This window comes from Archocentrus centrarchus, chromosome 16, assembly GCF_007364275.1.
Source record: "Archocentrus centrarchus isolate MPI-CPG fArcCen1 chromosome 16, fArcCen1, whole genome shotgun sequence".
Classification (NCBI taxonomy): domain Eukaryota; kingdom Metazoa; phylum Chordata; class Actinopteri; order Cichliformes; family Cichlidae; genus Archocentrus; species Archocentrus centrarchus.
The window spans coordinates 28,094,584-28,236,760 of NC_044361.1; the positions used below are offsets into that span (position 1 = coordinate 28,094,584).

At 40.4% G+C, this 142,177-nt stretch overlaps 12 protein-coding genes and 1 pseudogene across 14 annotated transcripts in view; 9 read left to right on the forward strand and 4 right to left on the reverse strand.

Moving 5' to 3' along the window:
* Positions 1-8,542, forward strand: part of LOC115794062 (carcinoembryonic antigen-related cell adhesion molecule 20-like) — a 9,146-nt gene extending 604 nt beyond the window's left edge. Inside the window, exons 2-4 of the mRNA XM_030749304.1 lie at positions 1-86; positions 558-667; positions 8,315-8,542. The exon at positions 1-86 is cut by the window's left edge and continues 172 nt beyond it. Of these exons, the coding sequence (XP_030605164.1) occupies positions 1-86; positions 558-667; positions 8,315-8,542 (424 nt within the window). The remainder of the gene's footprint in view (positions 87-557; positions 668-8,314) is intronic.
* Positions 8,543-23,227: 14,685 nt separating this feature from the next.
* Positions 23,228-29,357, forward strand: LOC115794895 (carcinoembryonic antigen-related cell adhesion molecule 1-like). Its single transcript, XM_030750590.1, has 10 exons — positions 23,228-23,333; positions 23,624-23,941; positions 24,671-24,949; positions 25,657-25,923; positions 26,057-26,329; positions 26,506-26,763; positions 27,235-27,340; positions 27,694-27,737; positions 28,527-28,558; positions 28,927-29,357. Exons 1-10 carry the CDS (start codon positions 23,288-23,290, stop codon positions 29,152-29,154), a joined length of 1,851 nt encoding a protein of 616 aa, XP_030606450.1. The 5' UTR covers positions 23,228-23,287; the 3' UTR covers positions 29,155-29,357.
* Positions 29,358-37,164: 7,807 nt separating this feature from the next.
* Positions 37,165-42,647, forward strand: LOC115794063 (carcinoembryonic antigen-related cell adhesion molecule 8-like). The gene is made up of 5 exons (XM_030749305.1): positions 37,165-37,210; positions 37,448-37,522; positions 39,431-39,709; positions 40,130-40,396; positions 42,604-42,647. Exons 1-5 carry the CDS (start codon positions 37,165-37,167, stop codon positions 42,645-42,647), a joined length of 711 nt encoding a protein of 236 aa, XP_030605165.1.
* A 6,544-nt stretch (positions 42,648-49,191) lies between these two features.
* On the forward strand, positions 49,192-52,908 carry LOC115795043 (carcinoembryonic antigen-related cell adhesion molecule 8-like). The gene is made up of 5 exons (XM_030750809.1): positions 49,192-49,259; positions 50,088-50,345; positions 51,461-51,748; positions 51,838-52,113; positions 52,221-52,908. The coding sequence occupies exons 1-5, from the start codon at positions 49,193-49,195 to the stop codon at positions 52,301-52,303; spliced, it is 972 nt and encodes a 323-aa protein (XP_030606669.1). The 5' UTR covers position 49,192; the 3' UTR covers positions 52,304-52,908.
* Positions 52,909-59,435: 6,527 nt separating this feature from the next.
* Positions 59,436-68,788, forward strand: LOC115794584 (carcinoembryonic antigen-related cell adhesion molecule 5-like). Its single transcript, XM_030750170.1, has 15 exons — positions 59,436-59,593; positions 59,822-60,115; positions 61,076-61,357; positions 61,459-61,722; positions 61,997-62,266; positions 62,444-62,695; positions 62,815-63,090; positions 63,247-63,498; positions 64,380-64,649; positions 64,941-65,192; positions 65,312-65,584; positions 66,688-66,939; positions 67,117-67,402; positions 67,755-67,994; positions 68,299-68,788. The coding sequence occupies exons 1-13, from the start codon at positions 59,542-59,544 to the stop codon at positions 67,221-67,223; spliced, it is 3,096 nt and encodes a 1,031-aa protein (XP_030606030.1). The 5' UTR covers positions 59,436-59,541; the 3' UTR covers positions 67,224-67,402; positions 67,755-67,994; positions 68,299-68,788.
* A 1,731-nt stretch (positions 68,789-70,519) lies between these two features.
* Positions 70,520-75,532, reverse strand: pafah1b3 (platelet-activating factor acetylhydrolase, isoform Ib, gamma subunit). Its single transcript, XM_030750409.1, has 6 exons — positions 75,465-75,532; positions 75,100-75,190; positions 74,235-74,324; positions 73,987-74,103; positions 73,698-73,820; positions 70,520-72,575 (listed from the first exon to the last, which is right to left on the reverse strand). Exons 2-6 carry the CDS (start codon positions 75,178-75,180, stop codon positions 72,315-72,317), a joined length of 672 nt encoding a protein of 223 aa, XP_030606269.1. The 5' UTR covers positions 75,181-75,190; positions 75,465-75,532; the 3' UTR covers positions 70,520-72,314.
* A 213-nt stretch (positions 75,533-75,745) lies between these two features.
* Positions 75,746-81,231, forward strand: prr19 (proline rich 19). Its single transcript, XM_030750411.1, has 4 exons — positions 75,746-75,837; positions 76,930-78,239; positions 80,159-80,235; positions 80,328-81,231. The coding sequence occupies exons 2-4, from the start codon at positions 76,943-76,945 to the stop codon at positions 80,922-80,924; spliced, it is 1,971 nt and encodes a 656-aa protein (XP_030606271.1). The 5' UTR covers positions 75,746-75,837; positions 76,930-76,942; the 3' UTR covers positions 80,925-81,231.
* Positions 81,232-81,540: 309 nt separating this feature from the next.
* Positions 81,541-84,471, reverse strand: tlr21 (toll-like receptor 21). Its single transcript, XM_030749307.1, has one exon. It carries the CDS (start codon positions 84,469-84,471, stop codon positions 81,541-81,543), a length of 2,931 nt encoding a protein of 976 aa, XP_030605167.1.
* A 1,412-nt stretch (positions 84,472-85,883) lies between these two features.
* cnfn (cornifelin) lies at positions 85,884-87,211 on the reverse strand. Its single transcript, XM_030750825.1, has 4 exons — positions 86,960-87,211; positions 86,527-86,652; positions 86,285-86,421; positions 85,884-86,114 (listed from the first exon to the last, which is right to left on the reverse strand). Exons 2-4 carry the CDS (start codon positions 86,648-86,650, stop codon positions 86,022-86,024), a joined length of 354 nt encoding a protein of 117 aa, XP_030606685.1. The 5' UTR covers positions 86,651-86,652; positions 86,960-87,211; the 3' UTR covers positions 85,884-86,021.
* A 3,592-nt stretch (positions 87,212-90,803) lies between these two features.
* On the forward strand, positions 90,804-93,145 carry cxcr3.2 (chemokine (C-X-C motif) receptor 3, tandem duplicate 2). The gene is made up of 2 exons (XM_030750303.1): positions 90,804-90,946; positions 91,181-93,145. The coding sequence occupies exons 1-2, from the start codon at positions 90,923-90,925 to the stop codon at positions 92,288-92,290; spliced, it is 1,134 nt and encodes a 377-aa protein (XP_030606163.1). The 5' UTR covers positions 90,804-90,922; the 3' UTR covers positions 92,291-93,145.
* Positions 93,146-106,688: 13,543 nt separating this feature from the next.
* On the forward strand, positions 106,689-109,207 carry LOC115794889 (C-X-C chemokine receptor type 3-like). Its single transcript, XM_030750581.1, has 3 exons — positions 106,689-106,922; positions 107,301-107,676; positions 108,028-109,207. Exons 2-3 carry the CDS (start codon positions 107,320-107,322, stop codon positions 108,775-108,777), a joined length of 1,107 nt encoding a protein of 368 aa, XP_030606441.1. The 5' UTR covers positions 106,689-106,922; positions 107,301-107,319; the 3' UTR covers positions 108,778-109,207.
* Positions 109,208-129,326: 20,119 nt separating this feature from the next.
* LOC115794928 (C-X-C chemokine receptor type 3-like) overlaps positions 129,327-142,177 on the forward strand; it is a 23,162-nt gene continuing 10,311 nt past the window's right edge. The window contains exons 1-3 of one of the 3 annotated variants that reach the window (XM_030750637.1): positions 129,327-129,820; positions 130,416-130,777; positions 131,010-131,522. In XM_030750637.1, the coding sequence (XP_030606497.1) occupies positions 129,814-129,820; positions 130,416-130,777; positions 131,010-131,522 (882 nt within the window). In that variant the 5' untranslated portion in view covers positions 129,327-129,813. Of the gene's footprint in view, positions 129,821-130,162; positions 130,185-130,415; positions 130,778-131,009; positions 132,319-142,177 lie in introns of those variants that run through there. The other 2 variants (XM_030750638.1, XM_030750639.1) reach the window with 2 other exon arrangements.
* On the reverse strand, positions 139,138-140,372 carry LOC115794929 (C-X-C chemokine receptor type 3-like; annotated as a pseudogene).

Consider the following 142,177-nt stretch of genomic DNA (forward strand, 5'->3'; position numbering starts at 1 on the left):
TGACAGTGGCAACTACACCTGTCAAGCATGGAATAATGTAACTGATAGAACATCTTCATCGGTAGTGCATGCACTGACTGTAACAGGTACCTGCATGTAGTTAACTTTCACTGTCATGCCATTGATAGATTTCCTGAAGTTTTTCCTTAGAGATCTTTTATACCGACAGGTGAAGATTAATTCTAAGCTCATGAGACAACATAGTCTTTAAGTACAGGACTCCACTTAAAGATAGAAAGATGTTTGCTAAAGCCACGTGGTGCCTTCACAGTTTTACCAGAACACTGAAACATTACAAAATGTTCTCCAACATTTGCAAATACTTGCACCAACAAATAGACACTGAAACCTGACCAATTACAAAATCAAACAAAAGGGGAAATTATTACATGACTGTGAGATGATGATGGGGCAATTTCTGTTTAAAGAAAAAAGAAAAGTAAGAGTCCGCACACCAGCAAAAGCTCCTGAATGAGTTTTAATACAATACCATTAATATATGCGCGCAATTTAAAAACTTAATGTGAAAATATTTTTTCTCATTCTTGCCTTCCCAGACAAGCCATCACCATGTGCTGCTGGTTGCATCGCTGGAATAGTAATCGCGTGTTGTGTCATCATAGCTGCAGCTGTTGGTGGAGGGTACTACATTTATAAGAGAAAGTATGTTGGAAATAGTTGTAATTTTTGAATGTGTGTTACATTTTGTTGTTTTTATGTGAACATATTAAATTAATAGTATGTCTTCATAGTAATTAGTATAAACATTTCAGAAAAGCAGTGTTATGAAACACTTTAAAAAAACCCTGTTTGTAAAACTTCTGATGCAGTAAAAGTTTTAAAAAGTTTGGATTTATACAATGTTAACTGTAATATTTGTGTGTTGAACAGGGATTAATACTATAAAAAACAGTCAGGCAGTCTTCATTGGTGATATTTGTTGTTGTTATTTGTTATGTTTTATAAATGTCTCTCAAATGCATAGTGATAACTCATTATCCCTCTCAGCAGAACACATAAGGAATCTATACACAGAGACACTTTCCCTACAACAGGTTAGTGTGTGTGTGTGTGTGTGTGTGTGTGTGTGTGTGTGTGTGTGTGTGTGCGTGCGTGCGCGCGCATTGATAGAGGTTTTGCTGAGCACCAAGTGACAGCGCCACCTAGGTGGGTGGCGCTGTCACTTGGTGTTGGCTCTCACTGCGGTATTGTATCACTTCCTGTTCCGGAGCACAGTGTTTTGCTGTCTGTTAGCTGTTATATCTGTATAACTCGATTTATCTGGATAATAACATATTTTAGTGTAATCTTCACCTACTTTAAATAGCATACTCTTTGCTGAATCACCTGTATTCACATTATTCACTTTATTTGTTTTTAGAAATTCGCTAGCTTAGCTCAGCTAGTAGCTTAGCCCTTAGCCGACTCACTACCAGCATGGCTTCTTCTCCTGTCTCTCCTGCACTTTCCTGCTCTGGGTGTCACATGTTACTCCTCGGCCTCCTTTAGCAGTAACGGTACTTGTAATAAATGTAGTATGTTTGTAGCTCTGGAGGCCAGGCTTTCTGAATTGGAGACTCGGCTCCGCACCCTGGAAAAGCCAGGCCCCTGTAGCGGGTGCGGACCATGGTAGCTTAGCCGCCGTTAGCTCCCCCCCCAGCAGATCCCGAGCAGCAGGGAAAACAGGCCAGCTGGGTGACGGTGAGGAGGAAGCGTAGTCCTAAGCAGAAGCCCCGGGTACACCACCAACCTGTTCACGTCTCTAACCGTTTTTCTCCACTCGGCGACACACCCGCCGAGGAACAAACTCTGCTTATTGGTGACTCTGTTTTGAGAAACGTGAAGCTAGAGACACCGGCGACCATAGTCAAATGTCTTCCAGGGGCCAGAGCAGGCGACATTCATGGAAATTTGAAACTGCTGGCTAAGGCTAATCATAGATTTGGTAAGATCGTTATTCACGTCGGCAGTAATGACACCCGGTTACGCCAATCGGAGGTCACTAAAATTAATATTGACTCAGTGTGTAACTTTGCAAAAACCATGTCGGACTCTGTAGTTTTCTCTGGGCCCCTCCCCAATCAGACCAGGAGCGACATGTTTAGCCGCATGTTCTCCTTGAATCGCTGGCTGTCTGAGTGGTGTCCAAAAAACGACGTGGGCTTCATAGATAATTGGCAAAGTTTCTGGGGAAAACCTGGTCTTGTTAGGAGAGACGGCATCCATCCCACTTTGGATGGAGCAGCTCTCATTTCTAGAAATATGGCCAAATTTATTAACCCTCCTAAAAACTGACTACCCAGGGTTGAGAAAAGGGGAGCAGACTTGCAGTCTTACACACCTCTCTGCAGCTTCTCTCCTCCTGCCATCCCCCCAAAACCCCATCCCCATAGAGTCGGTGCCTGCTCCCAGACCACCAAAAAACAAAGCTAAAATCAGCAAAAAGCTATTTAAGCATAAAAATTCAAAAACAATAAATAATACAGCTTCATCAACTGCACCAAAAAATAAAACAATTAAATGTGGATTGTTAAACATTAGGTCTCTCTCTTCCAAGTCCCTATTAGTAAATGATTTAATAATTGATCAACGTATTGATTTATTCTGCCTTACAGAAACCTGGTTACAGCAGGATGAATATGTCAGTTTAAATGAATCAACACCCCTGAGTCACAGTAACTGTCAGAATGCTCGAAGCACAGGTCGAGGAGGAGGATTAGCTGCAATCTTCAATTCCAGCTTATTAATTAATCAAAGACCCAGACAAAGTTTTCATTCTTTTGAAAGCCTGACTCTTAGTCTTGTCCATCCTAATTGGGAAAATCAAAAACCTGTTTTATTTGTTATTCTCTATCGTCCACCTGGTCCTTACTCAGAGTTTGTCTGATTTCTCAGACTTTTTATCTGATTTAGTGCTCAGTTCAGATAAAATAATTATAGTGGGTGATTTTAACATCCATGTAGATACTGAGAATGACAGCCTCAACACTGCATTTGATCTATTGTTAGATTCAGTTGGCTTCTCTCAAAATGTAAAGGAGCCCACCCACCACTTTAATCATACTCTGGATCTTGTCCTAACATATGGCATAGAAACTGAAGACTTAACAGTATTCCCTGAAAGCTCATTTCTTAGTAACATTTACATTTACTTTAATGGATTACACAGCAGTGGGGAATAAGTTTTATTACAGTAGAAGTCTTTCTGAAAGTGCTGTAACTAAGTTTAAGGATCTAATTCCTTCATTGTTATGCTCTTCAGTGCCATGTGCCAACACAGTGCAGAGCAGCTACCTAAACTCTGCTCCCAGTGAGGTCGATTATCTCGTCAATAGTTTTACATCCTCACTGCATATAACTTTGGATACTGTGGCTCCTCTGAAAAGGAAAGCTTCAAATCAGAGGTGCCTGACTCCGTGGTATAATTCACAAACGCACAGCTTAAAGCAGATAACCCAAAAGCTGGAGAGGGAATGGCGTCTCACTAAATTAGAAGATGCTCATTTAGCCTGGAAAAAGAGTTTGTTGCTCTATAAAAAAGCCCTCCGTAAAGCTAGGACATCTTACTATTCATCATTAATTGAAGAAAATAAGAACAACCCCAGGTTTCTTTTCAGCACTGTAGCCAGGCTGACAAAGAGTCAGAGCTCTGTAGAGCCGAGTATTCCTTTCACTTTAACTAGTAGTGACTTCATGGATTTCTTTACAAATAAAATTTTAGACATTAGAGAAGAAATTATTCATAACCATCTCAAAGATTATTCTTCATGTTCGGCTGCTTTCAGCACTGCTGTTATTTGTTTAGACTCTTTTGCTCCAGTTGATCTTTCTGAGTTAACTTCAATAGTTACTTCCTCCAAACCAGCAACATGTTTATTAGATCCCATTCCTACTAGACTGTTCAAAGAAGTCTTTCCAATTATTGATGCTTCAATCTTAAAAATGATCAGTCAGTCTTTATTAGTTGGCTATGTACCACAGACCTTCAAGGTGGCTGTAATTAAACCTCTACTTAAAAAGCCATCACTTGACCCAGCTGCCTTAGCTAATTATAGGCCAATCTCCAACCTTCCTTTTCTCTCAAAAATTCTTGAAAGAGTAGTTGTAAAACAGCTAACTGATCATCTGCAGAGGAACGGTTTATTTGAAGAGTTTCAGTCAGGTTTCAGAATTCATCACAGTACAGAAACAGCATTAGTGAAGGTTACAAATGATCTTCTTAGAGCCTCTGACAGTGGACTCATCTCTGTTCTTGTCCTGTTGGACCTCAGTGCAGCTTTTGATACTGTTGACCATAACATTTTATTACAGAGATTGGAGCATGCTATAGGTATTAAAGGTACTGCACTGCAGTGGTTTGAATCATATTTATCTCATAGACTCCAATTTGTTCATGTAAATGGGGAGTCTTCTTCACACACTAAGGTTAATTATGGAGTTCCACAGGGTTCTGTGCTAGGACCAATTTTATTTACATTATACATGCTTCCCTTAGGCAGTATTATTAGAAAGCACTGCATCAATTTTCATTGTTATGCAGATGATACTCAGCTTTACCTATCAATGAAGCCAGATGACACACATCAATTCGTTAAACTGCAGGAATGTCTTAAAGATATTAAGGCCTGGATGACCTCTAATTTCCTGCTTCTAAATTCAGATAAAACTGAAATTCTTGGTCTCTGCCCCACAAATCTTAGAAACATGGTGTCTAACCAGATACTTACTCTGGATGGCATTACTTTGGCCTCCAGTAATACTGTGAGAAATCTTGGAGTCATTTTTGACCAGGATTTGTCCTTCAATGCACATATTAAACAAATATGTAGGACCGCTTTTTTGGATTTGTGCAATATTTCTAAAATTAGAAACATCCTTTCTCAGAGTGATGCTGAAAAGCTAATTCATGCATTTATTACTTCTAAGGTGGACTATTGTAATTCATTATTATCAGGTAGTCCTAAAAGCTCCCTGAAAAGCCTTCAGCTGATCCAAAATGCTGCAGCTAGAGTACTGACAGGGACTAGAAAGAGAGAGCAGATTTCTCCCATATTGGCTTCTCTTCATTGGCTCCCTGTTAAATCTAGAATAGAATTTAAAATTCTTCTCCTCACATACAAGGTCTTGAATAATCAGGCCCCATCTTATCTCAAAGACCTCATAGTACCATATCACCCCAACAGAGCACTTCGCTCTCAGACTGCCAGCTTACTTGTGGTTCCTAGGATACTTAAGAGTAGAATGGGAGGCAGAGCCTTCAGCTTTCAGGCGCCTCTTCTGTGGAACCAGCTTCCAGCTTGGATTTGGGAGACAGACACCCTCTCTATTTTTAAGATTAGGCTTAAAACTTTCCTTTACCTTCGGGTGGTTTCGAGTGGTTCCTTGGGGACCGGGCTGGTGGCGTCCTGGGGTCGCTGTTGGCCCTGGGGTGGTTTCCACTTGCCCCGCCTTCAGAGGGTGGGTAGCTATGGATGAATGTGTGTCTTTGTGTATTTGTCACCGTCTCCGTGAGTATGGGTGGGTGAGTGAATGTGTATGTATGGCATATCTGTGTGTGGGTAAGTATGTATGGACATGTATGAGTATCTGTGTATAAATGTGTACACGGGTGTCTGGGTGTGTTTGTATGTATGGCTGGACCTGGGTCTGGGCCTTGTGCCTTGCCTCCTGGCCGCTCCTTGCTGGTTGCCTCCTCCCCCCTACCCCCCTGGGATGGGGGTGCCTTGGGGTTCCTGGGTGGGGCTGGGTGTTCTGGCGTGGGTGCTGGCCTGCCCCCCTTGGGGGTGCGGTGCGGGGCTGCGTTGGCTTCTTCGGCGTAGGGGGGGGCTCTGTGGAGGGTCGGGCGGTCCTTGGGTGCCGTGGGCCCGGGGGCCCTGCCGCCGGCCAGTACAGGGGGCTGGCCGCTGGGGGGGGGCTGGCTTCTCATCGCCTTGGGTTCCCTGGAGCCCTCGCTCCTCGACTGGGGGGGCTCCGTCTGAGACCACCCTCTCCCGTCTGCTGGGGTAGGTGTGCGGTTGTCTTTGGACTGAGTGGCCGGGGGTCTTCCTGGCTCTTGGTGGGCTGCTGGTGGCCTGGGGTTCCGGGGGCTTTCCGTACCTGCCTCTGGCTTCTGATGGGTGGAGCTGCAGCGTTTTGCCCTCATTGGTAAGTACGTTCCATGACACAGACACAAACATGACACAGACACAAACGCCCACTCAATCACAACTCAACAAAATTGTTGGTGTGCGTAACATGCTTTGTTAGTTTTGTTTTTCACACACAAATTTATTTTTGCAAGTATTGATAGTATTTTTTTATATGTTAAAGTGATGAAGTATCTGATTAATAGACTTGTGCTCTTTCCCCTTTTTTTTTTTTTTTTTTTTTTTTTTTTTTTTTTTTTTTTGCTCCCTTTCTCTCTCCCCTTTTCTTCTCTTTATTTTCCTCTTCTTCAGCCTGTCAGCTCTGGCTGTTACATAGTATGTGGAAAAATAACTCAGATAAATAAAATAAAGGGTTAAAACATCAACAAGAAGAGCCTATTGAGAACCTATAGAGCTCATCTTGAAATAGCAAATATGTTTGGCACAACAACGCATTCAGATCACAGTTCTGCTTGCAAGATCTACCAGACATGACAGGCTTTAAAAAAAAAAAAAAAAAAAAAAAGAGTAGAATGGGAGGCAGAGCCTTCAGCTTTCAGGCGCCTCTTCTGTGGAACCAGCTTCCAGCTTGGATTTGGGAGACAGACACCCTCTCTATTTTTAAGATTAGGCTTAAAACTTTCCTTTATGATAAAGCTTATAGTTAGGGCTGGATCAGGTGACCCTGAACCATCCCTTAGTTATGCTGCTATAGGCCTAGTCTGCTGGGGGGTTCACCTTATTTACTTTGTTTATACTCCACTCTGCATTTAATCATTAATTGATATTAATCTCTGGCTCTCTTCCACAGCATGTCTTTCTCTCCCCTCAGCCCAACCGGTCGCGGCAGATGACTGCCCCTCCCTGAGCCTGGTTCTGCTGGAGGTTTCTTCCTGTTAAAAGGGAGTTTTTCCTTTCCACTGTCGCCACGTGCTGCTCATAGGGGGTCGTTTTGACTGTTGGGTTTTCTCTGTATTATTGTAGGGTTTTTACCCACAATACAAAGCGCCTTGAGGCGACAGTTTGTTGTGATTTGGCGCTATATAAATAAAATTGAATTGAATTGAATTGAATAGGTGGGACAAATCAAGCCGAGACCTGGGGCTCATAGGGTCCACTCCAAGGTATTATTAGAGATTTCATTGGCAGCTGTGGTTCAGCAGTTAGAGCAGATCATCTACTAATCAGAAGGTCAGTGGTTTGATCCCCAGTTTTTTCCTGTCTTTCTGTCAAAATGCCCATGGGCAAGTTACTGAACCTCAAATTGTCACTGTTGCATCCATCGGTAAGTGAGTCTGTGTTTGAGAGGTAAAAGCGTGGAAAGGCTAGAAAACTTTTTAGAAAATAAAATAAGAAATAGCTGTATGAATATGTGTGTGAAAGCAGCTTGTGCTATAAAATTCACTGGTATAAATACTAGTACAGTTTCTGGGTCAGTTTATCGTGAAGTTGTAAAGGAAAACAGAAAACCAGACCTGAGGTAACTGTTCAGCATAAATGTATTCTGTTTAAATCAGGTAATATTATCCCTGCTGAGTCAGTGCATGTATAAGGATGATTTCTTCCTCTTGTCCTTATTTGTTTTTGTCTAGTTCTAGACATGCGAGTTGGCAGTTCTGTCACTGCGTCTCTGAAATCAATGCTGTTTGTGTGTGTGTGTGTGTTTTGTATTTTATTATTTACTCCCTAAATTTAATTTAATTTAATTTAATTTAATTTAATTTAATTTAATTTAATTTAATTTAATTTAAGTAGTCATTATTTTGTTTTTGTTTTGTTTTTTAAAGGAGGCCAGGATAATGCAGGTTCCTCAACTCAGATAAAAGTCGTTAGTTCCTTTACATTCACTTAAGTTTATCTTTTTATATATGTGGGATACTTTTATAGTTGTTAAGTAACCAGGACTGTATGGGCTGATTCACAGAGCCTCCCTCCCCCATCTTTCAACTTCAACTAAGGCTTGTTTATCATAGTGCTAAAGATCAGACTTTGAACCTCAGAGTTTGACTTAAATGCCACGTAACAGTTTTGGCTCATGGTTGTGTTATTGGTAATATTAACCAAATGTTTCCAAAGACTTATTTTTATGTAACGGTTAAAGTATGATCTGATAGATTCTAAAACAAAGATGATAAGATCCCCTGAACTTCACAGTTGTAATATTTTTGTACTCTCTTTTTCACCTGTAGGAGTTGAACTATGCAGACATCAAGTTTTTCCCAAACAGAAATGGCGGGAGAGTTCAGACGGGGTTAGAGAATGACTCCACAGATTATGCTCATGTCCAAATGAACAGCAGGGCTCTTGCAGCATCCACCCTTCCTACATATGACACCCACATGAATCGAGCGAAGAGGCCAGCCCCTCAGCCTGAGACTAATGGTGCACAGATTTACTCTCAGATTCGCAAACACTGACTGTTTTGGATACAATAGATTCATATCCAAGCAGGCCAGAAGAAGTAAGCTAGTTTGGACTTGAAGTCAAGGCACTTTAAAAGCAGTTAATAATCAACCAGCTATGACAGATACTGTCAAGGGAACAATGTTTCCTTATTACTTTGCATCAACTGCATATCATAGCTTTCCTGTCCTTGTGTTCATCATTTTCTGTGTACAGTCAGTGCAAATGCAGTTATCTGAGCAGTAATATTCTTTTTATTTGATTCAGATAATAACTAAGTTTGTCACAGGTTTGACATAATATATTATTATGTTATTTCATACAAGCATCTAATTTGTGGTTTAGTGGTTAAATACAAAATCCTTATTTAACAACTCATAAAATAGTTTAATTTTTATAAGGAACACTCCTGGATACTACTTGATGATCAGTTTGACAAATCATTAATGTATTATTACCTTAGTGAACTATAAAGATGTTGCAGTCTTTGAAAGATTTGAGTAAAATCCACTTTATTGTCCCCACAAAGGGAAGATCCACAGTGACAATAACCAATAATATTGCTGGGCTAATAAAATAAAATAAATAAATAAAAAATATCTTGAATGAATCCAGACTTTCAAAGATTTTCTGGTGTGGTTGGGCAAGTTTAGAGCAACCATGTGCAATAGCCTAGATCACATTTTAAAATGCTACTACAGCTACTGTAAATCCCTATTTGTATTTGATATATAATAATAAAAAACTACTTCAAGATACTCGTAAGCTGTTTATTAGAAATATTTTGAGCTTGGGACGAAATAAAGGTTCACTTTAAATGCATTAGCTTCATCAGGGTTTACATAAACATGAGGGAACTGTAGATTTGTTCCTGGGAGAAGTGAACCTGAATGATGACTAAAGTACATGTACGCATATGCATAATGACAATGAGCTCCTTTATCATTTTAATCCCTTCAAAATACTTACTCAGATTCATTTTAAAATTGTAAAAATTGTGACCATGTTTCTGTTCTATATAAATAATAATAAATTTACTTGATGACTCAGATCAACACCAGATATGATGTGTACAGTTTAAATGCATCATTGCTTTGATAAAAACTAAGTATTAAACGTGTTCCTGAAGAAGGCTCATAACTCAATTGTCTTTGGAGTTTCTCCTCCAAAAATAAAACAAAACAAAACAAAACAAAAAACTGAATGAATAAAATCTAGAAGTGGGTCATTGAAAACAGAAATCTTTAATTTGATACATGCCAAGATAAATGTGTAATAAATATGTGACCAGTTTGCACCTTTTCACTTTGGGCTGCAATGAATGTAAGTGATAATTTTTTTCTGCATTTGTAATAATATACTTGCTTCTTTAATTAAATAAACTATTCTTTCAGTTACTGAGGTTTACAGAGTATCTTCCACATTATTTCTGCTTCCGTCACACTGCATAGATCACATGGATCTCTTTATCTAAAGTACAGATACATTTGTTTCTTTGAGTATCTGTAATTTAAAATGTAGTAAGAAGGAAACTATAAATGAGGTGGATAACAAAGAAGTTCATATTAGGAACATAAATATCTTCTTTTTAGTCTGTGTTAGAAATACAGCAATCATACAGCACATCTTAAATGTGGCATACTCAAAAAGTTTCTTTGAAACTTGGTTTAAACTTTCAAAAATGAAGGAGAAAATGTTACAATAGTGTAACTGAAGGAAGTAGCTGTAGCCAAATTATACAAGTTCCAGGAGTGGTGCTGCATTTTAATTGCAGCAATAAATTCAAAGTTCATTGCAATCAATCAAAAGTTCAATGCCAACCTAATGTTATTACAGCAATAAAATCAAACAAAAGTGCAGTTTCCTGTTAATGAACGTATGATGTAGATATTTCTGTTGTGCTTTTGCTCAAATTTAAAAGTAGAATTATGTTACTAATTCTTGGATTACAGAGTAATACCGCGGATAACAGTCTTTCACTATTTTGCTTTTAATTGTTTCTTTTGAAAAACCCCACCTATTTAAAGACAGATCTTATTTAATGACTTATTTTAGTGTATGACCAGTGGGAAGACTCATCTACTAGTGACAAAGAGCTCATAAAATAATAATAATAAAAAAATCTCAATAATAATAATAAAAATAATAATAAAAACCTCTTGAACTTTGTGTGTGTGTGTGAGAGCGAGAGAACTAAAGAAGAATAAAGGAATACTGTCTGAGTACAATTCAGAAAAAGAGGAAATACAATGTGAGGCGGCTTTATAACACTATCAACAGTCTCTGGAGCTTGAAAAAGGCGACTGGACTTCTTTTTGTTTCTTGAAGACGTTTCACCTCTCATCCGAAAGGCTTCTTCAGTTCTCAACCAAATGGTGGAGAGACCCAGGTATTTAAACCCCTGTGGGCGTAGTCCCCTGGAGGTGGTTATGACCCTCTATTGATCATGTGCGTGAACACATGTGCCCAGGTGTGAAGAGGGCGTGGGTCATATTTAATCAGTGGTTTCAGTTGAAACCAATTTAGGACTCCGCTCCATTGTTTCCTGTGGCCTATTGAGGTCACTGGAACAAAGGTGTGAATGGGGGTTGAGACGTCTGGGAAGGGAGCTCAGGACAGCACTGTCGTCACCAACTTTCCCCCGCTTACAGTGCTGTCCTGAGCTCCCTTCCCAGACGTCTCAACCCCCATTCACACCTTTGTTCCAGTGACCTCAATAGGCCACAGGAAACAATGGCGCGGAGTCCTAAATTGGTTTCAACTGAAACCACTGATTAAATATGACCCACGCCCTCTTCACACCTGGGCACATGTGTTCACGCACATGATCAATAGAGGGTCATAACCACCTCCAGGGGACTACGCCCACAGGGGTTTAAATACCTGGGTCTCTCCACCATTTGGTTGAGAACTGAAGAAGCCTTTCGGATGAGAGGTGAAACGTCTTCAAGAAACAAAAAGAAGTCCAGTCGCCTTTTTCAAGCTCCAGAGACTACTATGACCTGGATAACTGAGAATCTACACAGACAACACTATCAACAGCAGTCTAAAGAGCTGCTGATAACAGTCCAGATCATTTCCTGTTCAGGACTTTTTATGAAGCCCTTCTTTAGAACAAGAGGAAGATACAAGTAATGAAAAGACTGATGTGAGACAGTGCCATCTAGTGCTCTGATGAGGAATGTGGATAACAGTTGTGCACTGTCAAAACAGCTGTTTCTACTTTTTAAAAAATAATTTTGACGACTCCATACATTCATGAATAAAAATAAACACACCATCACCTCAAAACTTACTAAAGCTAACTTCCCCCTTGCACTGTAACAAATTTTAATGGCACATTTCCTCACAATGTTTAGGAAACTTCCACCTTCCTTGTATTTCATAATAAAGGCTGTTTGGTAAAAAAAAAAAAAGAGTTCACTTGTGAAATGTGGGTGTGACTGGATTGTGTACTGCTTTAATAATAAATTTAGTAAGTGATTGAAAACCTCCTGCTTTTAACCCATATTTATATTAAAAAATAGTCTTTAGTGTGCTCTGCTGGTTAGACTGACAGACGGATTGGGGCCATGGCTGCAGTGATGCAGATGCTGCACCAGTCCATTGTGGCAAAGAGAGAGCTGAGTTGGTCACCATAGGTGAGTCCCTCCCCTCACCTATGGTCACGAGCTTTGGGTAGTGACCGAAAGAATGAGATTGCGGATATAAGAGGCAGAGAGGAGCTTTATCTGAAGGTTGGAGAGCTTCTCCCTTAGAGATAGGGTGAAGAGTAGAGCTGCTACTCCTCCACATTAAAAGGAGCCACTTGAGGTGGTTCAGGCATATAGGATTCCCCACTGGGCGTCTCTTGAGTGAGGTGTTCCAAACATGTCCTACCAGGAGGAGGCCTCGTGGTAGACCCAGAGCATATTATGTCCCTGGATAAACTGGAGGAGGTGGCTGGGAGAAGGAGGTAACCCCACTAACTGTATGTCTTTGGCCTGTGGGAGGAAACGGACGTACCCATAGAAAAGACACAGACAGAGAACACGGCAGGTCCGAGCCAGCTGGCGGGTTCAAACCCAGGACCTTCTTGCTTTGGGGCAACAGTGCTAACCACAATGCTACTGTACTCCCCCCCCCCCCCCCCCCCCCCCCGACACACACACGCATGCTTTCAACTAATCTAAATATAAGTGAATGTATATACATTCACTTTGCTGAGTTATAGTGAGCTGCAGATATTCTGAAGATTCCAACAACCATTAAATATTAACTTGTTAACCTCATTCTTCTCATTATCAACAAACTGTGTTGCTGGCTTATAGGCAGCAAAGTGCTCTGGTACTTCATCCACATGAGCAGAGTAAACAGAGTAAGTGATAAGGCTGCAGATGAATACTGTGCTCATGTCTCTTCTGTTTCTCACAGACGCTGTTTAACAGCACACAGAGCCCTGGCATCAACACGCTGTGTTTACAGAACAAAATCTAAGTCAAATTATAGAACTGGATTTGGTGACATTGTGCTTGATGTGTGCTTAGTGATGTGGCTGCATCATCTTTTGCAGTGCCAGGTACTGCAATATAATCACAATAAACATTAATGTTACTACCACAGTTGAATGCATTTTAATTGTGATTATAAATGATTTACATGTTGTCATTATTAAAACATCGTGTGGGATCTCAGAGCCCAGAGCAGATTATGTTACTGCATAGCAGTGCAATGTTGGAATAAGTAGTGGCAATATTGAAGGAACAAGGGATACTCTGTTTATACAAAAATTTATACCGGCAGATTCTAACAAACTTTATGGCTCTGTCTGCACTGATGTTGTGGTCAATTCATATCAGTTTTATTTTTGTAGTGCCAAGTCACAATAACACTCCTCTCAAGGAAGAGAAAACCCCAACAATCACATTACCCCCTGTGATCAACCACTTGACAACAGTGGGAAGGAAAAACAACCTTTTAACAGGAAGAAACCTTTGGCAGAACCAGCCAGCTCATTTTTGAAAGTATCCCTGTCACAGGGACCAACCAGTTGCAGCAGATGGCTGCAACTGGTTGGAGATGAGGAAAAAGAGAATAGGCCAGAAGAAGACAGGACAGAAGGCAAACTACAGGAGAGAGAACCAGAGTTTCATAAATATATAATAATCAATATTGTGAGTGATTAAATACAGTAGTGGTGTTTAAATGCACAGAGTGAAAAGAGGTGAGTGAAGAAGTAATGCTTAGTGCATCATGGGAAGCCCAACAGCAGAGTAAGCCCAATGCAGGATAACAAAAGGCTGGTATAGGGCCGCCTGATCCAGCCCTAACTATAAGCTTTAGAAAGTTTTAAGCTTAATCTTAAAAGCAGAGAGAGTGTCTGTCTCCCAAATCCAAACTGGGAGCTGGTTCTGTAGCAGAGGGACCTGAAAGATGAAGGATTTGCCTCCCATTCTATTTTTGAAAACTGGGAATCACAGGTAAGCCTCCAGTCTGAGAGAGAAGTGCTCCATGAGGTTAATAAGGTACCAAGAGGTCTTTAAGATATGACAGCGTCTGGTCATGTGAAAAAAAACAAAAAAAAAACACAAAACAAAAACAGGTCAGCAAGGTCTTCAGTAAAAACAAAAAAAGAAAGTCATGCTTTTCAGACAGGTTACTGGATTTATGGAACAACACTGACTCATGAAATTCACAGCATATATTAGTATAAGCAACATAATCATAGCACGTAAACTGATATATCAGTCAAAACTGCAGCACTAATACTTTTATCTTGGATTTGACCTCATATGACATCCTGCTTCTTATGACAATACATATTATCAAAGTGGGAAAAGATGCCATGAATGTTACCACGCTATTTTGTACAACAATATCTGTGTGCTGTAGAATACATGTTATGTTTGATTAAACAGTATCCACGAGTATTTGGTAGATGTCTAACAAACACTCTTCTCAAATATTAGTCAAATGAGTTCCAGTCCACATCAATAGGAGAATGAGGAAGTAAAACAGTGAAATTGATTGGCTATGAAGCAGAGAGTGCACACCTGAGATGATCCCTATCAGAAGTGTTTCCATTTCAGAAGTGGTGTTTTCCACTCTGACTTCCTTTTCTGATTCCGGTAAATGAATGACTTAATACAGAATATGAAGGTAGCATAAGGAAATTAGGTTTGTTTTTTAATCTGAAAGATTTATTTAACTGTACTTGTTGAACATTAAGACATTTTTATGTGAAACATTCATTTCCTAATTTCATTCCTGCTTTGTTTAGTATGCAAGTGGTTTTGGGTGAAACCAATTTGGGACTTCACCTAAATTCCCCCATTTTATCAACTGACCTATTGAGGTCACCTGAACAAAGGTAAAGTTTCTAAGTCTGTGGACAAAGCCCAGCTGGCACGACATAATAAAGACAAGGAAAGACAACCCTGTAAATTTCAAACACTGCAAACAAAGACCTACCATTCAGAGTCAGTACACAGACCATCTGGAAACAAACAGGAAGACACCATAATCAATGACAGCCAAGAGAAGTGGGTGAAGAACCTGTCAGACCCCATTCACACCTCTGTTCAGGTGACCTGATACACTCAGGTCACTTGATACAACAGGGCAAAGTCCCAAACTGGTTTCACCAGGTGCCACCATAAACCACGTTGTTATAAGTGTGATGCACAGTATAGAAGTACTAATATCACTATAATTATCACAATATCGTCAAATTAACAAACATTCACAAACACTACATATGCAAAACAACATGTAGGCAGTCATTGAACATAATGACTCATTATGCTAATCTAAGTTTGATTGTTGGACTTTAGTCTTTTGCACACTGCAAGGTCTTATCAGTGCTATAAAATCATCAGCTGGCTTTTTTGTATCATTTCTGTGGCTGTTACAGATGTGAATTCTATTGACCACCTTATTTTATAAATTTAATGTGTTCAGTAAAAATTACTACCAAAATTCTGTTTAAAGAAGGTTATTGTTGTTATTGAAGGAGTTTCATCTTGAAAACAAAGTTAAGCTGAAGAACAACAGAAGCAATTACAATTTTCAGACAGACTAAAAACTGCAACAGCTGATTCACAACTTTTTTGTGACATCACCTTTACTGAGCGGGTTACTGCTTGCAGAAATCAGGGACGCAAACGTCAATTACCATATTTACCAGCAGATGGAGACAGAGCTCAATACTTATTGTGTCCTCACATTTTGAGTGATCTGGAACCATCATGTCATTGTGTGCACAATGACAATGAGTTGAATCTAATCTAACATCAGTAAAACATAGCAGTACCCCCTTTTCTTCAGTCCTTACCCACCATCTTGCCCACAAAACCACAGATGAAGCACATGAAGGCAGCATGTTGCAGCTTATGACAAGAAAGTATCAGATTCAAAGATCTGATTTCATTATCCAAACATTTCTGTAGCATGTAGGTAGATTTTAACATTAATGTGCACATTCATGTGATTACACGACATTGATATACAAACTAAGAGATACAATTGTTATGCATTTTACAATTAAAATAAACAATAAGTTACATTTATCTTTTTTTTTTAAATAGTAACTTCAAAAATTATAACAGAAAATATTCAGTTTTATTGATGCAGACAAATTATTAAATAAATCTTCATCGATGTCTTGTTAAAGATTATATGACACCAAACCAACACACATTATAACTTTTCATAAATGTTTCATCTGCAGGACAAGAAAAAAGTAAAAAGTTGATTCTGCTTAGAGCATCTCTTTACACATCCCTGAACTGGAAATTAAATTATGGATCTGGTCAGCTGGTCTCTCAACACTGCTGATGGCCAAATTCTCATCACGAGGAGATTGGGAGAAGGGGAACCCTCCTTCCTCTGGTCCGACTACACACCCGGCTGGATATGTTATGGATTCCTGTGGGGATGGAAGATAACGTTCCTGGCTGCACTGTGTGGACGTGGCATATATATTGATACCAGGATTTCTTTTCCCGAATTGGACCTGGGGATACCTGGTATCCGGGCAGCTGTTCAGGCCCTAGTAAGGCTGCCTATGAGGGTTGCAGAAACAGTACCAACTCAATCAGACTCAGTAGAGCTGAATCGAAATGGATTACATCTGGAGGAGTGTTGGAGTCTCTGTTCTGCATGGTGGAGTAGATCCAAATTCGTATTATTAGACTTCTGAGAGGTAACCAGAAAACTGTAAGGTCTGTCAGCAAATAGTTATGACGGCCTGAACCAAAACAATTGCAGTATTTGGAATTTGGCTCCCAGACGGCCTTGGATGGCTGTCTATCTAAATCGCCTCTTGGAGATGTAAACAGATGCTCTTCACCCCCGCCCCGTGTTGTGACCTGTATGAACTGGTATCCTGGCAACCAAGGCTGACTATACCATCTTATCATGAACTGCTGGTCTTGGAAGCTGTGTGGCCATCACAGTATCCTGCTCGTCTCCACTGGCAGCCCCTCCCCTACCCACCCTAGTGCTCTCCAGGCTTTAAATGTGCTGCTGCTTTGCTGAGGTGTTTTTTTGGAACCTCGGAAGGTTTTCATAATGAACACAGTACGAGATGATTTTTTTGAACCTACCTATCCCAGTGTATCTCTTTCTGTTTTCCTGCTAAAGGTAGCGCCGTTAAAATGGCTGCATGACCTCAGACACCTGTCCCCCCTGTTTGTGTTTGTCTCTATGTTTGTATTTCTTGGATGGGTGTTCTGTTAACTGTAATTTCCCCATTGTGGGACAAATAAAGGTATTCATATTCGTATTTGTATTCGTAAACTTTAAAAGTTTTTCCTTTTTAATAAAAAAATGATAAATTTCAAACTTACCTGAAAATGAATGGTGATCACTGATTTTATATTTTCTTGTCATATATGGAAATATTCTCATACACATTTTCTTCTGGTTCAAGGAAAACAAAGATTTATTACAGTGCATCTAGTTATCCATAAACACAATGATTATGAGTCTTTAATTTCTTCATGCTGCTATAAAAGATGTGCAAAGTCAGCTTAGATGAAAAAAGACAAACCTGTATTTTGTTTCTGAGGATTTTTGTGGAATCTAAATATTAGAAATGAAGCATTATTAAAATGTGGTCATACAGTTAGATGCAACTGAAAACACTAAACATGTATGTTTTATTTGATTTTGATATTTAAAAAAAACATTTTTTTTAACAAAGAATGTTCACTTTGTACAATTGACTAAAACAGTGACAATAAATTCTTGCACCTCTGATTATTTAATGAAATGTAATTTTAAATGAATTTTATAACATTGAAAAATTGTAGATACTTAGTCAAACTGTTTTAAATATTTCTGTTTGATCAACAAAAGCAAAGGTGCAAACATAAAATTATAATCATCCTGTAAGTGGAGGTAAATAAAGGTTTAGTCCCAATAAGTAGTCACAACAAAAACTTAAAGCTGAAGGTACAGTTAGAGCTGCACTAAGGACACAGACTCTGAAACCAGCAAAAGTAGAATGATGGCAAGTGACTGTTTGCAGAATATGAACCTTTTGTTGACTCATAGCTCTGAATTATAGATATTTTACCACAATTACAATTGTTAGCATTAAAAAACAAAAAAGCATTTTGTTCTCCACTTACTTTTTCTTGTAAATGTAGTACCCTCCACCAATAACTCCAGCAATGAAGACACAACATGCGATCACAATCCCAGCGATACAACCAGCAGCACATCCCGATGATTCGCCTGCTAAAAATAAAGAGAATTTTGACACAAAGCTGTCTGATCATCTCCAAACCATTGAATAGTTTCTTTGATTTTATAAGATACACAGAAATATAAGTTCAACTGCAGGAATGTCTTAAAGACATAAAGACCTGGATGACCTCTAATTTCCTGCTTCTAAATTCTGATAAAACTAAAGTTACAAACCTTAGAAACATGGTGTCTAACAAAATACTGGCATTACCTTGGCCTCCAGTAAAACTCAGGAATCTTGGAGTCATTTTTGACTTGGATATATCATTTAATGCAAAGCAAATATGTTGGACTGCCTTCATTCATCTATGCAATATAAAATTAGAAACATCCTGTCTCATCATGATGCTGAAAAGCTAGTTCATACATTTCTCACTTCTAGGCTGGACTATTGTACTTCATTATTATCATCATCAGGTTGTCCTAAAAACTCCCTGAAAAGCTTTTATTTGATTAAATATGCTGCAGCTCGAGTACTGACAGGGACTAGAAAGAGAGAGCAGATTTCTCCCATATTGGCTTCTCTTCATTGGCTCCCTGTTAAATCTAGAATCGAATTTAAAATCCTTCTTCTGACATACAAGGTCTTCAATAATCAGGCCCCATCTTTTAAGACCTCATAGTATCGTATCACTCCAACAGACTGCAGGCTTACTTGTGGTTCCTAGGGTATTTAAAAGTAGAATAGGAAAGCCTTCAGCTTTCAGGCGCCTCTTCTGTGGAATCAGCTCCCAATTTGGATTCAGGAGACAGACACCCTCTCTATTTTTAAGATTATGCTTAAAACTTTCCTTTTTGATAAAGTTTATAGTTAGGGATGTATCAGGTGATCCACACCCTTTAAAGTGGTATCATAAATCACATGCACACCACAAAATCCAAAAGTAGACCTTAGTGTCTACATGAAAAGTTTTATGAATTTTAATTTGACTGTGCAGTCTGAGGTCAAATCATTAAAATAAAATAATATTGTCATAACCTAGGGAGAGGGTCTGTGTGTGTGTGTGTGTGTGTGTGTGTGTGTGTGTGTGTGTGTGTGTGTGTGTGTGTGTGTGTGTGTGTGTGTGTGTCTGTATACATGTGTGTTTGTCCTGCGGGCCACAGCGGAGGTTCCGGTGTCTCCGCCTCCCTAGGGTGGAGATCACCACACCTGCTACGGATCAAGTCATCAGGCAGGGTCTCTTTAAGCTGCCAGCAGATCCACACTCTTCGCTGGATCATTGACTACTTCTCAGTTAGTACCGGCTCTCTCGTGTGACTCGCTCTCGTGTATCTATATTACTTACCTGCTCTTCGTGTTCGCTCTTTTTCAGATCCCCGTGTCAGTTCCTGCTCGTCCTTTCGGAACCCCGGCTTTTCGTCATCCCGCCGTTCCACGCCGTACCACAGCTGGCTCCTTTTCCTGACTCACTCACCTGCCTGACCTCCCCTCACCACCTGGGAATTCCTTCAGCCTCTCGACCCGCTTCAGCCGCCTCCACCCTCGCCTCCCTGGACCCCCTTGTCTTTGTACATTTCTCGATCACTGTAAATAAACTTGCACCTTGCTTTCATCAGCCACCGCTTGTGTGTCCTGTTCCTCCCCGGGTCCTGACAAATATTTATACTAATAATAGGACCTGTATGTCATTCTGAATAAGCATTTGTGTTTAAAAACTGTTTTTGTCCTCCATGATTTGATTATAGCAGACATCAAAAATATGTATCATGAATCATATTTTAAACAATAAATTATATATATATATATATATATATATATATATATATATATATATATATATATATATATATATATATATATATATAGACCCTCTACATGAAACTAATAACACTGATTTTTTTTATGCTATCCATCCATCCATCCATGTAGCAGTGGTTAGTAACTCACAGCTGATGTTGAGGTTTATTGGATCACTGGTGCCATTACTGACAAGGTTGGACACATGACACAGGACACCCTGGTCACAGCGTGACACATTGATTATAGTCAAACAGGAGCCTCCATCAGAGAGCTGAACTCTTTCACTTGCTGTAACCTCAGAGCTGCCATTTAACCAGAGGAAAGAGGTTGGGGACCCAGAGGAGAAGCAGGACCGAGTGACAGAACTGCTGAACTCAATCATGTCTGTGCTGCTGATAGTTATTGTTATATTGGAGACTGGCTCTGTGAAAGACAGACAAAATGGCTTCAATTTGGGCATCAGCTAATAAAAGGACAGAAGATATTAAACTAAAATTAAACTATATGGATTTAGTAGACAGACACCATCTTTACATTTAAGATTAGGCTTAAAACTTTCCTTTTTAATCAAACTTATAGACGGGTTGGGTCAGATGACCCTGAACCATCCCTTAGTTTTTCTGCACTAGGCCTGGGAGTGTTTCCTCTTCACTCATCTCTTTTCACTCTGTGTTTATACACCACTCTGCATTTAATCAGTGGTTATTCTTAATCTCTGCCTCTCTTCCACAGTGTGTCTTTTGTCCCGTCTCCCTCCCCTCACCCCAAACTGGTTGTGGCAGATGGCTGCCCTCCTTGAGCTTGGTTTCTTTGTGTTAAAAGAGTTTTTCCTTCCCACTGCCACCAGGGGCTTGCTGATAAGGGATTGTCTGATTGTTGGAGTTCTCTCTTATGGTATGGTCTTTACCTCACAAAATAAAGTCCCTTGACGTGACTGTTTGTTGTAATTTGGTGCTATACAAAGTAAACTGATGACTTCAACTGAATTAATTGGACAGATTTAAGAGACCTTTTGGTTGGTGCTCTGCTATCTTTGCCTGGAGAACAATCGCATTTGGAAAAATGGTGGATGCATTAGGTGGTTTTAGTAAACATTTCACTGTAGACTAATGTCTTGCTAAAGTGCAGTTAATTAGAAAGAACTGTTGTGTTATTATATTATAATAAATCTCTAATGTTTAGTTCATAGTAAAGATTAAAACTACAGGAAACTTACACCCTTTAAACTGGTATCATACTATGTGCACACCACAAAACCCAAGAGTAGACTTTAATGATTATATGGAAGTTTTCATGAATTTTAATTTGACTGTTCAGTCTGAGATCACATTGTTAAAAAATAAAAATGAATAAATTGACAACATCAACAGGACCTATATGTGATTTAGGACCACATATAAAAGTAGACACATTTCTATAACATGATATTAACCCCATGCCCAACTCCTAGATTGGAGGACCAGGTTTTACATCTGGTTTCTCAACTGTATTTGTGTGTTTTTGTCCTCCATAAATGTTTGCATACATATGAAAGTATGATCTGAATATAGCAGGCATCAAAATATATGTATCACAAATCATTCATTTGTAACAATAAATTAGACTTACCCAGTACAGTGATGGCTGAGGGCTGAGATCTTTGAGATCTCAGAGTTTTGCTGCTGCAATTGAGGCTGATGTCTGACCCGACTGCAAAGTAAATGTTTTTTTTGTCTCGACTCATGTCTCTCTCCTCACTAACTAGGGTGAGAAAAATATTAAAAATATATTTATATTTATAAAAATATAAAACTTAATAAAAAAAATGAAAAAAGCTGACATATCAAGAACGAAGTGAGATGTAGACAACAAGACCTACCAGCACAAGAGGCACAAAAAGGAAAACAATCAGCAAAACAAAAGCAATGCAAAAACCAATGATGTTAAAAAAAAAAATCCCAGAATCACCACTCAAAAACACAAAGGGAGAAACAAATCATGGCTCATTACAGATATCTTAAATAATTTATGGCACTTTCCTGTTGTGCTCATGCAGTGTATCCCTTTTATAGTTCTTCTTATAACTATCAAGAGCGTACACTGATCCATGTTATCTGAGTAGAAAAACATACTGTGAATGTCATCATGCTATTTTGTACAAGCGAGTTCACCTGAGATGATCCCAAGAATGATAAAGTATATCAGAGCTGCATCCATTTCACAAACTGATGTCTTTCACTCTGTGATTTTTTTCCTTTGCCGAGTCCAGTTCATGAATGATGGGATGTTACTGAATATAAAGGTAGCACAAGGAAGTAAACTTGCTTTCCTCAAGGTTTACTTTGTTGCACTCTTTAATTATTAACACATTATTACAAGTCCTCCAGTCCAAACAACAAAATCAGTCAAATATGACCCAGCAAACAATAATCTTCAAGGAACATTCCCTGAGCTTTTCTACTTGGAATACAGTCATCATTTCTACGCCTGTATTTTTCCTACTGTGAAGTCAAGATGTCTGCTGCTGTCTGTGTATCCCACACATCTGTCTGTGACTCTCAGGTGTTTGCAGAGGACCTCAAGGAGCCACCCAACAGCAAGAACACAGGAAATGAAGATGAATCCCTCAGCAAGATAGATAGATAGATCGTTTTTCAGCATTCAGTATTGATTTTGGATGGCAGGTATTATTTTATAAATATTATAATATTATATTTATAATATTATTGGAAATCAGAACATCTCACTGTGACCTCAGTGTGAGAGAACAGAGAGAGGCTGAGCAGCATACTTGATTTCATGTCTCAACATGAGAATTTTGGGGTTCTTTCTCACTTTGTCCCTGACGCTGTAGAGGATTTTATGACTAAATACTTTTGTTTCCAGTCCCATGAGAAAACGGATGTGTGAGGAGTGTGTGAATGTGTGGCTGAGAGACTGCAGGACTAGTAACAAACATTTTGGAAGCAGTGGGAGGGTCTGATTCACCAGCCTAAATTTGAGTTTGTATGCCATTTCATGGCATAAAAAACACTGATTAAATACTAATTGGACATCAGCATTAGTCCAAATGATTTGTAAAATTGAAATTAAACCTTCATGTCTTGCAGAAACGCGTTTTCACCACACGAGGGAGGCGCCTTACACGTTTTCTGTTTTTAAGAAATGTATGACACTCTCGTTGCGCAGGAAATTTGTATCGCGCATTAGTAAGTGGAGTTTCATTCACCGTAATGAATCAGTGACATATGACGGTGAGGTTGGTAGTTGAACATCCCTAACTGCACTCCTCCCGGAGTTTTATTTAATGGCTCTGTTACCGCAGCTTGTTTTCGTTTTTTTGGCTTTTACAGGTAAGAAACTTAAATTTAAATATTCAGTAGAACTTAGTTTCTTTAAAGTTACATTTTCTTTCGGTTGTTGGCCAAGGACGTAGAGCAGCGACAAGTCGCTGAAAGCAACAGGTGGTTAACAGTGGTTTTAATAACCACGCGTTTTTTCGTGTGTATATGTGCGGTTTGATCTGGAAAAGCTGCCATCAACTCCTAATGAAAATAGTCTTAACTCTTCAGCCGTGTTTCATGTTAATCTTTATAAATCCCACGACTGTTTTGTTTTATTAATTTTCTATCGTCCCCTCCAGGTTTGACTGAAGGAGCTGGTTTGTTGCCTGATGGTCCTCTGAATGCAGCTGTAGGAGAGTCGGTGATGTTCACTACAACACTGACAGCAGAAACACCATTTTCAGTTGTGATCTGGTCGTTCAATGGTTCTAAGACTATAATAACCTCAACTTCTTCAAATGTAACTGACCCAGATTATGAAGGCAGGATCACCTTCTTCTCATCTTCTGGATCTTTGGAGCTCAGGGATCTGGCTCTTTCTGACACTGGACCATATTCAGTTAACATTATATCAGCTGGTGAGGCGAAGGTTGGAAGTACTACTCTAATGATATATGGTGAGCAAGTGTTGAAATCTAAAAGCATAATTCTGTTTAAAGTATCTAAAAGGTTTCATGATAATAACATGGAAAAAACTGCAAGTAGTAGTATATTTTTTGCTTCACCTGTACTCACTGTTGGATTATATCTATCTATCTATCTATCTATCTATCTATCTATCTATCTATCTATCTATCTATCTATCTATCTATCTATCTATCTATCTATCTATCTATCTATCTATCTATCTATCTATCTATCTATCTATCTATCTATCTATCTATCTATCTATCTATCTATCTATCTATCTAATGCAATCTTGCAATAATCTTTCCTATTCTTCAAATTGCTATATTAAAGGTTTTACAAAGTCTGATTAAAATATTATGTGGGTGTAAGAAATGCAATGGTTTATTTAAAGGTAGGACTGACTAAGATAAATAGACTGAGGACTCAACTTCAAGTAAATTTGTTTTATATATTCTGTTCAAAGCAGAGTCACTTTAGGGAGTAGATATTGTCCATGATAGGAATGAAATGATTTAGAAGTTATGGCTGGTACTGTACAGTGCTTCATTAAAGGTTTTTAATGACAATTTTATTATTGCTGCTTTGACCTTTGACATAAGCTCTGACTCCTTGTGACACAGTTTAGGTGGAATTCAATCCTAATAATTTTAATGTTTGTTTTCTGTCCTTTTGTTAGTTGATGCCAACAATTAAACTATTTTGATTTTCTTTCACAGAGAAAGTCTCCAGTGTGTTGGTAACTTCCAGCAGCACAGACTTGGTTGAGTTCAACAGTTCTGTCACTCTGTCCTGCTCCTCCTCTGGATCCCCCACCTCTTTCCTCTGGTTAAATGGCAGCTCTGAGGTTTCAGCAAGTGACAGAGTTCAGCTCACTGATGGCGGCTCCAGATTGACTATCATCAGTGTGATCCGTTTTGACCAGGGACCATTCAGGTGCCGTGTGTCCAATCCTGTCAGCAGTGGCACCAGTGATCCAATAACCCTCTCCATTAGCTGTGAGTTACAACCCTAAATGCTCAGTAATTTATCTGAGAACACAAACATCAGAGAGAGTTTAGATATAATTTTAGATTTCAGAATATTAGATATCTCTGAAACACATTCTCTAGTTCAGTTAAGCAGATGAAATTGGATGGATGGACCAGCCATGATTGGCTTCAGCCCTCTGCAATCCTGAACTAGATAGGCAATTTTTTTTTAAATGAACATTATCACAGTTTCCATCCATCCTCTTATCCCATTCAGGGTAACAGTGTATCCTGCCCCCTGTGATAGGGCGAGGGGCAGGATTCACCCTGTACAGGTGTCTGTCACAGGGCTAACACAGAGAGACAGACAACCATTCATACCTATGGGCAATTTAGAGTTAACCTAACCTGTGGGAGGAAACCTATGCAGGCACGGGGAGAGCACGCAAACTGACCGGGACAAGGTGGAATTGAACCCTGGCCTTATAGATGTTATTCCAGCTGTGAGGTAGCAGTGCTAACCACCACACCACCATGCTGTGATCTGTGATCAGCTAAATCACAGTGCAGTTAATTTCATTTAGAGGGTCTTGTTTTAATACATTACATTTGATGTGGAGTTATGTAGTTGTTCATAATAATTTTACAACCTCCCTATAAAGCAAACTGAATGCCACATACCTTCAGATTTTTCATACAATTCATCAACTTTTCTCTGTTTCCTCTTTATTTAGATGGCCCAGAAAATATAAATTTGATCTTATCTCCACCACAAGAATACGTTGCAGTCGGGTCAGACATCAGCCTCAGTTGCTCAGTTGGATCCAGACCTCCTGCCCAGTTTAAGTGGTTTCTGAATGGAGATCAGCTGCCTGATACTGGATCAGAGCTCAGACTGATGAACATCCAGATGAATCACAGTGGAAACTACAGCTGTGAGGCCTTTAACAGCAAAACTCTGAGATCTCAAAGATCTCAGCCCTCAGCCATCACTGTATTGGGTAAGTCTAATTTATTGTTAAAAATAATAATTTAGTTTTTTTATTCTCCTGAGCAAAATATAGTGGATTGTAGTCATATCGTCCGTCTGTTCAGGCATTTTCTTTCCTAATCTTTTATCTTTTTGGCAAACAGAGAAAATATCAGGTGCTTCTGTCAAACCACCAACAAACCTGCCAGTTGAGGGGAACTCAGTCAGCTTAACCTGTGAGGCTTCTGGCTCAGTCTTCACCAGAAACTGGATGAAGGATGGCTCAGATTTGACCCTCGCTGACAACATGACCCTTTCTGACAATAACAGAGTGTTGACCTTTAACACCGTGAAGAGGAAAGACAAAGGAGAATATTTCTGTGATATCAGCAACCCCATCAGCAGTGATAGAGCTAAATATGTCATGGTTGTTAATTGTAAGTGAAATGCTGTTCAGTGTACATTACTGCTCATGCATACAATTACATAATATTGAAGTGCAAATGACAGTATGTTTTCTTTGTAGCCATGTAATGCAGAATTTTTATTTAAAAGCAAAGAAAACATTTGATTTTTTAATCATTTATTTTATAAATACCTTTTTTTTTTTCAGATGGACCAGAAAATGTTCAAATCGAAGGTCCAAAAAAGATAAATATCAAAGGCACCTTAACTTTGACCTGCTCTGCTGACTCCACACCATCTGTCAGATTCACCTGGTTCTTTAATGGGACAGAGATAACCAGGAATTCTGCTGAGTACATTAAGGAAGAGGTTAAACTTTCTGACAGTGGCAACTACACCTGTCAAGCATGGAATAATGTAACTGATAGAACATCTTCATCAGCAGTGCATGCACTGACTGTAACAGGTACCTGCATGTAGTTAACTTTCACTGTCATGCCATTGATAGATTTCCTGAAGTTTTTCCTTAGAGATCTTTTATACCGACAGGTGAAGATTAATTCTAAGCTCATGAGACAACATCGTCTTTAAGTACAGGACTCCACTTAAAGATAGAAAGATGTTTGCTAAAGCCACGTGGTGCCTTCACAGTTTTACCAGAACACTGAAACATTACAAAATGTTCTCCAACATTTGCAAATACTTGCACCAACAAATAGACACTGAAACCTGTCCAATTACAAAATCAAACAAAAGGGGAAATTATTACATGACTGTGAGATGATGATGGGGCAATTTCTGTTTAAAGAAAAAAGAAAAGTAAGAGTCCGCACACCAGCAAAAGCTCCTGAATGAGTTTTAATACAATACCATTAATATATGCGCGCAATTTAAAAACTTAATGTGAAAATATTTTTTCTCATTCTTGCCTTCCCAGACAAGCCATCACCATGTGCTGCTGGTTGCATCGCTGGAATAGTAATCGCATGTTGTGTCATCATAGCTGCAGCTGTTGGTGGAGGGTACTACATTTATAAGAGAAAGTGTGTTGGAAATAGTTGTAATTTTTGAATGTGTGTTACATTTCGTTGTTTTTATGTGAACATATTAAATTAATAGTATGTCTTAATAGTAATTAGCATAAACATTTCAGAAAAGCAGTGTTATGAAACACTTAAAAAAAACCCTGTTTGTAAAACTTTTGATGCAGTAAAAGTTTTTAAAAAGTTTGGATTTATAGAATGTTAATTGTAATATTTGTGTGTGTTGAACAGGGATTAATACTATAAAAAACAGTCAGGCAGAGTCTTCACTGGTGATATTTGTTGTTGTTATTTGTTATGTTTTATAAATGTCTCTCAAATGCATAGTGATAACTCATTATCCCTCTCAGCAGAACACATGAGGAATCTATACACAGAGACACTTTAACTACAACAGGTTAGAGTGTGTGTGTGTGTGTGTGTGTGTGTGTGTGCGTGCGTGCGTGCACGCATTGGTGGAGGTTTTGCTGAGCACTAGGTGGGACAAATTAAGCAGGGACCTGGGGCTCATAGGGTCCACTCCAAGGTATTATTAGAGATTTCATTGGCAGCTGTGGTTCAGCAGGTAGAGCAGATCATCTACTAATCAGAAGGTCAGTGGTTTGATCCCCAGTTTTTTCCCGTCTTTCTGTCAAAATGCCCATGGGCAAGTTACTGAACCTCAAATTGTCACTGTTGCATCCATCAGTAAGCGAGTCTGTGTTTGAGAGGTAAAAGCGTGGAAAGGCTAGAAAACTTTTTAGAAAATAAAATAAGAAATAGCTGTATGAATATGTGTGTGAAAGCAGCTTGTGCTATAAAATTCACTGGTATAAATACTAGTACAGTTTCTGGGTCAGTTTATCGTGAAATTGTAAAGGAAAACAGAAAACCAGACCTGAGGTAACTGTTCAGCATAAATGTATTCTGTTTAAATCAGGTAATATTATCCCTGCTGAGTCAGTGCATGTATAAGGATGATTTCTTCCTCTTGTCCTTATTTGTTTTTGTCTAGTTCTAGACATGCGAGTTGGCAGTTCTGTCCCTGCGTCTCTGAAATCAATGCCTGTTTGTGTGTGTGTGTGTTTGTGTGTGTGTGTTTGTACTTTATTATTTACTCCCTAAGTTTAATTTAATTTAATTTAATTTAATTTAATTTAATTTAATTTAAGTAGTCATTATTTTGTTTTTGTTTTGCTTTTTAAAGGAGGCCAGGATAATGCAGGTTCCTCAACTCAGGTAAAAGTCGTTAGTTCCTTTACATTCACTTAAGTTTAACTTTTTATATATGTGGGATACTTTTATAGTTGTTAAGTAAACAGGACTGTATGGGCTGATTCACAGAGCCTCCCTCCCCCATCTTTCAACTTCAACTAAGGCTTGTTTATCATAGTGCTAATGATCAGACTTTGAACCTCAGAGTTTGACTTAAATGCCACGTAACAGTTTTGGCTCATGGTTGTTATTGGTAATATTAACCAAATGTTTCCAAAGACTTATTTTTATGTAACGGTTAAAGTATGATCTGATAGATTCTAAAACAAAGATGATAAGATCCCCTGAACTTCACAGTTGTAATATTTTTGTACTCTCTTTTTCACCTGTAGGAGTTGAACTATGCAGACATCAAGTTTTTCCCAAACAGAAATGGCGAGAGAGTTCAGACGGGGTTAGAGAATGACTCCACAGATTATGCTCATGTCCAAATGAACAGCAGGGCTCCTGCAGCATCCACCCTTCCTACATATGACACCCACATGAATCGAGCGAAGAGGCCAGCCCCTCAGCCTGAGACTAATGGTGCACAGATTTACTCTCAGATTCGCAAACACTGACTGTTTTGGATACAATAGATTCATATCCAAGCAGGCCAGAAGAAGTAAGCTAGTTTGGACTTGAAGTCAAGGCACTTCAAAAGCAGTTAATAATCAACCAGCTATGACAGATACTGTCAAGGGAACAATGTTTCCTTATTACTTTGCATCAACTGCATATCATAGCTTTCCTGTCCTTGTGTTCATCATTTTCTGTGTACAGTCAGTGCAAATGCAGTTATCTGAGCAGTAATATTCTTTTTATTTGATTCAGATAATAACTAAGTTTGTCACAGGTTTGACGTAATATATTATTATGTTATTTCATACAAGCATCTAATTTGTGGTTTAGTGGTTAAATACAAAATCCTTATTTAACAACTCATAAAATAGTTTAATTTTTATAAGGAACACTCCTGGATACTACTTGATGATCAGTTTGACAAATCATTAATATATTATTACTTTAGTGAACTATAAAGATGTTGCAGTCTTTGAAAAATTTTAGTAAAATCCACTTTATTGTCCCCACAAAGGGAAGGTCCACAGTGACAATAACCAATAATATTGCTGGGCTAATAAAATAAAATAAAAAAAAAATATCTTGAATGAATCCAGGCTTTCAAAGATTTTCTGGTGTGGTTGGGCAAGTTTAGAGCAACCATGTGCAATAGCCTAGACCACATTTTAAAATGCTACTACAGCTACTGTAAATCCCTATTTGTATTTGATATATAATAATAAAAAACTACTTCAAGATACTCATAAGCTCTTTATTAGAAATATTTTGAGCTTGGGATGAAATAAAGGTTCACTTTAAATGCATTAGCTTCATCAGGGTTTACATAAACATGAGGGAACTGTAGATTTGTTCCTGGGAGAAGTGAACCTGAATGATGACTAAAGTACATGTATGCATATGCATAATGACAATGAGCTCCTTTATCATTTTAATCCCTTCAAAATACTTACTCAGATTCATTTTAAAATTGTAAAAGTTGTGACCATGTTTCTGTTCTATATAAATAATAATAAATTTACTTGATGACTCAGATCAACACCAGATGTCAGGTTTAAATGCATCATTGCTTTGATAAAAACTAAGTATTAAACATGTTCCTGAAGAAGGCTCATAACTCAATTGTCTTTGGAGTTTCTCCTCCAAAAATAAAACAAAACAAAACAAAACAAAAAACTGAATGAATAAAATCTAGAAGTGGGTCATGTATACATACTGGTATTTTCTCTCATGGGTAGCCCCTCTGCTCTTATGTAATTACATGTTCCAGGTGCAAATAAGAAAAAAAAGTGTAAAAATAAACACTGGATTGCAGATGTTTGGAAAAGAAGCTTCTTCACTTGCTCTTTTTGCTGCTTAGCTAGTTTTGTTTTTCTAAATACGAGGACAATTTATTAAATATCTTGAAAGTTGATTATCAAAAGGTTTGCTAACTTCTTAAAAAATAAAAATGTATACACAATGTGTAGTATTTCTTATTAAGCATAACAGCGTTGTGGAAATTGCAGGGCTCAATTTTCTTTCTTGTTCCTGTTTTCCTTCCTTTTCTGTGTATTTGTATGTATTTGCATGTGTTCCTGTTGTTAATTCTGAAAAACAAAGAAAATAAATTTTTGTTTTACTGCCATTGAAAACAGAAATCTTTAATTTGATACATGCCAAGATAAATGTGTAATAAATATGTGACCAGTTTGCACCTTTTCACTTTGGGCTGTAATGAATGTAAGTGATAATTTTTTTCTGCATTTGAAATAACATACTCGCTTCTTTAATTAAATAAACTATTCTTTCAGTTACTGAGGTTTACAGAGTATCTTCCACATTATTTCTGCTTCCGTCACACTGCATAGATCACATGGATCTCTTTATCTAAAGTACAGATACATTTGTTTCTTTGAGTATCTGTTATTTAAAATGTAGTAAGAAGGAAACTATACATGAGGTGGATAACAAAGAAGTTCATATTAGGAACATAAATATCTTCTTTTTAGTCTGTGTTAGAAATACAGCAATCATACAGCACATCTTAAATGTGGCATACTCAAAAAGTTTCTTTGAAACTTGGTTTAAACTTTCAAAAATGAAGGAGAAAATGTTACAATAGTGTAACTGAAGGAAGTAGCTGTAGCCAAATTATACAAGATCCAGGAGTGGTGCTGCATTTTAATTGCAGCAATAAATTCAAAGTTCATTGCGAACAAAATACATTGCCATGCCAACCTAATGTTATTACAGCAATAAAATCAAAGAAAAGTGCAGTTTCCTGTTAATGAACGTATGATGTAGATATTTCTGTTGTGCTTTTGCTCAAATTTAAAAGTAGAATTATGTTACTAATTCATGATTACAGAGTAATAGCGGATAACAGTCTTTTACTCTTTTGCTTTTAATTGTTTCTTTTGAAAAGCCCCATCTATTTAAAGACAGATCTTATTTAATGACTTATTTTAGTGTATGACCAGTGGGAAAACTCATCTACTAGTGACAAAGAGATCATAAAATAATAATAATTTAAAAAAAACCAATAATAACAAAAAAAAAAAATAAAACCCTGTTGAAATAATTGTTGATCTAAGTAGTTAAGTATGCTTCATAGTTCACAATATATGTTACAGTACAATCACACTCATGGGGCTAAATAATCTCTCTCTTGCTCTGTGTGTGTGTGTGTGTGTGTGTGTGTGTGTGTGTGAGAGAGAGAGAGAGAGAGAGAGAGAGAGAGAGAGAGAGAGAGAGAGAGAGAGAGAGAGAAATAAAGAAGAATAAAGGAATACTGTCTGAGTACAATTCAGAAAAAGAGGAAATACAATGTGAGGCGGCTTTATAACACTATCAACAGCAGTCTAAAGATCTGCTGATAACAGTCCAGATCATTTCCTGTTCAGGACTTTTTATGAAGCCCTTCTTTAGAACAAGAGGAAGATACAAGTAATGAAAAGACTGATGTGAGACAGTGCCATCTAGTGCTCTGATGAGGAATGATAACAGTTGTGCACTGTCAAAACAGCTGTTTCTAATTTTTTTTTTAAATAATTTTGACGACTCCATACATTCATGAATAAAAATAAACACACCATCACCTCAAAACTTGCTAAAGCTAACTTCAACCTTGCAGTGTAACAAATTTTAATGGCACATTTCCTCACAATGTTTAGGAAACTTCCGCCTTCTTTAAAAAATAGTCTGTAGTGTGCTCTGCTGGTGGCAGAACAGTAACAGTAAAGATTACAACGCTTTTATACTGACAGCATTAAAATCATTGTATAAGAACATTAATGACAATTAATCACATCATTAAAAAGTTAATGATGTGATGCTGCTAGGAACATTGTGCTATTTTTTTTTCTTTTTTTGAACCAACATTTAGCACATTCAGCTCTACATAAACTCTTTTACATTTAATGATTTTTACTCAGGGGTCTATTCCTATTAAACAAACAAGTAATGAATGAAAATTAATAACAAATAAGCTCACAGCAGTGTTAAAATACTGTGTGTAAATGTTCCATGTTAATGAATCACCTAACCATAAGAAAGAATTGAAATGCTGCATTGTTTCTATGAATGTTCTTAGGTTTTTGTTTTTTCTTCCTGTTATTGTATGAATAAGACTTGTCACCAATTCTGTTCATAAAAATTATGACCATAATTTATAGGCATAGCCAAGAGGCAGCAAGCTTCCACTTGGGTGGCCTCAGAATCTGATCTGTGCTGCCCCAAGTGGTGGAGTTTTAGTATCTCGGGTCTTGCTCACGAGTGGGGGAGGGGGGTGGAGGTTAGACTGACAGACGGATTGGGGCCATGGCTGCATTGATGCAGATGCTGCACCAGTCCATTGTGGCAAAGAGAGAGCTGAGTCGGTCACCATAGGTGAGTCCCTCTCCTCACCTATGGTCACGAGCTTTGGGTAGTGACCGAAAGAATGAGATTGCGGATATAAGAGGCAGAGAGGAGCTTTATCTGAAGGTTGGAGAGCTTCTCCCTTAGAGATAGGGTGAAGAGTAGAGCTGCTTCTCCTCCACATTAAAAGGAGCCATTTGAGGTGGTTCAGGCGTATAGGATTCCCCACTGGGCGTCACTTGAGTGAGGTGTTCCAAACATGTCCTACCAGGAGGAGGCCTCGTGGTAGACCCAGAGCATATTATGTCCCTGGATAAACTGGAGGAGGTGGCTGGGAGAAGGAGGTAACCCCACTAACTGTATGTCTTTGGACTGTGGGAGGAAACGGACGTACCCATAGAAAAGACACAGACAGAGAACATGGCAGGTCCGAGCCAGCTGGCGGGTTCAAACCCAGGACCTTCTTGCTTTGGGGCAACAGTGCTAACCACAATGCTACTGTACTCCCCCCCGGCACGCACACGCATGCTTTCAACTAATCTAAATATAAGTGAATGTATATACATTCACTTTGCTGAGTTATAGTAAGCTGCAGATATTCTGAAGATTCCAACAACCATTAAATATTAACTTGTTAACCTCATTCTTCTCATTATCAACAAACTGTGTTGCTGGCTTATAGGCAACAAAGTGCTCTGGTACTTCATCCAGAATAGAATGCCTTTATTGTCATTATATAGGATGTACAATGAGATTGGAGGGCCATTCCTGTTCAGTGCCATGCAACAGAAAATCAAACTCTCTAAAATAAAAATAAAAATATTATAAAAATATTATAATCTAGTATAATCAAGAGATATACAGAAAATAAACAATGTGTAAAATATACAAAAAATAGAATGTATAAAAATATATACATACATTGGTGCATCTGTACATCGTAAGAAAAGTAAATATGTGTATACATATAATAATGAAGATGATGAATATTGCACTTGGTGAATGAATATTACACTAGTGAATGAGTACTGGATATTACACAATATAGGAATGTTAGATATTGTTCAGTATGAATAATATAATATTGCACAGAGATGTGGGTGTTGCACAGTTACGGTGGGTGAGTGTGTGAGTTCAGGGTGGTGATTGCTCTGGCGAAGAAACTGTTCTTGAGTCTGTTTGTTCTGGCTTTGATGCACCTGTAGCGCCTGCCAGAGGGCAGCAGGTCAAACAGGTCAAAGCCAGGGTGTGAGCTGTCCTTGATGATGTTCCTGGCTCTGCTGATGCAGCGGGAGGTGTAGATGTCCATCAGGGAGGGGAGAGGGCAGCCAACACATCCACATGAGCAGAGTAAATAGAGTAAGTGATAAGGCTGCAGATGAATACTGTGCTCATGTCTCTTCTGTTTCTCACAGACACTGTTTAACAGCACACAGAGCCCTGGCATCAACACGCTGTGTTTACAGAACAAAATCTAAGTCAAATTATAGAACTGGATTTGGTGACATTGTGCTTGATGTGTGCTTAGTGATGTGGCTGCATCATCTTTTGCAGTGCCAGGTACTGCACTATAATCACAATAAACATTAATGTTACTACCACAGTTGAATGCATTTTAATTGTGATTATAAATGATTTACATGTTGTCATTATTAAAACATCGTGTGGGATCTCAGAGCCCAGAGCAGATTATGTTACTGCATAGCAGTGCAATGTTGGAATAAGTAGTGGCAATATTGAAGGAACAAGGGATACTCTGTTTATACAAAAATTTATACCGGCAGATTCTAACAAACTTTATGGCTCTGTCTGCACTGATGTTGTGGTCAATTCATATCAGTTTTATTTATGTAGTGCCAAGTCACAATAACACTCCTCTCAAGGAAGAGAAAACCCCAACCAGGCAGCTCATTTTTGAAAGTATCCCTGTCACAGGGACCAACCAGTTGCAGCCATCTGCTGCGACCAGTTGGAGATGAGGAAAAAGAGAATAGGCCAGAAGAAGACAGGACAGAAGGCAAACTACAGGAGAGAGAACCAGAGTTTCATAAATATATAATAATCAATATTGTGAGTGATTAAATACAGTAGTGGTGTTTAAATGCACATACAGTGAGTGAAGAAGTAATGCTTAGTGCATCATGGGAAGCCCAACAGCAGAGTAAGCCCAATGCAGGATAACAAAAGGCTGGTATAGGGCCGCCTGATCCAGCCCTAACTATAAGCTTTAGAAAGTTTTAAGCTTAATCTTAAAAGCAGAGAGAGTGTCTGTCTCCCAAATCCAAACTGGGAGCTGGTTCTGTAGCAGAGGGACCTGAAAGATGAAGGATTTGCCTCCCATTCTATTTTTGAAAATTAGGAATCACAGGTAAGCCTCCAGTCTGAGAGAGAAGTGCTCCATGAGGTTAATAAGGTACCAAGAGGTCTTTAAGATATGACAGCGTCTGGTCATGTGAAAAAAAACAAAAACAAAAACAAAAACAAAAGCACAAAACAAAAACAGGTCAGCAAGGTCTTCGGTAAAAACAACAAAAACAAAGTGATGCTTTTCAGACAAGTTACTGGATTTATGGAACAACACTGACTCATGAAATTCACAGCATATATTAGTATAAGCAACATAATCATAGCACATAAACTGATATATCAGTCAAAACTGCAGCACTAATACTTTTATCTTGTATTTTTTTTAAACTACACTTTGTTTATATTTTGAATATTTCATTGCATTTAGCATTTAGAGCTAAAGATAATTTTGTATAATATATCATAGTAGAATCAATTGACAAGCAACAGAGTGTTCCAAAAAATTTAGATAAGAAGTGTAAGTTTGAAATTGGACCAGAGGGTCCAGTGGAGGTTTCTTTTGGAGAGGTTGAACTACTGAATTTAAAAAGCAGATGGAACAGAATCAGTAGATGATGAAGATTTGATACTAGAGTACAGGTGAGAAGATTATTAGCCCCTGGTTTGATACTGAGCTGAATGTCTTCTGTTTTCTTGGCACAGTAATATGTCATGTTGTTACATTAAAGCATTTGAGAAATAAAGTCTATGGATGGCCAAAATACTGTAGGTCATAATGAATGAAATATAGCTGCAGGAAATATATCAACACCTCTGGTTTTGGGGAAGTTCAGCCTCAGTACAATTCAAACCCCTCAAAAGTAAATGTCAATATGTCACTATGTAAACATTTGCATTTTAAATCTGATATACACAAATATTTGTATAAATATTTTACTAGTAAAAAAAAAAAGAAAAGTCTTCTTCCTCTTTCCACCACTTTGTGGTACAAACTGTCATTACATCAAAGTCCCCTCATCACTTGAAATTATTTAATTCAGTTCCACTTTTTAAAAAATGTAATACATAAATGTTTTAATAGTGGTTGCTTCTTCACATTATTTTGATAGGAGGTTTACTTCATTTTGGTTGAAAACTATTCTAAATTACAAACACTTTCATTTCAAAACTGTGACATGCATTGCACGCATGTGTACGACTGCATGCTATTTATTTATATTATATAATAGATATTATATATAGTTTAACATACTATGCTATTTTCTGGTTAACTGTTTATGTGTGAAACATTAATAAATACAATAAGTACACCTAGTAACAGCAGCATCACAAATATTTAGCTAATTGCACAGATTTAACAAAATATACAATTTACACAATATCAGTTACACAATATTTTGTTGTTAATATTGTGAAACCATGTGTGGACAGTAATTTGTACTAAACAGCAGGTTACATACTGTTAAAATCCATTACTTGTTTAGGTATTTACCTACATTACATTACAGAAATATTTCCCATTGTCTTTCCTATTCACAGTGTGAAAACACAATAAGTGTCAACATTATTATCATTGCCAGAAAGGTTCATGAAAGTAAACCCAATACTTTCTCTCCTCTTCAGACCAGGGAATTTGTAAAATTTATATTTGCACAAACATATTGTCACCACAGGAGGGAGACATATTCTAGGTTTTCTGGGGAGAAGGTGAGGCGTGTCATGGATTTCGTGGGATACTCTCTTTGTGCAGGAAATTCGCAACATGCCTTATAAGCAGATATTCATTTATCGTAGCGTGTGGCAGGTTGGGGGTCAGTCTGATCGTTGAACGTTCTTCTTCTGCAAACCTCACGAGGCTTCTATGAATGGCTGTGTTACCACTGATTTTCATCATCTATGTGGCTTTCACAGGTAAGAATCTTACATTCAAGGTGATCAGCAAAACTGTGTCAAATTCTTTAGATAAGTCACATGACCCACATGCTGTTGGTCAAAGAGAGAGTAGTTAATGAGAGCAGAAGCAACAGCTGGCTAAAAGTTGTTTTGACAACCACACGTTTGTCAAAATAAAATAAGATCCACAGTTATTTATTTTGGTTATGTAATATATGTTTTAATAATTTTAAGCCCCTCTCCCTCACCCCCCAGGTTTTATGGAAGGAAATGGTGTGCCATCACCTGCTGAAACAGCTACGGCAGGACACACCACAGTGGACATACACGGTGAGAAGATGTTGAATTCCAACAGCATTATTGTGTGTTTTTTCCCCCTAATGTTAACAATATTTATATTTAGAAATAAGCAGATTTTAAATGAGCTTTAAATAAGTTTATAAAACAAACAAATACAAACAAATAAACAAGCAAACAAAAAGTACAGGCTGACGCAGAAGTCTATAAAAACCTGACAAGCACACAGTGACAGTGAACAGACTTTGTAACATCTTTCTGTCCATTTTGCTCGAGTAGGTTCCTGAGTAAAGCGCAATTTGCAGTAAATTGCATACTGCAAACCTTAATAAATCTCATTTGTTTGTGTCATATAATATTATTCCCCACAAACTCTTAAAAATACATATGACATGGGGCCAGCCACAAAAATACCCCTGTCAACAACTTTCAGTCACAAAATTTAAAGCGTGCGTCTTTAGTAAATACAGCAGGTTTTTTAATGTCAAAAGAGTGCCACAGATATTTGTAAATCTGGCCCTATATGTTTTTCACAGGCTTTTCTCCTTTACTTGACCTGCATAAAAGAACAGGTACAGTAAGAACACACTGTGGTGAAGTACAATGCATGTTTTTTTAGTTCATCTTCTGCACAGGAAATACTAATCAACTCTAATACTAAAAGTAACTTCAACTAAGGACTAAAGACTGAAAAATACTCAGGAAATACACAAAAATGAAAATATAAACCATTATCTACGACGGAGTATTAGGGCCACATTTAGAAAAAAAAATAAATCGTGCATTTTGAGAATAAAGTCAAAATTTCGAGAAAAAAGTCGAAATAGTATTTTGAGAATAAAGTCGAAATACTATTTCGAGAAAAAAGTCGAAGTCGTCATTTCAAGTCAAATAACGGCCGCGGCTGCTATACCCTCTACAAAATGCCTTGGGTAGATGAAACAACTTGATCAGCTGTCTTAGGGGCTCTACACACGGGGAGCGACGTCGCTCCCTCTCCATTCATGGAACTTCTGCGAAGCGATTGCTGCATCCTTGCACAAGGAAATGAATGGAGAGCGAGCGACGTCGCTCCCCGTGAGGCGAGCCCCTTACTTGTGATTCTGAAAATCCCCTCTGTACTGCACGAAAGGTGCAGTCATCGAAATCCTTGCACCTAACCATTGCCAGTTTGTGTGGTTTTCCTTCTGAGCCGATGCAGCTTTCTGCACATCTCATTACCATCCTCATAGTTATCACTCCATTGTTTTGTGTACTAAAAGAGAAGTAAGTTCCGATTCTTAAGTATAGTTTCGCTAACTCATAATACAAGACATTCTGGAGGTTATAGTAGACGTGGCATGGCAGGTGTTTGACTTGAAACGACTTAAATCTGCACATTTCGACTTTTTTCTCAAAATACTATTTTGACTTTTTTCTCAAAATTTCAACTTTTTTCTCGAAATTTTGACTTTATTCTCGAAATTTTGACTTTATTCTCGAAATAGTATTTCAACTTTTTTTCTTGAAATTTTGACTTTTTTCTCAAAATTTTGACTTTATTCTCGAAATAGATTTTCGACTTTATTCTCGAAATTTTGACTTTTTTCTCGAAATTTTGACTTTATTCTCAAAATGCACAATTACATTTTTTTCCTCAATGTGGCCCTAATACTCCTTCGTAATTATCAGACTAAGAACCAAACAGAAATAATAATAATATAATATTTAATAAAAGCTCAAAACCCCCTCTAAGACCTAGGACTATGACACCAACTTACAAAACACAACTAGCTTAGGCTTCTTGTCCCTATAGAAATAAACCATTAATGCTTTTTGGATTCTGTGTAAACAACAAAATATCAAATTAGAGTTCATTCCATCTAAAGAGTGTAATGTTTATCTTCTGCCCTTTTGTTAGCTGATGCTAACAATTAAGCCATTTTTGTTTGTCTTTCACAGAGAAAGTCTCCAATATAAAAATAACCATCAGCAGCACAGACTTGGTTGAGTTCAACAGTTCTGTCACTCTGTCCTGCTCCTCCTCTGGATCCCCCACCTCTTTCGTCTGGTTAAATCGCAGCTCTGAGGTTACAGCAAGTGAAAGAGTTCAGCTCACTGATGGAGGCTCCAATTTAACTATAATCAATGTGACCCGCTTTGACCAGGGGCCACTCAGATGTCGTGTGTCCAATCCTGTCAGTAGTGGCACCAGTGATCCAGTAAAGCTCTCTGTGTACTGTGAGTTGCTAACATACATGTTCAGCAACTTATCTGAAATCATCTACAAACATCACAGAAGGTTTAGACAGCAGTTTAGATTTCAGAATTTTAGATATATCCAAAACACATGTCTCAGTGAATATGGGAATAAATTGAAAAATGGGCCTCTCTAACAATACCAGCTCCAGCTCCCCTGCAACTGTGAACTGGATAAGTGATAAAGAAAGTGGATGGCTAGATGGGATTTTCATATAATATTATTACAGTTTACATCACAGTGCAATTAGTTTAAGTTAAATATAATTATACGTAAATCTTTTTTTCCCTGGTGACTTGATGTGGAGTAATGTTAGTATTAATTTTACAACCTGAATGCTATATGCGTTTGAATTTTTCACACAATTAACATGAAACCGTCTCTCTTTCCTCTGCATTTAGATGGTCCTGAAAATATAAATTTGAAAGTACAGCCATCACAAGAATACTATGAAGTGGGGTCAGACATCATCTTCCGTTGTAAAGCTGATTCCAGGCCTTCTGTAAGGTATCACTGGCTTGTGAATGGATCCCTGATTTTTACGGATGCAATAGGTATCAGTCTGATTAATGCTCTTACGAGTCAGAGTGGAAACTACAGCTGTCAGGCCTTTAACAGCAAAACTCTGAGATATCAAACATCTCAGCCCTCAGCCATCATTATATTGGGTAAGTCTAATTTATTATTAAAAGATGTATGATTCAGGCATATTTAATGCTCTCATATATAAATATTAAAGTACTTTTGGGACAAAAAACATAAATGCAGTTTTTAGACATGGATGCTTACTCAGCTGATAGAAAAAGAAGCTCAGCTAGAATGAACAATGATGACAACACAGACAAAAAGTACCCTTTAAGCAGAGGAAAAAGTAATAATTTTTTGTTTACCATGTGACAAGGTTGGTTAGATGTTCTGAACAGCATTGAGTAGTCTAACATTATCACACCACTTCATGGTGCCATAAAGTGAGAATGTGAACATCAAAGCTGAAAGCTTAGGACCATTTCTGTCACGCTAACAGGTAGTTAACATTATTTGGTTAAATTGTGCTTCTGAGCTATTAAGAAGACACTTTTGTTTAGGCGTATTTTGTAGTAACAATAAAGTGAAGTGTGCATAAATTACTATGCACCTGTTTTCACTATAAAAGGACAAGTGCACATTTGTTGTGAATATTTTTATATTTAATGTGAAAATGCTAGACAATGTATAAAAATGTATTTAATTCCTAAGCAGTTTATGCATTTTTTTTTTAATAATCCCTTTAATTAAAGCTGAAAGTCTGCATTTTTATCACATGTTGATGGTTTGATTTAAAATCAAATAGTGGTGTACAGATACAAAACTACAAAAACTGTGTCTTGGATGCTGCAGGCAGATGTGGCTCAACTGTATATGATCTTTCCTTCTAATGATGGTGTGAATATCTCATCGAATCTAATCTTTTCAATTGTTATTTAGTGTACTTTCATACTACAGTGCAACCCCAAATTCCGAACATCTGGGACTCTGTGCAAAATGTAAATAAAAACACAATGCAGTGATCTGCAAATATCATAAACACATAATTAATTTACAGTAGAACAAAGAAAACAAAAGGGTTAAAAATTTTAATTTAAAATGCTCTTTAAAATGATTTTCAGTGTTCTGACCTTGAAGGTCAAATCATTTGAAAATTTCACATAAAAACAATAATTTTGTACATTAGTTGATCATATTACTTGAATTTCTTTTTTTTTAGTGAATCCACTTGTTAATTCATAGAGAATTATGTCACATCTCTGCAGTTCCCATTGTTTGACGTTCAGCTGGGCTCTATTGTTTCACCATCACCGATCTCAGTGTATATTTTTGACCCTCAGTTACACAGTTTTGTTCCTGTTCTTATATTTTTCTTTCTTTGACCATCAGAGACCATATCGGTTATTTTTGTTAAATCATCCAAAACTGCCAGTTGGGGGCACCTCTGTCAGCTTAACCTGTGAGGATTTTGGCTCAGTCTTTACCAGAGATAGAAAGAAGAATCTGATCTGACAATAACAGTTTTGAATTTTAATACTATGAACACACCTATGGGCAATTTAGATTAGCCAATTAACCTAACCCCAGTAAATGCATGTCTTTGGAATGTGGGAGGAAACCGGAGTACCCGGAGGAAACCCACACAAGCACGGGGAGAACATGCAAACTCCACACAGAGAGAGGGAGAGGCCTGGGCCAAGGTGGAATCGAACCCAGGCCTTCCAGATGGTATTCTAACTGTGAGGCAGCAGTGCTAACCACTACGCCACCGTGCTGTCTAAATTGCCCATAGGTGTGAATGAGCGCGTGAATGTGAGTGTGAAAGGTTGTCTGTCACTGTGTTGGCCCTGCAACAGGCTGGCGACCTGTTCAGGGTGTACCCTGCCTCTCGCCCTGTGACAGCTGGGATAGGCTCCAGCCCCCCCGCGACCCTTAACAGGATGTGCGGAAGCGAATGGATGGATGGATGAATACTATGAACAGACACTGAAAACAAGAATAAGTAAGCTCAGTCTCCCAAACTTCAAACAGTTTCTTTAATACATTACTGGTGTGATTCCATGTTATGCCAGTTCTTCTCATCATAATAACAAATGTTGGCAGCATGTGAACACTGTTTCATTAAAGATAAAGCAATACAAATGAGTACATTAATCTTTACATACTAGTCATGTTTCATGCCTTCACTCCATTTTCTTCATTCCAGGCCAAGAATTCCCTCATAATAATAATAATAATAGTCTATTTAAAATTATAAGCTATAGATCTATTTGTAATGTATAAGTAGTGTGCTTTGTTTATTGTTTATTTATTTTTAGATTATTTACTTTGCTGGTGTCTGTGCTTGCAGCTGCAGAGGCACCTCGTGACCTCGGCATGACCTCTGTTCCTTAAGTGCACCATATATGATTGTATGCTGTCTTACTATTTCTTGAGATTCTCCTGTGATCTTCAAAAATCAGCGGGTTCCCGTCTCTGCGGGACAACCACAACTTTCTTTTATTTGACTCACACTGGTGAACTTCATATCCATGTGAACAGATAAGGGCTGAACAACCTCATTGTTCAAAATTTAGCAACACATGTACAGGAAACACCACCAAATTTCAGACTAAAAGAATGGTATGTAGGGTATTTTTACTGCTGCCAAAAGTCAAAATGTATTCAATTTGACCTGAATAGTATGTAAAGGTAAAAAAAAAAGGTTGATACCTGTCAAGCGTAACTAAATATCCTTATGAGCTGTTCCTGGATCGTCTGTAACAGGTATCTGCATGTGTTTATTGCAGATATTGTTGATCCTCTTGGATTTTGCAGTTCGTTTTCAGTCTAATAGCACTGACAGTTTAGAGCGTAGATGTCTTGAAGCTTTTCTGTAGAGATGCTAACAAAACAATGAAGATTTATTTTAAGCTCACAAGACAACAGTGTTTATAAGTACAGAACTCCACTTAGACATAGAAAGATATTTACCAAAGCAATCTGGTGTCGCCACAGTTTTACCAGAACATAAAAATATGCCAAAATCTTCTCCAGGCAAAGGATCTCTTCTTTGTACCAAACAAAAAGCCACTGAAATCTGTCCAATTACAAAATCAAACAAATGAGGAATTAATTACATTTTAGTGAAATGATGGACCAATTTCTGTTTTGAAAATGTGATGAGAAAATATTTTTTCTTATTTGTATCTTCCCAGCAAAATCATCAGGATGTGGTGCTATTTCCAACAATGGAGTGATAATCATATGTTGTGTCCTCATTGCTGGAGTTGCAGCTGTTGGTATCGGGTACTGCGCTTATAAGAAAAAGTATGTTGGAAATAGCTTGGAAATATATATATAGTTTTTAAATATTCGTATTTCTTGTGTATTTCTAATCATAACTCCAGTTTTGATTGAAGTCTTTTTTGTTATTTCTCAGGGGAACCAACCCTTGTTTTACATTTTGTTGTTTTTATATGACTGTATTAAATTCATTATATTTCTTAACATTACAATGACATAAAAAAAAAATGTCAGTGTTATGAAACACTTGGAAAATGTTTTTTATGCGCACAAAAAATACTTTTTGGATTTATAGAATGATTTTGGTTGTATTCATTTATTTTTACTAACACTCTAAAAAGAGTCAGCCAGAGGCTTCATTGGTGTTACTACTAATCTGTGGCAAATGCTTAATGGATGCATTTTAATTCTTGTATTGGGTTATTATCTCTCTCAACAGAAGACGTTCGAACCAGAATACACATAGAGACAATTCCCCTACAACAGGTGTGTGTGTGTGTGTGTGTGTGTGTGTGTGTGTGTGTGTGTGTGTGTGTGTGTAGTAGTGTTTATGTGCTTTGTTGTGTTTATACTTTATTATTTCCTTTAATTAATTAATGTTTGTTAATTTTTTTTAAAGGAGGTGCAGTCCAGGACAATACAGCTTCCTCAAGTCGGGTAAAAGTTGTCACTTCCTTTATGTTCAAATGCTTGGAGAAATCATGTTCTGTGGGAAAATGTTTGCAGGCTATTACTCAAATAATATACAGAACTTCAGAAGAATTAAAACTTAAAATACTTAGACTAAATACACTAATACTGTTCTTCCATGCTTATATGTATCTTTGGAGTTTTTTACAAGTGAAAACACTTTTATGGTTATATAATAGTGGCTACAGGGTTTGTGACCAGGGCTGCATGTGCTGATTCACAAGCAATTTTAACTCAGTATCTCTTCAATATTTTATCAAATGTGATGTAACTAAATAAATGTCAGATCTTATAGAATTTAAAGCAAAGATGATAAGATCAAATAAGATTTTCTCTTATCTTCTTCATTTGTAGGAGTTGAACTGTGCAAACGTGAGGTTTTTCCCAAACAAAAATGGTGGGAGAGTCGAGATGGGGTTACATAGTAACTCCTTAGATAATGCATCCCCCCCTCCTTCCTATGATGAGGTCATAGGAAGTGAATAGATCCAGGTAGGACTGGAGGCCAGAAGCAGTGAAACTTGAATTTTCCTCTTATTAATTGTGGGCTAGTTTGAATTGAACTCCTGAGTCAAAGCACTTTAAAAGTAATTAATAACCACCCAGCTCTGAAATTTATTGCCTTAGGAACAAGTTTTTTTCTTTTTGATTACTTTGCATAAACTGCACATCACAGCTTTCCTGTCCTTATGTTCAGATTCTCCTTTGTGGTTAAAGTCTTTATTTAACAACTCAATAGTCATTTCTTAAAAGTAACACTCCTGTGTACTACTGAATAACCAGTTTGATGAATCATTAATGTGCCATTGAGTTACAACCTGTTTGGAAGATTTGAGTAAAACAAGTCTCCATAAAGGAAAAGTTAACAGAGAGTTTTCAAAATTTGAAAAAGTTTCTGGTGTTGTTGGGCAGTCAAATGTAGAACAATTATTTATTGCTCACTAGACAACACCCAGTATTACATTTCAAAATGCTATTACAGCTCAGTTTACTATAAATCTCTGTCTATATCCTGATTAAAAAAACAAACAAAAAAAAAACCTTGCTTAAAGACACCTAAATGCATTTTTTTAAATAAAATTTTGAGTTTGGAAAAAATGCAGGCACACTATTAACACAGTGTTAACACAGACATCTGGGTATCCTAGATTAAACTTGGCACGCAGGGATCAGTAAAGTTCTGGTGTAATGATAGTGACCTACTTTATAGTTTTATTATTCCTTCAAAATGCTTATTAGGAATTGAGATTTTTACAGAATATAAACATCCAAGCTTGTAAACCTTTCCTGTCTACCTCTGAAAAGGCCATTCAGGATTCTCTTCTATATAAAAAATGATCATTGGAGCTGAAAGTGACCTATCAAGATGTTTGCCAAGTACTTAAAAAAATAAAAATGTAATATATAATATATAAGTTTGCGTGTTCATTTGTGTGTGTCTGACGCGTATCTCTGTTAATTATGGAAAACCCACAAAATATACAGTATTTCTTTATGTCTGCAGGTAAAACAAATACCAGCAGGGCTGCAGAAATGATGTCCTATTTCAGAGAACATTTACAGTAAATTACAGACATTGCTCTTAAAAAAGCATGCTTCCTCTACCAGCATATTTTACCAGTGTAATTAGAAAATATCAGTGTACACAATTATTCTCCAGATTGTACCTATGCAATACAATTAATTCTGAGTTGTCCAATCTGAAGAAACTTTTAAACATGAAATTATATTGAGTTTCATTGGTTACACTGTATCGCATCTTGTGTCAATAAAAGGTATTAAATACATATAATGCATTTATTGAACATGTACATTAGTATTTCAAAAGAATCTTTGTTAATAAACCAGAACACCTGCTTGAGAGGAAAGTTAAATATAATTCAAGAGTTTTACAGCTGATTTTTTTGTTGTGTGTATTGTTCTGACCATGTTGAAAAATGTTGACAAAAAACAACCCTGAAATCATCTGAATGACCTTTATTTTCATCAACAACATCAACACATCTGACCACCAACACATCTGTTGTTAATGAACTTTTTCTATAAGGTCGTGGTTCAGTTTAGCTTCATGCAAGTAATTCTGACTATATACAAGTGCTGTACTTTGGTCGTTGCTGGTCCTCTGTGTAAAGTAATAACCTTAGTTTATAGCACGTAAAACCTTGAGAAGACTCTCTTGTCTCATGCTCTTGAATGTTGTCTAGGTTTTTCCTACCACCATTATTTACCTGTTACTAAAGCTCCAATTCTACTTGCATTACTTATCCTTACTTATCCTTTCTTTCGCTGAAAACAGATGTCTTTCATTTGCCACATGCCAAGATGAATTTGTAACAAATATGTGACCAATTTTCACCTTTTCAATCAAGACCAAAGAGAATGTAACTGCAGTTATTGTGTTTCTAATAATGTGTTTTATTTTATACTTTATTAGTATTATTGTTATTATTATTATTAAGGTTAATCTTGTTGTTGTCTTTATATATACATATATATATATATTCTTTTCTTAATAGTGTAAATTATTATATTTATAATAACTGCGGCTGCTGTTACACCCAAATTTCCCCTCTGTGGGACAATAAAGGCTGTTTCTTCTTCTTCTTCTTCTTGTATTTTTCAAATTAATTTACTTTTTTTCAGTTACTGAGGTTTGCAGGGCATGCTCTGTGTTATTGACATTTCTGCTTCCTTCACACTGTATAAATCACATAGGCCTCTTTTTAATATAAAGTACAGTCTAATACGTTTGATTTTTCAGAGAATTAAATGACACAAATAGGAAATGTAAGTGTACTGTGAACAAAGAAATTCAGCGCAGGAATCAAAATATCTCTCTGTTAGTCTATGTTTCTTAAAAATACAGCAGTCATACAGCATGATTTATTTGTGGCAACAGAGAGGAGGAAAAAATGACTCTCTTTCTACTTCCTCTAAGGTCATCTGATATTAGTGTATTTGGTATAAATTTAACAAAATTACAGAGAAAATATTAAAAGTGTAACTAAAGGAGTTGTAAGCAAATTATGCAAAATTAAATCCATTTAGAGGAATGACATTGCATTGAAACTGCAGCAATAAAATCAAAGTTCAGTCAATAAAATACATTCCTGTGCCAATCTAACAGCAACACAATCGATAACAGTGCAGCAAAAGTACCTGGTAAAGTACAGCACTATGCAAAAGTCTGCCAAGTTTGCTAAGGTCACATTACTGATTGTAATGACCCACACCTCCTTTCATGCACACATGTGATTATGCACATGAACAGTAGTGGGTCACAACCACCTCCAGGGGACTACACCCACTGGGGTTTAAATACCTGGGTCTCTCCACCTTTTTTGTTTTGAGAACTGAAGAAGCCTTTTGTCTTCAAGAAACAAAAAGAAATCAAGTCGCCCTGTTTTTCAAGCTCCAGAGACTATGACCTGGATGACTGAGAACCTGTACAGACAAGGTCACATAGTGCACCCACTATTTTGCCAAGCACAAGTTTGACAAAATAATGCCAAATAAATGCAGGAAAACCCAGCAGTGCACCAGACCAATAGCCTCTGAGATCTTCTTCTGAAAGATTCTTTAAAAAGTATGACACAGCTTTTGTTGTATTGCTGTGTCACCTACATGTATAAAAACCTCACTCTCACCCCTCTAAGGATAGTATTTCTGTGGTCCTGGATCCTCTTCCAGATGCCTGGGAGTTTAAGGGTTCTGCGTAGTATCTTACTGTAGTTGTTGCTATGGCCACACACTTTTTTGACACAGACCTGTGATGTTGTGCTTCCCAGTGCTCCTATTACCACTGGGACCACTTTGGACTTTACCTTCCACACCTGCTTCAGTTCTTCCTTTAGTCCCTGGTACTTCTCTATTTTGTTGTCCACTGGGGTTGCCACATTTATTTCAGCTACGTCTTCTGTTCCCTGTCAGTCACCACTATGTCTGTTTGGCTGGCCAGCAGCTGCTTGTCTGTCTGGAAGGTGAAAGCAAGGCTAAGGTCCTGTGTTCAACCAGACTGGCTGATATTCTGTTTCAGCCAATCTGGATGAATACCTGCTGTTAACAGCCCCCTTATTTGTGCTGCCAGGCATTCATAGACTGCTGTTAGCTTTTTCATGCATGAGACTTGTTGTTGGATAGCTATCTTTATGATATTTTAACTATAAAACTGCTATCTTTGGCATTTTTTATAGATTCAGCTAAAGAAATGGGAACAAATTATGTGTTTTTGTGAGAGGCTGCTAATAACAGCCTCATACAAGTGCCTAAAGAAAGAACTTAAAATGGGTTCTTAGCTAAGTTGTCTGTTCTGTGTGGACAACAATGGTTCATCCCTTGAGTTAGGTGCCATTTTAATACTTGAATGATTCATTGATCTGTTTTAGAGTATGACAGCTGGGAAGATTCATCTACTAGTGACAGAGAACGAGTAACAATAAAAATAAAAAACCTTATCATTGTAAAAATAAATGTTATCATGGGATTAAAGTTTCACAGTGACAAAGACTAGAAAAGAGAAGATAAATATAATATTAATAGAATAAAATTTAAGCAAAGAGACATACAACTGGATGTAATGAAATGAAAGTAATGAAATCTCTCCTGCAAGACAGTGACCTCTAGCGCTTTGAGGAATGCAATGAAAAAAAATGTGGAGAGCAATTTCAAAACAACTTTTGACTAATTAATGGAGTGAAAATAAACAAAAAATAAAATGACAAAATCTGACCTAATCTTTGAACTGTTGTGACTTATTTCCTCACAGCTTTAGGAAATTTTCACCTGTGGATTTCATCATCGAGTAAATTCCAGTGTTAAACAAGAGCACTTGAGAAATCTGGGTGTAACTTTAACATGTACCATTTTAGTAGATTTTGTAAGGGATTCAAAACTTCCTCTTACTGTTTTTTCACTCAGTATTATTATAAGAAAGAAAGTAAAGTAAAGCCACAGAAGACTCAAGCATGGGGAATGTTACTGTGACAACATGCGGGAAGAGTCTTTACTGTGTTCTGCTGGTGGCACTCATAGGTGAGAACATTTCAATTATGCTAACTGCTATTATTCTGAATTTAAATGGTAATGATGTTAAAAATTAATGATAGGATGGCCAATATAAGCCTCAAAAGCATCGGTCTCATCGGTGCTAAATTTTGATTTGTGTTTTATTCTAACAAACATTTAACACATTTAGTGCTACTGTACATAATTTCTTATGGGAGCAAAGATTTTAACTCAAGATTTAAAAAACTATGGAATGAGCTAATTGATCCAGGGCTGCAAAATAACGTTCACTTCTTATTACATGAATAAGTAACAAGAAATATCAATTGATGCCAAATAAGCTGACATCAGGGTTAAAATACTGCATAATAATGGCACTATTTATATGATCCAGCACGAATGTATATGAGTTGAGTAAATTAGAAGAGATTCTTGCTGTAGAAGCAGCAGACTTAAAAAAAAAAAAGTATTCTTAGAAAAGATGTTTGAATGCTGCCTTTGCTTCCATCAGAGGAACTGTTAATCCATGTAGGGTAAGAACTATACTTTACAACGTGAGTATCTGCTGATACCAGTATAATTTTGATGCCATCTTTCTCCTATTCTCAGTTTTGTCTGGACACACATCTGAGCTCCATTTACAAAACTAATCAAGCATTATCTTTGTCATCTGTGACACTTCCCTGTTTTTTTGGAATATCACTAGTTATGTAATGAAGTAATGGATTATACATTATTTTATTCTCTGATTTAATATTTTGGCCAATATTGGACCAGTGCTGACACTGAGCACCTTTTACTGGTATAGCCACCTCATACATCGTCTGACTGAGCCATACTGACTGTTTCTTTCAGGAGTGCCAGGTTTGGTGACTGCGGTGCAGATTTCCTGGACTGGCAGCGTGACAGCTGGTTTCACCACCACTTTCACTTGCTCTTCTACTTGTTTTCCAAACTGCACCTACACCTGGTCCTTTCAGGCCAGGACAGTCAACGGGAGCACATTAACTTGGACACCAGATGGACTGGATGATATAGTGGCACTGCGCTGTACTGTCTTCAATCCAAGAACAAAAGTCTACACCAGTACTACCACCACTGTAGAGATTAAAAGTGAGTACAGTATAGATCAGCATATCCCAGCTGTTTTTCTCCTATTCTTTTCTTTCTTCTTTTTAATTTATTTTTTACCATGAGAATCATATATGAGTATTGTATTGTCAGGAATTGGTTCAAAGTTCAGTTAATGAAACACAGGAGTCCACACAGATACAGGGTTTTTGAAGAACAGAAGTTTATTTAATGAAATTAAACTGAAAAGCGCCTTTAGACAAAAATAAACCCCAAACAAAACCTAAACAAACTGCATGCTTGTCTGCTACAAGCATGCAAAAAGACACAATTTTAGCTATCAGGCCCTTTTAAACCATTAGCTGAGAGGCAACAGATGTGCTTCCTTCTTGGACTTGCCCCACATCCTGCCTGTCTCCTACACAGACCAGAAAAAGGAAGGACCAAGCAGGCAGAATGGGAGAATGGGTCATCACAGTGTCAACAGTCTAATGATATCATGTAAACTAATGTGTCAGCCAAAGCCTTATTCCTCTGCAGCACGTGTAAATTCACCCTTAAAATTTTAACTACATGTTCTTTATATTTGGAACATTTAATTACATTTACAGTCATTTTTTTTAATCTTATGTACTCAACTTGAATGAAGGCGCTAAACAAGTCTTTCATTACTGCTTGATTTTAAGGTGTGAGTTAGCGCTACACAATTAGGATATACTATATGGACAAAGCTACTAAGCCACCTACAGGAGCTGCTTGACCATGAAGCTCCCAGCACACAGTTTATGGGCTGATCTTAATGCCAAATAAGGTTTGGAAGTCTGTTGTTCTTGAGTCAGTTGCTCTGTAGCTTTACACGATCTGCTGCTGTGTTGCTGTGGTTCATTAATGCTTCCAATCTGCAATAATTCCACATACAGTTCATTGTGGAAGGGGAGAAATTTCACATTGCAGTGCCACACTGGAATCGGTGAGCTCTTTAGAATGACCCATTTTTTCACAAATATTTGTAAAGATTTTACACACATGTCAAATGTAATGAAAACATCTGAATTCAAAGATTAAGAGGAGTGGCCCAATATTTTTTCCACATAATTTATATTCTTCCTTTATAAATAAAAAAAAACATATTTTCTTTCTGATTTACTGCATTTCAGATCAAATGTCTGTACAAACCAGTCCACCGAACACTCTCCCATCTCTCAACCAGTCACTGAATCTTGTCTGCCACAATGCTACATCTGATGACCCCCAAGGCCTATCACACGTGGTCTGGTATATAGATGGACAAAAGGTGACCCTGCGTGAAAATATGTGGCTTCTGCGAAACAACCTCACGCTTCACTTTGACTCACTGTTGCCTTCTGATGCTGGTTTCTACCAGTGTCTAACTTATCTGCCTACCTCACATACAAGAGTTATCAGCTCGGACTATCTACTCACCTGTAAGTATTACGGTAAAGAAATAACAAAACCACAAAAAGGGAAGATTATATCTCTTCATAACTGCAGGGAGCTTTCAAATCTTTTGCAGATGATCCATGGAAGGTCAGTATCAGTGGACCTGACACTGTGTTTCCTGGGCAACTATTTCAGTTCACCTGCCTGACCAGCTGCGCCTTAAATGTAGAATGTACTGTCAGGTGGCAGTTCAGGGGAGGTTTCCCTATTGGAACCTACTTTTCAGTCCATGAAAATGAGCTCAAGTGGACTCCTTCAATACCTGGGACATTCCAAAACTTCACCTGCATTGCAGAAAATAAAGCTGCTGGACGCTCTGCTGAGACCACCAAAATGGTAGCGGTTAAAGGTACTCACAGCTCTTTACCATTTGTTTCTATTGTCACTGTTTAGATATATGTTAAATCAACTTCAGTTACTTTTTTTCACCTGCTTATCATCTTCACCCCTGAACAGGTGTCCTAATCTCAGGATCAGAGGTGGTGCAGCTCAGTGGACTTTTTGGAGTGATCCTCATTCTTGGACTTTGGGTCCTCTAGGGCTGGGTTCACACAACTATTTACTTCTTTACACTTTAAAGAAGCAGTTCACCCAGATATCAACTTTACACATATGCTGTCATGTCATCCAAAGATATACACACCCACCTATAAACATAATAAATATTCATAGTTACTCCATAAAAAATAAAATGCTATCACCAGTACCTACATAACTCATCACTACATCCCAGAGAACAATGAGATAAATTAGATTTTAGAGCGAATCGTCCCTGTAAGATTTGAGTTACTTTTTGTTTTTATTATTATTCTTGCAAACCTATTATTTCTAAAAAACACCTGCAAAAGAACAATGTCACATCAGATTTTGTTGTACTGTGTGCAATGACAATAATGGTTTGAATTGAATTGAACTGAATGTTACTGGTTCGTCAATTTCACTTAAAATATTGTAAAACATGTATATATGAAAAATAAATTATGTATTTTATGTCATGGTCAGATTTTATTCTTGAAATTTAAAACAGTAATTTGTAGGTTCTTGTGTGTTCATTGCTAATTTATAGTGTACACTTTATGGCCACAAGGTGTCACTGCACCAACACACTGTACCCTGACCTTGAATTCTTGGTTTCCATCCCAGCATTATCAGGCTTTGTTTGATTTAACTGACTGGGTTATGAAACTTCTTCACTCACACATTGAATAGACGTTTTTGTGACAGCAGCTTGCTAAATAAAATGACTTCTATCCTGCGCACCTGTGGTCAGTGACTCACCACTTTATCTTTTGAAACGGAACAATTAACGCATATGCGAGTCACACTGAGCAAACTGAGAGAGACTGAGGTTTTAGTGTGTTTTGCTTTTACCTTTGTTATTCTCTTTTCCTCTTTTGTGAGCGATATCTCAGTTGTTATATGAAGCATAAGCCCTGCGGGCTGGAGTGGGAAGCTGAAACTGAAACATTTCATTTCATTTTGTTGTAACAGAAACTGAGTTTTACATTGTAACCTCATTCTGGTTTCAGTTGAAATGCTGCAAATTTAGAATCACCAGTTAACCTACTGTAAGCCCACAAATGTCTTTGGACTTTGGGAGGAACCCGGAGACTACCCGGAGAAAATTCATGCAGACACAGGGAGAATTTACAAACTCCACACAGAAAGGTCCCAGACTGGCTTCAAGATCTTCTTGCTGTGAGCTGACAGTGCCCCATTTTAAGTTCATTAATATATTTAGGGGCACCATTGTGGACTGTTTCCACATTTGTCTAAGAGCAACATATCCCCAGTTTGATCCCAGGAGGAGCCACAAATCCCTTTGAGGTTACATCAGGAAGAGCATCGGGTGTAAAAACAAATCAGCCAAATCAAATATGCGGTGCTACCTGCTGTGGGAACCCCTTCCAAATAAGGTAGCAGCTGTAAAGAGCTTTTACTGTTTTATTTTTGTACATACTTTATTGTTTGCTTGCTGAAGGGATGTGCTGCAGCATACGAGATGAACAAAATGAATGTATGTAGCGCAGTTAGTTTAGTTTACATTAGTAACTTGAATATGACTAGGTGTACCACCCCAGCGTCCATGATCCATGATGGTCACCTCAAATAAGGTATAATGTTGTTTGTTTGTTTATTTTGTTTTACTAAGAAAGTATGAAGACAATGTCCGGCCCCTATCAAGTATATGTGTATGTTTCAGTCTCTTCGGGCTCACTGCCGAGCATGAGGGGTGACGTTACCTGTTTATGGGAAATGTGATTTCTGGTTGCATGGGTGCTGCTCTATAAACTCCTGGCATGAGGGTATCAGGCAGAAGCCTTTCTTCTTCTTTTTTATTAATAGTTTATCAATCTTTACTACTTTATTATCATTGTTTTTGTTGTTATGGTTGTGTGTACCAGGTCTGGAGTGTACCTTTGATTTTTAGATGTATCATGTGACACACTTGCTTTTAAAAGTGCAACAGAACTTTGCATGTGATGAATTCAAAACATATCACACCAGAGATATGAATAGACTACGTAGTCAAATAAAGACAGTGGTATAAAAAATATTCATGTAAAGTGTGACGATTGTCCTCAGGCAGCTTTAAACTCTAGCACAGGTGGCCAAGTATTTATCTTTTCCATCTCTGTCAACAGTGATCACAAACATGGAAAAGTCTGGTTTCATTTTAACAATGCTACTCACGCTCACCTTTGAAGTTCAAGAATTTCAAAAAAACCTGGACATAAATCACATCTTCTGTTTGACAGGTATACATAACTCATTTGCTCAGATACTGAAATTTGCCCCAACCCAGTTCAAACAATGCCACCACTGTTTACTCGGTGCTATTGTGGAGGACACAATTGTTTGCCCGTACTTACAGTAACATGCAATGGTGGGAAAGAGCATTTATGAAATGGATTCAAAATTTACTGTCGGAATTATTAAAATATATGGTACAATACAGTATATAACACTGCACACCTTGTTCTGTGTCTTGATGGCTGTAGTGGGTCACTGCATCACAACTTGTAGAATCCAGTTTAAAAAGCAGAACACATTGCTGCTGCAGGTGTAGTGTTTTTGATCCTATTCAATTTGAACTGAAAGCTTCTGACACACGCACGCATGCACGCATGCACGCACATCACGCATATTTCAACAGGTCAATGTGACACTTAAGTCCTTCATCCTGGATTTAATGCATTATTACTGACTTTTATTTTGGGTATCCCGAGAATGCTCTGAATAAGTTGTCACCAATGTTGAGTAAATAATATGAGATAAACTGCATGTGGGTGTGACATAAGTAGTGAAGTCATTTTTTTTTTTTTTTTTGGAAGTATGGCTTCAGAAAATGTTACATAAGATAAAAGAAAAAAAAAAAAAACTATCCAAACTTAATGACCAAAGCAAGTACAGAGCAAAGCAAGATGTGCAGTTTAAGGTCAGGCGAACAGTAAACGGCACAATCATGCTGACAGAGAGGCAGTACAAGGATACATCTAATGAGCAAATAAAGGCACCATAAAGAAAGAAGAATGACGCTGAAGTATTAAAAAAGCCAATGTAAGGATTAAAGAAACTGTGAATGCTAGCTAAAATTTCTCAGTTTTGTAACTAAAATCAACAAAAAAACACCTCAGCACACTGATGGAAGTGGGAAGAAAAAAATGTGAAAAATATGCTGATGACTTGTATACACTAAACATTTTACAGGAACAGGTTCCTGTTGTAATGAAAAATGATCCCTCAGAGAGCGTTTAAAGGAATTCAGGAGGCTTACCTCGTGATATTTGGACTGACAACCAGCAAACTCAGAAACAACCTGTCCCTTACTGTAAAGGTCTGCATATGCTTTGGTTTTGGTGCCCTTTTTAACACGTTGCAGTGTTCTCTAGTTAGTTTCTGCCTGTCCCTGTGTTGGTCATTTGTAGCTTTTCATTTTGGTTACAACTATTTTATTAATACTTCATATGAAAAAACTATATTCACAAAAATATTCAATATGCTGTAAAATGTAAAAAATTATCTAAAGATATTTAGATAAGTATTTTTTTTAAGAACACAAGCATATATTTTGCATGTTTATAGCATAGTCTCTTCAAAATAATAAGGTTGTGCGGGCCTTTCTCCATAGAGTTTGCATTTTGTTTGCATGTGGTTATTTAAATGTACTCTGTCTTACTCCCACAGTCAAAACATGCCCATTTGGCTAATTGGTTATTTTGAACTGGCTGTCAGTATGAGAGGGTGCAGTAGTCTGTCTTGCTGTGTTAGCACTGTGATGGCCCAGCATCAATTCTCCCCTTGTGTGAGCTGAGATAAACTAGATATCAATACATGGTTTGATGGATTGACGTAATTTTTGATTTTGACACATTATTTGTCTTTTTTGCTGTATTTTCAATTTTCAAAGGAGGCAATTTGAGAAACAATGCAGGTTATTTAGATCAAAATAATATAATTGAGAATTAGAGAGAACAAGAGAGCCAAAGAGAGCAAACAAGGAGAAGAGAGAGACAGAAACTGGCAGGACTGCGGAGCCGTGACATACAGTACCAGACAGTATACATTATTTTGTATTAAAATTATTTACTTTTAAGTTAAAGGATCACAAATATCACTATTGCTATAAAAAAGGTGTCAAAGGGTCAATATCAGTATAAAGTACCTTTTGGTGTCCTCATCAGAATCAATAAATTACTGTTAACATGTTTCAAAATAATGAAAATTTTAGGTATTATTATAAATGTGGATACACTGATACACACATCAGTACAAGAAAAAGTTTCTTAAAATGAATTTCACTAATTTTATACCATTTTCTTTGGTTGGATGTATCTGTTTTTGCTATGTCCCACATGCTGTCTGCTCCTTTCAAGCAGTGTAATTAGGTATTAAATGGCACAAAATGAAAATACTTTTTAAATATTCTTATTGCTTTTACCAAATTTTTGAGTAAAACAAACCATTTTGATTTTTTGTCGCCATTTTTATTATTTTATCCCTAAAACTACTGCCCACCCTGTCATCATGGAGTAATTGCCCCTTTAAGAGACCTTTAATGAAATCAGTAACATCAACACCCTGAATCTGTCTTTCTTCAATGGAGGTTGAAACAGCTGCGGTGGCTACAGTGAGCAGCTACACTTATATTTCCTCATTTTTATGTAATTATGTTGGTAGTTAGGTGTGGTCAACCTTAACATGTCCACCCTGTCAGAGGAAAAGCTGATTAATAGAAAAAGTTTTCAGAAGGTTTAAATATATTTTGAAAACAGCATGTGGTCTCCTTCAATAACCAATAACTCTGGTAGCTGATGGTCCACTGTGTGCTTCTTAGATACTAAATTAATCCAAAAATGTCCACCCTGTCATTGTCCACCCTGTCGCCAAACCCCACATGACATATAGTTGGGATTTTCTTTGATTTTTTTTTACATATTTTGATGAGATGGTGATCATTTAAGAGTTCTTTGAACTTTTTTTTCTCAAATTAGGCTCATACTGCTAAAAAGGGTCAATCATTGGTGAGTTTTGTATTGTTTTTTTTTTTAAAGCAATGAGTCCAGGTGGAGCAGAGACAGCACGGCAATATTGGGAACACCAAGATGCTGCTCCAGACAAAGGAAGAGATGGGATAAAGACAGAAACACTGGAAAGAAGAAGGGTATCCCTGAGCTCAGTGAGACAGAGAAGGGGGGGAAATGGGAAAAAAAAAAAAGAGAAAGAGAGAGACGAGTATCCTGCTGTGGGAGAAATGCATCAGTACAACTGAAATTTTTTTTTAAAGTAACATCCTTGTTGCTACAATATTCCACCCATCCATTCTCTTCCACTTATCCTGTTCAGGGTCACGGGGGGGCTGGAGCCTGTCCCAGCTGACATAGGGCGAGAGGCAGGGTACAGCCTGTGCAGGTCATCAGCCTGTCACAGGGCCAACACAGAGAGACAGACAACCATTCACACCTATGGGCAATTTAGAGTGACCAATTAACCTAACCCCAGGAACTGCATGTCTTTGGACTGTGGGAAGAAACCCACGCAGACACGGGGAGAACATGCAAACTCCACAGAGACAGAGAGGCCTGGCCCAAGGTGGAATCAAACCCAGGCCTTCCAGATGGTTTTCTAACTGTGAGGCAGCAGTGCTAACCACCACGCCACCAGGCTGCCCTCTGTTTTCACATATCATGTTTATTTTTTAATAATTAACAAATATTTTATTAGCCAGTTCCAACTTATTCAGCCTTTTTTTATAAGGGTTTCCCAGTTGTTTTTGCCAAGTACATTTTGAGAGTAAATCAATAAGTACTATAAACATTGATAGGAAGGTTGTTAACATTACTAATAACTTGAATATCTGTTTCTCATTCAATGCTTAAATGACTTTTATATCATGAAGAAAACTGTTCTTACTCTTAAACATTGCGTATCAACTGATTTTTGGGCCCTAAAAATGCAAAAGCAAAATGTATATTAAAAACAGATTTAAAAATTTATTTTTAAAAATCACATGGTTTGAGTGTATATGTGCTTTTTCTGCCTTATTATTTTTTATATGGAATTTAATCATTTAATCTATATATTTGTATTTACTAGATAAATCCTGAATTTAAATATATATTATTGTATGTTTTACATATTTTTGTCTTTTGTGATGCTGCATGACAAAAAAATAAATAAAAACTCACTTTAAGTGAGAGGAAAATACTTCACAACCTCGACGACATACCTCAAATGCAAAAGCAGGATTACACAAAGTAAATGTATTGCCCCACCTTAATTCAAATTCCACAACACAAAAGTGTTTGCACAGCCTTTACATTAAGCGTCAGCTGGTCTTTCTCTGCCATTTTCATGTTTTATTCCTCTCATTGTTAGACACATAATTTCACAGATATCTGAGGAAAACTCATTTCATTGTAATAGCCTTTAACATTGTATATTATTGAATTCTCCAAAAACAGAAATGCATATATATGTGCACTGACGAGATAAAGTTGTTCTAACTTTGAAAGCTATTTATCAAAGGTTTTTAGCCTGGTCTTATGGAGGAAAAAAAGAAACATTAAGCATCGCTTTTGCTTATGGATGAATAAGACATTCAGCCTGGGTGTTTTTGGTGACCGTAAACACAGCAGGACACAAGGGCAATCCAGTATGGTGGGGCAGACAGTCCATTGTCCTTTAATAGTTCTTTCAGTTTTGATCATTTAGGTGCAATTATTACCAAATAACGCGAACACTAAAACCTCCCCATAGGAAGGGATGTATTGATATAGATTTGGATTGATCATCATAGCTGAATCCAAAAAGTGCTTTTATTTTACCATTTTTTCAGTGTTTTCCACCTTCATTGTGGGAATTTTCATCATTGCGTTGCTCATTTTTCTTCAAAGAATACTTGAGAGAACATTTTGCTCAGGGGCTTCTGTTCAGTTTGCTTTCCAGGTACAGAGTCACATGGCAAAATTATAAAAGATTCCCACGTGACTCTGAAGTTGGAAGAAGTTGCAGAACAACAGTATACAGTAAATGGAAACACCTATGAGTGCACCTGTAAAACATCAGTATACCAGGGCAAAACAAGGTGTGGTCATGCCTGTGAGGTAGCATGAGGATAATGACCTATGGGAAGGCATTTGCATCAAAAGGACAGAGAGCTGCAGTATTATAGAGCAAATGTTTGCCTATTTGAAGGCAGGGAGCACACAATATCATCCGATTTTATTTTATCGAAGCCAGAGTCAAGTACACTGCGAGGATACTGAGGAGCTCAATGGAGTCTCCAGTGGCGCTCATCCTAATCCTGGCTGCACTAAGCTTTGCAGGTAAAGCTGGATTATTATAAAATGGAGTTCCATTCATTATTATTTTTACACCAACTGCAGGCTCAGAGAATTAGATCCTAATGTTAAAAAACTTACAAAATGCTCTAAATACACTAATTTAATAACACTTGAAAAAATACTCTATTAACATTTATAACACATTTGAGGATTTTTATAATACTTGTTTCCCAGTTTGTGAATGATAACTATGTGCTTCTCTGTTTCTAGATCAGGTGCACAGCCAAACCATATATGCAACGGAGAACCCCATCCCAGTGGGAAGCAATGTAACACTTGTCAGCAATTTCAGTGTCACAACAGGAGGATGGATATTCAACAGCCAGCATATTGTGTTAACATTGGCTGGATATGTTAAGATAGCCAAAGCCTGGATTGACAGAGTAACTTATGATAAAAATACTTCATCACTGACCATAACATCATTAAAACTGGAAGACTCTGGAGTCTACTCTTTAGAGGAAATTGATGTTTTCACTTCTCAGTTAACACTTAGAGTCGAAGGTAAGGCCTTTCTCATTTTCCATGTTTAGTCACCAGTACAATATACAAAGCACACGAAAGGAACAATTTACCCCACATCAAGTGTGTATTTTTCCTGCAGTGCTATTTATTGCTTTAGTCCAGGTTGCGCAGATTTGGAGATATCATTTCTTACATTACAGTGCCAGTGAGTTTAAATGTAACTCTTGTGCGCTTTGACTAAGTGGAACTAAATGTCTCTTAGTTTCATTATTTTCAAGAAAAAGCAAATATTTACACAGCCAAATGTCCATAACTGTGAAACGTACCTCTAAATGTAGCTGGATAAATATCACTGCAGGCCAGAGGAAAAACATGTACATTTCATTTTGGTTTGAACTCTTCCTTTGAGATTATTCTTTAGATGTGTGGATGTGCTTAGTTAAGAAAATGTATATTATTAATGTCTTTTATGTCTTATTCCAATATCTATTGAGACATTCTAGTCTTGACTAAAAACCCCGCTGACACAATTTAATGTTTTAAAGGAAATGACATTACTTCTGGAAGAGAATATTTTATTTATGCAACACAATACCACAAGTCTGTTAAACTCTCCTTGTTTCTAACTTATTGCAAATCATGGATGACTTATTGCAATGAATTAGCTGCTCGTTTGGTGTTGGTCTACATTCAGCACTGATTATTACTCTGGGTCACCTTAACAAGTCCTTGAGGTGATCTGATGACTCATTGACTGCAATGGGTTTTTGTTTCACTCCAAGATATACTTTACAGTCACACTATCTACAGTCAAACACCACTGATTGCAGATGTGTGCATTTGAAGAAAAAAACAATAATTTCTCGTCATAAATAGATTATAAATAAATTCATAAAAAAACACATTTTAATTTTCACATACTGTTGAGAGAAGATACACTGCTTGTATAGTTCAACAAAACAAAACAAAACAACTTGCTTGTTATTTTCTTCTCCGCAGAGCCTGTTTCAAATGTGACCGTGCAGGCAAAAGCAGCCAACCTGGTGGAGTTCAATGACACAGCAGTACTCGTGTGCTCTGTGTCTAAAGGCACACCCCTGTCATTTGCATGGCTGAATGGCAGCTCTGTGATCACAGCCAATGGAAGAGTTCAGCTCAGCAATGGAAATACCACTCTCACTATAATGAATGTGACCCGCTGTGACCATGGGCCATACAGCTGCCAGGTGTTTAATGATGTCAGCAATGAAATCAGCCCCTCTGTAAATCTCACTATCAGCTGTGAGTTCTAACCAAAAGACAATGAATATGTGCACAGAGAGGCATCTGTATAATGATCCGCTATCCCAAGAAAAACAATTTATCTCTTTTTGAATCACCAGATGGTCCAAGTAATCCAAAGATGATGATCATGCCGCAAATTAGCATATACAAAGGAGGATCTAATATCACACTGACATGCTCAGCGGAGTCCAGCCCTCCACCGGTGATCCAGTGGATGGTTGATGGAGTGTACTTAAACCAAACTGGATCCATGCTTCAACTACAGGAAGCTTATGAGAGAAACTCAGGAAATTACACATGCCTCCTTCACAATACAGTTACATTCAGATTCGCCAGCGCAACTGCGGCGATCCAGATTGTGGGTACGTTTGGAATGGTATTATTTTAAAGGGGATTTTTCTTTACATCTTTGATTCTTTTGGTATATAAATCAGTTTATATTAAGCACATGTTGAGAAACTTTTTTTTTTTTTTTTTTTAACTTTCCTGCTTAGACCTACAGTGTTCTGAGACCAATAATCCAAAAACAAAGATATGTGAAAGAGGAAATTTTCTTGTAAATTTCTAGTAGCGCATGCCATATTCGTTCAGCCCATCTATATGTGTGCATTTAAATTACTTACTAAACTCCTACAGATCCTGTGACAGCAATGGTGGTGAGTCATGCTCCAGCAATACTTGGTGAGAAGTTCTCTCTGCTGTGTGAAGTGACGGGAACTGCTGACATTATTATTTGGTGGAGAAATGATCACCTTATTTCTGCCGACAATGAAGCAACATTTAGTATGGACAACAAGACACTGACTCTCAACCCAGTCCTGCTCTCACATGGTGGAAATTATCAGTGTCAGGCTTTCAATTCTGTAAGCAACATGATCAGCGACTCCTACACAGTCACAGTTAACTGTGAGTATTTAAAATCCTCTAATTATCATGAAGTAAAGACGGCTTGAATTGGATATTAGCAAGTGTGTCCACATCTGATAGATTAATAAGTGCCAGTTCTGTATTATCTGAATGTCTGTAGAGTCATGTGAACATTTTTTCAGTGAACATGATTTGTGGTGTTATTCGTGTGTTTAGATGGACCAGAGATGATAAGTGTTATGGGACCAAGTTTGGCAAAAGCAGGAGACAATGTCACATTCAGCTGCAATGCAACATCTACTCCCTCCAGCCTGTACATGTGGTACTTCAATGATGTTCTCGTCTCCACTGAGTTTGAATATGTCACACCTGCTCTGACATCCAACATGAGTGGGCAGTACATCTGCGTGGCCTTCAACAGCATCACTGGCAAAAACATCTCTGTCAGCAAGCAGCTTGATGTTGTTGGTGAGACTTACATGGCCATTTTTTTGTTTGTTTATATAATTTTTTTTTCCCCCATAAAAAGGGGACAGGTCCCTCAGGAGAGAGCTAAGGAATGTTTGTGTCATTTACTTTATTTTCAGATCCAATCCAAAATGTAAAAGTAGACACACAAATGTTGTCTGCCAAAGAAGGTCATTCCTATAATTTAACATGCAGTACAAATGCACCTGCTGATTACATTTACTGGATGAAGAATGAGCAGCCACTGAATGAAAGCAGCACAGTTGTTTTCCACATGCATAACCAGACAGTCAACTTTAATCCAGTGGAGCGTTCTCATGATGGAAACTACCAGTGCATGGCCATTAATATGGTTTCAAAAATGTTGAGCGCACCTTACACGCTCCTTGTCAACTGTGAGTATAATATTTAGAGCTTTTATGCAATTGAATGACATGCTTTTAATGAACAATTCTTACATGAAAGTGGATCACCTTAAGTTTTGTATTGATTGTATGTAGTTCTTTAAAGATTCTTGCTGTCATAGTCAATAATTTCCTTTGCCTTTGCAGATGGACCAGAAACACCCATCATTGAAGGGCCAGCTTTTGCTCAAACAGGACATCAAGCTGTCTTCAGCTGTTCTGCCGTGTCTGTGCCTCCCAGTCAGTTCTACTGGTGGTTTAATGGATCAATTGTGGCCAATACCTCAGTGTATACCACTGATCTTCTGTCTCCAAACATGAGTGGAAAGTACACGTGTAGGGCCATTAATGATGTGACAGGAAAGAACACCACAACCTCCGTGACGTTCACAGTCATTGGTATGAAACGTTGAGAATGGGAAGAAATTGGATGAAATTAAATACTAATTTGGTGGCACTTCTTAATACAGGAAACAACTTATGGTGTCATTTCCCAGCATTTACCATCTAGTTTTTGTAACTGTAGGATATAAGTGACATCATATGTATCAATTCCTAAGGAAAGCTAAAATTTACATAGAATAAAACAGTGGAGAAGGAATTAGCAGTTCCAAAGGAAAAAAAAAAAGGAAACTGTATTGTGGGTACATTGTTGACTAAGTTTTATTTTAGATGAATGAACATACAGTGTTTCCCCTTCTTACAATACATTTATACAGTATTATTTAGGGTTTTGAGGCACTAAAAATTACACCCTACATTCAGAAGAAGCACTTAGTAAATGCTGAGGAATGAAACTCTAAGTTACAAGCTGTATCATAAACTATGACTGATTTTTGTTTGCTTGCTTGTTTGTTTGTTTGTTTGTTCATGGGGACTTCCAATGGTCTTAATGTTTAATAGAATGTCTTATCTCACCATGTTTGGTGTCTACAGAGGAAACTTTAGTTTGCACATAAAATAAGTCTTAAGAGCAGTTTTCTTTCATCTGCTCCATATTGCTAAAATTGGGAGCATCTTGTTTATAAGTGTAATAATATTTTAATTCCTTAATATCCAAGTGTGCAGTAATAAAAAGTTTCCAAGTGATCAAAAAACACTTTTTTTTTTAAACTTTCCTGCTTAGACCTACAGTGTTCTGAGACCATTAATCCAAATTAAAAGAGCAGTTTATGTATTTTGCCTTGGTACACTGTAGAGGAAATTTTCTAGTAGCGCATGCCATATTCGTTCAGCCCATCTATATGTGTGCATTTAAATTACTTACTAAACTCCTACAGATCCTGTGACAGCAATGGTGGTGAGTCATGCTCCAGCAATACTTGGTGAGACGTTCTCTCTGCTGTGTGAAGTGACGGGAACTGCTGACATTATTATTTGGTGGAGAAATGGTCACCTTATTTCTGCCGACAATGAAGCAACATTTAGTATGGACAACAAGACACTGACTCTCAACCCAGTCCTGCTCTCACATGGTGGAAATTATCAGTGTCAGGCTTTCAATTCTGTAAGCAACATGACCAGCGACTCCTACACAGTCACAGTTAACTGTGAGTATTTGAATTCCTCTTGAACATTCCTCATGAAGTAAGGAAGACATTGGATATTGGATATTAGCAAGTGTGTCCACATCTAGTAGATTAATAATATTAGATTAATTAACTGTGAGTATTTAAAATCCTCTAATTATCATGAAGTAAAGACGGCTTGAATTGGATATTAGCAAGTGTGTCCACATCTGATAGATTATTAAGTGCCAGTTCTGTATTATCTGAATGTCTGTAGAGTCATGTGAACATTTTTTCAGTGAACATGATTTGTGGTGTTATTCGTGTGTTTAGATGGACCAGAGATGATAAGTGTTATGGGACCAAGTTTGGCAAAAGCAGGAGACAATGTCACATTCAGCTGCAATGCAACATCTACTCCCCCCAGCCTGTACATGTGGTACTTCAACGATGTTCTCGTCTCCACTGAGTCTGAGTATGTCACACCTCCTCTGACATCCAACATGAGTGGGCAGTACATCTGCATGGCCTTCAACAGCATCACTGGCAAAAACATCTCTGCCAGCAAGCAGCTTGATGTTGTTGGTGAGACTTACATGGCCATTTTTTTGTTTGTTTACATAATTTTTTTTTCCCCCATAAAAAGGGGACAGGTCCCTCAGGAGAGAACTAAGTAACTGTTGTGTGGTTTGCTTTGTTTTCAGATCCAATAAAAAATGTAACCGTAGCTGCACCAGTAATGCCTGCCATAGAAGGTTCTCCATATAGCTTAACATGCAGTGTAACTGGATCTGCTGATCACATTTACTGGATGAAGGATGGGGAGAGACTGCATGAAGACAACAGAACTGTTTCCTATATGAACAAGACAGTCTACTTTGGTCCAGTGGAGCGTTATGATACTGGAAACTACCAGTGTATGGCTGTTAATGCTGTTGGAAACATGACCAGCCCTCCTTACAAGCTTATTGTCAACTGTGAGTATATAATTCAATGTGACACATTTTTAATGGTGCATCACCTTAAATCAGGTAAATCCATTGTATTTACAGTTGCTGAAACATGGATTCTACTATAAAGGCCTTTACACACCGGACTCGCCTGTTCTTAATGCAGCCGTTCACACCGACCACGTCAATTCACGGGACGAATTTGCGGCTCTGATATTTTTCGGATCAAGTTCAATTTGTCTGACTTTTGTAAGCGAATAAAGAGATCTGATCAATAAGAGCACTGCATTTAGCAACATGTAAGCTGATAGATCAAACGCACACTGAATATACAGTGATATGGGAACAATAAAATAATACAATTTTACCTCAGACACACACCTAGACGCTGCTCCGGGTCAGTCAGCTCTCTGAAATTATTCTCTGCCTCCTCAGATGTGATCCCAATTCTGCCAACAAGATCTCAAACTGCCCCCTGACATCCTGAAATATCTGTCAAAGTGTCCATGATGCAGCTTCAACTCCGGGATCAAACCATGAAATTCTCCCTGCTCTTGCTTTCTCATTAGAGTTGGATGAACACAGAATCTGTTTCTTCCTTCTCTTGTTTAGAAACATCAGGACCTGATCACATCACTTGATGAAGACTGAATTTTTTCCCCCACAGTGCATTTTATAAGGACAAATTATTAGCAAAAACGCAACACGTTCGGTGTGTAAAGGCCTTAAGGGTGCACTCACACTGTGCACACTTCCCTTGTACTTTGTGCCAAAGCATGATTGTCCAGTTGACCAGCTCACACTCCTCCACTGGTGTGCAGTCTGCACTCACACTACACTTAACAATCCATGTCAAAGTACGTTTAGTTTGTGATAGCATCTCACATGGATTTAAGATTTGTTATTTAGTTAACACAGCAATTTCACAGAGGCAGCTGTCATTGAGAAAGCACTGGTGTCAAGGTGCTGTTCGCTTAACTGCACCTGCGCAAAGCACATAGTGATCATTTTAGTCAAACAACTGGACTTTTAAGTTCCAACATGCTTGGCATAGTAACAGATCATTAAGCATCAGTTCATTCTCAAATTCTTGCTGTTACTGAGACAACTATGCTCTTTTGCTGTTGCAGATGGACCAGAAACACCCATCATTTATGGGCCAGCCTTTGCTGAGAAAGGACGTCAAGCTGTTTTCAACTGTTCTGCCGTGTCGGAGCCTCCCAGCCAGTTCTGCTGGTGGTTTAATGGATCGATTGTGGCCAGTACCTCAGTGTATACAACTACCTCATTGTCTTTCAACATGAGTGGAAACTACACCTGTATGGCCATGAATGATGTGACAGGAAAAAACAGCACAAACTCCACAATGCTCACAGTCATTGGTATGAAAACTTGAGAATTCAGGGTGAATCTGATTGTTTGCAGCAGGTGGCTCTTGAATGGATCAAATGCAAATGCAAATTCTTATCATGTTCTTAACATCAAATATTTTATAGGAATGCACTGCAGTCAAGATGCATTACTCTTTTTTTTTAATTCTTTGTGTTTTGTGTTTACAGAGGCCATAGAGTCAGTGAATATCAAAAATAACACAATTCCAATAGACAATGCAAACTTTGATCTCACCTGTGAGGTTATTGGGCCTATGACACGATCTACTGGATGAAAGACAATGTGGTCCTCGGCATGAACGCTTCTTCTAATAATCATACATGTCCTACAACACTGAAAACAAAATGCTGCACTTCACTCCAGTGACAATGTATAGTGATGGGACATATCAGTGTGTTGCTACCAATAAGGCTGGTCGTCATGTGAGCCCTGAGTACAGGCTGCTGGTGAACTGTGAGTGTTTGTTGAAAACTGTTTTTTTTTTTTTTTTTTTTAGAAAATCAGTCATTTTATTTTCAAATTTTGTATTTAATTTGTTTTTGGGCTTCTAAATGATTGCACTCATTCATCATTGGGAAAATCACATTTTGCATTTAGCACCTCAAACATTTACTCAGCAGTAATTGTTTCTGTTTTTGAAAAAAAAAAAAAAAAAGTCCTAAAAGAGTTTTTGGTATCAGTTCTTCTCACATGCTGCATGAATAATTGTGAATGTAGAGTGCAATTATGAGAATTTTGTGCCAATGAAACACAATGTTCATAATTTTACAGTATGTTATTCACACTAAATCTTTTTTTTTTCCAGATGGCCCACTGAGTCTGAACATTTCTCGTGCAAATGTGTTCATTATTGTGACCCTGACGTGTGTGGCTGATTCTCGGCCAGATTGTGACTACTACTGGTTCTTTAACAATCTGACGACACCACTGCAGAAAGGATCTGTGATCATTTTCCCTGCAAACAAAGTGAATGAGGGAAATTACATATGCAAGGCATGGAACCCTGTGACTAACATCACAATGATCCAAAATATGACTGTCACAGGTGAATAAGCTTCTCATTTTTCCATAACAGGTTCTTTAATGTTGTTCAGCAAGTGTTATTTTATTATAACTTCATGACCTCACGAGTGAAACACACAAAACATTTTAACAGGTTAATTCCAAAATGCTTCTTTATACTGTAGAACACTTGAAAAGCTAAGATAATTACACTCACCTTATTCGTTTTCATTAAATTAAATCCCTGTCAGAGTCGGTGATATACATTTGCAAATGTCTTATGTGTATTTCTTTCTACTCCACTTCTAACCTCATTTCTTTTTACTTCTAATTATTTCCATCCCCAGCTCACGCCTCTACCATCCACTTCTCATACCAAGGCAGTTTGATGATGGTGGTTCTGTTTGCCTTGTCTACCCCCATGTTGTTCAACTGAGACTTCTACACTTTCAAGTCTTCTGACAATGAAAGGCCAAAATCAGTAAAATCAGTAGGAAAACACTGTGTGGTCCATATTCTTAATTCTTAACATATCAGTTGTTTCATTGGTACAATGCCTGCTTTGTTTGTTTATCTTAAATTATAGACTGATCAGTAAATACTTTTGTTAATGTTAATTTTGTGGTCACTGTAATCACTCCCCTGGAACCAGTGAAGTGAACTCACTTGGATGGTTTCACAAGGGGAAAGCATGTGAGTGTATTCCTCCTTACAAATTGTAATCACTCTGAAAACTTAACCATATTAATCATATATTTAATATTATATAATGTGTATGTAGATGTATGTTTTATTGTACCTTGATTCATCTTATTATTAATAAAAAACAGCAACACATTTTGAGGAGCTTTATTGAATGGGATATCAAAATAATGTCAATGCTCTTATTGAGAAAGTTACATTCGAGGGATACAGTTTGACATACACTTTATTTTACTTGAATGCAAACAAATATGAGTGGCAACGAGCCTCACAAAAGCATGCATGCGTAAGTATGGAGGGCTTCTTTATGTTGCTCATAGGGGCACAGATGGGTTGACGGATTTATTTCTTGGGCACCTCTTCTTATTCTTGCAGACTGTTTTCCCCCATATAAATCCAGAAAGATAAAGCAATTGGACAAAAAAAAAAAGAAAGGTCACATACTACAATAATTAAAAATCTGTCATTTCTATCTGTAATCACTTTAAGGCATGGTAATGAAGTGAATACAGTAAGTTTCTTATCACTGATCTTTTTCATTATGTTTTTGCTTTATTATTTTATAAATCTCAGAAGTTATAGGTAACTTACATTTTCCAGTCTTGCCATTGTGTCCGGTAGTATTCAAGCAGTGGCAGGTTTTGTTCACAGCACCAGGTCCCTTTCCTGTGTAGCGCAATGACACAAGTAGCTGAATGGGTTTGAGGTTATACTTACATAAAAATGATTGCCACAATATTAACTCTATATATTTTAAATTTATAGATTCTTTGGTGGATGATCTGTTAAATTCTCATGTCACCTTTACAGGTACAGGGTCTTTTTTCCTGTCTTTGGATGACTGGACGTGCAGTTGAAAGTAATCCACCAACTGGAGATCCTATAGCACAATTTATAAAAAATTTAATTTAAAAAGATTAATAGTAATAATTAGAATAAAGTAAGTAATTTAGATACAAACCTGCAACTATTATTAATGAGATGGTCTTGTCAAAATGTGTTTGGAAAATAATCTAACATACCGTCAGTGAATGCGCTGACCATCGGGGTCTGTTTGTTTGTCTCAGGAGCGCCTTTAAAAGATGAAAAGCAAAATTAAAAATAGAGAAAGAGACTACAAAAGAGTATGCACAGGTTAGAAAGGTTTTTTTTTTTCTTTTTTCAATTTATCATACCATACCTTGGCTGTGATCAGTGAATATTATCAGCCCAAGAGCCAGCAGAAAAAGCACCCTGGGTCCCATCTTGGGAGTAAAGACAGTACAATGCTGTGCGCTGAGGGAAAGAAATCCTGCACGTGCACTGACTTCAGTCCCAGTGGAGGAATGATGGGGTTGCTGTTTGAGCTCTATATAAAGGAGGGTGGTGATGAAATTGTACCTGTGGCACATTAATCAACAGCCTGAGAAAGCTATTTTACGGTGGGTGACGGTGACTGACAGAATGGTGTAAATTTGCCAACAAACCGCAGATTTGAGTAATGGCTTTTTGCTTTTAGAAAGTGAGATTCACATGATTACTGACATGCAGTAAAAAGAGCATTTAAATGTCAGATTTGACCATTTTTTGAAGTCTCAAGTTAAACTTTCCAGACAGGATCTCATTAGTCTATTATGTGATTATTTTACATTAAGGGTGTCATATATTTCACAGACTGATAAAAGGTGGAATCATATTCTGTCTTCAGTATGCATCTCTTATACTCTTTAAATAAAATGAATGGCTGACTGCTATCACTTCTGTCAGCACGACTGCAACAGAGACACCACTGTCAACATTAAATTATGTTTGCTAATGCCAGGAAGAACCGTAGGCGCTCTGGTTTTGTTTCATGTGTGATGGGTTTGGGGGGTGGGGGGGGGGGGTCAGTTTCAAGGTAAATCAGTGGTAAGGGCAAAGTTAGACTTGTTTGCCTTCCTCAAGTTTCTGAAATGTGGCTCTCTGCTCACAAAATATGCGTGAAATAGGAACAAAACCAGTCAAGCAAAAGCAATAAATCTCTTTTCACACATCTGACAACATATGTGCCCTCTTGATGAACCCAAGACCTAAAAATGTAGCTCTGCATCAGTGGTACTCAGCACACAGATCCAATCAATCAATCAATGGACACCGGGAACATCTTGTTTTGATATTTAATGCATTTCTTTCATCACTTACACGGTTGGCCATCCTTTTGTTCATGTAATGTAGGACAATACGTGCCTGAAAGGCTCAGAAGCATGTTAGTGTGAAGTAAAGCCTTTAAATGTTTGAAGGAGCCATTACAAAAGGTTTAACTAAAAGCACAAACATCTAGATGCATCATCACAACTCTCAGCCTACTCAAATACATCTGTGTTTGCAACAAAACAGTCTCTCACATGACACTCTGTTGCTGCTGTAATAGATATAGGAAAAAGACACAAGGGCATTAATGAAATAACATGATACGATGGGAAGCAAGTAAACTGTAATGGTTGTTTGCAAGTGCAGACAAGCAAAGGAAAAAAAAAAAAAAAAGCTTTGGTCCTTCAAATTAACACGTACAAAAAAAACCTCAACCAAAAAAAAAAAAAAAAAAACACATCAGACATCACAATAAAGCTATTGCCAAATAAAGGTAAACTTGCAGAACACAGTGAAATTGAAATGATTTACAGGGATTTTCTAAGGGCAGTTCCTGTATCTTGTTTACAGGTATATCTTGGCTTAAACCTGATATATCCCACGTCCTTTTCCAACAAGCCCCTGTTCCTATCGCTCCAGAGAGTGCAACCTGTGTTTGAAGGATTCATGATAGCTGTACCTAAAGGGCTAAGATCTGCAGCACAGCAAGCCTTTAAAGAGGTACTGCATTTGGTGTTTTAACTTATAAAATTATGCTGCCTAATTGTGAGCTTTATTCATGATCACTTAACATCTGGACTGGTGTGTGTTCTAACAGCCATCTCGTCAGGTATCGTTTAATGTGCCCATTATGGTTGCCGCACTAGTCATATTGCTTGCAAACAGTGATATCACCACAGCCTTATCACCATTAATATTGGGGCCTAGGGCACGCTTACCCGCTGCCATATTCACCTGAATAGGTGTAGCCACTCAGTCAAAAAAACATATCAGCACTGGTATAGAAGTAGAAGAAGCTGAAAACAAGCAAAATCAAATGTTTTCTCCAAAAAAGTCTCATCTTTCCAAGCTGTTCCAGCATCTCCCTCTATATAATTTGTGAGTTGCCAGCCATGGCAGCCACACATGGAAACACCACCAAAAGCCAGTGGATGTGACATCACTTTTAGCGAGCAGGTCCATTCACAAAGGCGAGAAGGGCAAGCATAATTGGTCCATTATTATTCTGTTAAATCACAGGGCCCCTGGATGGCACACGAAATTACCCAGCTGGATTCATTCTTTGTGTCAGAAGCTAGTGGAACAGGTGCAAATTGGGAAATGGAAGTAGAACTTTGTCATGTCATACAAACAAAAACCATATAGTCACATTGTCTTTAACAGTGGTCACCAACCCAAGCCATGAAGAAGTCTTCCACAAATAGTTTATGCAGCTCTTAGCTCTTAATAACTGATTCTATCCGTCATTACACATCTTAGTAATATAAGTGCAATGCTTTCTGGTAACAGGGACAAGGACCACTATGGTAGTGTGATTTTGTGACCTAGCTGCTCAGTTGTCGGCAGGTTCACCTAGCAGGGCCTTGAGATGAGTGTGCAGGGGTTCACATACAGCCTGGTATCCTTTAGGGGTCAGGTGAAGGTAGTCGTACATGTCCTGGTGAGAAATGCTACCATTGGAGTGGACAAAGCCAGGGTCCACATTGAGGAAGGAGGCGTGAGAAAGAGATGATAAGGCCTCCTTGACTAACTCATTTACCTTGGCATTTCGCTCCCGTAGAGGGTTTGGCATTTTTCCTCTAGGCAGTATACTCTGAAAAACAAATATTAGCATATTTATTTTTAAATGTTTCATATGAGGAGAATTTGGTTCAATCAGATATCACTTAGTCATCTACATTAGCTGAATGTCCAATTATATTTGTGTCCCCAAGATACAAACACTAAATGAACAGTTATATCTCAGAGCTCTCTGAAACAAGTAAAGTTTTTTGCCCCCCCCAAAACACTCACCTGACTGAGTAGATTCTGCTGCTTTATTTTAAATGGCATCAGGCCTGAATATACACCATTTAGCATGGAACCTCTAAACAGTCCAAAATATCCAGAGTTAATCTCACTTTTGTTTATTTCACTGGGTTTTTACTTTCATTAAGTGGCTTCTAAAGTGGGTTTGCTTGTTTCAGTTTAGTTTTCTTTAGTTTCAGTATTAGACTTTTAATTACTAGAATATGAGTCAGGGGCAAAATTTAATAAGTTTAGAGTAGGTACTAGAATACAAATAACACTTTATAAATGCACTTAATTCATCCCAGTAGGCTCTGCTGACAAATGTGACCAAATTAGCAAAGACTCGAGATAAAGATATTTCCTCTGTATTTTAATTTAATATTAGTTTTGTAGGTTCACAAAATTATTTCACTTAGCTTTCAGTTTTTTCAAAAGTATAGTTTTATTTTAGGTAACTGAAATGTTTACCACCTAGTTTCAGTCTTTAACTTTAGTTAGAACAGCAGCAGCAGTGATTGCTCTTTACTTATTAAGAGTGCCTACACAGGCAAAAGAGTTTATTGCCTTTTCTGCTTTCTGCAGACTCACATACTTGTTAAAAAGTATGTGGGTCTATAGAGAATGTGCTGCACTGTGTTTCCATAAGGACCTCAGAACACAATAGTTCCTAGCCTTTACTCTTATGAGCAATGGTTTAGATATAAAGAGCTTAAACAGCCTATGAAGATGTGTCCATAACTTTATACTTTACTTCATTTCAGATAGCTAAAATGCTGCTAAATGGAGTGATATCACTCTGTAGTTTGATGGTTGAATTAACTTCATTAATCATTTTCAACAAACATGCAGGTGAGCAGATTAACATCTCCTATAAGGCATGCATTAGGAAAAAGAAAAAAAAAAAAACACAAAACACAAAACCTACAAGTACAAGCGTGTGGGCACTGGGAAGCTTATTCTTGATAACTTGGATAATAGCCAAGATGCCTCCACAGATCTGTTCAGGAGTGTGACCATGATTGTTCGTGCCAACCCACAGCACTACAACCTGTAACGACAAAAGACAAGGCAATGCATGACTGAACACATGTCGCTGGTAGTTTGGCGTCAATGCACCTGGAAGTGGGATTTTAGCATCAAGTTGAACACAATCAGTCTTTTGTGTGAAAAAAACAGGCATGATCATGTTTTCTATTTCTGGCACTGTTTTGAACCTTTGGGCTGATGTTATCCAGTTCACCGTTGCTCAGTCTCCACAGCACATGTTGTGTTGCATCACCACCCACCCCAAAGTTAAGGCAATGCAGAGGCGAGAACAACTGACGCCATATCTGCAGACAATCCACAACAATGATGCATTCACTTGTTGAACACCAAGTTTGCACACTTAACATTTATGTAAAAATATAAATCAGTTACATAACAGACACAGGCACATATATGAATACAATCTTTGTTTTACCCCAAACTCGTGCATGAGCTGAACAAGAGAGTCTCCAACAAACAGGACATCAGGTTCTTTATCTTTGCTGTCGGACACAAACCGGTTGTGCTAGAAAGAGAAAAGATAAAAGATGCAGACTTTTATTTATTTATTTTTTTAATTAAAGTACACAGCACAGCATCCAGACACATTATAAGAGAGATACTGAACTGAAAAAAAAACAAAAAACCCCACAAAATTCACAACAACACAGATGGGGATAAGAGAGGAAAAACACTTTAAAACCTAATTTTGTGAAATGAAATCAAAATGGAGCAGTTTATCTATGTGTTTCTTTTTAATGTTCTGGTAACTGAAGTTAAAAGTTTAATTTGAGACAGCCTTTAAAATAACTACCCAAGTTAGTGCCCAGTGGCACTATTAAAAGGACTACCAAGTGGCACGCCTAGTTTTAAGAAGGACTCTTGAATATAACTCCAGTGATATAATTTGATTTTTACATGAAAGGTACAGGCACACAAAAAATGTATTTCACATTCTTTGTTATGTAGATAGTAATGTATGAAATATCTATGCATATTCCCACGTGTCTGGAAAAACAGTAATTTACCAAGACTTTTTTCTCTCTTTTATAAATTAACTGCAAAATTGCATGCCCATAACATCAAACTGTATTTTTCATTTATTATTCAGCTTTGAATAATTTATGAACGGGCCATTATCACAGCAATATGCACTACAATATGTCGGTGGCTGATTCTTTTCAACTATGAAGCCTCCCTTTATGGACAATCATCGTAAGATTAATCATCAGCGACGACGCAAACAGAATAATATAACAATGCAGCTTTGTAAACCTACAAATAATATAAAACTCACACACCAAAGACATCCATCGTCCATCTCCCTGCGTGTCTTCACAGGGAGTGGGTGTGGCGGCTGGGTTTGGTTCTCCTGCACTCATTCTGCTCTACCTGTGTTGGAAAACAGTCACGTTGAGTTCTTCGCACTTTCAGAAATGTAAATAAACCAATTAGTCAATAACCCATAGTTCTGCTCCCTTGAGAAATCTGTGGAGGCTAACAGTTAGCCAAAATAGCTAGCTGTACTTGCTGAAACACAATACAGATGTAGTTTAACACAGATAACAGAGATTGTGAAATTAAAAAGGCCTGTTCTCTGCAGAATGGAACAGGGCACAGCTTTAAATAACGATTGCATTAAGAGATATAACTTAATAAAGCCTACCACTAAATCAAAAATACTGTTGTCTCCCGTTTCACTTTCCGGAAGTAGAGGTTCAGTACAGTTGCGTGTACCATTATCATCAGTGGTCAACAACATATATAGTTTTAGATATATGTTAATTTTTCGACGTTTACGTATTTAAATTGAGGTTCAAAACACATGACATGAAAAATCACAAATAAAGGACTATATAAGTGGAAAAAATAGAGCAGCGATGATGCGGTGTCACCCCCCTCGCCTGTGTGAGTGGATTCGCCCTGCTCGTTTGTTTTCTTGGGAGATACTGCTGCGCGAAGGAACGCAACGGCTGCGTGTTGCCGAGCAACGAAACTGCCTAAAGTGCGGTAAAATAAAGCACCTGTGTGCGGCTTTGGTAAGCAGTAATTATGTTACTTAACGATTTTTCTTTTCATAGAAATGTGTCTTCTATATTTACGGTTTTTGCTGTTTTACACATTCCTAAAGTTGGAGATAGTTGTGTTTCTAGGCAGCTACAGCTTGACTTCATACAAGTGTGCTTAAATTACACCTCATGATGGCAGGTGTTTGCTAACCTTCTAGTAAGCTTGATGCCATAATCCAAATGCCAGGTGTACGAAACAGAGTTATTACTGTTTATTTTCAGTTAGTTTTCTGATTTCAGTTAAATTTCCACTGTTCATTTTCAGTTTAGTTATTAGGTTCAGTATTAGTTCTAGCTCTGGGGTCAGCCATCCAAAGCAACGGACAGTGCATAAGAGAGGTGAAGAAGAGAGTGCAGGCAGGGTGGAAAGTGTCAGAGGTGATTTGTGACAGAAGAATAGCAGCAAGCAGCAAGGGTCTGAGCTGCATAGGCCCATCCGCTCAGTGTCCTCCTCAGTCATGCTGGTCACCACAAATGCTGCAGAAGCGCAAAACTACAGTGAACCGAATAATTAACCTGAGCTCGCACTGAAATAATTTACCGGCGAGATGGGTGTTTAAGTTTGTCATCACTAAACCGTATGAATCAGTGTAACTTATAGTTGAAGTGTATCAGTAGAGTTCAGCTGAGGGGGTACATTGACTTTATTGGGTGGGCCTGGACCCCCGAGCCCCATCCATAACGCGATACTATAGTTTTAGCCCCCCCCCCATTATTTTCTTGAAACCTAGTGTTTAGTTTAGTTAACTGTGATGTGATTTGGTGTGAAGCAGCAGTGTGTACTGTACAGCTGCATAGATATTGTCAAATTCTTGTGATCGTGGTTGTTGTAAATAATAGTTGTTTTTAAAGGGTGTGAGGGAAACCTGACAATACTTTTCTGTGGGGTTTTTTTTGTTTTGTTTTGTTTTCAGTACCTAAGGGTCACATTTTCATTCATTTTCATTAAATCTTCACTAATTTGCTTTAAATTCTAGTAGGAGAGTTTACCTCACTGAGGTGCAGCAACACCCTGTGGATCTTATTGAGCTTCCTCTGCTAACTGTGGTTATTTTTCTACAGAATACCACCCAGCATGAGCCACATGTGTGACAGGGCCTTATCAGAAAAAATAAAAGGCTTTAAAATTTTCAACAAGAAATCAAAAACCGATCAAAGGTGCTGCTCTGCAAAAAGATTCAATGCACACTCCAAATATTCAAAGCACTATAATGAGGCAGATGAGCGGAACAAAATGAAACGACTGAAGACCTGCAAAGAGAGGAGTCGGATAAAAGGTGGCTGGAAAGAGAACTCAAAGATCAAGTCACATAAGCGTCACTGCCTTTGCCAAAGCAATGTAGACATGGCATATTTGCATAACTGCTGTCATGCTTGTTGTCATTCTTCAAAGAGAAAGCCACCATTTCCAAGAGTTGTTCCTTCTGCGCAGGAGCCCTGTATCATCACAGACAGCCGCCTGACAAGACACCATGGCCTGTTTAACCATGAAGTGAAGTCCGTTGATACTGAACGTTTGCTAAGTGAGCAGCAAAACCTGGAGGAAAATGAACAAATAAAAGAAAAGAGGACTGATATTTCACATTTATATTCAACATCTCACAGTTCTACTCCACTCTCCAGTGATGGTTTGTTGGGAGCTGATACAGATGTTATGTCATTTAGGAAAAAAGCAGACCCTGCTTCAAAAGACCACACTGACTGCCAAGAGAAGGAAAAGAAAAACCTGCAGTTTGATACACAGCAATCAGATGTTACACCAGGGCAGAGACCACAACAGCGACTTGCTCTTTCATGTGAAAGTTTTCAAAGCAGCCACTTGTCTAAACACAGCTTCCTCAATGTAGTAACAACCAAAACCAAGAAGGCATGTGCCATGTCTGAAAACAACAGAGAATCACTGCTGACTCCTATTGTTGATGGAGACGATATGAAGACTTTAAATGCAAACGTAAAGAAACATGTGATTTCTACCCCTGAGCAAAACCCAGAGATCCAGGAGCCTCCCGTCCAGCAGATACAAAGTCATGGTCTCAGTGCAAGCCCATTTAAACTCTTCAGCTCACCCACTACTGACAGCTGTCACATACAGGACAGAAGGCAAGATCCAGAATATGTAACTAAGTCTGTCAGAGCAGTGGCAGCACGGTTGTGTGATCGCCTGAAGCTCCCATTGATGAGGAGCAGAAACCTGCTGTCAGAGAACAGGGAGGTGCTGCTGAACGCTCTGCAAGAGAGGCATGGACCCTGGCTTCAAGAGAACCTCCTTAGGGTGCAGCAACATCTAAGCTTCGCTGTGCATCCCAGAAATAAAGTTCAAGATCATGATCAAGAGCCAGCCAGGATAAATGAAGAGGAGCAATTTCCTGCAGGTAAACACTGAAATACATGTCCCCATAATATACAGTAATGGAATATGATGATTTGTTCAAGATGACTACATGTCACGTCAGTTTTTATCTGATTACGGTATGTGTAATGACTGCAATTTGACCACAATTACCCTGGATGACATGGTATTAATTTTAACTCTGTAAGTTCCAGCTGTTTAGTATTTATATTAATATCAACTTTTTACCTTTTTATATGGTGATCATTTGCTAATTTTTAAACCATTTTATGGAGTTAAGTTAGTTTAAGTTATGTATGTTTGCATTCATTGTTATTTACCGGCACTCACTGAGTGCAGCATGGGTACTTCTGTATTCGAATTATATGACTAGTAAAGTATAAAAGTATTTTTTAATAATATATTGGGAAGTCAATTTTAAGAAATATTTAAGTTCTTACATTTTTCTTCTTTTTTTTTCTTTTTGTAGCATGAATCTTTATTCTGTGCTTCATGTTTTTAATTGCTTAGTCCTTCAAAATAGATGAAACTAACAGCATCTCCTGTGTCTCCTGCATCCTCACACACATTATTTTGTGTCCTCATGCATATGATAGAAACACAACTTAAGTACACCACTCAACAAGTGGTGGCGGGCACAAGAAACCCCACCCCCAGCAAGATGTTTTAGCTCATTTGAGCGTTGTCCATCTCAAAAACATGTTGCTCTCCAAACATTGAATCCTTGAGATAACATAGGTCCTTTTGTCCATGCCCATAATTTTCTAAGGTTGAAAAAGTTGAACTAAAATAACTTTAATTTAATGGTCATGTTTATTTTTTTTATAAAAGCTTTATCTCTTATAATGAGAGAGTGCGTGATTTGTCAGGTAGTCTATAGTGCGGGAATTGAGGGACCAGATTGCTAGTCAAAAGTTATTCTTACTGAAACAAATGAGGATGATTGTCTTTTTTTTTTTTTTTTTTTCAGCTGAGATCTGGCCAAAAATATATTTGTGAAATGGGGTTTCCTGTGTTAAATTCAAATAGCCTGCAAATCCAGACTCTAGATCAGATCCTGATGGCATTCAGTTTGCACTAGTTCATGCCCCTCCATACCTGTGTACCAAATATAAGATAAATCCAGTTGGCAATAGCTTTTGAGGGAGATGTGAGAGGAATATTTTTTATTTATTTATTTTTTTAACATTGACCTTGACCCAGTTATGGTAAAAAAAAAAAAAAAAAAAAATCAGGTGATCTGGCCATCTTTTGTGCAAATTTGGTATGAATCAGAGTGGTAGTGTTGCTGCAATATTGTTAATAAACAAACAGAAAAACATATCAAAAACAATAGGTACAGAGTATTGTTTTTGCTGTCATGTACTAAAGAAACTGAAAAATTTGTAGCTGTTCTTCTCAACCTTTAAGATGAAGTGCAGGTTAAAGCCACTCCTCATGTGTTTCTTGGTTGGTTGGTAACTTTGGCAGAAAGCAGCTCCAGCTGGGACTGGCTTCTTTGCCACCAGACTTACAGATATTTAGTGTCAATCTGCATCTGTTCATTAGAATAATTTACGTTTGTTGCACTTAAATCAGTTGTCATCAGTTCAGCACTGTTTTCTCTTCTACTTGTTTCTCTTTGAACAAACATTTCTACTGTTAAAAACAAAAAAAACATTTTTCTAAAGTCCGTGTCATTTGATGAATATGACATGGAAAATTTAGCTTTTTATAAACACCTGTATCTTGCTTAAAGACAGATTTTTTAAAAATTGCAAACCTATCCTTAGAATAATTCTTTTTCTCAGATGAATTCATGTCCAAGGAAGAGAATACAGAAAACGCACAAACCAACAATTTAGTTTTACATCAATTTTTGTGGTTATTTAAAAAAAAAAAAAAAACAGAACTAAGCACAGCTTACCCGCAGTTTCTTGAGTTTTGTTTCCTTATTTTTAGACATGCCTGTCAAAATGTCAGGAAGTAGACATTTTAAGTGGAAACCCAGTCCGTACCCACACTGCAGACAGAAACAGGTAAGGTCCACAGTTGTTTTCTGATACCTTCAGTAATCTTCAGATAATTTAACATTCTCTGATAATAATGATTCCTTCTGTTAATTGTCAAGGCTGCTGAGTGGCTGACAAGCCCTATGGAGACCTCTGTCAGTATTTTTGATAATATCTTCAGACCAAGTTTGTCACCTCAGTTGTATATAGATTTAGGCCCCTGTGGAGATTCAGAAAGTAAGAGAGAAAAGGCCTCAGTGCCTGAGGACTGGGAAGAGCATTTCAACAGATCAAAGAGCAAAAAATCACCTATGTTTGATTCATTTGAAAACTGCTTCATGGACTACACCAGAGCAACTGGACAGAGGAGCCCAGGATATTTTGACATCAATACCCAGCTCTCTTTTTCTTATCAAGAACAGCTTCCAGATAGACATGCAGGAGAGCCAATGTACTTTGCCCAGCAGGAAGACCTATTAGGAACTGACAGGTACTCATGTGCTCCCTCCTTTCCTGCCCAAATTCACCATCAGAGCAATCATTTCCAACCTTTGAGCCACTTCAGTCAGCCTTCAGCTTGCCCTCATCTGAAATCCCACAACACTGACATGATGTACTACCCTCCATCTTATATGCTTGAGAGAGATCCTGCACAGTCCCTTGCTGCTTTCCCAAGCCCTGAGTCGTGGTCCTTCCCTCCTATGAGGTTGTACTAATGTGTGGTAAAGCTCTGCCTAGAGCCATGGCAATTGACATTTCTATGACTGAAGTACAATTCTTCCTTCGTGCCATAAAGCGTTTTGTTTAGTCAGTAAAAAAAAAGTTAACATATTTTAATAAAACCATAGCATTAAATGTAGATGCAATATCTGTCATCTCAAGAGTAACCTCTTTCTTTTATTGTCCCATTTATGCTGAGCTAAAGAACCACACAATTATGGTTACATCTTTTGAAGCATTTTATTTTTCATTTTGCACTACTGTTCATTAAAAACACAAATGTTATTGATGGAATATTCTTTACAGAGCAATAAATTTAGTCAAAGATGTTGTGAAAACTGTGCAATTTTGTGCATTTATTTAACTGCAAAAGGGTCATTTGTAGAAATTGTATGCATACATACATAAATTCTATATAAAATATTGAAAAATATAAAACTAAACAGGTCAAGATAAATGACTTAAATGAATGCTTATTCAGGCTTGTATAAATGGCACATTTATAATGCATAACATTGTACATTTACAACATATTTTCATCCCACAAAAAAAATTATTAACAAACTGAAAGATTACTTGAGTAAACCCACAAATCATATTCTTATTCTCTTTTTAAGTTTGCAAGTAAACCTTTTCATCAAATGCCTCATCCTCAAAGGGTTCAGCTTCTTTGCTTTCATGAGTTCTGTAACTTTCTTCTGTTTCTACTCTGTTACCCGTTTTTATTGCTCTCCGTAGCTGATTCCAGAACAGTTCTTGGGCCTGCATTGGGTTATTACAGTGTGAACCAGGCCACTGGAGATACGTCTTTTTTAACATAACTTTTCTCATGCGATGATATGACGACAGCTGCCTCTCAGAGATTGGCTCCAGAAACACGAGCAGAAGAACATCTCTGTGCTCATCGAAGAGTCTGTAACTGGCAAGCTGGATTTCCAGAGAACACCACTCACTGCGTAGGAAGTTCCTGCTCACCACACAAATAGTTTTCCGGCTGCTGTATACAGCAGAGACAATGTTGTCCACGATATCACGGCCCAGCTCAAAATCCCTGTGATGCAGGCAAAGCTTAAACGATGATCCACTTCCTTCCAAGTTGGGTAGCAATTGGTCCATGATCCACTGTTCATCAGATGAGTTATAGGAAATAAACGCATCATATTTACAGTTCTCCTCCTCATCTCTGATTCTGCTCCACTGCTCACTAAACCAAGCACGGAACACATAGTAGCTGTATTTCATTTTCCAGTAGAGTTTAACATAAAGTAAAGGAATGACTGTAAACAAGAAGATTGCAGCTGCTGTGCTAAAAAACAGGTACATTCCAACATTTATGTAACAGACTTTAGTGTCAAAATTGTGAAATTTGAGTTTGGAATTGTGTTGGCATGACAAATTATAAAGGTAGACCACCTGAACATATGTGTTATTTTTTGTGTACTTTTGCAGAAGCCTGTTGTTGCAGGTACAGCTTAGAGGAATATCACGTATGTCGAGGTAGCGGAGCTTAGGTAGACTCTCTAGTGCATCTACAGGAATAGTCTGCATGACATTGCGATTGAGCTGCAGTGAACGTAACTGTGTAAGATTCCCAAAAACCTCCTTAGAGAAGTTCTGAATGCCCATATTTTCTGCAGCCAATCTGGTCAGATTTCTGAGATTTTTAAAGACCCCTGGTTGTAATTTTGTGACCCCAACACAGCAGTTATCCAGTGTGAGGAAGCGTAAGCCCCTTAGATCATCGAAGGTATCAGGAGCAAGATGATGTAAGTTATTGTTGGTGAGGTACAGAGATTTCAGTGAGTAAAGGCCACGTAGTAAACTGTGTGGTAAAACAATGAGCCCATGAGGCTGCTGCCCACCTAATTTCAGATCACTCAGTCTGCTGAGATTCATAAATGGTGAATCGTGATTTTCTGTTAGGAAGTGAATCAGATTACTTTGTAAATCCAGGACAGTGAGTGTGTCTTGAAATGCACGATATAGGGAAGAGTCAATCTCTTTGAGTTGGTTTCCATCTAAATAGAGATTGGACAGCCTTTGTAGTCCATCAAGACCCGATGACTGAAAATGAGTAATCTTATTACCTCCAAGGTCCAATGTAGTCAACATTTTCAGGTTGAAAAAGGTCCGATCAAAAATGACAGAAATGCGATTGTTGCGAAGGTTAAGGATTTGCAGTCTGATCAGATCTTCAAATGTGACATTGAACAAATCAGTTAAGAGGTTATTGTCTAAGCGAAGTATCTCAAGCTTTGTTAGCCCTTTGAGAGCATGACGGTGGAGAAAAGCAATACTGTTTATGTTAAGTTGCAGCATCTTGATATTTGGTGTATGATAGAAAGCATAAGGATCAACTCTTAAGATGCGATTGTAGCGATAATCCAGTTTTTCCAGATTTTTTATGAAAAACGTTTTGTGTGTTTTACAGGATTTTAGAATGTTGAGATGGTTATGCTCTACTTTGAACTCTTTTATAAATGAATGTCTTTTGAGAAACTCAAGGCAGTTTGTGCTCTTTAGGTTGTTCCGGGATAGATCCAAAGCCCTTGTGATGTTAGGACAATAAGACAGTGTATTGTTTGCAAGAGTCCTAATCCCGTTATTAGTCAGATTCAGATTTTGAATCCCTCTCAGCCTTTTTTTCAACGATGTGCATAATTCCTTGAGCATTCTTTCATCCTTCAGACCTGTACCAGAGAAATCAACATGATTTGCATTGATGTTGCTAATGTTTAAAAACTCCACTATTGTTACATTTGTTGAACACAAATGCAGATAATGTATATGTCTCAAATCCACTTGATCAAAAGCCTTTGTAGGGAGCCTTGAATTGTATGACAAATCTAAAATGTTGATAAAGCTGAGAAATGAAGGTTTACATCCCAGTGTGTATAGATTATTTTTACAAACATACAAATCAGTGAGAGACTGGGGCAGTGACACATTTGAGTGTCTGAGAGAGGTTAAATTGTTAAAGCAAAGATCTAGTATCCTCAGATTTGTCAGATGTGAAATAGACTTAACAATGACTGAGAAATCTGTCAGAAAGTTTTGCCTCATGTTTAAAGTGTCTAGCTTTAGAACCGATGAGAAAATGTCCTCAGGGAGATGCTTCAATATGTTGTAACTCATGGAGAGGTAGGTGAGATTATGCAGATCCTTAAACAGAGAAGGGCTCAGCTCTGATATGCTGTTGAATGCCATATTTAGAGTCTGCAGTTGATGCAAGCCTTGGAAAGCTAACTGATCAATGGTCGTCAAGGCGTTATCAATACCAAGGTGCTGAAGGTCAACTAACTTATTGAAACTGTTGTTAGGAAGGTGCTTCAGAGGAGTTTCCAAGATCGTGAGATTGATGACAGATGGCGGCAGGTCTCCAATAATAGCAAATATATTTCTTGCCTTTCGATGACTGCAACTGAAAGTTTTCCCATCAGAATCTGGGTCTTCAATGCAGTTCCTAAAGCTGTAACCATGGATGAGCTGAACAGCTGCAATCACAACTGTAAATGACAGCAGCTGATGAGTTATGTTTTCCATTTTGCCTTGTTGCTGTGCTGCAAGAAAAAGTCCTTTAAATAACTTCTCAGTTTCTTTGTTGGTTTGGTTTGTTTAAATATGTTGAAAATGTCTGCAAGGCCTCTCGGTGGTTCATCAGTTGAATGTGGTGCAGGAGTCTGAGAACAAAGGAAATTTTACTTTAGGTATATCCTGTGTCACATGTTCTCAGCTTTTAAACTCTGAAAATCTGAAATGACCATTTAAACATTACAAGAAAGTAAATTGACAAAATAGCCATTCATATCTGATTGATTTCTAAGAGTTTGTAAAATATTGTAGAAACAGAGTAGAAGTTTCTGGTACAATTTCACCTTTTTCCAAGTTGCACAGAGAAGAGAATAAAGTCTGAAGAGGTTGAAGCTCCAGCAATACGTGCAGTATACAGAACACCTCAATGTGGCATCCAGACAAAGTTGATGATGTCTCCAAAGTCAAACATCATTCAAATAATGAAGCTGTTTTATGCACTACAAGTGTTGCTGGAACCCCAGCATAATTTGGCAGAAATATATAGTCAATATTTGTATCAATGTATCAGATATCTGATGAACACAGTGCCTTAAAAATTAAGCTCTTGCATTTTAATTTAGGTATTCTATTTTTATAATTACTAATTTTTTTTATTAACCCAGCTTGTTCTTGTTGCTGTTAGTGTGCCTTACCAGAAACAGCTGCAAGTCTCCTGCAATAGCCTCAGCGTCAAAGCATCTTCTATTCTTGAGGTGTTCGTGTGTCAACAGTTAAATTCATAGGACAAGAATAACTTCCCCTTTTGTATTGTTTTCATATCCCTTTTCACTGTAAATGTATGTTTGACCTCCTCGTTCTTTTTAGGGTTTCTATCACATCATTGCAGTCCACTAAAAATGGGCAATGAAATACTTGACAACTGCTATCTGTTCTTCTTCTTTAATAATCCTTTACAGCCAATGCTGTGTTAAATTATTTAATCACAACGCATTAATTGCAATTGTTTTATTTAAATACTGTTGTTGAATGAATATACAATCAGCAGTCAGTAATTTATAAATTAGTCATTTAACACAATTCATTAAATATTTTTAAAATTGTAAAATATGGAATGTATACACGATGTACATTATTGAATTGTATTGTAGGTAGAAAAACAGTTCTCATGAACTGGTGAGCTGGTTGATTTTTAAGTGTTGTTAAGTGAAGAGCCATCCCACCATTTCCTTCTTTGTTCTTTCGCTCGTTTGTTGCATAAAGACAGTGTCAGCACAATGAGTCGCTGTTGAACTTTGAGTGAAAGATTTGTTTTTTCAGCCTGGTTCCAAGTCTCGAAGCTCACAGCTCAGATATAATAGATGTGTAATACACTGTAAAAGTATAGATAATAAAGCAAAAACAAAAAGAAAATGTCAGCTCAGTCCAGTAATCAGACTTTTATTCCTTAGCTTCACTCAATTATGTCTATGGCAAAAAAAAAATAAAAAATAAAGTACAGAAATTGAAGAAATGTATTTTGTTTTGTGGTATGTCAGTGTCCTATAATGCCGTATAAATTTTCAGTTTCTTCTCATCTTCTGCTCACGTGCCATCTGACACAATCCGCATGCAGGAATGCAGGCCATGACTAACCAGTCGTTGCACACAGAGCCCTGAGGAAAAGCACGGTTGCAGTAAACATCAAATGTTGTATTTTTGTTCACAGGCCCATATTTTCAGAGTGTTGTCATTTTTTAAATAGAAAACAGCACTCTATTTTCATCATGATGAGAATTATAGTTTCGTGTTCTAATAAGTGATTAGACATCTTTAGCACACTTACACCAATGTTGTATCTGTTGCGTATGCTTGTCCGTAAAGCAATCATGCTGCCAGGGAGGCAGGGCAGGCAGCAGCATTCATCGCTGTTCTGGGCCACCTTACAGGCCAGGATGCAGGGAATAAATGTTCCACAAACACCTGGAGGTGAGAGATGTATTGTCATATTTCTGTTCATATTACACTGCTGGTAAGCTTCAACATGCACCCACAAAATGTTCCCGCAAGACCCATGTAGACACGTACAGATGCCACAGTCTTCACAGCAGTCACACACGCTTGTACTCCACTCTGATGATCCAGGGGACACCGTGTACTGTGTGACGGTGACCTGAGGTTGTAAGTTTATCACGTTTGGCTGGAATTCCATAGCTGCAATTAGAAGAAATAACACCGACAGTAAGTGAGTCGGTTTAACATGAGTTTAGCGTGAAGGTCATCAACTTTACTAGTTTACATCTTGGTTTGTAAGCCTTTTGAGGCGCTTTTGCACCTGTTTTTCCTTATAATAAAGGTTATATGTCCAGAACTGTTGTAAAAGCTTCTCAACATCTTAATTCCAACCAAAAGCAGTTTTATATTTCTTGATTAACAGTTTACTCCAAATCACATAGAAATGCATTCAATTTGTAGAATAGTAGCTGAAATTAAACTAAACAAAATTTGCTTTATATTTTACCTCTAGAAGTTAGTATCTGGCTCCTGAAAGCGAGGTCAGCTGTTGAAGACTGATAGGGTTGTGATCACAGCTCTTATGTCCAGCACCACAGTAGACGTAGGTTGGAATCAAGTTTCTGTGCTGATATGGGATGGCAAACAATGACCATGTAAGCAGGCCTTAATGTCTTGTACATGAAAAAACTCAAATGTTTAGTTTTGGGGCGTATTACACCTTTGAAAAAGGGTGTGCCTAGCATGATGCAGTCTTTATCGCATAATCGCAACTGACGAACAAAGGAGGGCACTTGTAGTTTTATATATCAACCAGGCTTTATTCACGGTAGGTGTGGTGTGTGTACATAACAAGCAATCAGCTCTGTGGACTGAAAAAAGAATGAACTGATGCTGAAGCACAGACTGTGTTTCTACAAAATGTGACTTTGGCACTCTGTATGTACCAGTGAGTCAAGAAATCATTAATAAAAATCACTTAATACATTAATTCTGGTGTTATATAATTTATTAGTGTTACTTACTTCTATTCGGAATGCCTCTACTGCTGCTTTAAGGTGCCATATGTACGAGTGGGTCTACTTATTTTTTTTCCTAAGCAAAACTATATTGAATATTCACTTAATATGTACAGTACTTCAGTTGACCTGATGATGCATTATGGTAATAAAAAAACCTGCGTAAAAGATTACAAGATTGTCTCCTCACCACAGCACTGACAAGTTTATTTTTTTTAGGATTTACTAAAACCCGTCATTTGCACCTGGATCAAAAACTTTTTAACAAACCACTCTCAATGCGTCAAACTAGGTCCACACACTTCCTCATCCATTACTCTGAACGCTGGAGCTCCTCGGGTTTGTGTGCTGAGTCCACTTCTTTACATGCCATGCACCTACGATTGTACACCTGTCCACTCAGCATCATTGTTAAATTTGCTGATGACAGAACTATTTTTGGGCTCATCTCATGGTTAGGTGAGTCAGCATACAGAGATAACACACAGCTAACAGTGTGGTGTTCAGTGAACAACCTAAAACCAAAGAGTTGATACTGGACTACAGGAAATAGCTTGACTCAGAGCCAGCCCCAGTTTACATTGATGGGGAGTGTGTGAGGTCCTTAAAGTTGTGTCCTCCAATCACAGGATCTTTCCTGGTCAGCCAACACTATTGCCACAGTAAAGAAGGCATGTCAGAGACTCCACTTTCAGATGGTACTTAGAAAGAACGACATCTCTTTCTACCATGCTGCAAACGAATCCGTTCTACCATACTGGCCATCAGTGTGGTGTGCAGGCTGCTCTGCAGCAGACAAAAACGTGCTATAAGGAGTGGTGAGAGCAGAAGGACAAAAAAAAGACATTGACTGCTAGCTGTCACCCCTGGAGGACACTGCCACCTCACGCTACCTCAGAAGAGCACAAAACATCATCAGTAACTGCTTTCACCTCAGTCAGCATTTGTTTTATCTGTTGGTCCAGGCGATACAGATCAGCCAAAACACGTATATAGATAAAGAGATACTTTCTATCCAGAAACCATCTGGGTTCTGAACACTTACAAGCATCCATAAATAAACACACTGATGACGGACTTTTTTTTTTTTTTATCATGGATATTTATAACTTAATTATTTATTTATTATTAGCATTGTTCTGTACTGTTATTTGAGTTCAACCACCATATTGGAGTTGCATTCTTAATGTAGTTGATCGTTTTGCTTACAATGACAGTAAAAATAATCAATTCAAGATGTAAAATGTCCTGGTTAATACAACAGATATGACTGATTTCTACCTCAGGTCACATCAGACAAACATTTGAATTTAAATATGTAAACATACTGTTTGAATTAAGGGGCTGTCAGATGAACAAGTATAGGCACCTTTACTGGAGTAGAGTATATAAAGGTACAGTATAAGTTTAAAAGTACTGCTTTGATTGCACAGTTCTTGTTCAAATATTTGTACAAGAAGGGCGCAAAAAACATGTATGATGTTACGCAATAGCTTAATTTTCCTCGACCCTCGATTGAGACAGAACTAACCACAACAGTATTCAGTTCCTCTCAAATGATTGGACTGGCTGTTTTTTCAAAAATAACAGTGATGCTGTGAGGGGATATGGCTCACTCAGTCTATTCAGCCTCTGTCTAGTTTGTGACTCATTTCTTGACTTAATCTTTCAACCAGCATTTGAATGCTCCCACTGTTTGCTTACACATGCTTTTAAAAATGGTTTAATCTTGAGCGCAGTAGTGCTCTGGGGTGTGATCACTTCAGGCTCTAGACCTGCTTTCCCTGCCCTATGGTCAGGTGTAGGGGAAGAAGGGTGCTTACTGAGCCAGTAGTTAGCTGGCACTCTTCTTCTTGGAGTAGTCTTTTTACCCTCTCCCCCCACCCCCCAAAAAAGGATGATGAAGGACAACGAGGAAGGGTGTGTGTCTTTGTATATTATGTATTATTAGTATATGGGTGTGTGTGTGTGTGTATATGGATGTGTGTATGGGAGTGCGTGGGATGTGGGTGCCTGTTGATTCTTGGGTGCGTAGCCGGATGGGGACTCTGCTGGGTGTCAGGTGGTTTTCGGGCACCTGGGGCCTCGGGGACTGTTGTTGCGACTTCTCATCCTCATTATTGAGTATGTTTCATGACAAACACACACCCACACAAACACTAACAAACACTACAACACAACACAGCAGGCTGTTTGGCACAACAGTGCATTCGTATCATGATATGAAAACTGCCAGACAAGACAGGCTTTAAAAAATAAAAGGTTTAATATTAACTAAGTTAAAAACTTGTTCCCTACTATGAAAACATGTGGACAGAATTTCACCATCAGTGGTGACTTTTAGTGTCTTTGGTGCCATAACCTCAAAAACTCTGCACTAAAACTTCTACAGAAAGCCATCACCTCCAAGCAGATGTGAAACCTTTTACAAGTTTATTTTCATTATTGTTGAGCAAGAGTTTAATGTACTTACGTGCAATTCACTTCTGAGAGCCTTCCTGTCATTCTTATTGTGTTATCTGTTTGTTAAATGCATCTCTAACAATGTATAACCAGTTGGTATGTTCTAATTTCAGCCCCTAAAAATATTTAACCACAAAGATTAACATAAATTACTACATATCTCGTTGTTTTCTTTGAAAGCCTACGCACTCACTTAGCCCTCGGGCTTCTTTGTAAGATTTCAGAGGTTGTCCTTAGAGAGCTTATTTTGTTTTTAGTGAGGGATTTTTAAAATCACTAACTAAACCTTATACGTAATATAATGCAGTCCTGCTTTGCACTAAACAGTTTTATATTTTAACATTTCAAGATTGTAAAATTCATAAAGCAAGAAAAAAAAAACTCCTGAAAAAAAAGAAGAAATTATTACATTTTTAGGTTGACTGTAATGCTTCACATGTCAAAGCAAGTTGAACTTGTGTAACAGCATAGTGGAGAGTGTAAAATTTGTGCCAATGAAGCATTTTCACTTCTCCTTTAGTTGTGGAGGATTGCTTTGCAAAAACAAATTTCTGTTTTTAAAAGCCTGATCACATATTGTCTTTTACTTTATCATGTCTAATCAATTTATGTGTTCAAATAAGATAAATTGAGTTTCCTTCGCAATGGAATATTTTTCATTTGAAGCACAGTCATGTCCTGTCTGGCAGACACTTAAAACTAAGCTACAGACATGGATTAAAAATATATGTCAAAAAATTCCTGAGACAGTCATCAATTCCCACTATAGCTGTTTTCATCTGTCTAAAACTGAAAAAAAAAAAACAATCAGTTCCTGAAATTCTTACTTCTTCTTTCTGATCCTCTGACATCTGGACAAGTGTGGCTAAGGCAAGATGTGAAAAGGGATGTTTGGCTAACGTGTTTATGAGAACAGTGTACCCTCGTCGCTCTTGGAAGATTTTAGGTGTTCTGCTCCCTCACAGATTACAACAATACAAAATCCAGTCATGCCGACCACAGAAAATAACTGGGTAAGTGGTTATCTTTTACATTTTTCTCATGCATAATTGGTGGTGAGGAAACACAAAGTGTTACCTGAAATTTGCCTATAACCTGCTTTCTGTGACAAAGAAACTATATTCCTCACCCTCCAACAAGAAAACAAATAGAAATGAATGGAAACTGATTAGTGAAGCAATTTTCTTTTGAATAACCCATCTTTGAAAAATATTTAAAAGAGGTCTGTATCTCTGTCTTATCTGCAGGAGGACGAGGATTATGATTATGGAGAAAATGTGACAGACTACCCTATAGATAGTAAAAGTATTGCAGCCCCGTGCTTTCAAGAAGATATCTATGCTTTTGCACACAAGTACTCCCCTGTTGTATTCAGCCTGGTGTTCATCTTTGCTGTTATTGGCAATGTGCTGGTGCTGTGCGTAATCAGACGCTACAGAATCTCTCAGAGTGGTGGAGCCTGTGCTTTTTCCTTGACAGACACCTTCCTCCTTCACCTGGCAATTTCTGACCTTCTGCTGGCCTTCACCCTGCCCCTGTTTGCAGTGGAGTGGGCTCACCACTGGATATTCGGCTTGGCTGTTTGCAAGATTTCAGGTGCTCTCTTCTCCCTGAACCGGTACAGTGGCATCCTCTTCCTGGCTTGCATCAGTTTTGACAGATACCTAGCCATCGTTCATGCTGTCAGCTCAGGCTGGAAACGGAATACATGCCATGCCCAGTTTGCGTGTGCCATCATCTGGATAGTCTGTCTGAGTTTAAGTGGAATTGACATTTACTTTAAACAGGTGGTGACGATAGACATTGTGGGCCAGCAGAAGGGGCCCCTGTGCCACGAGTGGTTCACTGAAAACTCCTTAGAGTGGAAGGTGGGGCTGCGGTTTGTCAGTATAGTTCTGGGTTTTGGTCTCCCTCTCCTAATCATGCTCTACTGCTACATCCGGATCTTCAGGTCTCTGTGCAATGCCTCTCGCCGCCAAAAGCGCAAGTCTCTCCGCCTCATCATCTCTTTAGTGTCCGTATTTGTAATCTGCTGGGCACCGTACAACTGCTTTCAGCTGGCAGACAGTCTGCAGAAGCTGGGTTTGGTGCGTGAAAGCTGCGAGTTTGGCCGTGTGCTCGACATTGGAACTGTGGTGACTGAAAGTTTGGGACTGTTACATTGTGCCCTCAATCCTCTGCTCTACGGCTTTGTAGGGGTTAAGTTCAGGCGGGAGCTCATCAGAATGTGCAAGGGGCTGCTGGGACAGAGGAGTTGGCTGGCGATGGAAGGCTGGAGGGAGCGAAGACTTAGAAAAACCACAGGGTCGTTCAGTTCTGCAGAAAGTGAAAACACTTCGTACTCTGTCATGGTGTGATTCTAGTCAGAGACACATAAAGAAAAAGGAAAAGGTGAAGATATTTCTGTGGTTTTACATGTGAAGGATGCTATACATAAGTAGAATGAGGTGAAAATAGAAATAATGTTCTCAAAATTATAATTTGCTAATTGTTTTTGGTGCTTTGCTAAGTTGTTGAAATACTGCAGCTTATTTTGTCTTGACACCCCCCCCAGCCGCCCCCAAGAATGAATACTGTAGTAAAATCATTATGTGATGAGAAGCATGAAGTAAACTGACTGCAAAATGCTGAGAAAACAAGTTGCTGTGACATCTTTTGATTTCTACATACCCTTAAAATGCTTGATCAGCAGTAATGAGGACTCAAGAGTTGTATCTCACTTATTTATACCCAGTGAATTGTAATTTTCTTTAAGATCTAAAAGCTGTATATGTTAAAATTCTTTTGATTTTTTATCATGACATTAAAGCATTATTTTATCTGTGTGCTATAAAGTGCTCTGTGCTGCAAAAGAAGAAATAAATATGGTTCATTTAAACTTTGTATCTATCATTAAAACCCAACCTTTATTGTTGATCGATGATGAACATTTTTATATTTTATATTTTTAAAAGGAAAAAAAAAGTCTCTACTGCATATTTTTTCATTGTTTCCCTTCAGATTTGCTCTGGAAAACCCTCATTCAGTACAGCATGCAGCTGCCAATGTCATTATTAATCTGACTACTGAAAATACTAAATGGACCAGAGAGTGATCTGGATTTAACATCTATAATGCAGCTTGAGAATACTTTTTTTTCCTTGGGGGGGGTATACAACAAAGCTAATCAAACTGTATGTGTTATTGTTTTTTGACTGAGTTCGCTTGCAGGTGTGGTAATAAATCCCAGGAAGACATCTCTTTGTTTTTGTTGTTGAATTCTTTATTATAAAAATTGCATGTGGTGCTATGGGGTAGTGGTTAACACATTTGCCTGACATGCAAAAGATCCCCAGGCTGAGAGGAGACACAAACCCAGCATCAGGACGTCACAAAGCAATACCGGTCCCAAGCCTGTATAAATGGGAAGGTTGCATCAGCAAAGAGGGTTGGCATTAAAACTAAACTAAACAAAAACAAAAAACTGTGCCGTATCATATATGCAGATCCCCTTGCTGTGGTGATCCTGTGGTAAATAAGGGAACCACTGAAAGTACCATCTATAATACAGAAAATTTCACTGACACATATGTTTGGAGCTGAGTCTGGGTATAATGATGGAAAGAGGGCCCATGGAAGAGTGACTCATTAACTCTAAGCCATTGCAACACCGTTGCACTTGCAACACTTACTTGAGGCCCCCTGTCAATTTACCAAAAGATTAAGTGTCATGATGAGAACCTTAACTGCCAAAGTCCAAATACTGTTGGCCAATGTGAAAACACACACTTGGATGTAACTATACATAAATATCATCCACAAATAATGGAAATAACTTCTTTGTGGTTCAGACACTTCATGAAAGGAGTGATTCAAAGGCCAAGGAGCAGTTTTTAGACTGAACTTTTGTTTTTAGAGGACACAACAATCCAGAGAAGTTTGGAAACACCTGGTTTAATGTTGTGTTTAATTACATCATTATTTTTATTTACAATATTTATTTCAAAAAGTATGCAAGATGTTGTCAGGTTATATACCTGACTATAAAGTAGCTTAAATTAAATGAAAACAATTTGAAGTAGATAAAAAATGAAAAAGTGCCAGAGGCATTATGATGTACGCTCAGTGAATGCTGAATTGAAATCTGTTTCAAAGAGCAAAGTCTGCCACCTTTTTAAGTGATCACTAGCATGCTGTGTTTATGGACATTATTTAAAGTTATTTAAATAATACTTCACAATAACCGCCCAAATAAGTGCCTCAAGACAATGACGGCTGACAACAGAAATGAAACATAACACACTGAGTGCTGCATTAAGTTAAACTTCATTTTTACAATAAAGCCTAGTTTCCTGTTTCAGAAAATCCAAACTTTTCAGTCAATATGGCAAAGTCTGACATAAAACAATGAATTAGATTAATGAAGAGACAACAGATATTTACAGACACCAATTATGAAAAAATACATGGTCATTCACGAACAATTAACCAGGCTAGAAGAAACAAAAGGAAGCATTCCCGAAAAGGCCAAGTTGCTACATGCAAACTTACATGCAGCTCATCAGTTTTATTGCATGTAAGTGGAGCGCCCTCTGCTGGAATCTTCTTAAACAGCAGTGCAGTTTGCCTGGAGATTAATAAACAGAAACAGTGGTGATTCTAGAGTATTTATTGTGTTCTTATACTAAAATTCCCAGGAGGGCCCTTCAACCAGACTTCATCACCTTTACAGTACTGTGCAGAACTCTCGACTCACCCCTGATTTAATATTTTGCTTTAGAATAGAATAGAATAGAATAGAATAGAATGTCTTTATTGACATTATACAGAATGTACAATGAAACTGGAGAAGCTTTCAAGAAGTTCAGTCCTCGTATCTTTTCAGAGGAATTTTTTTGGGTCAGTTTTAAGCTATTTAATATTGACCTATGAATCACTCAAGGATAAACAAGGCACCTAACTCAAGAGATGAACCAGTGTTTTAAATTGGATGTTTACGCACTTTATTACTGGCACCCTGTTTCAAAATAACATAACGTGTTTTGTTGGGAGTTTTTTTTTTTTTTATCACTTTGATATTGGTATTTACTGTTACTATTTTAATATAATTTATTAGCAATTACACTGTAAAATCCAATAGCTATCCTGACTTAGAGTGGCAAAACTTAACCATAATTTTTGAAAAGTTACATGTCTGTAGATGATATTTTGGTATGATAGCCCTTCCTTCCAAAGTGGTAGCTTAATCACAATTCTCAGCTCATGAAGTTAACAACCCTTTAAGAAAAAGTTTGTTTTTTGACACTGTGTATATCTGGTTTAGGCTCATGGTACAGACATTTACCAAAGGTCTAGAATATAATGTTTGATATAATTTTAAAAGGGAACACTTGTGGCTTTCATTTGAGCAAGGTCTGGGATCTCTTTGACCAACACAGAGGTTAGTAGAGATCTTTAAACCACAAATAAAACAAAATTTCCCATAATTTTCACCTAAACTAAGTAATTTCTTTTAGCCCTGTGGCATCCAGGAACATCAGGGACACAAGCGTCAACCACTGCAATATTCACAGGACTCTAAGGATTCAGGAAATGTATAATATAGCCACACTGTCACTGTGGGAGGTGATTGTGAGCTGTACTTAGTTGTCACAGGTTTAGAATTGGTTCTACCCAGAGCAATAAATCCTAGTTTGTTATTGTCATTGCACTTTTCCAATGAAATTCTCTTTGACAGCTCTCGCTTTCTTTTCACCGTCATGTGAATGAGAACAAGAAATAAAAACAGAAACAAAAAGTAGCAATAAATATAAATAAATATAAATAGGAACAACAACAACAAAAAAGATATAATACAGGCCTAAGTGTCTAAATGTAAATAAAGTGTTGATGTGGGTAAAGTGTAGAGTGTGAAGTGCAATGTCCAGTGAGAAATGAAGTGTTAAGTCTATGCTCTGGCTTACAGCAGAGCTTTTATGGCTCTGTGGTAAAAGCTGTCTTTAAGTCTTTCTGTCCATGCCCTTATGACCCTGAGCCTGCCAGAGGGGAGGGTACCAAAGAGACATTGTCCAGGGAGTGTGTAATCTGACCTGATTTTTTTTTCTTCTCTTTTTCTCAGTCGGATAGAGGGGATTGTCCCATCCATGGACCCAATCCACTCTGCCCAAGTGACACTCCACTCCAATGTACCCACGGGGCACCAGTGATCATTGATGCAGTCTTAATGATCCACTGCAGGTCTTTTCTCTCCTCTGAGGTGCAGTTGGAGAACCACACCATGCATCCATAGTTCAGGACAATTTCTGTGGTGCATTCGTAGAATTTGGTGAGGAGTTTTGGTGGGAGCCCAGTTTTTCTGAGAGACTGCAGGAAGAACAGTCTCTGCTGGGCCTTCTTTACCACTTCTCTGGTGTTTACTACCATGTCAAGTCCCTTGAGAGGTGAACACCAATGTACTTGAAGCTCTCCACCAGTTCCACCTTTTCCCCAACAATCACCAGACTGGCATGTACAGTATGTTTCCTGGAGTCAACGACAAGCTGCTTTGTCTTGTTAATGTTGAGGAGCAAGTCATTATTCTGGCAGCAGGATGTGAGGGCCTGGACCTCCTGTCTGTAAGCTGCCTCATCTGCCTTTTTGCTATCAATCTCACCACAGCTGTGTCATCTGCAAATTTGAATGTGTAGGTTGTGTCATAAATGGGGGTAGAGTCATGTGTAAAAAGTGCAAATAGGAGTGGATTGAGAACACAGCCTCAGGGGGTGCAGGTGTTGATGAGTATGTTAGAGGAGTAGAGGCTTCCAAGTCTCATGTGCTGTGGTCTGTTGGAGAGAAAATCTTTAATCCAGCTAAAGAGGTGTAGTCCAGGCCCAGTGTCAGCAATTTGTCTCCCAGCTTGCCCGGGTTGACAGTGTTAAAGGCCGAGCTGAAGTCGACAAACTGTATCCTCACATAAGTATTTGGGTTCTTGAGGTGTGTCAGTGCAGTATGGAGCAGGAGTGAGATGGTGTCCTCAGTGCATCTGTTGGTGTTATAGGCAAACTGGTACTGGTCGAGGTCAGGAGGGACGGAGGCCTTGATGTGATTCATTACCAGTCTCTCAAATCATTTCATGATTATTGGCGTTAATGCAATGGGCTGATAACCATTCAAGCATGTGACTGCTGAGTGGATTGGGATTGGGATGATGGTCACAGTCTTCAAGTAGGTGGGAACTGCAAGGCAGAAACAGGTTCTGTTTTTTCCATTGTGTGATGGAACGTGGTTGTTGGTGAGCCGTTTTCTGAGCTTTTTATGCTTCAGCTCCAGTCTGGTGAGCTTGCAGTGGATCACTGGCTATGTTTGGTGACACAGTGATTCCTTTGGAAAGACTGATGATGTTTGACTGATGCGGACCTACAGTAGAGGGTTTACCTCTTTTCTCCAAAAGTTCTACAAAGGCATTGACATCTGTCCTGTCCTTCTCTATCCTTGGCTTCTGTAGATCATGAAGTCTCACACTTGCTGTTGGCTTATTGTGTGTCATGCCTTAGACACTGACTTCTGTTTTCTGAAGTGAGATAGTATCTGGTCACTGCTCCAATTTTCAACCTGAAACCTTTGGTTCCTCCAGCTGTCTGAGTATCTTTGTTTACAGTCTGTTCAATTTGTCTGGTCTACTGGAATTATTCCAAAGGGACTGTTCCTTCCCAGCTGCTCTGCAAAGAGCATCAGGATGATCAATATAGTGGCAAGACATTTGAGCATAGTAGTATGGTAGGTATCTGGCATAGTTCAGTTTGTCATAGGCAAAGCATGGCTCTGAATGCTGCAAGATACATATGTTAAAGGGAGGCTGTAGCTCAGGAAGTAGACCAGGTCACCTACTGATCAGAAGGTTGGTGGTTCAATTCGTGGCTGTACTAGGCTGTGTGCCAAAGTATCCTTGAGTAAGATACTGAACCCCAAGTTGCTCTCCAACGCAAGCGTTGCGTGAATGTTAGACTTAGCTTAGTTACACATGGATGGATTGTATAAATGGGTAAATGTAAGCGTGTTGTATGAGCTCAGATAGAGTAGATATTGATGATATTTTATTGATCCCACAATGGGGAAATTATAGTTAACAGAACACCCATACAAGAAATACAAACAACAGAACAAACAGGGGAGACAGGTGTCTGAGGTCATGCAGCCATTTTACCAGTGCTACCTTTAGCAGGAAAACAGAAAGAGATACAGTAGGATAAGTAGGTTCAAAAAAATCATCTCATACTGTGTTCATTATGAACACCTTACAAGGTTCCAAAAAACACCTCAGCAAAGCAATAGCGGGTCATTGCATATGAACTCAACAAATAGCCAAAAATCCTTCCCGGGTCACCGACTCAGATTTGAGTGAAAATTATTTTGAAAGTACCTCTACGTGTGTAATGAACACAAACATTGGGATTTTCAAATTTCTAATATTTCAACAGGCAATATCTCCCATATGAATAATATGCTTAGGCTGAAAATTGATGTCCTGGGTAATTTTGGCCCAGACTTTTAGAATCTGGCATCATAAATGTTGTATCTTCTCTCTTTCTCAAGTAATTAACTCCTTAAAAACCAATATTTTTACAGGCGAATTTACAAAATTCAGATTTCAAAGTCCTCCCATGACGCCAGGATCTCTCTCAAAGACCACTTATTGCCATATTTCTATTATTTAAGGACAGGTATGTGTGTCTGGGGAAGATTAGCTCTGTAGAAAGCATAAAAATGGAATTAAGGGACTCAGAAAAGGGTTTCGGGTGAAAAAAATTACTTTTTTGCTTGTTTTTTCCCTGTCCGGTTGGGCACCTGGGAAATTGCCCAAGGTATTGCCACTTGGTCAGCATAATTTTACATATCTTAACTACATTTCCTCAAAAGTTCCAGTTGTTTTCTCATCTCCTTTGTTTTCTAATCATTTGAAATATAGATGTTTTTGGCCAAAAGCGCCCTCTATTGTCTCTCTTTTTCCAGCATAATTCAAAGATTCTCACCCATATATCATTTCCAGACATCTATATATCTCAGAAACCCTTTGGAGCTGAGGCCTATAATTTTGCATGTATTCATTATACACATAGAGGTATTTTCATAATAATTTTCACTCAAATCTGAGTCGGTGACCTGAGGAGCCATTGGTTGAGTTTATATGGAATGACCCTAGCACAGGTGTGGACGACGCCAGTCCTCAAGGGCCGGTGTCCTGCAGGTTTTAGATGTGTCCCTAATCCAACACACCTAAATCAAATGGCTGAATTACCTCTTCAGTAGGCAGTCAAGCTCTCCAGAGTCCTGCTAATGACTTCTATATGTGATTCAGGTGTGTTTTATTGTGAGGGGCTACAGCAGAGACGAGTAAGCCAGGATACCGTGGTGGCAAGCCAGCTCCCTCAACACGCAGTTTATGATAATGTTCATGATAAGATGGTATAGACAGCCTTGGTTGCCAGGATACCAGTTCATACAGGTCACAACACGGGGCGGGGGCATAGAGCATCTGTTTACATAACATCTCCAGGAGATGATTTAGATACAAGGACTATATAAGAACTAGTCCATTTACCGCTGTCCCTCTCTTGATGCTCGAATAAGACTGAGCTGTGAATTAGGTTGGGTCCTAAGGCTAAACTTGCTGCTTTGTATCAGTTCTTATCACAAATAATGCTAATTCATGTATTTATTTCTTCTAGGCAGGATTATTGTAATTCATTATTATCAGGCTGTCCTAAAAGCTCCATGAAAAGCCTTCAGCTGATCCAAAATGCTGCAGCTAGAGTACTGGCCGGGATTAGAAAGAGAGAGCAGATTTCTCCCATATTGGCTTCTCTTCATTGGCTCCCTGTTAAATCTAGAAAATAATTTAAAATACTTCTCCTCACATACAAGGTCTTGAGTAATCAGGCCCCATCGTATCTTAAAGACCTCATAGTACCATATCACCCAAATAGAGCACTTCGCTCTCAGACTGCTGGCTTACTTGTGGTTCCTCGGATACTTAAGAGTAGAATAGGAGGCAGAGCCTTCAGCTTTCAGGCCCCTCTTCTGTGGAACCAGCTCCCAGCTTGGATTCAGGAGACAGACACCCTCTCTATTTTTAAGATTAGGCTTAAAACTTTCCTTTAGGATCAAGCTTATAGTTAGGGCTGGATCAGGTGAACCTGAACCCTGCTGTAGGCCTAGGTGCTGGGAAGTTCCCATAATGCACCGTACACTTAATCATTAATTATTATTCATCTCTGTCTCTCTTCCACAGCATGTCTCCTGTCTCTCTCCCCTCAGCCCCGGTCACAGCAGATGACTGCCTGTCCCTGAGCCTGGTTCTGCCGGAGGTTTCTTCCTGCTAAAAGGGAGTTTTTCCTTCCCACTGTCACCAAATGCTTGCTTTACTGTTGGGTATTCTTTACCCATAATACAAAGCATCTTGAGGCGACTGTTTATTGTGATTTGGCGCTGTATAAATAAAATTGAATTGAATTGACTTGACTTGAAACAAAAATACGCAAAGTGCGTACTTGTCGTCTTGCTCGTAATTGCTGTCGGTGTTTAGACACAGATACTGCAGTTTTGTTTAGACCGTAGTATGTGTTCACAGTGCAACAGCGTCTTCTTTCACAGAGCCATGTGTGTTTCTAGCTACATAATAGTAGCCCAGGATGGAAAAAAACAGAAAACCTGATAAATAGGCCTGTGTACACTATGTTAAAATGTATGCAAGTGTAAATTTCTACCATTGCTGAATAATTTTTTCATAATTAACAAGCTAGACGGACACACACACACACACACACACACACACACCCCACAAAACCAGTCAACATTCTGGCCTAAACCTGTATGGCTCACAATCACCTCCCACAAAGAGACAGTGTGGGTATATTATATATTTCCTGAATCCTTAGAGTCCTGTGAATATTGCAGTGGTTGATTCTTGTGTCCCTGATGTTCCTGGATGCCACAGGGTTAAAAGAAAATATTTAGTTTAGGTGAAAATTATGGGAAAATTTTTATTTGTGGTTTAAAGATCTCTACTAACCTCTGTGTTGGTCAAAGAGATCCAAAACCTTGCTCAAATGAAAGCCACGAGTGTTCCCTTTGAAATGAAACCAAAAACTATATTCTAGACCTTTGATAAATGTCTGTACCATGAACCTAAACCAGATATACACAGTGTCAAAAACAAACTTTTTCTTAAGGGTTGTTAACTTCATGAGCTGATAATTGTGATTAAGCTACCACTTTGGAAGGGCTATCATACCAAAATATCATCTACAGACATGTAACTTTTCAAAAATTATGGTTAAGTTTTCAACTCCCACCTCCGGCAGAACTTCGACAGCATTCCGAGGGAGGCTGAGGACATTGAGTCCGAATGGACCATGTTCCGCACCTCCATTGTTGAGGCTGCTGCTCAGAGCTGTGGCTGCAAGGTGGTTGGTGCCTGTCGTGGTGGTAACCCCCGAACCAGATGGTGGTCACCGGAGGTGAAGGGAGTCATCAAGCTGAAGAAAGAGTCTTATCGGGCTTGGTTAGCCTGTGGGACTCCGGAGGCAGCTGACAGGTATCGACAGGCCAAGCAGAATGCAGCTCGGGTAGTGGCCAAAGCAAAAACTCGAGTGTGGGAGGAGTTCGGTGAGGCTATGGAAAAAGACTTTCGGACGGCATCGAAGCGATTCTGGCAAACCGTCAGGCGACTCAGGAGGGGAAAGCAGTGCTTCACTCACACTGTTTATAGTGCGGGGGGGGTGCTGCTGACTTCAACTGAGGCTATAGTCGGACGGTGGAAGGAATACTTCGAGGACCTTCTGAATCCCACTGACACGCCTTCTGTAGTGGAAGCAGAGTCTGGGGATGAGGGGGATGACTTGACCATCACTGGGGGTGAGGTCACTGAGGTAGTTAAACAACTCCTTGGTGGCAGAGCCCCTGGGGTGGACGAGATTCGCCCTGAGTTCCTGAAGGCTCTGGATGTTGTAGGACTGTCTTGGTTGACACGCCTCTGCAACATCGCGTGGAGATCTGGGGCAGTGCCATTGGATTGGCAGACCGGGGTGGTGGTCCCCATCTTTAAGAAGGGAGACCGGAGGGTGTGCTCCAACTTTCGGGGTATCACACTACTCAGCCTCCCCGGTAAGGTCTATGCCAGGGTGCTGGAAAGGAGGGTGCGTCCGTTAGTCGAACCTCGGATTCAGGAGGAACAATGCGGTTTTCGTCCTGGTCGTGGAACGCTGGACCAGCTCTTTATCCTCTCAAGGATATTCGAGTGTGCGTGGGAGTTTGCCCAACCAGTCTACATGTGCTTTGTGGACTTGGAGAAGGCATTCGACCGTGTTCCTCGGGGTGTTCTTTGGGAGGTTCTGCGGGAGTATGGGGTGTCTGGCCCATTGTTGCGGGCCATTCAGTCCTTGTACAACCACAGTGAGAGCTTGGTCCGTATAGCCGGTAATAAGTCGGATTTGTTTCCTGTGGGTGTTGGACTCCGTCAGGGCTGCCCTTTGTCACCGATTCTGTTCATAATTTTTATGGACAGAATTTCTAGGCGTAGCCAGGTGGCGGAAGGCTTCTTCCTTGGTGGCCTCAGAGTCTCATCTCTGCTTTTTGCAGATGATGCGGTTCTGTTGGCTTCATCAGGGGGGGGCCTCCAGCTCGCAGTGGAACGGTTCGCAGCCGAGTGTGAAGCGGCTGGCATGAGAATCAGCACCTCTAAGTCTGAGGCCATGGTCCTCAGCCGGAAAAGGGTGGAGTGCCATCTCCGGCTCAGGAACGAGTTCTTGCCTCAAGTGGAGGAGTTTAAGTATCTCGGGGTCTTGTTCACGAGTGATGGGAGAAGGGAACGGGAGATCGACAGGCGGATCGGGGCTGCTTCTGCAGTGATGCGGACGCTGCACCGGTCCGTCGTGGTGAAGAGGGAGCTTAGCGTAAAAGCGAAGCTCTCGATTTACCGGTCGATCTACGTTCCTACCCTCACCTATGGTCACGAGCTTTGGGTAGTGACCGAAAGAATAAGATCGCGAATACAAGCGGCAGAAATGAGTTTCCTTCGAAGGGTGGCTGGCCTTTCCCTTAGAGATAAGGTGAGGAGTGCGGCCATCCGGGAGGGGCTCAGAGTAGAGCCGCTGCTCCTCCACATCGAAAGGAGCCAGTTGAGGTGGCTCGGGCATCTGATTAGGATGCCTCCTGGCCGCCTCCTGGGTGAGGTGTTCCGGGCATGTCCCACCGGGAAGAGGCCCCGTGGTAGACCCAGGACACGCTGGAGAGATTATGTATCTCGGCTGGCCTGGGAACGCCTTGGGGTCCCTCCGGATGAGCTGGAGGAGGTGGCTGGGGAGAGGGAAGCCTGGGCTTCTCTGCTTAGGCTTCTGCCCCCGCGACCCGGCCCCGGATAAGCGGAAGAAAATGGATGGATGGATGGATGGTTAAGTTTTGCCACCCTGAGATGGACCAAAAAGTGAAATTTTGGCCTCTGGCCCATGGACTAAGTGTTTAGAGTGAACATTACTTAATTTAGAGTTAAGCTCATTAGCAACAATAAGTAGCTAGCGTCAGTCCCACTTTGCATTCAAAGATGAAAAAATGAGCATGCGCAGTTTAGTCTTACCCGTTCAGCAACTGAACAGTCCAGCCCATAGACCGGAGCACTGAGGGTACTCTGCTGACTTGACGTTTGTACCATCCTGTTTATTCTTTTGACAAATAAGTTATTAAACAAGTATGTCTGTTAATATGTTTTAATTACTGCTACAACCGTTAGCATTCGCTAGCTACCAAACCGCATGCTAAGGCGAGTTTGGGCAGTTTCCCACCATAATCATGTGATGAGCTTAAAATTTCTAACAGTTTCAAAGCCTAGTTACTCATTTAAAATGCCCCTCAAGTACTTAAAACACATTTCAACTTTATTTGCTTTTTTGGGGTCTAAGTTGTTTTTCAAGGAGCAATTGTACGGGCAAAAGAATTTTTAAAGCATGAGCTCCGACTCTGATAGAAGAAAGAAATCTTGAGATATCTTTTTAGTCTGAATGACCACTTTGTAAGGTCTAATAAGCTTAAAATGTTACATTTCACATTTTAAAGTTTTCTATACGCTCACATTTAAAGTTGTGCCAATCTGAAGACAGAGAGAGCTACTCCCTAATAGGAGCCCAAAATTTTTTTAATCAGATTAGTTATTCTGATTAGTTAGGTTGAACTTGCCTGAAATTGTTCTTTTTTTTTTTTATTTTACATTTTTCTTTAATAACTGTGAAGCATGCACATATTAAGTGGTGTGCCGGTAACCTACATATGATATCAGCGAAAATCCCTTTCAACTTCAAGTCTTTGGTTTTGTTGTTATAGAACAAGTGCTCAGAGTTATTGAAGAGCTGTCTTGTGAACAAAGGCCCACTGCACTAGAGGTAAGATGCCAGTAGCCTATATCTGGAGGACATTTCATCCTAAAGGAGTAGTTCACCCTATAATAAAATGTGGTCATCATCTACATGGGGACCCCTAAAATCACGACCCCAACAGTTTCCATTACTTTAGTTGAATCTACAGTTTGAAAAATATAAAATAGTATTTTTCAACAAAGTGATTCCCAAAGAGCTATTTAGCTGAAAATTTAGCATAACCTGGCATGGTGTGCAGTGTGTCATTAAAAACTCTGAGTAAACTGGACAAGTGGAGGACATAAGAAGACCTGGCAGGCCAACAAAGTTGATCCATTCTATTGTTTGCTGAAGCTTCATCAGAAATGGTCTTAGAGGAAGGGTGACTGTCAAGAAGCCATTCTTATGTAAAGGAAAACAGGGAGAAAAGGCAGAGGTATGCTGAATAACATGAGAACTGGACTGAAAATCAGTGGTAACAGGTCTGATGGAGTGATGAATTGAAATTTCAAATAACTGGTTCACAGCAATGTCAATATGTATGGAGAAGGTCAGGAAGCAGGTACAGTCGTGGCCATATGTAAAACACGGTGGAGGCTCTGTCATGTTTGGGGCTGCATTTCAGCCAGTGGTGTTGGGGATCTTATCAAAACTGATGGAATTATGAACGCAGAAAGTTACCATCAGATTTCGATCCACCACAAAATACCATCTTCATGTTTCAGCATCACAGTTATCCCAAACACACTGCCAATGCAGTTAAAGAATACGTGAAAGGAAAAGAAACACACAATGTAACACTATCAGTCATGAGTTCCTCCTCAGAGCCTGGACCTCAACTTTATTGAAACAGTGTGGCATCATCTTGACAGAGAACAGAACAAAAAGCAGTCAGCATTCAAAGAAGAGCTTTAAATGTCCATCAAAAAGTGTTTCAGCATCATAATGATAGGGAGGCCGGATCTCTCCAACTGTGCAAACTTTGCACAGTGTTACTGCTGTAGTTTAAGATTTATCAGCACTTCAGAGCCCTCTGCACTGGTCTGGGGTCCCAAGCATTGTCTGCCTTGGTTTGGTCTTTGGTTTTTTTAATCTCTGGAAACACAAACTCAACACCTCCATCTAGTGTTAGCAGCTCTTTATGTGATGCTTGGTCTGTTTTATGTCCTTATCTAATATTGTGTTGGTCTCCCTTTTGCTGTCAAAACAGCCTTGACCCATTGACGCATGGACTCCTCTAGGCCCATGAGGATGTGCTGTCGTATATGGCACCAAGGTGTTAGCAGCAGATCCTTTAAGTCCTGCAAGTGCAAAGTGGGGCCTCCATGGATTGGACTTGTTTGTTCAGCATATCCTGCAGATGCTAAATTGGACTGAGATCTGGGGAATCTGGAGGTCAAGTCAACACCTCAAACTCATTCATAAACCATTCTTGGACCATTTGTGATTTGTGGCAGGGTGCATTATCCTGCTGAAGTCACAGGAAATATGTACATTTCCGTACATGCTCTGTAACAATGCTTAGGTAGGTGGTACATGTCAAAGTAACATCCACATGATGGCAAGATCCTAGGTTACCCAGCAGAACATTACCCAAAGCCTCACACTGCCTTCTTCCCATAGTGCATCTTGGTGCCAGGTGTTCCCCAGGTAAGCACATGCACCCTACCGTCCATGTGATGTAAAGGAAAATGTGATTCATCAGACCAGGCCACCTTCTTCCACTGCTTCGTGGTCCAGTTCTGATGCTCATGTGCCCATTGTTGGCATGTTCAGTGGAAAAACAGGGGCCAGCTTAGGCACCCTGACTGGTCTGCAGCTACACAGCCCCATATGCAACAAACTGCATTGCACTGTGTATTCTGAGACCTTTCTATTAGAACCAACATTAACTTTTTCAGCAATTTGCACTACAGTAGGTCATCTGTTGGATCGGACCACACGGGCCAGCCGTCGCTCCCCAGCCTTGGCCACCATGACCCTGTTGCTGGTTCACCCTGTTGGTTCACTGTTCCTTCTGTGGACCACTTATGATAGATAATGACCACTGCAGACCAGGAACACCCCACAAGGGCTGCAATTTGGGAGATGTTCTGACCCAGTAGTCAAGCTATCACAATTTGGAGCTTGTCAAACTCGTTCAAATCGTCACATTTGCCCACTTGCTCCACACCCACTAACAGATGATGAAGAGATGATAAGTGTTATTCACTTCACCTGTCAGTGGTCAGAATGTTAAGCCTGATCGGTGTACATAACTGTATATAACTCCTTTCTGTGCGTGAGAGGCTTTAAGGTAGCGTCTAAATGCGGGGTGTGTCTAACATGAACCTCACAGCTTCTCACACCGTCTTCTTCTGAGTATCGTCTGCTTCTCAGCGCGTGTGATTCTAGTGCGATTACAATTTTATGATTCCTAAACGCCAACGCTCAGCAAAAGCTGTTGCGCGTTTTTCATCTGGACAGCTGCGAGAAAAAACAAAACAAACACCCGATCGGTATTCACCCTTTAAAACTTGCTGACCCGGGGTTTAAGCATTAAGTTATGCGCAGCTCCTATTTTTAGTGTCATCGACCCACAGCGCGCAGAAAACCTTTCAAACTGTGCAGCTGAAGCTCTTAATAGGAGGTAAGTACATTTATTTACATATATTTCAACCATTTGTGAAGTAATTTAGCATTACGCACATTTTATACTTGCAGCCACAGAGGCTGCGGATAATTATCATGCATGTCACTTTCTGTTTCTTTTCGCGTAACGGGGTGTGCAAGCTTAAAGTTCGTACACTTCGGGTTTTGTAGAACCGTTACTTCATGAACAGTAAATAGCAAAGCTGTGGAATAGTTTTATAGATTGTGTGTTTGTGCGTGTATTATGAAGGTTCAGCTGGGAGTCCCAAAGGGAGATTTCATAGAACTGACTTGCCTTTTACCCAGAGAGAAAGAGAAAGAGAGGCGTCTTCTGACATACAGCTTCTGCAGCGTTTTGGTCTTCTCTGTGTTTCAGCATTTTTGTTTCCACATCCATGAACATGGATGCTCCAGATGCAGATTTCGATGGAATATTTAACAGCTCTGATGACTATGACCCGAACATCACCTACGACTATAAGGAGTATCCAGTCAAAAGAGGCAGTGAGGCAGTATGGATTCCTGCTCTGTACTCTGTAGTGTTTTTTGTGGGCATACTGGGGAATATTATTCTACTGACAGCTCTGGTTCAAAAGAGGAGATTGTGGAGCATATCAGACACTTTTATTCTTCACCTCAGTTTTTCAGACATCCTGCTTCTGTTGATGCTGCCCTTCTGGGCTGCAAAGACGACTCAGCATTGTGACGGGTTCTTTGGCATTATCAGCAAGATCTTTGCGGCCGTTTTCAAGGTAAGTATCAGGTGTTGTGTGGAACAGATAGAGACTGAAAGTGAAACAAAGATCCTTTCAGTTAAACTGTGAGAAAGTTTTGGGTTTTTTTTTTGTGGTTTTTTTGTTTGTTTTTTTTGGCTTGGATTGAATTTGGCTGTACTCCATTTCCTGCTAAATCTAGATTCTTGGCAGAACGTGTTGAACAGGGTCACTACTGTACTGGAGTGGCATCCTCTGAGGATTTTAAAATTTCTAGAAAGAGGATGAAATTAGAAATTGGAGGATCAGAGTAGGAGAGAAGTTAAGTGTAATTTTTATAGATGTTAGATGTTTTTGTCTCATACTAAAAGTTTCCCCTTCTTCTTCTAGCTCAACTACTACTGTGGGATCTTTCTGCTGGTTTTCATCACTCTAGAAAGCTACCTGTTTGTCATCCGTGGTATCCAACTGTATTGCCACGGGAAGCCCTGGTTAGCTCATTTTAGCTGCCTGTCAATCTGGGTAATCTCTGTTCTCCTCACCGTACCTGACTGGATTTTCCTGGTGGCTAACAAGAATTCCACAGAAGAGAAAACATGTCTTCATGACTACCCTCAGTCTGGGACTGACTGGCAGTTGTGGTCACGCCTGCTCCACCACATAGTCGGCTTTGTGCTACCTGGAGTCACACTGATGATCTGTTTCTGTTGCTCACATATGCTGTGGCAGCACTGCCGCTTTAATGGCCTCCCAGCACAGAGAAATGTCGCTGTCATCTTGTCTCTGGTGGTGGTATTCTGTCTCTGCTGGGTGCCCTACAACTTCATACTCATTTTGGACACTCTCAAGAACAGACTTAAGGAACACCCCTTAGCTGAAATTTCTGAAGATTCACTAAAAACACTTCTTATGGTTACTTCTGCTCTAGGCTGCCTCCACGCCAGCCTGAGGCCTCTGTTGTATCTCGGCCTGTGTGGAAACTTCAGGGAACATTTACTGGCTATGCTGAGATGTAAGAAAATGGAACCCAAAGGCTCACTTTGGGATCTTGGTTTAGGCCAGAGAGAGCAGCCTGACCACAGTCGCAATGAAGGGGAAGCGTTAACAGTTGTAGACAATCCGATGCTATCAGCTTTGTGAAGCTAAAAAAAATACCCTCCTGTGGGTTACATGTGAGCTGAATGATGTTACACTTCTGAGTTTGAGGTAGGGCTGGACAGTCAGTCAGAAATTAATCAAAACTGACATTCAGAACCTCTAATCAAATCTTGGCCATGTGATGCTAGTACTCCCCCAGTATGTGCTGTCCCCTTTAAATCATAGTATCGAGTGTGTTGTCATGTGATTCTGCTCCATCCAGTCTGCGACATTGAAGCATCATGGAGGAGAACTCAAACACTGACCTGTGCAATTCAAGCTGCTTATGCCAGATAAAAAATACCATGTCCACTGTTTTGAAAATTAGTGGGTTTGGCCTGGGTTCAAGTCCACCTTGGCCCAGGCCTCTCTCTGTCTCTCTGTGGAGTTTGCATGTTCTCCCCATGTCTGTGTGGGTTTCCTCCAGGTACTCCAGTTTCCTCCCACAGTCCAAAGACATGCATTTACTGGGGTTAGGTTAATTGTCTGCTCTAAATTGCCTATAGGTGTGAATGTGAGTGTGAATGGTTGTCTGTCTCTGTGTTAGCCCTGCGACAGGCTGGCGACCTGTACAGGCTGCCTCTCGCCCGATGTCAGCTGGGATAGGCTCCAGCCCTCCCACGACCCTGAACAGGATAAGCGGAAGAGAATGAATGAATGAATAAACGAATGAATGAGTGTATTTTATTTTAAAATAAAAAGACAATAAATTATCATCATTAATTGTTTATACCTGAGTACCAAATTTAATCACAATAGATTAATAATTCTGTGAGATATGAATTTGTAAATATCACCAATGATAGGGATTTTTTAAAATTTTAGTGACATTTGACCATGCAAATGAAGTCATATGTTCTTGGGTCCGAAGCAATATTTCCACTAAGATTTTGAGTTATATTCCTTTAAGTCTATGAATATGCCAAGCAAATAGTGTTTTGTCTATGGAGTTTGTGATGTATTCTACTGAGTCTAATAATGCCAGTGATGTTGATCTTCTTGATCTGAGCCTGCACTCACTCTCGGTGAGTTGTTTGTCTAAAAAAAAAAAAAAAAGTCATATCAATATCATTACAATCCAAAGATTTCTTATTCTTACATTTCTTAACAATTTCCAAAAACCTCATTTTCATCCACAACTGTGAGGAACATTGAATAAAGATATCAAAGTATCCAGCTTTTCTTCTGCTGTCAGGGGATCAGTGATTTTTCTTGCTAAATCTGGTGCCCCAGTTCCAAAGAATTTATTTAGGCTGTTGGCCGCAACAGCTTTATTATATTTCTCAGGATTATTGTCACTGAAATATTTGGGATGGTTGTTTTGCTTATCCCCACTTATACCACGGTTCAGTATGGCCCACATTTTTTTAAATTTATATTATTGTCTATTATTCTCTTATACGATGCCTTCTTACTAGAACTTATCATATTAACTTTTTTTCATATCTAATTTCAGCATATTCATTTTGGTATATGAAGTATTGCATAGTGCATTTTTCTTTTTGCATGCATTTTGCAGACCTTTTGTTATCCATAGACAATCTGTATATTTATGTTTTCTGCTATGTTTTATTGTGCAGTTTATATTATACAATAATGTAAATGTTCTAAAGAATTACTCATATGCATCATTGATATCTTGTTTCTGATATAGTTCACCCCAGTTCTGTTTTATTAAATCATTTATAAAAGCATTTGATATCCCTGTTCTTACTCATGCCACTCCTATAAATGTACTTCCAGCCAGTCTTTAAAGGCTTTAATGCTACTACATGGAGCTAACCTAGAACCAATAATAATATTTTTAATTTTTTCTTTGTATGATTTTTTTTCAAGTTTTAGATATGGCAGTGATACTGAATGTTGTAAAACCGGTTAAGATGTTCCTTGACATGATTATAATTCAGTGTTTATCTACTGGTTGTACTCTTCATTTGTATAGTAGAAGCAGTTATTGATAGAAGAGAGGAAGTTGATTTCGTATTCCAAGTCCTATGTATTGTGATCCATAAATTCAAATATTTTCAGTTCTAGCTGATCATATTCAGCAACCCTCTGAGTGAGAAGAGTTGTTTATTTCAGTGTGTGTCACAAGTGAGTGTGTATCTTGTTTAAAGTCTGGTTCATGTTTCTCATTGATATTTTTCCAGATCCTCCATATTTTTAATGACCAGCTCTTTAACTTCCTTAGGTTTTGCATTTAGTTTCTCCAAAGAAGAGTGGTCCAAAGTTCCCCCACAGCGATGGAAAGACTTGTTGGCAGTTATCTTAAGCACTTTATTGCAGTTCTTGGCAGCTTATTAGGTTTCTTTTTTTTTTTTTTTTTTTTTACAAAAGCAAAAAAAAAAAAATAAATAATAATTTTTGGACTTGGATACAAAATGTACATACATTATTTACTACCGATACATGTATATTATAGGATGTTACAGCCATGCTCCTAGCTCTATAGAAAACTGTACCAAAGTCTGTTTAGAGTAAAAACTTAATGAGTAAAGAAGCACATGATGGAGCTACAGAGAGGCTGAGAAAGTCAGAAATAAACAGCAGTGCCAGTCACACCTCATCTCCTTCCTGCAGTATCCACGGAAAAGAATCTCTCTGCATGTCTAATATTTCTCTGGAACTCCTCTAGAGATATGCTTTGTTATTATTTCTTTCCATAAATGTAAAAATGTAGCAAATATCCATATTATTTAGAGTATTTTTTAAATATACCATTTGTGAAGAAGTGTGTAAATATACTAAACTAACTGTGCTGTTTATGCTTTAATAATGAAAGTAAAATCATCACATAACAATGCTTTCTATAAATGTTCTAAGATCAAGCATATAGCCCTGGGTGGGATCAACATCCTGTGGAAATCCTGTTATTTTCAAAATTGGCCTGGATGTCTAAACAGGACCAACTCAGCATAATACCATAACTGTGTCTGTAGGGGAGATAGCTTATCTCTCAGCGGACTGTAAGGTGCTGGACGTGTTTGGATCCCACCTTCAACCTGGAGTGTCGGCCAGAACACTACTTTAAGGCTAGGATGATAACTGCTGACTGATGTGACTAATCTAGTTGACTTCACTCATAGAAGGCAGCAATCAGGGAGACAGAAGTGCAGCTTCACATATGGGCTTTATTAGTTAGCCCTGGTTCTTACAAGGTGCAGACCTAGCTCCGAATACACTGGGCTAGGTGAAGATCCACATCTATACATGAAGGTGTATGTGTATGTGTGGTTCTGCAACACAGAAAAATAAATAGTAAGTATAACTCAACACAATTAGGTGTACCAATAAACATCCAAGAATACGGTATGAGCTATATGTGTTTGTTACTCTGGGACTAACATAGCTACATAAGTAGCACACAGCTAACTCAGACTGCATAGCACGGGAGCTAGCCTCCATTTGCTTAGCTTATACCGATCACACCACTAACAAGCTTAACTTATAAACAGAGGAATATAACCATCTCTAATAACATGTACTTACTTCGGTCATAAACGCACACTTCTCTTATGAACAAAAACTCGCTAAGTGGCACAGAACATCCCCAGCTCGCATCTGTCTGATCTGACGTTCGGCTGGTGTAAAAATGCGAGACTACTTCAAGGAACACAGGACTGTGGGAAATCTCAACTCTCCACACACTAGTAACATAACTAAATATGAAGACATAAACTATGGGGCCTTTTGTACAGCCGCCCCCAAATGTATGTAGTACATTTGCTCCAAAAAATCAACAACATCAAACCAACTTAGGAGGAATGTCCTTCATCAGCTGGGAGAGCTGGCAGGATCACCAGACGGGCCACAGGTCGGGTAAGAGTTCTGTCCTTCACTCTTACATCTGCAGACCTAATATGTCCATCAGGGCTGGGGTGAACCTTGGTGATGTGACCTATGGGCCAGTAAGCCCGAGGCAGCTGCGGGTCAACGATCATCGCCACAGAGTTCTTGGTGATGTCCTTTGTAGAGGTGTGCCACTTCTGCCGGGTCTGCAGACCAGGTAGGTAGAGTCGGATGAAGCGGGCCCAGAAGTGGTCAGCAAGGACCTGAGAATGCCTCCACCTTCGGCGACTCAGGATCTCATCCTTTGGATAGACCACCTGAGGCAGTGATCCATCAGGCCGCCCCATCAAGAGGCAGTTAGGGGTCACTGGATCTGGGTCGCTGACATCCGAAGGCACATAGCCTAGCGGCTTAGAGTTTAGGATCCCTTCCACCTCTATCAAGACAGTGCAAAGGACCTCTTCTTGCAGGGGCTGAGCTCCAACGGTGGCATACAATGCTGTCTTCACCGACCGGATTTCGCGCTCCCACACTCCTCCAAAGTGAGGCGCAGCTGGGGGATTGAACAGGAAACGGATCTTGAGTGGAGCCAGGAGTGTCTGCAGGTCTAGAGTCATGGACGTGAAGGCTTCCCGTAGTTCCCCTTCTCCCCCTTTGAAGTTAGTACCTTGATCTGAGTAGAGCTCAGCTGGGGTACCTCTGCGGGAGATGAACCTTCGAAGGGCCATTAGGAAAGAGTCAGTGTCAATAGAGGTCAGGACATCCAGATGTACGGCTCTGACAGTGAGGCACTTGAATATTATGCCCCACCTCTTCTCCACCCTGCGTCCCAGTTTTACCTCAAATGGGCCAAAACAGTCCACTCCTGTGGAGTAGAAGGCAGGTTTATATAGGCGGAGGCGAGCAACAGGAAGGTCTGCCATTCTTGGAACAGTGGGTTGGGATCGCCACCTACGGCACTCTACACAGGTTCTCTGGAAACGACGTACAGCTTCTCGGCCTCTTAGGATCCAATAGGAGCGCCGGATTTCTGCAAAAACTCGCTCGGGCCCTGGATGCCGCAGACGACTGTCAAAGTCCTGAATGAGAAGGTGAGTGACTGGGTGAGAGGGATCCAGAACCAGGGGGTGTGAGCTGACATAGGCTAAATCTTCTGAGCGGCGGAGGCGGCCACCCACTCTGATTACGCCACTGCTCTCGTCAAACTCAGGAGCCAGGGCCAAGAGGCGACTACTGCGAGGGATGGGTCTCCCAGCTTTTAGCTGGCGGTATTCTTCGGGGAAGCTGTCTTGTTGGGCTCTCTTGAGAACCAGGGTTTCGGCTTGTCGGTAGGTATCAGCAGGTGAACAGCCAACTTGATCAGCCGCCCCATGAAGCTCCTGGACTGCAGCCTCCAGCATTTCTTTCCAGGAGCTGTACTGGACAGGAGAGGTTTCTGGAGCAACACTGGATACACCACAGAAAACACCTTTGCGCAGTTCACTTGGTTCAAGGGGTTCATTCTGGATGCTGGCTGGATTAGCTGGCCACTGATCTTGGTCCAAGAGGAGGAAAGAAGGTCCCTGGCTCCACCGATTGGGTTGACAGAGGTCTTGAAGTGTCTTGCCCCTGGTGATATCGTCGGCAGGATTCTGGGCGGAGTCTACGTAGCACCAGGTATGCTGGTGTGTCAGTTCTTGAATCTCCGCTACACGGGTGCCGACAAACACCTTGAAACGGCATGACTCGGAGTGTAGCCAGGTTAGTACTGTGGTGGAGTCGGACCATAATACTGTCTTATCAATCTTCAAAGTGAGCTCACTCTCTAACAGCTTGGACAACTGGGCTCCGGTGAGGGCGGCACAGAGCTCTAATCGAGGCATGGAGTGCAGGCGCCGGGGAGCAACTCGGGATCTGGCCATTATGAATGCTAGATGGGAACGTCCATCCCTTTGCACCATCCTCAGGTAGGCCACCGCGCAGTATGCTTGTTCTGAAGCATCACAAAATATGTGAACTTCTCCACTTACTGGAGTTTGAGTGTTCTTCGGTTGGTAGGGGCGAGGAAGGCGTACCTCTGGCAGGAACTGCAGCTCTTCCTCCCAGGATTTCCACTGCTGAAGTAGCTCAGGGGGCAGTTGGGGGTCGTCCCAGCCTCTATGCTTGTCCCAGAGACGGCGTACTAGCATCTTTGCTCTGGTCGTGTAAGGTAAAATAAAACCCAGGGGGTCATATTGACTTGCCAGGGTCTTGTAGATGTTACGCATGGTAGGTACACCATAGTGGATGGGCCTGTGCTTGTAGCCTAGAGTGTCATCAGTGAAGAGCCAACTAAGGCCTAGGGTGGATTCAGGGCTGTCTGTGGTATCTTGCGTGAGCCAGAGTTCTGCACTAGTGGACCTGAGGTCTTCTGGGAGATGGCTTATGGCACTAGGCTCATTGCTGGCCCACTGGCGGAGTGTGAAACCAGCAGGTGACAGGTGGGCTATTAACTTATCCACTAAGTCTCTAGCCTCGGTAGGGGTAGGCAAGCTCTGGAGGCAATTATCCACATAGAAGCACCACTCAACAGAGAACTGTAGCTGCTCATCAGGTGGCCTGTGGTCTCTGGTATGGCGCTGCAGGGCGAACGTGGCACAACATGGGCTGCATGTAGTGCCGAAGGGGAGGACACGCCATTCATAAACTGCAGCAGACTGGTCTTGGTGCAGGTCACGCCAAATGAAGCGCAGGAGTGAGCGATCTTCAGGAAGGAGTTGGACCTGGTGGAACATGCTCTTTATGTCTCCACTGACAGCAACTGCATGCTCGCGAAAGCGAAGAAGAACTCCGAGCAGGGATGGTCCCAAGGTGGGGCCAGGCAAGAGGTATTCATTCAGGTTCTGACCTCTGTAGGGGAATGAGCAGTTGAACACTAGGCGATGCTTGTTATTGTGAGTAACTAAATGGTGGGGAATGTACCATGCTTCATCACCCTGGTTTACCTCGGATGGGGAGAGCTTAACCACAGAACCTGCTTGGACCAGCTTTTCTATCTCCGTGCAGTAGATCTGTGCCCACTCTGGGTCTCTCTGGAGCCTTCTCTCTACACTGCGTAGACTTGGTAGTACAGACTCAGGGGTGGCTTGAAGGCGGGGCATGTCTTTGCGGCGTAACAGGGGGGTTGCATAACGGAATATGCCTGCAACTTCTATGCGGACAGTCTTTGATTCTAGTAGGCTGATGGCTAGGTGATCTTCCTTTGAGCGAGTTACTACTTTGTCCATCTTAATTGGAATAATGTCAGCCTGCCAGAGTCTCTCTGCACTTCTCATGAGTTCAATCACCTGAGGTGGGGTAGATGTGAACAGACACTGCTGGGGTCGGGACAGCTGGCCGATGACACTGGAAGGGCCTTGTAATGTCCAGCCCAACCTAGTGTGGATGGCAGCCGGGCCTCCTGGAGGGCCAAGCCGGACGGGCTCAGTAGGGGTGATGAGGTGAGGGTGGTCACTGCCTATGAGAAGCAGCGGCTTGACTTTCTTAAAAGACTTGAGTGGGAGCCCCTGTAAGTGCCTATATTTCTTCTGGAGAGAGTCTATAGGGTAAGTGTGATCTGCGAGATCGATGGCAGTGGCCGTAAAGGCATTGGTTATTCTGTACTGGGTTCTTGGTTTACCTCTGGGAGAGATGGCAAAGGATGCAACAAAGCCAGGGAGGGTTTGGATATCCTGGCGTATGGTGCGTAGGGCGAGAGTTTCTGGCATCCCCTGGAGGCCAAGTGTGTGAACAGCAGCAGGGAGGAGCATGGTCCTCTCTGAACCATCGTCTAATACTGCATAGGTGTCTATGGTTTGGCCACTATGATAGAGATGGACAGGGACAACTTTGAGCAGGACTCTGCCGCCCTCTGTTGGTCGGTCGAGGTATAAAACACCCGTTGGCTCCCCACTCTGGCGTGGCGTTGCTTGTGCCAGTGCTGAATCCTGACCAGGGCGTACATTGATCTCATGCAGGACTTGTAGGTGGTGACCCTGGCACAGGTTGCAGGGCTTCTTTAGGTTGCATTGAGCGGCTTGATGGGAACGGGCACAGAGCCAACATCGTTTGTTAGACTTAATCCAGTCCCTCAGCTGGTCCTTGTTAAGCTTGAGGATAGCAGAGCACTGACTTAGGTGGTGGTCTCGATTGTCACAAAAGGCGCAATAGGGTGCCACTTTGGCTTGGGCAGATGAGCTCTGGGGGGTCTTGGGCTTACCCTCAGCTCCATGGAGGACTGTGACAGAACGTTTTGGTGGCCGGGCGTCTGGTTTGACTCACCCCATGGAAGTGGTCTGACCATCAAAGTCTTGGCACCAGGACTCATACTTTAACCAGGTGGCTAGGTCATTTAGTGTGTATGTCTTCCCCGAGTGGTTGAACATACACCTCCGGAAGTCAGCTCGTTGTTCTGGGGGTAACTTGCTGAGCAGGCGGGCTACATGGGATCCACACTGAAGCTCTACCTCTCCTTCTGGGCCTAGTGTCTTTAGCATACCCACAAGTGACTGAATCTGGAGGGAGAACCTATCAAAGGCAGCTACATCACCCCTTCGGATGTCAGGTAAGTCCATTACTGTGGCTATTCGCTTGAGGGCTAACTGATGTGGCTGTCCTAATTTGTCATTCAGCGCTTGCATAGTATCTGTGAATGGTGTAGGGGAATGCAGGTAGGCATCAGCAATTAGTTTTGCTTCTTCCAGGTGGAGGTGATCTAGAAGGATTTGGTACTTAAAGAGCTCACTGCTGTCTGGAGGTAATAGGTTTTCTAAAGCAAGCTTAAGGCGGGTGAACTCACTTGGATCTCGGCGTGAGAGGTTTGGAATGGTTGGTTGTGGGCCACGGTAGCTGACCTCTGGAGTGGAACGGTAGGGTAGGGGTGTACTGCTCATTAGTGGCTGGCTCAGCACAAAGGGGGTAGAGGCGGTTGGGGCAGGGTGCTCTACTGACGGGGGGTACACCGGTCTGGACTGAGCTGGAACTTCATATGGAGGGGAGGGGGCCTTTAGCTGCAGTGAGGGCTCTACAGGCGGTGACAGGGGTATCGGTAGGTTGTGGACTGGCTTACTTTGCTGGGCAGCTAAAGCCTCTTGCTTGAGGAGGTGAAGCTCGCTCATCATTGATTCAAGGCGGTCTAGGACTGAATTCGAGCTGTTGGGAGGCTCTTCCTTAAACTCGATTGGCCAGGGCGGAGGTGGGGGCCAATCCGCTTCTTCTTGGGCAGGGGGTGGGTCACACTCAGTGCTGCAAGCTGCAGGAGGTGGTGGTAGTGGCAGGTTCCTTGCACTGTTAATCAGCTGATGCATGTCCTTGTGAAGGGCGTGCAGATCTGCTATACCTGCATTTAGATATTGCTGTGACTGTTAAAGGAGGAACCTTTCGTGGTGGATCTCCTGCATCTTTGGTCTGATGCTGGCAACCTGATCAGGCACAGGGTAAGGGCTGCGATAGGGTGTTGTGCACTCTTGTAGGGATGGCTGCTCTTCTTCTATATAAGGCATTTGGTAAGGGGTATAGCTGGAGACTGCAACGTGGACAGGTGTCTCTCTGTGCTGCTCAGGTTTGTGGCTACTTAGTCTGGGAAGATCAACCTCATAGTCTCTGTAACGTGGGGGAGGATGCACATGGCGGCGAGGCCGGGCACCGAGAGCTGTATATTTATGCAGATCATCCATCTCATTAGGGTAAAGGCGGGACTTATCCGGCTCGAAGGACCATCAATGTAGGGGAGATAGCTTATCTCTCAGCGGACTGTAAGGTGCTGGACGTGTTTGGATCCCACCTTCAACCTGGAGTGTCGGCCAGAACACTACTTTAAGGCTAGGATGATAACTGCTGACTGATGTGACTAATCTAGTTGACTTCACTCATAGAAGGCAGCAATCAGGGAGACAGAAGTGCAGCTTCACATATGGGCTTTATTAGTTAGCCCTGGTTCTTACAAGGTGCAGACCTAGCTCCGAATACACTGGGCTAGGTGAAGATCCACATCTATACATGAAGGTGTATGTGTATGTGTGGTTCTGCAACACAGAAAAATAAATAGTAAGTATAACTCAACACAATTAGGTGTACCAATAAACATCCAAGAATACGGTATGAGCTATATGTGTTTGTTACTCTGGGACTAACATAGCTACATAAGTAGCACACAGCTAACTCAGACTGCATAGCACAGGAGCTAGCCTCCATTTGCTTAGCTTATACCGATCACACCACTAACAAGCTTAACTTATAAACAGAGGAATATAACCATCTCTAATAACATGTACTTACTTCGGTCATAAACGCACACTTCTCTTATGAACAAAAACTCGCTAAGTGGCACAGAACATCCCCAGCTCGCATCTGTCTGATCTGACGTTCGGCTGGTGTAAAAATGCGAGACTACTTCAAGGAACACAGGACTGTGGGAAATCTCAACTCTCCACACACTAGTAACATAACTAAATATGAAGACATAAACTATGGGGCCTTTTGTACAGTGTCCACACATATTGCAAATGGAGGTGTTCAGCAATATTACTCAGAGCCTGGACCTCAACATTATTGAAACAGTGTGGCATCATCTTGACAGAGAACTGAACAAAAAGCAGCCAGCATTCAAAGAAGAGCTTTAAATGTCCATCAAAAAGCCTGGAGAACTGTCCCAGAAGACTACTTAAAGAAATTACATGAAAGCTTACCTAATAGTGTTCACACTGTGTCGAAGAATTAAGGTGATCCTAGCAAAATATGAAGAATGGTGGCTGAAGATTTTTTGCACAGTGCTGCATGTTATAAATAATCTGACACCTTAAAACGACAGTTAAAACCTCAGTCAAGAACTGGCAGAAACCATTTTTATTACAGCAGCAATGCTCAAGAAGAAGCTGACCGGTCATGAACTGTTGCTACTGTAACCACTAGCTTTTGTTCACACTAACAAGTCAACAGTGAGTGTGAAAAACATCTTTTCAACAGCCTCTGTTCCTAACTCTGACTCCCTTCACATCGGTCACATCATGGCCTGCAGTGCTGGACATCACTAGGTTGCTCTGCCAGCTAATTTAACTCATGTAAACAAAAGAAATTATTTGACAGTAGTGGAAGTTACCATATATAAGTGTCTCTCCCTCACAATTAAGGCCAGACTTGCAGCATTAAGTTATTTTGCTTCATATTCAGTCATTATAATCTGCTCCACTGTCTTCTTTTCCTCATCTTCCTCTTGTCTTTCATTCTTTCTTGTTGTCATTAGATTTGTGCAAATAGAATCATGTATGCCACTTCAAAAGGGAATAAGTAGAGCCAGGTTTGGCCCCCTTTGGGAGGTCAGGTTTCTCCAACTGTGCAAATTTTGCACAGTGCCACTGCTGTAGTTTTGTCAGTTCTTCAGGATCCTCTGCACTGGTCTCGGGTCCCAAGCAGTTGCCTGCTTTGCCTCATGCCAAGAGGCACCTCTGAACATAAACGTTTATTTTGTTGATTCCTGGGAGTTGTTTAGTTGCTTTTTGCCCATGTGTGCTCTATAAAGATCATGGCAGTACTTTAGTCAACCTGACCTACATTTAGTAGCAACATTTTTTTTCATGTCTCAGTTTAAAAAAGTTTTCCATTTACGTATTGTAGCGATTCTCTTAGTTAGAGAGCGTGTTGATGTTGTGGGATTTCGGACTGTTCGGGAGGTTCGTGAAGGCAGCATGGAGAGAGAGAAAAGACCGAGAGCTTGCCTGTGTGTGTGTGTTGCTGTTCCGTTGTTGTAGTTGTGGTTGGCGTGGCTGTGGCCTACAGCAGCCGTTTTTCTGGTAATAAAGACGACCTTTGTTGTGAACATCGCCGACTGTGGAAGTGTGTTTACAACGTTACATTGGTGTCAGAAGTGGGACTGCTAACCGTCGGCTAGCCCTGCTTCGGCTACCTCAGTTGACAGCCTGCGCTAACTATGGCAGCGCAGCGAGATGTGGCCGGGGCCCGCCCGAAGATCAAGAGAGAGGCTATGGACAGTGACTTTGGGGGCACGCTGGGTCCTGAGGGAGCGGACAGTGCCGGAGAGCGTTTGGCCCGCCTCAGACGGACGGCCGGAGGCCTGGCGGCCGCCGCTGGCTTTAGCCCATCGACTGCAGGAATATACACGGGCGCGGAGACGCCCGCCCCGAACAGCGCGGGGCCCGTGCTTGGCGATAGTGGCGCCTGGCCCTGCCAGGCAAATGTGAAAACCCCCAAGTACTCCGGTAAGGCTGACTGGGAGGCCTTCCATGCTCAATTTGAACTGTTAGCGCATGCTGCGGCCTGGTCCACAGACACTAAAGCACTCCAGCTAGCCTTGTGCCTCACTGACGACGCTTTGGCATGCCTGCTGCTGCTTAGCCCAGCGGAGAGGGGTGACTACAGGGCTCTGGTTGGTGCTCTGCAGCGGCGGTTTGGGCAGTGTGGCCAGCCTGCTGTCCTGCGGTCCGAACTGACGAGTAGACGGAGACAACCGGGTGAGCCGCTTCGCGCTTTGGCTAATGACATTGAGATGCTAGCGAAGAAAGCATATGCCCACATGCCCATCGACGTGCAGAACGAGCTGGCCAGAGACCAGTTCATCCGCGCCATTATCCCTGGTGAGCTGCGCATCCAGACTCAGCTTTCCCACCCCCGCAATCTGCACGAGGCCCTGGAGATGGCCTTGGAGAGGGAGGCCGTGGTGGCTTCTGCGGGGTGCGACCATAGCGAGTATGACCCGGTGGTGAGGGCTGCGGTGCCGGAGGCCCCGGGCCAGGGGGTGCCAGCTTGGGCGGCCGAATTGACCGAACTGGTTCGAGGCGTGTCTCTACAATCTTCACGCCGCAGTGCTCGTCCTCGCCGAGACCCTCCTGTTTGCTGGACGTGCGGACAGCTGGGCCACATCAGCGTGCGATGCCCAGACCGTGCCGGTGTTCAGGGAAACGCCTCAGGGCCTGCGTAGGCGGGACGGCGCAGGCCCCTTCTTCTGTGTCCCAATCCGCCGGGGCGCCGGTGGACAGAGCCCAACGGTACAGCTGGGGGTGCGGGGCTCAGCTCCCCCCAGAAGCAGACGACAGCACAGAGTCCGCGAGGGTGGTGGGCTGGACGCGTGCAGGGGATTTTTGTCACATCCCCATCACCCTGGCAGGGGCTCCGTGCACAGCTCTGGTCGACACTGGCTCCACTGCGACCTTGATGAGACCTGACGTGGTGCCGGTGGGAACCCAGTTGGAACCAACTACAGTAAAACTGCGTACAGTGACTGGTGAGTTAGCCCCGATGTTGGGAAAAGGACTGGTCCCTATTCAGGTGGGGGGCCTGGGAGTGAACTTGGAGGTGTGGGTGGCAGCGGTGCAGGACGTTTGCATATTAGGCCTGGACTTTCTGCGGGCCTCACAGAGTGTCTTAGACCTGGGGAATAACACGCTGACCTTTCCAGGGGGCCCCATGGTTGACCTGGTGCGCCCCACACAGGCCCCGAACCTACACCCGCCAAAGTCGAGAGCAGCGGGGGTGCACCATGAGGCACACCTTCCGCCCCCGATCTACCCCCCTGCACCCCTGTCCCCTGACCCTGATTTAGCCACCGTGGTGGGTTCTCCTGCCTCAGACCAGCACACTGTAATGGGGGAGGGGGATAGACTGGCAGTAGTGAGGGACATATGGACACGTAGCTGCCAAGATTTAGATCATCCACAGCGGGAGGAGCTGTGGCAGGTGCTGCTGGAGTTCAAGGACATTTTTGCTCTGTCAGAAGACGAGGTAGGCTTAACTCACCTCCTGCAGCACGACATTGACACGGGAGATGCACGGCCTGTGAAGTCACGCCCTCGCCGCCTCCCCCTGGCGCATCAGGCTGCGGCTGATAGTGCGATCGGGGAGATGCTCAGGGCTGGCGTCATTGAACCCTCCGACAGCCCCTGGGCCTCGGGGGTTGTGATGGTTAAAAAGAAGAAGAGCCCCAAAATGAGATTCTGTGTCGATTTTAGGCCGTTGAACAGTGTGACTAAGAAAGACTCATACCCGCTGCCCCGCATCGATGAGTGCCTGGATTTGGTTTCCGGCTCTTCCTGGTTCTCCTCGCTGGACCTGCGTAGCGGGTATTGGCAAGTGCCCCTCAGCCCCGCAGCCAGACCAAAGACTGCTTTCAGCACAGGCAGGGGGCTGTGGCAATTCCGTGTTCTCTGCTTCGGCCTATGCAATGCGCCGGCCACGTTTGAAGAAGAAGAAGAAGAAAGAAGAAGAAACAGCCTTTATTGTCCCACAGAGGGGAAATTTGGGTGTAACAGCAGCCGCAGTTATTATAAATATAAATAAAGATATAATAATATAATAATTCACACTATTAAGAAAAGAATATATATAAAATCAACAAACAATATTAACCTTAATACTACTAATAATAATAACACTATATACAATGTGCATGATGTGCTGGACTATTTACAGTATATTATGTATTATCCTACATTGTGTAGGCTATTGTGGTTTTTGTTGGGAGCAGTGATGATTATAAAGTCTTACAGCTGCTGGGAGGAAGGATCTACGGTAACGCTCCTTTGTGCATTTAGGATGCAGCAGTCTGTCACTGAAGGAGCTCTCCAGCTCAGCAACAGTTTCATGCATGGGATGGGAGACCTTGTCCATCAGTGATGTTATTTTGGTCAGAGTCCTTCTGTCTCCCACCACCTGCACTGAGTCGAGAGGACATCCTAGGACAGAGCTGGCTTTCCTGATGAGCTTGTCTATCCTCTTCCTCTCAGCTGTAGACAAGCTGCTGCTCCAACATACTGCTGCATAGAAGATGGCTGATGCCACCACAGAGTCATAGAAGGTCTTCAGGAGTGTCCCCTGCACTCCAAAAGACCTCAGCCTTCTCAGCAGGTAGAGTCTGCTCTGACCCTTCCTGTAGAGCGCATCAGTGTTATGAGTCCAGTCCAGTTTATTGTTTAGGTGAACACCCAGGTACTTATAAGAGTCCACTATCTCAATGTCCACTCCCTGGATGTTCACCGGTGTCCGTGTGGTGGGTCTGCGCCTGCGGAAATCCACCACCAGCTCCTTGGTTTTAGCGGCGTTGATCAGGAGGTGGTTCCGCTGGCACCAGTCCACAAAGTCCTGAGTCCACTGTCTGTACTCTGAGTCATCCTCACCTGTGATGAGGCCAACTATGGCAGAGTCGTCAGAGAACTTCTGCAGATGGCAGCGTGGGGAGTTGATGGAGAAGTCTGCAGTGTAGAGGGTGAAGAGGAACGGTGCCAGCACAGTTCCCTGTGGGGCCCCCGTACTGCAGACCAGCCTGTCAGAGACACAGCCCTGTGTCCTCACGTACTGTGGGCGGTCAGTGAGGTAGTCCAGTATCCACTCGGAGATGTGGTGGTCCACTCCTGACAGTTCCAGCTTGTCTCTCAGAAGTCCTGGCTGGATGGTGTTAAAAGCACTGGAGAAATCAAAGAACATGATCCTCACAGTGCTTCCAGGCTTCTCCAGGTGGGTCAGAGCTCGGTGCAGGAGGTAGATGATGGCGTCATCCACCCCGATGCCAGGCCGGTAGGCGAACTGCAGCGGGTCCAACGAAGACGACACCATGAGGCGTAGATGGTTGAGGACCAGCCTCTCGAGGGTCTTCATTAGATGCGATGTCAGGGCTACCGGCCTGTAGCTGCTAAGATCCTTTGGATGTTTGGTCTTTGGTACCGGTACCACACAGGAGGTCTTCCACAGTTGTGGTACTTTCCCCAGCTTCAAGCTCAGGTTGAACATGTATCCCATGATGCCACACAGCTGATCTGCGCAGCACCTCAGGAGCCTGGAGCTGATGCCGTCTGGACCAGCAGCCTTTCGCACCTTGATCTTACGTAGCTCCTTCCTCACATGATGAGTTGAGAGGGACAAGATGGAGGTGGGGGATGGGGGTTGTGAGATGGAGTCCTCAGAAGTGAAGGGGGTGGGTGATGGCTGAGAGCTGAGAGGTGTGAGGTCCCAAGAAGAAGAAAGGTTGGCAGTCATTAAAGATGGTGGGGCTGACAGCAGGGGGGACTGGGCTGGGGGAGGGGTGGGTTGCTGGTCAAACCTGTTAAAGAACTGGTTCAGGTTGTTAACCCACTCTAAGTCTCCCACAACCCTAGGGCTTGGTTTGTGGCCTGAAATTGAGTTCAAACTCCTCCAAACCCCACTGATGTTGCTCTGCTGTAGCTGGTCCTCCATCTTCTTCCTGTAGATGTTTTTTCCATCCCTGATTTTCCTTCTCAGATCCTTCTGCACGGCTCTCAGCTCCTCCTTATTTCCTGATCTAAAGGCTCTCTTCTTCTCCTTCAGGAGAGCCTTTATTTCAGAGTTGATCCAGGGTTTGTTGTTTGAAAAACACCGTACCCTCCTGGTGGGCACAGTGTTTTCCACGCAGAAATTGATGTAATCAGTGATGCAGTCCGTGATGCTGTCGATGTCCTCCCCATGAGGGGCACAAAGCTCTTCCCACACAGTGGAGCTAAAGCAGTCTCTCAGAGCTTCTTCAGTCTCCTCAGACCATTTCTTCACTGTGTGTGTCACAACTGGTTCTCTGTGTACCAAGGGTTTGTACACAGGCTGGAGATGAACCAGGTTGTGATCTGAGCCCCCCAGGGGAGGCAGAGGTGATGAGCTGTATGCCTCCTTGATGTTGGCATACAGTAGATCCAGTGTGTTGGTATTCCTGGTGTGGCAGGTGACATACTGGGTGAAGGTGGGGAGAGTGGAGGACAGGGAGACGTGGTTAAAGTCCCCTGAGATCAGAAAGAGGGCCTGTGGGTGCTGTGTTTGGAGTCTGCTGGTAGTAGCATGGAGGACATCGCAGGCTGCAGCAGCGTTAGCAGAGGGCGGCACATACACAGTTATCACAATAACATGTGAAAACTCCCGAGGAAGATAATGCGGTCTCATACCAACAGCGAGCAGTTCAATGTCCTTACTGCAGAGCGTCTCTTTGATGGTTAGATGTCTGGAGTTGCACCATCTATCGTTTACAAACACAGCCAGACCCCCGCCCCTCTTCTTACCACTCTCCTTGGTTCTGTCGGCACGGATCAAATGAAAGCCGTCCATGTTTATGTGTGAGTCCGGGGTTAGCTCGGTTAGCCACGTCTCCGTCAGGCACATGAGGCTGCTCTCCCGGTAGCTCCTTTGATGTCGCGTTAGCGCCGTTAGCTCGTCCACTTTGTTGGGAAGAGATCTCACGTTTCCCATGATGATGGACGGGATGACGGGTCTGTACCTTCTCCCCTGGCAACGACGACCTATGCCCGCACGTCTCCCACGTCTCTTCCTTCTCAGTTCGCGGGGAATATCGAGTCGTTCAGCAGGAGTAGGCACAGCGGAGCTCCCGATGGAGATCAGCTGGTCCCGAGAGTAAACAATAGGAGCGTGGCCACTCTCGCAGTCTCCAAACATAAACACCATAAAAAGGGTAAATAAAAACAAAGTTTTCCAGAAAAAAGTCTGCTCCATCATGAGGAAAAGAGCAGAAGATACAGAAACACAAAAACACATCTAATACTAAACAAAATGAGAAAAAACACGGAATTAGTGCGGAGCTGCTGAAACTGGCTGCCTGCTCGCGCGGCGCCGGAAGTACCGGAAGTTTGAAAGGTTGATGGAAAAGGTGCTGGCCGATATTCCCCGACAGGAATGTTTGGTCTACTTGGACGACATCCTGGTCCACGGAAGTTCCTTCGAGGCAGCTCTGGCATCCCTGCGGCAGATTCTACAGCGGATAGCGGCAGCGGGCCTGAAACTCCACCCTGATAAGTGCTGCTTTATGAGGAAAGAGCTGGAGTTCCTGGGACACAAAATCGGGGGTGAGGGTATCAGTACGCTGGAGGAGAAAGTGCAGGCGGTGAAGGACTGGCCAACCCCCACAAACTTGAAGGACTTAAAGAGCTTCCTTGGTCTGGCGTCCTACTACAGGCGGTTTGTAAGGGGGTTCTCCTGTATTGCTGCGCCCCTGTTCCGCCTGCAGAAAAAGGATAGTGACTTTGACTGGTCAGCAGGATGTGAACAGGCTTTTGAGCGGCTGAAAAACGCCCTAACAGAATCTCCCACCCTCGCCACCCCGGACCCCAGTCTGCCGTTTATTCTAGACACAGATGCCAGCGATGTCGGAATGGGGGCAGTGTTGAGCCAGGTGGGGCCAGCGGGGGAGAGAGTGGTGGCGTACTTCAGCAGAACCTTTAATAAGGCTGAACGACGCTACTGTGTGACGCGAAGGGAGCTCCTGGCCATAGTACGGGCAATAAGTCACTTCAGGTACTTCCTTTGTGGCCTGCCCTTCACTGTGCGGTCAGACCATTCAGCCTTGCAGTGGCTAATGGCGTTTAAGGAGCCAGAGGGGCAGATTGCACGCTGGCTGGAGGAATTAGCGCCATACGTCTTCGAAGTGAAGTACCGAGCGGGGGCTCACCACGCCAACGCAGATGCCATGTCCCGCCGCCCCTGTGCTCCAGCTGGTTGCCGGTACTGCGAAAAGCGGGAAGCCCGGGAGGAGGAGCTCCGGGCTGGGGGAGAGCATGATTCCGGGTGTAGCGGAGGTGAGCTGGCCTGCAGAGTGGCACAGGTGATTGACCCGCTCGAGTGGAGAGCGCAACAGGAGCAGGATGTTGACCTCCGGCCAGTGCTACAATGGGTGGAGTCTGGTCAAAGACCGCAGTGGAGCGGAGTGGCTGGATACTCACCTGCAACTAAAAGACTGTTTGTGAAATTTTCAGCTCTCCGAGTAAAGGACGGAGTGCTGCAGAGAGCCTGGAAGGAGCCAGCTACGGGGGAGGAGAGGTGGCAGGTGGTGGTCCCCAGGGCCCTGAGGGAGGCAGTTTTGAAGGCCTCCCACGGAACCGCCGGGGTGGGGCATTTTGGAGTTTCCAAAACCCTTCGGCGGCTCCGGCAGAGTTTCTACTGGGGGCAGCTCAGGAGGGATGTTGAGGACTTTTGCCGCCGGTGTGACCTCTGTGCAGCGCACAAGGGTCCCTCAGACCAGTCCCGGGCCCAGCTACAGCAGTTAGCAGTGGGAGCCCCGATGGAGAGAGTAGCAGTGGACGTGATGGGGCCTTTTCCACGCACAGACAGAGGAAATCGTTATGTCTTAGTTGCCATGGACTACTTCACAAAATGGCCGGAGGCATATGCCATACCCGACCAGGAGGCGGAGACGGTGGTCGACAGGCTGGTGGAGGGCATGTTTGCCAGGTTCGGGATGGCAGAAACCATTCACAGTGACCAGGGAAGGAACTTTGAGTCGGCTGTTTTCTCTGTCATGTGTGAGCGCTTAGGGATGCGAAAGACCCGGACGACACCGTTACACCCGCAGAGTGATGGGCTCGTCGAGCGCTTCAACAGGACCCTGGCGAAACAGCTGGCCATCCTCACTGCAGAGCACCAGCGTGATTGGGACATGCATCTCCCCCTTGTTTTGTTGGCGTATAGGTCCGCTGTGCAGGATTCCACCTTGTGTACGCCTGCCCTGCTCATGCTGGGGCGAGAGCTACGGACGCCAGCGGAGATGGCACTGGGGAGGCCTCCGGACGCTCCGGTAGTCGTACCGGGTCCGGAATACGCCAGGAGACTGCAGGACCGGCTGGAGTCGGCCCATGCTTTTGCCCGTGATCAGCTGGAGAAAGCGGGAATGAGACAGAAAAGGAATTATGACTTGAGGGTAAAAGGGAAAGACTTCAGGGCCGGTGACCTTGTGTGGGTGTACAGCCCGAGGAGGAAGAAAGGCCGGTGCCCTAAGCTGGACTGCCACTGGGTGGGGCCTTGTGTAGTGGTAGAGAAGCTGGGGGAAGTGGTGTACAGGGTTCAGCTGCCGACTAGGGGGAGACGAGTGGCCCTTCATAGAGACAGGCTGGCTCCATATAAGGGTGATGTGCGCCCGGTCCAGTCGACCCCCCTGAGAAATGAAACAGCCACAGCCCCAGACTCACTGACTGTGCCCCCTTCTACTGCCCCACAGCTTCCTCCACTTTTGCACCCCATCCCAGATCAAAAGCAGGGTGCTGCAGGACAGCAGACACAGCCCCAAGTGTCGTCTACAAGGGGGCTGCAGAGGCAGAGAAGACCCCCAGGTCACCTCAGAGACTTTGTACGGGATCCCTCGGGGCGAGGGATTTAGTGAGGGGGGGCAATGTAGCGATTCTCTTAGTTAGAGAGCGTGTTGATGTTGTGGGATTTCGGACTGTTCGGGAGGTTCGTGAAGGCAGCATGGAGAGAGAGAAAAGACCGAGAGCTTGCCTGTGTGTGTGTGTTGCTGTTCCGTTGTTGTAGTTGTGGTTGGCGTGGCTGTGGCCTACAGCAGCCGTTTTTCTGGTAATAAAGACGACCTTTGTTGTGAACATCGCCGACTGTGGAAGTGTGTTTACAACGTTACAGTATTTTATTTATTATAGCCTGCACGTGCAGTCGGAAACACAGACTCAACAGCTCCATCTAGTGTTAGTTCTTTATATGTGATGTGCTTTGTCTGTTGTGTGTCCTGATCTACGCGTCAAGAAAATGACACGAAATGGAAACACGGAAATGCGTTAACAAGGCCTTCAAAACAAACCGCCTGTTTTCCATAATAAAGGCGTAGATCACAGAGACTGAGCCAGTGTAACATGTCTGTATGCGCCCGACGTGAACCAAAGAGCCTTATTTTTTCCCCCCCACTCTTTCTTTGGGATTGTTAGTGGTAGCCGTTGCATTGAAATTGTTATAAAGTCTTTTATTTTGAAAATTAATTAACAGGGAACACGGTATTTCGTGGAATTGGCAGATTTGGGCTGAAATGGCAATTTGTGAGCGAGGTGACGTGTGATGGACCAAAACAACCCGGCGGAGTAGAAAATAAAGTGTATATGACTCCTTTCTGTGCTGAGAGGCTTTTTAAGGTAGCGCTTTGCATGCGGGGTGTGTCTTTGTTATGAAACTGACAGCGGTGAGCTCAGCTCCTCTCACCGTCTTCATCTAAGTTTCGTCTGCTTGCCCCGGGCGCTTGTTTCTATGGATTTACTTCCAGCGTTTGTGATTCTCCTGCTATTACAGTTTAATGATTCTTAAAGTTTGAGCGCAATAGCGGATAAAGCTGTTGCGCGTTTTTCAGTGGCGCCTGACAGGCACTGGACAGCTGCGGGAGTTCGTCTATGCTCCCTCCAAAAACTCCCGACCGGTAGTCACCCTTTAAAACTTGCTGACCCGGGGTTGAAGCAGTAGTCTTGTTTTTTAGTGTTATCGGCCCACAGCGGGCAGAAAGCCTCTCAAACTGCGCAGCCGAAGGTCTTTATGGGAAGTAAGTACATTTGTTTGCATATATTTCAACCATCGTACAATATATATTTATTGGCTTTTCTGAAGTATTTTAACATTACGCACATTTTACTTGGAGCCACAGAAGCTGCTGATATGATACGCTGATCATGTATGTCCCTTTTCATTTTGCATTACTCTGCGCACTCTTAACGTTCATTATCTTTGCGCCTACACCTCGGGTTTTGTAGAACATTTACTTCAACAACAGTAAATGTCAAAGCTGTGAAAAAGTTTTATAGATTGTGTGTGTGTGTGTGTTGTGTGTGTGTGTGTGTGACTAAAGGGAGCTGTGCTTTCCGTCCAAATCCACCCAACAGTTGCTTCATCCAGCTACATCACACCATGTGAGTTGTGTGTGTATTATGAAGACTCAGCTGGGATTCCCAAAGGGAGATTTCAAAGAGCTGACTTCACTTTTACCCAGCGAGAAAAAGAGAGAGGAGTAAATGGACTAGTTCTTATATAGCTCTCTTCTACTCTAAGCGAGCATTCAAAGTGCTTATACAACAAGGAGTCTATTCTGACATACAGCTTCTGAGGCACTGCAGCATTTTGGTCTTCTCTCTGTGTTTCAGCATTTTTGTTTCCACAGCGCATGGCCATGGAAGTGGAGCTCGGTGGAATATTTACAGACAACATCACCTATGAGGAATATGACTACGTGTATGAGGATCCAGTCAAAAGAGGCAGCGAGGCAGTGTGGATTCCTGCTCTGTACTCTTTAGTGTTTTTTGTGGGCATACTGGGAAATATCATTCTACTGACAGTTCTGGTTCAAAAGAGGAGATCGTGGAGCATATCAGACATTTTTATTCTCCAACTGAGTTGCGCAGACATCCTGCTTCTGTTGATGCTGCCCTTCTGGGCTGCACAGACGACTCAGAATTGTGATTGGGCCTCTGGGATTTTCAGCAAGATCTTTGGGGCCATTTTCAAGGTAAGTAACAGGTAGAGACTGAAGGTGAAAGCGAGATCTTTTCAGGGGGCCTGAACATGCAGAACAGGGTGATTGTACTCTACAGGAGTAGCATCCTCTGAGGATTTAAAAATGTCTAGGAAGAGGATGAAATTAGAAATTGGAGGATCAGAGTAGGAGAGAAGTTAAGTGTAATTATTATAGATGTTAGAAGTTTTTGTCTCATACTAAAAGTTTCCCCTTCTTCTTCTAGCTCAACTACTACTGTGGGATCTTTCTGCTGGTTTTCATCACTCTAGAAAGCTACCTGTTTGTCATCCATGGTATCCAACTGTATTCTCACGGGAAGCCCTGGTTAGCTATCACCTGCCTGTCAATCTGGGTTATCTCTGTTCTCCTCACCATACCTGACATGATTATGCTGCTGGGTGAAAAGGATTCCACAGAAGAGATAACATGTGTTCATGACTACCCTCAGTCTGGGGCTGAGTGGCAGTTGTGGTCACGCCTGCTCCACCACATAGTCGGCTTTGTGCTACCTGGAGTCACACTGATGATCTGTTGCTCACATATGCTGTGGCAGCACTGCAGCTCTCATGGCCTCTCAACACAGAGAAATGTCGCTGTCATCTCGTCTTTGGTTTTGGTATTCTGTCTCTGCTGGGTGCCCTACAACTTCATACTCATTTTGGACACTCTCAAGAACAGACTTAAGGAACCCTCCTCACCTGAAAGTTCTGAAGGCTCAATAAAAACACTTCTTATGGTTACTTCTGCTCTAGGCTGCCTCCACGCCAGCCTGAGGCCTCTGCTGTATCTCGGCCTGTGTGGAAACTTCAGGAAACATTTACTGGCTATGCTGAGATGTACGAAAACTGAACCCGAAGGCTCACTTTGGGATCTTGGTTTAGGCCAGAGAGAGCAGCCTGACCACAGTCACGATGAAGGCGTACAGCTGAAACCGATGACAGTTTCACAGAATCAGGTGCCATCAGCTTTGTGAAGATGGATAGACAAAAATACCCTCCTGTGACTCACATGTGAGCTGAATGATGGTACACTCACTGAGAGGAAGTGAATGCAATCTCATGTCATGGGTTCGAGGGTAGGGAAGGACTATTTTCAATGTAACTGTGGCATGTAGAGTGTTAAGGTTTCAGAGCTGCATCATGGTGACACATACTCACCCAAAAGCATTAGAAGTAGATATCTGTATTTAATTTTGGATTATTTTAAATTATTTAGTTTTTTTTTAGCAATAGTTAAAAATCTGTTGTCTGTGTTTTCAGCACAATTATTATAAAGCTAAAACCATAATCTTTGAAATTCAGTGTACTGTAATTCAAGCTGTTATTGTTCCCAGCATAATTGTCTCAGAGTTTGTGACTTTATTGCAGTTAGCACGACTTACTGTTTCACTTTTCTTTTAACGCACTCTCTTTGACTTGTCTTGAAGCAGTGAAAATGTGAATCCCATGATTGCACAATGACATGTTACTTGGTGGCTTTATTGTTGCAACATGGAATGTACAGACAGGACACAGGAAGGAAAAAAAAAAAACGTGGTGATGTCATCAGTAAGGTGACAGAGCAAAGCAGTGGAGGAGGGGTGCTGCAGCCTTTTCTTAGCTCTCTGCTTACGCTCATCTAACGACTCTTCTATGTTTGGTAGAGAGAACTGTGACATGCTTTGTGCATAGAGGCAGCTGAAAAAAAAATGAGTAGGTGGGAAAAGAACAAAGTTAGAGAAGATAGAAACTTATTGTGATGATAATAGTGCATGTTGTGCTGCACATAGAAGTCTGTGGTTTTTGCCTCCGCACTGCTCTGCGGGTTATGACCTGTCGTGCTTGCCTGGTTTCAAAGCCTAACAATCTTGAAATATTTAACTGTGTTCAACAATAAAGTGCAGTTCACTGCTGATGATTCTTCTGGAAACCTAATATACAGTCATTTCACGCTCAAAAAATATGCTGTTTCCTCTTCTCAGTGCACCTATATTCCTTCCTCTCTCTGCTGTGTTGGCTGTTTAGAGCGTTGATAAGAACATGGCCTAATGTGTGGAAATGGTGGTTGTCAAAAGCAGCAAAAACACTTCATGTTTAAGTCATAGTCAACAGTCTTGAGCGGCACATCAAAGTGAAAGATTATTTCCTGCTTCAGCTTATCCGGTAACTAAGATAAAGAAGAGCAGCTAATTGGGTCTTTTCTTTAATGAGTAACAAGCCAGTTATCAGCATGGACATCATTTTTGGGAAGCTGAGTAGAGTGCACTCAGAAAGAAAAGAAAAGAAAACTTCTTGCATACAACTTGATAAAAGTTAAAAACACTTAGCATAAATACTGTGTGAAGGAAACAAGGCCGAGTTGTTGACCCCGTTTGACTGGCTTTGCAGACAGTGTCGTTTATCCACCCTGCTCTCTGTAGCTTCAAGACTGAAATGTTTATACTTTAGGCATAATGATTTTGGCTGGGATGATCTTTACACTGCTGCCCTCAAATATCTGTCTTTCATGTAAATATGTAAGCAAAAACAGTGACGCATTGTGTTTTTTTTAATGTCAGTCACAAGCACGTCCCGAGTCATTATCTCAGCATTTCCATGTGTTCCTTATAAATCTCTGCTTCCACGATGTGGTTGAGGGAGTGTATCTGCTTTTCATTTTTTTTGCTTCTGTTTCCTGTCAAAAACATGTGAGCTATTTCTACAGAAACTGCTACATGTGAGTTTACATTTTTATGTGTCATCCTTCTTCATTCATTTACCAAAATATATCATACATTTTTAACTTATTTTGAGGTTATACAGCCCATTATAAAATTTCAAAATATACTGAAAAAGACAAAGAATGGACAGAAATGTTGCACAGTCTTGTGTCCCTTCTCTTGCTTTATTTTGGCTGGCTCCTATTCCTGCAGTGGACTCTACATACTGTTGGATGGATGCCATTAAAAATTGTGAGATGGTGTGATACACAGACCAATGGTATGTGTAAACAGGAAAGTTTCCATCACTGGTTACCCTTCAGTAAAGTTTTTTTGCCTGTATACTGACAGGCAAAAAAACTCTTTAAAAATTTTTTTACATGTTTATTTTGTTGCAGATTTTAACTCTGCTCTAAAAGTGTGTCATGTTTAAAACTGGTTTGATGTGGTTTGACCCACGTTTCCCTGATTTTACTTTTTATTTATTTAGCAACAAAGTGTTATTAGCGCAAACTGGGAAACTCTGGAGTAGCCTTTTTAATTAACTACCAATAAATCCAGCATAAAAACATGTTTTTCACTCATTTGTTTCTTTTTGAATTTTTTTTTCTTACTGTTATTTGCTGATTTTTCTTTTTTTTCTTTCTTTTTTTTTTTTTTGCATATTTGGCCACAGTGGGTTTTATCGGCAGTGGAGAGACACAGGAGTTGGGGGGGGGGGGAGAGGCAGGGAAGATGCACGGGCAAATTGGCCACAGGCCGGGACTCAAACCCACGCCGCCCGCACCACAACACGGCATATGTATGTGGTCGCCGGCTTCACCACTAAACCACCTGGGTGCCCTATTTGCAGATTTTTGCTCAAATTGTGTTATATTTATTTTCCAAACTGTTTTCTTTATACAGCTCAGCAAAACAGTTAATTTAATGTATAAAAAAAAAATACTAACATGCAACCAAAACTACTTTTTACATTAGGATCAAATCTATTACTAGAACAATGTATAACAGTAATGGTGGTCTTCATTATGGCAATAAAACTACCACCAATAGACAGCATTTCCAAACTACATGCATGCATTATTATCATAACACAAATAAAGGAGTTCAGCATTCCTATTCAAAGGATTGCTCTGAGTCACAACTCTCACAGCACCAAAACATTTTATAGCAGTGACTATTAAAGGAACCATTACTGACCATTCTCTTACTGATTAGTTAACTCAGTGACAGTCAGCTTTGAACATTAGAAGCTGCCCACTCACCATTTCTTCTGCTTTTCTCTGTTTTGTTTTTTCTTCAAGTTTTGCTATGTATTTTGTTCTTGTATGTTAATTATTTTTTGGGTGTGCATATTTTCACAGGTTTGGGTTTTAGTCTGTATGAGTATGCATGCGTTATCTGTATGTGAGTAATATTTCTAATAAGTCATTTTATTAGGCCATCAGGCATCAACAATCATGCCATGTTCAGTCACCTTTCTTCTGTGTTCTGACACTTGATTTGAAATTCAGCAGGCTGTCTTGACCATGTCTTCATGCTGACACATGATTGACTGATTAGATATTTGCATTAAAGTTTTTCTCAATTGCTTTGGCCCAATTCTTAGAGCAGAAAAGTTGTTCTTACTATTCTTTATGCATTTCTCAAATCAATAATTTCTCCACCCACGTTAGCCTTTCTCATTGTTTTTGTCCACATTGTTATTGTTTTTATGCATGCTTCACTACTAAAGATATTTGTTACTGTGTTGACGCACCTCTCACCTGAATCTTACAACTCATCAAAACAGTTTGTCTCAACTCTAGATCGCTCACTTTCCTAAATACTGTGCAGCATTGCATTAGTGTTTTCAATCAAGTTACTTTAACTTTTTTTAAAATAAATTTAAATACATACTCTTGTGTCACAGGTGCATGTCATAACACTGATAATCACACACAAGCAAATGTTATACCTATGCACCCAAAAGCCATTTCATTAGGTCTACCATGCTGAAGCCCCTTGTGCCTTTAAAACTGTCTTACAGTTTTTTACAGTCTCTAATATCCTTTTTTCAAATATAATAACAGCTGGCATGCGTGAAAAAGGTTTTGATCATTTTTGTGGGGGTTTTTTTTTGTTTTTGTTTTTTTGCACAAATGAATCTGGCATGAAAAACTACACTGAGAATGGTGAGGATGACGTTCCTGCTGTGAGAATTGTGCCAAGGAGGTCGAGAAAAACTTTAATATGCTGTGGTCTGTCTGCTGTGAACTAAAGGTCTACATACAAACAGAAGCACAAATGGGTAAAGAAAACAATGCAAACCAAGCATTCTGTATCTAAATTCAATTTGTGATCAATTAGTAATTATATTACTAAATATATGTTACTAAATAATAAGAACTATGTTACTAAAATAAAATGAATGACATATGCATGATACATAAAAATTAGCTAGGAAAGGATAACAAAAAAATGCAGGTTTGCCTAAAATATAACATACTGTACCAAACTAGAAGCCTCTGATATTTTAAATCATAAAGTTGTCCAGTGAAAATGAGCTCTACCACCAGCAGTGCCGATCAAAGCATCTAAAAACAATAAAGAGGAAGCTGACAAAGACTTTCTCTCATGTCCTATGTTATGCTTACCCCCTTCTCCTACATGCAGGCATGTAGAACCTCCTCAACTAACACAGGGTCCTGTTTTCTCCCATTGCTTCCATCTCCAAACAGATAAGACTCATTTGCACCATTTGCTACATATATCTTGTTGAGCTATGTTTGACCTGTGTAGGAAAACTGGACTTATGCTCAGCAACAGTGTAATATGATGCCATGAGATGCTGTGTAAGTGTATCTGTCTCCTTTTTTTCCTGTAATTTCCCTCACCACACTGCTTATGATTTCTTTTTTATTTTTATATAAAATATATTTTTAAATAAAATATCCATCCATCCATTTTCTTCCACTTATCCGAGGCCAGGTCAGGGGGCAGCAGCCCATGCAGAGAAACCCAGACCTCTCGCTCCCCAGCTACCTCCACCAGCTCTTCCGTAGGGACCCCAAGGTGTTCCCAGGCCAGCCGAGAGATATAATCTCCCCAGTGTATCCTGGGTCTGCCCCGGGGCCTCCTCCCGGAAGGACATGCCCGGAACACCTCACCCAAGAGGCGTCGAGGAGGCATCCTAGTCAGACGCCTGAACCACCTCAACTGGCTCCTTCTTTTGATGTGGAGGAGCAGTGGCTCAACTTTGAGCCCCTTGCAAATGGCTGCACTCCTCACCCTATCTCTAAGGCAGGGGTCTCAAACTCCAGGCCTTGAGGGCCGGTGTCCTGCAGGTTTTAGATGTGCCTCTGCTTCAACACACCTGAGTCAAATATAGAAGTCATTAGCAGGACTCTGGAGAACTTGACTGCATACCGAGGAGGTAATTCAGCCATTTGATTCAGGTGTGTTGGATCAGGGACACATCTAAAACCTGCAGGACACCGGCCCTCGAGGCCTGGAGTTTGAGACCCCTGCTCTAAGGGAAGGGCCAGCCACCCTTCGGAGTAAGCTCATTTCTACCGCTTGTATTCGCGATCTTATTCTTTCAGTCACTACCCAGAGCTCATGACCATAGGTGAGGGTAGGGACGTAGGTCAAAAGGTAAATTGGGAGCTTCACTTATACACTTCACCACAACAGACTAGTGCAGTGTCCGCATCACTGTAGATGCAACTCTGATCCGTCTGTTGATCTCCCGTTCCCTTCTCCCATCATTCATGAAAAAGACCCCAAGACACTTTAACACCTCCACCTGGGGCAGCAACTCATCAATGATCCAGAGTGGGTACTCCACCCTTTTCTGGCTGAGGACCATGGCCTCAGACTTAGAGGTGCTTGAAAAGTAGGGGGGGCTATTTGGGCTGGTTGGAAGGTTCGAATCACTGTGGTGAGTCCGGTTAGAAATCCAAAGAGTCGTCGCACTCCAGTAGGTTTAGCAAACTTTAATTTACTGCTTATTTTTCACTTTACATGAACTGGACGTCTGGTTCTAAACAGATAAAGAACAACATGACATCAGTGTCTAAATAATGCCAAAATAACTAACTACAGTAATATCACAGTTACACTCTTATTGACTGCAGCATTAATGTTCCTCAATGCACTGAACACGCGAAAACCCACATTGGTCACTCTCATTAATTGTGCACATGAACAGAGCATGCTATCAGTTGAGAATGAAACAGGTATATTCTGCTAAATAAACTATATTCTTTACTTTCAACATTACTTGCATTTCCACACACACAAATCAAAATGGAGTGGCTAACAAACTATAAACAGCAAGCAACTACATAAACTTCGGACTGTAAAGCTCAGCTGCAGCTCTTCTCCCCTCTCTGCTTCTCGTTGTCTGCATGCTGCACACTGGTGGTCTAAGCTCCGCCCCATAAAGGGCCAGCATGTCAGTTCCTTTTAGGCAGCCTTTTCCACAGTGCTTCTCATGCCAGCTGCTTCGCACTCGGCTGCAAACTGTTCCACTGCGAACTGGAGGCCACCACCTGATGAAGCCAACAGGACCGCATCATCTGCAAAAAGCAGGGATGAGATTCTGAGTCCACCAAGGCGGAAGCCTGCTGTCACTTGGCTATGCCTAGAAATTCTGTCCATAAAAATTATAAACAGAATCAGTGACAAATGGCAGCCCTGACGAAGTCCAACACTTCTGGCTATACGGAACAAGCACTCGCTACAGTTGCACAGAGACTGATTGGCCTGCAACAATGGGCCAGACACCCCATATTCCTGCAGGACACCCCAAGGGATGCGGTTGAATGCATTCTCCAAGTCTACAAAGCACATGTAATAATGATAATAATAAGAAGACTATTATAGCCCTAAAATAATCACCTGGAATATTTAAATTGTGTGTTTCAGATATCTGGAACTAGACTACAACAGAAATAGAGGATAAGTGAAAAGACTGTAAGTGGGTAGGGTAGTTAGATTTTCTGTAAACATCGCTGTGAAATCAGAGACTAAACGGAAAATCACTCATCAGTTTCATTTGGTCTGGAAGTTGTTTTTTGTCATTTAAAAGATATTTGGGGGTTTAGTTTATATGTGTTATCTGTGTGTGAGTAATAATGGAGATAAGCCATTTTATTCAAACTTTAGTTTTTGGTGTTTAGAAAAAAGATGAATGAAAAGTACATTTTTTTCTGTAATTTCTTTCAAATAAAAAAGTTAAACAAATTAGTCTACAGGTTTTAAATGGAAACTGAAACCTGTCGACCACTGTATCTACTAAAAGAAATGTACCATTTGGTGTTTTTTGAGTGTCTTGCAGTTTTTTTTTATAGATGTTTCCAAAACTCCTTGCATAGCTTTAAAAACAGGTATGTCTGTTTCAGTGAATAATTACCTAAGATTCCAATAATTGGCAAGTTGGCCCTGTGGGTGTTCTGTAATATTGGGAATGACCTCTGACTTCTATATCATTAAAAATTTTCTGCATTTGAACATTTCGCACACAAAAACAGAAATCAATATATAAATGAATATGGCATAAAGTATATGCTGCTAGAAAGACTGTAAGGTAAAGTGGCCCTTTACACAAAGAACACAAAAACACGTTTTTGTCTTCATGTCAATTTGGTTCAATTTGTAAACTTGTTCAGATTTGCTGTTTTTGTCTTTCTCAGATAGCGAGAGAGTTGGAGGTGTCAGCAGACTCGGACCAAATGGAGCTTTTTCTGCTCCTGACAGCAGATTGGAGTTTGGCACTTTCTATCTTCCAGCTCAGAGACCTGAGGATGCCCAGGAGCTAACGCCTGAACTTCACACCCATAAAACCATACAGGATTGGATTGAGGCAGCGGTGCATAAAACCCACAGTCATGGTCACTGTCTTAGCTTTCTCCAGAGATGTTGTGCCTGAACAAGTTTCAATGCTGTTGTCAAAATGAAACATTTCCACCAAGAGTGTGATGTTATACGGCGTCCAGCAGAGAAAGAAAACCACGAACATGGTCAAGATGACTTTAAAATCTTTCTGCTTTTTAAGGCTTTGAGTACCATGCCTCAGCTGATGCAGGATGCAGGAGAAGCAGACAATCATGACAACTGAAGGAAGCAGAAAGCCCATTATGTGATAAATCAGGCGAGATGCCAACTTCCAAGAATCTTCTGCTGTTTCATTAATTTTGCGATAGCTGGGAATACACTCTCTTCTGTTTTGTCTGTCATCAAACACATCTTCTAAAAAGATCCAGTCAGTGACAGAGAGGAGCAGGGAAAAGAACCAAATCAAGCAGCTGGCGTGAACGACCCAAGGCTTCTTTCTGGAGTACATCTGGGTGGCGTGGACGATGGACAGGCAGCGATCCAGACTGATGCAGGTCAGGAGAAAGATCCCACAGTAGAAGCTGATCTAAAGGAATCAACAAAAGAGGAGTAAGTAATACTTTCGATACTCTGATAATCCTGATATAATACAGACATTTTTAAAGCATCTTTCCTCAGTACAATACTTACTGTAAAAACACTTCCAGTGATCTTGCACAGGGGAGTACCAAATGTCCATCCATCACTTTGGGCATACTGTGCAGCCCACATGGGAAGAGTCAACAGCATTAGGACATCTGCCACTCCCAGTTGGAGGATGAAGGTATCTGTCACACTCCAGGTCTTCCTACTCCGAGCCAGTATTCCCAACAGCAGTCCATGTACCAGTAGACCAACAACAAACACCACAGAGTACAGAACTGGTATGAACACTGCTTCAAAATTCACACCCTCACTCAGGTCGCAGTTTTCACCCCCTTCACAACAACCATCATCAGAGTCGTTCCATGAGTAGTTATAAAAGTTCTCGTACAAATCAAGCAAGTCAAGGTCCTCCACATTCACACTAATTCTTTCACCTTCCATCATCTGTGGATAGAGAGAGGAAACGCCATTAAAGTTTTTCTCGGTTTCTTTGGTGCAATTCTCACATCAGAAAAGGCATTCTGACTACTCTAAATTCAGTTCTCAAATCAATAACGCATTTCCCCACCTTCATTAGCCTTTCTCATTGTTTTGTACACGCTGTGATAGTTTCTACTGATACTTGTTATTTGTTATTGCGTTGATGCATTCCTCATCTGAATCTCACAACTCCTCAAAACAGTTTGCACTTTTGTCAGTCAGAACTCTATATCTCTCACTTTACTTTTTTTGGTCTATTTTCTGATGTGTATATTCTGATTCTAATTCTTAAGTTTTAGTCTTCCCATAAATATGTAGTATATATTTTTACATATCTACAAAATAAACTTTATATATTAAATTGTGTGATTCAGATGTCTGGCTACAATAAAGCAAAAGAATAACGGACCTGAACCTATTTATAAGTTTGCTAATAATTAATTAAAATAATTGTATTTCTACTTCTTGCTCTTTGCTTTATGTTAGTAAAGAGTATTTGCACTAATGTGAAGAAATAAATATGATAAAAATAGCTATGGGGTCGATGTGTGAGTAAGGTGCACATTTACACATTCTGTAAACGCTTCTGTGAAATCAGACCTGGATACATAATAATTTGCATTGTAAGTTTGCAGTTTTACTTTTGATTAACTGAATTACGTACCAGTCAACATAATGCAGTTCTGACCATTTCAGTCAGTTTATTGTTTTTATTGTTTTATATTCACTGTTCTGCTTTTTATTTAATGGAAGAATCTGAGGAAGAGAAACTGACATAAATATTTCCAAGAAGAAGCATATAAATTTACAGTTTGAGAGAAATTAGGAGCCACAAAGAGCTAAACATTAATCAGAATCTTAATCATCTGTGACTTGACGTTATATAATGAACAATCAATCATCCTTTTGCAAAGGTAAATTCAATTTAGTTCAACTCAATTTATTTATATAGCGCCAAATTACAACAAACAGTCACCTCAAGGCACTTAAAGGTAAAGGATACAAGAGAGTAGTATTGCATCTATTACTGTCGCACTGCCTTATCCTTCACAAAATGTCAACAACTTACTCAGTGACAAAAAATAGGATTATCACAATTTATCACAGTTCAAACCACAGTACAGTTCAACTCGCTGTGGACTGTCATGGTGAATTAAAGGTATGTGTACAAACAGGAAAACAAATGAGCAAAGAAAACAATGTAAATCATTTGTGATCATTTAGTAATTTATAAATCACATACTTCATCACATTCATTTTTACAGAGAGGGGTCAGTGCAGTTAAAATGCACAATGTGATGTGTGTAATCTAAGGTAAGGTGGACCAAAATTCTATAATAACAATATACTCAAGAGAAATGAAAATTAGCTAGTATTGGATGATGAAAAAATAAAATAGGCATAAAATAAAAACATACCAAACTTGAAGTCTCTGATATTGTAGATCACAAAGCTGCTCTGTGTAAAAAAAAACTCTGCCTCCAGCAATTCCGATAAAATCATTTAAAGCCACTAAAGAGGAAGCTGTCATACGACAAAGACAGAGGCACACAAACCAAAACAGAAAACCCCTCCAGCACATTAGATATAGAGCACTTCGCACTCAGACTGCTGGCTTACTTGTGGTTCCTAGTATACTTAAGAGTAGAATGGGAGGCAGAGCCTTCAGCTTTCAGGTCCCTCTTCTGTGGAACCAGCTCAGACTTTGGGTTCGGGAGACAGACACCCTCTCTACTTTTAAGATTAGGCTTAAAACTTTCCTTCCATGC

Bases quoted from the DNA above. Each gene is read 5' to 3' on its own strand.
- LOC115794584 (XM_030750170.1), top strand. From the start codon at position 59,542: ATGGAGTCTCCAGTGGCGCTCATCCTAATCCTGGCTGCACTAAGCTTT. The intron at 60,116-61,075 runs GTAAGGCCTTTC...TCTTCTCCGCAG, and splicing joins GTTAACACTTAGAGTCGAAG to AGCCTGTTTCAAATGTGACC. The intron at 62,267-62,443 runs GTGAGTATTTAA...TCGTGTGTTTAG, and splicing joins CTACACAGTCACAGTTAACT to ATGGACCAGAGATGATAAGT.
- LOC115794895 (XM_030750590.1), top strand. From the start codon at position 23,288: ATGGCTCTGTTACCGCAGCTTGTTTTCGTTTTTTTGGCTTTTACAG. The intron at 23,942-24,670 runs GTGAGCAAGTGT...TTTCTTTCACAG, and splicing joins TACTACTCTAATGATATATG to AGAAAGTCTCCAGTGTGTTG. The intron at 28,559-28,926 runs GTAAAAGTCGTT...TTTCACCTGTAG, and splicing joins ATGCAGGTTCCTCAACTCAG to GAGTTGAACTATGCAGACAT.
- LOC115794889 (XM_030750581.1), top strand. From the start codon at position 107,320: ATGAACATGGATGCTCCAGATGCAGATTTCGATGGAATATTTAACAGC. The intron at 107,677-108,027 runs GTAAGTATCAGG...TTCTTCTTCTAG, and splicing joins TCTTTGCGGCCGTTTTCAAG to CTCAACTACTACTGTGGGAT.
- cnfn (XM_030750825.1), bottom strand. From the start codon at position 86,650: ATGGAATTCCAGCCAAACGTGATAAACTTACAACCTCAGGTCACCGTC. The intron at 86,422-86,526 runs GTACGTGTCTAC...TCTCACCTCCAG, and splicing joins CTGTGAAGACTGTGGCATCT to GTGTTTGTGGAACATTTATT. The intron at 86,115-86,284 runs GTAAGTGTGCTA...GCTTTTCCTCAG, and splicing joins GCAACAGATACAACATTGGT to GGCTCTGTGTGCAACGACTG.
- prr19 (XM_030750411.1), top strand. From the start codon at position 76,943: ATGAGCCACATGTGTGACAGGGCCTTATCAGAAAAAATAAAAGGCTTT. The intron at 78,240-80,158 runs GTAAACACTGAA...CCTTATTTTTAG, and splicing joins AGAGGAGCAATTTCCTGCAG to ACATGCCTGTCAAAATGTCA. The intron at 80,236-80,327 runs GTAAGGTCCACA...TTAATTGTCAAG, and splicing joins CACACTGCAGACAGAAACAG to GCTGCTGAGTGGCTGACAAG.
- tlr21 (XM_030749307.1), bottom strand. From the start codon at position 84,471: ATGGAAAACATAACTCATCAGCTGCTGTCATTTACAGTTGTGATTGCA.
- cxcr3.2 (XM_030750303.1), top strand. From the start codon at position 90,923: ATGCCGACCACAGAAAATAACTGG. The intron at 90,947-91,180 runs GTAAGTGGTTAT...TCTTATCTGCAG, and splicing joins CGACCACAGAAAATAACTGG to GAGGACGAGGATTATGATTA.
- pafah1b3 (XM_030750409.1), bottom strand. From the start codon at position 75,180: ATGAGTGCAGGAGAACCAAACCCAGCCGCCACACCCACTCCCTGTGAA. The intron at 74,104-74,234 runs GTAAAACAAAGA...GATTGTCTGCAG, and splicing joins AGCTCATGCACGAGTTTGGG to ATATGGCGTCAGTTGTTCTC. The intron at 72,576-73,697 runs GTAGGTTTTGTG...TTTGTTTTTCAG, and splicing joins GTGCCCACACGCTTGTACTT to AGTATACTGCCTAGAGGAAA.
- LOC115794063 (XM_030749305.1), top strand. From the start codon at position 37,165: ATGGCTGTGTTACCACTGATTTTCATCATCTATGTGGCTTTCACAG. The intron at 37,211-37,447 runs GTAAGAATCTTA...CTCACCCCCCAG, and splicing joins CATCTATGTGGCTTTCACAG to GTTTTATGGAAGGAAATGGT. The intron at 40,397-42,603 runs GTAAGTCTAATT...CTGTGCTTGCAG, and splicing joins CTCAGCCATCATTATATTGG to CTGCAGAGGCACCTCGTGAC.
- LOC115795043 (XM_030750809.1), top strand. From the start codon at position 49,193: ATGGGGAATGTTACTGTGACAACATGCGGGAAGAGTCTTTACTGTGTT. The intron at 49,260-50,087 runs GTGAGAACATTT...TGTTTCTTTCAG, and splicing joins TCTGCTGGTGGCACTCATAG to GAGTGCCAGGTTTGGTGACT. The intron at 52,114-52,220 runs GTACTCACAGCT...ACCCCTGAACAG, and splicing joins CAAAATGGTAGCGGTTAAAG to GTGTCCTAATCTCAGGATCA.